General features: G+C 32.8%; 3 protein-coding genes across 12 annotated transcripts; 2 read left to right on the top strand and 1 right to left on the bottom strand.

The window, feature by feature from the left end:
* Window positions 1-6292: 6292 nt before the first annotated feature.
* Window positions 6293-32815, bottom strand: LOC134236702 (oxysterol-binding protein-related protein 6-like). 5 transcript variants are annotated; one of them, XM_062718881.1, is made up of 24 exons: window positions 32748-32815; window positions 28928-29081; window positions 24032-24283; window positions 22068-22121; window positions 21723-21833; window positions 20982-21135; window positions 19971-20135; window positions 19430-19515; window positions 18826-18936; window positions 18280-18481; window positions 17621-17754; window positions 17199-17324; window positions 16784-16894; window positions 16237-16300; window positions 14027-14202; window positions 13645-13719; window positions 13208-13345; window positions 12993-13056; window positions 12803-12881; window positions 12256-12391; window positions 11766-11910; window positions 11357-11483; window positions 10764-10886; window positions 6293-9222 (listed from the first exon to the last, which is right to left on the bottom strand). In XM_062718881.1, the coding sequence occupies exons 2-24, from the start codon at window positions 29051-29053 to the stop codon at window positions 9114-9116; spliced, it is 2868 nt and encodes a 955-aa protein (XP_062574865.1). In that variant the 5' UTR covers window positions 29054-29081; window positions 32748-32815; the 3' UTR covers window positions 6293-9113. The 5 variants fall into 5 exon arrangements, with proteins under 5 accessions (XP_062574865.1, XP_062574866.1, XP_062574867.1 ...); XM_062718882.1 differs by lacking the exon at window positions 16237-16300 and adding an exon at window positions 15931-15994; XM_062718883.1 differs by having other exon boundaries at window positions 19971-20132.
* A 751-nt stretch (window positions 32816-33566) lies between these two features.
* On the top strand, window positions 33567-59106 carry LOC134236701 (WW domain-containing adapter protein with coiled-coil-like). Its single transcript, XM_062718880.1, has 13 exons — window positions 33567-33725; window positions 33880-33913; window positions 36023-36173; window positions 38703-38827; window positions 39850-39977; window positions 40120-40166; window positions 42020-42325; window positions 54160-54402; window positions 55529-55588; window positions 55942-56308; window positions 57870-58047; window positions 58300-58427; window positions 58526-59106. Exons 1-13 carry the CDS (start codon window positions 33685-33687, stop codon window positions 58611-58613), a joined length of 1896 nt encoding a protein of 631 aa, XP_062574864.1. The 5' UTR covers window positions 33567-33684; the 3' UTR covers window positions 58614-59106.
* A 1729-nt stretch (window positions 59107-60835) lies between these two features.
* LOC134236700 (dystonin-like) lies at window positions 60836-105043 on the top strand. Of its 6 annotated transcripts, none has more exons than XM_062718874.1 (50): window positions 60836-60960; window positions 68063-68137; window positions 69934-70062; window positions 71457-71507; window positions 72025-72096; window positions 73459-73569; window positions 73659-73754; window positions 73848-73970; window positions 74058-74204; window positions 74311-74373; window positions 74479-74570; window positions 75009-75114; window positions 75222-75378; window positions 75465-75535; window positions 75615-75733; window positions 75832-78238; window positions 80358-80522; window positions 81276-81449; window positions 81619-81702; window positions 84258-85024; window positions 85142-85502; window positions 85593-85712; window positions 85849-86175; window positions 86592-86921; window positions 87014-87113; window positions 87222-87454; window positions 87554-87778; window positions 88010-88111; window positions 88598-88633; window positions 89110-89277; window positions 89399-89554; window positions 89656-90135; window positions 90233-90388; window positions 90526-90732; window positions 90986-91105; window positions 93370-93542; window positions 96898-97057; window positions 97256-97417; window positions 97635-97760; window positions 97858-98001; window positions 98354-98542; window positions 99238-99335; window positions 99508-99640; window positions 99733-99895; window positions 100877-100989; window positions 101107-101244; window positions 101671-101788; window positions 102329-102469; window positions 103227-103346; window positions 103956-105043. In XM_062718874.1, exons 2-50 carry the CDS (start codon window positions 68075-68077, stop codon window positions 104387-104389), a joined length of 10530 nt encoding a protein of 3509 aa, XP_062574858.1. In that variant the 5' UTR covers window positions 60836-60960; window positions 68063-68074; the 3' UTR covers window positions 104390-105043. The 6 variants fall into 6 exon arrangements, with proteins under 6 accessions (XP_062574858.1, XP_062574859.1, XP_062574862.1 ...); XM_062718875.1 differs by lacking the exon at window positions 60836-60960 and adding an exon at window positions 63602-63744; XM_062718873.1 differs by lacking the exon at window positions 60836-60960 and having other exon boundaries at window positions 67963-68137.
* Window positions 105044-121725: the final 16682 nt, after the last annotated feature.

Here is a 121725-nt window from a genome sequence, read left to right as displayed (position 1 = left end):
TATTCAATGTAATGATATTACCTAAAATATACTATAGAAGGGACTTCTAACTGCATATATCCTATACTTGAATAAACAGGAAATGTATAAATTTTTAACATCCAGTGAACTTAATACATTCGAGGTTTTTTTCCGACCTCTGACGGAAAGACCCGAGATGATGCGATTGTAGTCATTATAGCTTAGTAGTAGGAAGCTAGCTTTGTGATCAGAAACCCTGGTTCGATTCTCTTTGGCCACACCATGTCAAACCTATGAAATAAATGTAGGCTGTTCCTTTGCCAAGTATCCTGCATTAGAAGGGATAGTCACTGGTCTTTAGGATGAGATGTTAAACTTGTGTCTTCTGTCATGGTAGGCATTAGCATCATAAAGAATTCGTACTGCTCAGTGTTCATGAGTGCCAATTATAGGGGTAATTTTGAAGCCCATAACCTGTATTTGGTGACATCTCAATATGAGTGAATGAAAAATACTTGGATGATATGTAAAACAACATGCCATTAGTCAGTCAAAAATTAAGTAAAGTGAAGTCAAAGGAAAAGTCAAAAATGTGGATGCAGTTGTATAGTTCTCATCGATATGTATCAGTGTATTATTAAAGTTTGATAAAAATATCTTTGAAAGGAGCTTTGAAACTTACCTAAACACAAATTTAAGAAAAAGTAAGGGTAAAGAAAGTCCCAGGGGAAAAAAAATGAAGTTGAATAGTTCTCATCAGTATGTACTTGCATGCAATATTTGATTAAAATATCTTGGATAATATCTTTGAAACTGATCTAAACGCAAACTGTGATGGAAAAATGAAGAGCTATACAATATACACCCTGGCCATATTCATAGCAAGGCATAAAAATTGTGTCAGCAGCTGGACTTGAAACAGGAGGCCCATGGGGTCAATGTACTTACATTTCAAAAGAAGTCAATGTGACCTAGCTACTCTTTAGTTGACATTATTCGAGGACCCAAGATGTATCAACTGACAAAGTTTGACAATCATACATCTTTAAAAAGTGTTCAAAACATGCCTCTAAAACAATTTCAAAACAAATGCCTGCAAATTTCAAAAAGTAAGTCAATATGACCTACTTTAAAAAAAAAAGAGGCCCAAGGGCCTTGAATCGATCTTCTGATAAATATACAATCTATCACTTCTATTCAAAGCTTCTAAGTATCCTGTACATATAGATAAAGCCTTGAAATTGCAAAATTAGGTCATCAAGACCTATATTTTGGTTAAAACACTAAGAGTGCAGAATAATCAAATGACAAAGTGTGATGATTTTAAGCCCCTTGTTATCTGAAATATAAAGATATAGCCATGAGATTTCAAAAGTAGGTCACAGTAACCTACTTTTTGGTAAACATACTCTGAGACCCCAAAATGCCTCAAATGAAAAAGTTTTGATTATCTTAAAAGACTCTTATTACTTGAAATATTCAAAAAATGCCTAGAAATTCCAAAAGTAGGTCCCCATCTTTTTATTTAACACATTCTGAGGAAACAGATGCATCAACTGAACAGAGTTTCTTAGCTTAAAAGTACCTGAAATATTTTAAAATTTCCAAAAAATTCAAAATTAGGTCACCATGACCTACATTTTAGTTGACCTTCTCTGAAGACCCAAGATGCATCAAAGTTTGATGAAAAGTATTTAAATACCGTATAAGTAGAAATATTTTAAATTTTCCAAAAAATTCAAAATTAGGTCACCATGACCTACATTTTAGTTGACCTTCTCTGAAGACCCAAGATGCATCAACTGACAAAGATTGATAATTCTAAGCAATTCAAGACCTGAAATATTTGAATACAGCGATAAAATTTTTAAAATACCCAAGTCACTGTGACCTACTTTTTTGTTTGACATTCTCCAAGGACCTAAGATACATCAACTGACAAAGATTGTAGATTCTAAGCCAATAAAAACCTGAAAATAATTTAATATAGCCATAAAATTTCAAAAGTAGCTTATAGGTGACCCTGACCTACTTTTTGGTTGACATTATCTGAGGACCCAATATGCATCAATTGACAAAGCTTGATAATTCTAAACTTTTAAGTACCTGAGGTATAGCAATTAGATTTCAAATGAGGTCACCATGAACTATTTTTTGGTTGACGTTCTCCGAAGACCCAAGTTACCTCTATTGACAAGGATTGATGATTCTAAGCTAATAAGTACCTTGGATACCTGAATATAGTCAGCAGGTCACCGTGACCTCTTTTTTGGTTGACATTCTCCAAGACCCAAGATGCATCAACTGACAAAGTTTGATGATTCTAAGCCAACAGGAACCTGAGATTTAAATACTGTAAAAGCACAAATATTCGTGGGGGATTAAATTTCATTTATTTCGTTGTTAACAAAATTCAACGAAATTAAATCCCACATGAAATTTTATCTGACTATATATAGAATAGGTTTAGTTTTAAAACAATGAAATTAAATGCACACAAAATTATTTTTGATGACAAAACAATGAAATTTTATGCCCACGAAAATTTGTGCTTCTACAGTAGAGTCATAAAATGTTAATAGTAGGTCACTGTGACCTACATTTTGGTCAACATTTTCCAAAGACCCATGCAAGATGCATCAACAGACAAATTTTGATGATTCTTAGTAATAAAGCAAATAAGTACCAGAGAATATACTTCAATATAGCCATAAAATGTCAAAGGAGTCAAAAGTAGGTCACTGTTACCTACTTTTTGGTTGACTGTCTCCGAAAACCCAAGATACTTCAATTGACAAAGTTTTATGATTCTAAGCCAATAAGTACCTGAGATATTTAAATATAGCCATAAAATGTCAAAGTATGTCACCGTGACCTACTTTTGAGTAGACGTTCTTTGAAGACCCAATATGCATCAACTGACAAAGTTTGATGATCATAGGTTTGAAAATATTCAAAATATGCCATTTTAACAATTTGAAAACAAATGCCTGCAAAATTTAAAAAGGTCACTGTGGCCCCCTGTCGACAAAAATGTTTTGAGGCCCCAAGATGCTACAACTCACAAGGTTTGATGATTCTAAACCTTTCAGTATCTGAAATAATTGCCTTAAATGTTTTTGAAGATATAAGCCATCAAATTCAAAAAGTAGGTCAAGGGGACCTACTTTTAAGTTGACGTTCTTCAACCACCCAAGATGCATCAACTGACAATTAAAGTTTGATGAACATAGGCCTTAAAGTGTCCAAAATATGCCTCCAAATCAATTTGAAAACAAATGCCTGCAAAAAATTTAAAAAGTAGGTCACTGTGACCTACTTTTGAGTAAACATGATGTGAAGTCCTAAGATGCATCACCTTACAGGATTTGATGATCCTAGTTTTCATAGTAAGCAAAATATCAATGTTTTTATAAAGTGTAATTTTTGGTCAACTTTGAAATGACCTGGAGATCTTGCCCTTTGCCCCAGGGTGATGCCTTGAACTATAATTTTCAACTAATTCTCATCCTTGTGTGTAAGTTTGGTGATAATCTGCCAGGTGGTTCTAGAGAAAAAGATTTTTTAGCAACCAGTACTTTTGGTTTTATTTTCCTGATTATCACCCTTTGTTTAAGGGTCCCAACCCTAGATTTAGTATAAATGGTAGTCCTTGGGCCAAGGATACCCTGTGACAAATTTGACAATGATTGGCCGAGGGGTTCTTGAGTAATGGCCTATATTCTGAAAAGTTTAAGTACACCGCACAAATGGCCATAGCATTAGCTCTTTGAGCTTTGGCTCAGAGGAGTTAATAAAGGCCTCAAGATGCATCAACTTACAAAGTCTCAGTATCTGGAATTATGGACTTATAGGTTCTGAAGAAGATTAGCCATAAAATTCAAAAAGTAGGTCAACCACCCTTTTAAGATTCTTCAACCACCCAAGATGCATCAACTGACAATTAAAGTTTGATGAACATAGGCCTTAAAGTGTCCAAAATATGCCTCCAAATCAATTTGAAAACAAATGCCTGCAAAAAATTTAAAAAGTAGGTCACTGTGACCTACTTTTGAGTAAACATGATGTGAAGTCCTAAGATGCATCACCTTACAAGATTTGATGATCCTAGTTTTTATAGTAAGCAAAATATCAATGTTTTTATAAAGTGTAATTTTTGGTCAACTTTGAAATGACCTGGAGACCTTGCCCTTTGCCCCAGGGTGATGCCTTGAACAATTTATAATTTTCAACTAATTCTCATCCTTGTGTGTAAGTTTGGTGATAATCTGCCAGGTGGTTCTAGAGAAAAAGATTTTTTAGCAACAGTACTTTTGGTTTTATTTTCCTGATTATCACCCTTTGTTTAAGGGTCCCAACCCTAGATTTAGTATAAATGGTAGCCCTTGGGCCAAGGATACCCTGTGACAAATTTGACAATGATTTGCCAAAGGGTTCTTGAGTAATGGCCTATATTCTGAAAAGTTTATGTACACCGCACAAATGGCCATAGCATAAGCTCTTTGAGCTTTGGCTCAGAGGAGTTAATAAAGGCCTCAAGATGCATCAACTTACAAAGTCTCAGTATCTGGAATTATGGACTTATAGGTTCTGAAGAAGATTAGCCATAAAATTCAAAAAGTAGGTTACAGTGAACTACTTACTATACAGTTGACTTACTTCAAAACCCAAGATGCATCAACTGACAAAATTTGATGATCATAGGCCTTCAAGTGTCCAAAATGTGTCTCAAAGTCAATTTGAAAATAAATGCCTGCAAAATTAAAACAGTAGGTCACTGTGACCTACTTTTGAGTCAAAGATACGAGGTCTTAAAATGCAATCAATTTACAAGATTTGATTATCCTAGTCCTTACAGTAAGCAAACTATAAAACTTCTAACAAAACATAATTTTGGGTCATCTTTGATGTGACCTTGAGACCACACCTTTTGCCCTAGGGTGATGTCTTGAACAATTATATCCTCATACTTGTGTGCAAGTTTGGTGATAATCTGCTTAGTGGTTCTTGAGAATAAGTTTTTTAGCAACCAGTACTTTTGTTTTTAGCTCACCTACTGCATTTAAGCAGAATTTTTAGCAAGGATTTAATTTTGGCATGATCAGTGCGGGTGCCGAGACCACTAAAATTGAATATCGCTAAAAATTAATTGTGTGATATTTGTAATAGCTTCTATAGTGAGCATTTTAAAACGGTAAAAATTGCATCTCACTAAGAGTGAAATATCATTTTTATGCCCCCTTTCAAAGAAGGGAGGGCATATTGATTTGCTGCCTTATTTTCTTCGCAGAGGTTAAACTGAAAAGAAATTTGGGATACAGATTTTTTATAAGAATATCTAGGTCAAGTTCTATTTTGAGTACAATAAACTACTGGTTTTTTTTTGACAGTTATGACCCTTGGACTTAGAAAAAATTCAAATTATTTGCAGTTTCCTAAATTTTTTTCGCAGGTAATTAGACCTACTGAAAAGAAATTTGGCATACAGATTTGTCATAAGAATATCTAGGACAAGTTCTGTTTTGATAACTATCAAGCCATTTTTGACAGTGTTCTGCCTGTTGGAATTGGAAAATTCAAATTATCTGCAGTTTCAGTTTATTTTCTTAGCAGATTTTACAGCTACTGAAATGAAATTTGGTATATCGATTTTTCATAAGAACATCTAGGTCAAGTTCTGTTTTGGGTACAATCGAACAATTTTTGACAGAGTTATGCCCTTCTACTTGGAAAAATTCCAATTATTTGGGGGGAGTGGGGCATAAGTGTTTCAAAAACATTTCTTGTTAAAGGAAAATTGCTAAATTTGCTTCTTGCTAAAATTTCCACTTATACAGTATGCCTTTCCCTGCTCAAAACAATTAAGCCCCCTGTTAATTAACCATACATGATTAACCTAATCTCATAACTTTATTCATCTTTAAATGTTTCCAAACAGCTTTTTTTGGCCTTGGAAGTTGGAATAACTGTTTAAAATAAATGCAAAAGTGCAAAGTGAGCCAGCTACAAGTATGATTGTACTCAATTTTTTTTTTTTTTTTTTTTGTGAAATGTTTAATACATACCAAATTAATGACCTATCTGTCACCTTTATAACATTATTTAAATCTCATTTTAGACATGATGCACAATGTCCTTCGCCCATAGTTCACTTGGAAAGACCAGTCAGGAAAAGATCTTAAAGCTGCATAGATATAAAGATGGCTTGTTTTTCTTTTTAACTTCAACACCTGAATGATGTACCATGATGTTGAAATCCTCACACAGTCTTACTTGAATAAACTACCAATAAAAAGCATCTTAAAGTTCATGAATATGTAAAACAATAAAGTTGTAAAAGCATAACTTTAATTCAATAGTGGCATTTTCAAACAAAAGCATGCAATGTTGAGGCAATATGTTTTTATAATGTGCAAACTCTCTCATAACTTCAAATCACATAAATTTAAATTAAATCACATCATAACGGCACCTGTAATGACAAAGGTTCATATATCAATTCTTACAATCCCACAAAAATGGATTTTCAACTACCCGGTATTTAAAAACTTAACATTTACATGTAAGTAATATATTCTCAATTGCTACAATAATCTTTTAATAGAAGTTTTTCATTGTTTGTTCATATACTTGGTGTGTCAAGAAACTTTATCATCAAACTAAACATTTCATTACTGTTGAACTACCAATATTTTTGCTCATTCACATTTGCAAAAAATTTTGCCCCATTTTAAATTTACTGGAAGTCACAGTTCTAAAAAATTAAATTGTTTTCTTTGAATTTTCCCCATCTTAAATTCACCCACTTGTGTCTAGGATCAAAATATAATACACTGTAGTGGTGGAAATTTCCCTGTAAAGTACATGTACATGTCTTTCGAGAAAAAAATACATATGTATATTTTAACAAGTTCAACATTTTACGACAAAAAAATCTTTGGTTTTTAAGCAAAAATTATATCCTGACAAACTACAAGTACTTCATTTAAATAACAATACACAAAACATGTATAAAATTATACAGGTAATGCTTACACTAAAATATCAGTCTAAAGGTATGTCTGTACATCCCCAATGGTGAACAAATATTAAATGTTCACAATTTTGTTCATTCTGTGCTAACTAACAATCTAATTGTTTGTGAATTAACTATTTTTCATGAACATTGCTCAGAAAGTTTGTAATCGAAACTGTTGTGCTGAAGAACTTCGAAAGTTTGTAATTGAACTAATGTGCTGAAGAACTTCAACATTCTGCAGATTTTGATACATAATGACATTATAATTTCTATTAAAGAATAAAACTTCACATTATACTACCATTAATTGCTTGAATTTGACAAATTTCAGAAAATGATAAACATAGCTTATTCCACAACTTTCTTGAGGTCATAAAACATTATTGTTTGTTAATAAATTAACAATTCAGGCACTAATGAAAAACTAAGCTACATTTCCACACATAATAATTAACCATTAAAGTAATCCTGCAACACCATGTATATTGACCCAGGCATAAAATAGTGTTTACAGGGGGATGGGGAGGGGGGACCTTTATGAGAGATCTAGAAAAACTGCCAAATAAACTGATACCAAGTATGAGTTAACTTAGACATGTTCCTAGTGATTTTCTCTACCAATCTATGTACCAAAATTAAGCATTAACATTCTGCAAGTATATCAAATATCATGTAATGCAGGGTTCCCTGACATACATGCGAAAGAAAGTCACAGTTTTTAAAAAATTTAAATCTTTACTACATTTTCAACTGACATCACATCAAATACATGTGTATGTATAACTAAGAACCATGTCACTTTAGAAATGAGACAGATGAAAAAGAATTTGTTAAATCAATAGGACTGATGGATAATTCAATTTTTTGGCAAATTGTGTACCGGTAGTTTTGTTCCTATACCATGTACCTTTGGTAAATTTGTACTTAATATACATGAATTCATATTTTCTGTTAATTACTACACAAATATGGGAAAAATTCAACCATTTAAATTGCTTTGATGGTATATATAAACATCTGAAGATTTGATGGCCTTGAAACTTAAAGTTTAGGAGTTCTTAAAAAAAAAATTTCATCTGTATAGTGAAGGATTTTTTCTCTTTTAACAATTGAGGTTGGTAGTATTTCATTGAAAACAAAAAGTATTACAATAATACAAGTACTAGTGTTGTTAAGTATCCTTCATCTAAGCAGGATTGCACAAACATCATTGCGACCTTTCATGTAACTCAATTACAGATAGGACATGTCGTCATGAATGTAGACAAAGCCCACATTTCAGACACATCTCTTATAGGAGTAAGATATGCAAAAATGTAAACACAGCGTGAGTTTATAAGAAACTAAAAACCAATCAGAATTAAGTGAAGAAAAATTTTTTGGAATGTTCTACAAACTTGTGCATATTACACTTTCAAGCTCTGCCCTCTGTTCTAACGTGCTTAATATCACAGATGGTTTCAGTGTGCTAAAATAAACAAAAAAATACGAACACAATAGTGCTAAAAATACATCTGATGAAATAGACTTTGTATATTGCACAATCATTACTACTTTACAGCTCTATCTTATATATACATAATAATAATTTTTCAAAGTAGCATCCATTTTTAATCATTGCTTTAAATGTATGTTCATCATTATGCTAAAATGCATAACAGTGAAATAACATAATGTAAATAACATGAGAATAACACCAGTGTAAATAACTAACAATTCACAATGGTATTCTCCTCTTACAGATAACAAAATACAAAATAACAATAAATTATATGTTCTGGTAAGAATAACGAAGGGAATCAATCCAGTCAAATGATATGTAACTTTTAAAAATTCTAGTTACAGCATAAATTATCTAAAGATAATCTTCATTCAAGATAACTAATAAGTTACAATTCAAATTTACACCTTTGTATATTTTACTGATCATATTCAATTTAAAAAAAGGTAAGAAAAACAAAATGGGGGGTCACTCGAGATTCTGACTCTTTGTAAAAAGTCTAAACTGTTATTTGAAATGCCCATGAAAGTGTTCCTCACAAGAAAAACTGATGAAAAGAAATCCAAAGACATGTAAACTCCTTCTATAAACAACAAATTTCTTCATTATGTAAGTCAGTCCAGAGTCGATTAATCACCAGAGCCTTGGTAAGGACAGTTTGTCAAATCCTGGATCCCTCTTCATTTCCCAGTATTTACAATTGAATTCATAACAATCACTATCTTTGCTGTCATCAATTTTGCTGTTTTTTAAAAAGAAGAGCAAATCAGATGTCAACACTAAAACTTCCATATGAAATTATTAACAAGGTCATGTACATTTTTCCATTCTCTAAAATACTAATACCTACATACCGTATAACTGGTTTTTAATGCGGGTGCAAATTTTTGCGATTTGATCCTGAAATAGGTATATTTATTTTTTGCGATTTTAATTTTTGTGATTTCACTTTGACAATAAAGTCTATTTTCATTGAATTCATTACTAGACATTTAAACAATAAAGTCTATTTTTATTTCTTATTGAACAAACCAAAGCAATTTAAAATACAGGTGACTCTCGATGGCTTGAACTCCGATCTCTCAAAGTGAACCTCTGGTTCCGTTTTTTTCCTCTATATAACTAAGCAAATTTACTCCTGATCTCTCAAACTTTTATCTCTCGAAATTCTCTATCTCTCGAACAAAAACCTGGTCCCGTTACACATATTTCATTGAATTTTACTCTCTATCTCTCGAAGTTTTGATTGCGTTTGTATACACGCCAATCAAGCATAAAATAGATGCAGTCTGGACTTACCTGGAAACAGTGAAGGCCTTGGGGCTGTTAAATGGGTGTTTACATAGACACTACACCTGTGGGTCGTCCGTGTGTTGTTATAATCAATAGGTTATTATTCACAGGGTAAATTAGAAACAAAGTCACAATTATTTTGAATTGAAACCGAGACGATAATTCTTTGAAATTAATTTACAGAAGTTCGTTTCAGTAAGTTCTCATAGACTATGAACTTTCATTTATGATTATAAAGAGTTTATATAATCCCAGTAGGGGAAATATTACACAAGAATTCTTTTCTCAAGGACAGAATACCGATTAAGAAAAATCTGGTAAACACTGGTGAAGGACCCGATCAAGCCGCGGAATAGCCAAATTCGGGTTTCATATAAATAAATCATGAAATACAATGTAGGAACAAATAAATATTGAATCTTTAGGAATTCGTTTTATTTATTCGAAAAACAATCATTGTTGTTGATATCAAGTAAATTACCTGTAAAATACGATTGAAAACGTGCAACGGCATTATTTACATATACTTCCGGTATCTGTAAAAGTAGAACTTCGATTATCGCAACTGAAAATTCCGGATTTTATTTACATATTTTTTGCGATTAAGACTTGATCTCAGAATTTCGCAAAAAATAGCACCCCGTAGAAAAATCCAGTTATACGGTATTTATTGCTTGAATTTCAATATTGTTTATGCTAATACACATACAGGTGAACAATTAAAACCACCTTTCATTTGTTTATGCAAATTAAATTTATAAGATCTTTTGGGGTTATTTTTTATCCATAAAATCCCCAAATAAATACATAATAACAAACACACATAAAAAAGTAAACAAAAGAATAACTGAGCTAGAAATTTTAGTGGGAAAAGAAGGGTGAATTTTGTGTGCCCTTCAGTATCCAGTTTCTCAATGATAGCAGCAAATGATTTCTTTTTTCTCCCCTAACAAGAGATTTTCAATGATAAGCAACACACACACATCTTACCTAAACCAGCGGGGAACATACTGGATCCTTTGCTCCTCCCTAAGTTTTCGGTTATCCCTCTGCAGCTGTTCTACTCGCTTCTTCTCTTCTTCAGATCCTTTAATGTCACCCTCCTCAAGTAATCTATATAAAATTTACATTTTGAAACTGCTGTGGCTGACAAACATTCCTTGCCTGATGCATACAGCAAGTGTTTCTATTTGGAATTTATAAAAAATTTTAAAAGACATTTGTCTACATGCAACTGGATGATGTTTCGATAATTTTTTAAAAAACTTTCCACCTTTATACAACTTGTGAAAGCCTACATCTCAAGAATCCATTGAAAAACAATTTTCTAATGATCAAGCATTCATGTACATAATTTTTTGTGCCAGTATTGCATTTGTCATCATCAATGGTCTATGAAGCAAGGAATATTAACTTCCCCTTTCTTTTTAACAACTATTCTCCACTAAATAATTTTCAACTAAACAAATACACCTGCATTAATGAAGTTGACTTCAGTGAGTTTAAATTTTGATTATTATTCTATTAGGTTTGATGTAAAATTTATTAAACATAGAAACCCTGTCAACAAACTGCTTGAATACCTTTGGTCCGGCCTGAATCTTGTGTCTGTGACTGGCAGGAATTTGGCTTCATCCTTATTCAACTCATTGAGTTCTATTGCAAATCGTGTAAACCCATAGTACAACTCATAATCATCTGGCATGGCCCCTTTAAAACAAAATGTAAATCATGTTTAAATAAAATAACTATCATTCATCTATGGCAGTTTTTGACTCATAATAAACATAATTTGTTAACTGATAAAATAATATCTTATAAAATCATGTAATCTGATAACTACATAGAATGAAAACAATGTTGCTCTGAATTTGAATTCATTATCACCATGATCACTACATGTATAACCATGTCTTTACCAGGTATTTACTTCTTGCTCAATGCTCAATCTCAGTTGCAATAAATGAAAATAGTTTATCATTTCCCCCTTACCTGGCCTCCATACACAGCGGGACGAGGGGGCGTGACCATAATACAGGGCCTCATTCCACTTCCCAAATAAATTGTGAACAACCTTTCCTTCAGAATTCAGTATCTGACCATATACCTCATGTCTCCTAGAGGAAAACTGTGAAGCCTGCAAATATTTTTAAACAATTTAATTTTCATTGGAAAAATAATGAGCATTTTTGTGCAAAAGACCACATCATCACTTTGTTCCACCTGCAACTAAATAAGAATAAAAAACAGCGGGCTAAAAATATAACAATGCATATAAAAAGTTTCTTAATCGAAAAGTAATTCTTTCATTGAGTTTATGGATAACACATTTATAAATCAAGCTGATATCCACGAGACCAAAAGATACCACAATTGTGTAAAATTATTATATTACATGTGTATTTATGTTCACCATTTGCGTGATCTATAGAGTTACTATATCAATTGAATTACTGTATAAATGGGTCAGTACATTTATTACCTTTTTAAATGTGAGTTTACAGGTAATCCCTCCATTCTTGATCTGCATTTCCCCATACTGATCCACCCAGCGCTGACCTCCCAGGAGATTGTGTACACATGTCGTCACTTTGTTCCAATGATAATGCTCCTTATATCTGTATCAAAATTACATGAATTTAGAATTAGCCACACTAGACTTTTATTCCCAAAGAGATATCATAAATATTGCAAAAAATTTGCATTCTTTAACTCCTCTAGGTGTATGCAAAACATTTCATACATTTTACAATCTTAACACTTTTGAAGCCAGATAGATGATCTGGACTCTTTTTAACTGGATCTTAACTGTAGTAAATATGAACTTGACAAAATGAAGATATCTCAGGGTCATGACATACCCTTTGATTTTAGCTGGCAATGTTTATAAAGGCATCAGTCAAAATGTCAAAGCTGAATCGGATGTGAGATTTATTTTATTATATCTCCCATATTTTGGTTGCATTGGGTACTTAACAGTTTGAAGAACCAAGTGTATGCTATCATAGATATAGATTTTAAAATCATACTTGGGTAGGTAGACATTCACGTGTCCAATAGGCTGGAATTCCATTGATTTCCCCCAGAATTTGGTCCTTATTCTTGTGTCTGAAAAAGAAGCCTCAAAAATTTATATCTTGTAGAATTAGGTAGATTGTCAATTACCTTGACTTCAGTTGAAATCAAATAGGAGATACATAAACAGACATAACGCTTTACCTTGCCAGAGGGTAAAATTCTTTGATTCACAGTGACAAGCCGACACAGGAGGGTGATGACTGACCTATTGATGAATAATGATTTCAAAGTATAGCAAATGATTAATAATTTCTTTGTCAAGAATATTCTGTTACAGGATGACTGAGTCTCTTGGTTCTATCAATATTTCTACCAGAGAAGAGAGAATATAAACGGAAAAAAGAGAAACTCATTACCTGTTCAGCCACAAACTTCCAGCCCTTGTCATCCCTGACTAACTCATATGTTTCCCCTAGTAATGGGTTGAATGGCTTGTGACCTGCCCTGTATCCAGAGCTAGCATAGCCACTGACAGCAAAGGCAGCTATACAGATCTGACAATGAAAATAAAATACAGTGTATGTTATGAAGAAAAACTGAAGAAATGATGTCTTAAGAGTGGTATTTTCAAAATGGTCACGTCTGTGGTAAAATTTCTATCATCAAATTAACATTGATAAAAAAACAAACCAATGATATATGCTGACAGCAGACAAAAATTTACTGAATTAGCTAGAAGATCGGTAATTTTTGCTTTTATGATATCATAAAGGAGACAATCCAGTTTTTTTAAAAGAAGTATACAAAATAAAGAATCTGGTCAATTTCAGCATTTATTTGTTTTGATTCTCACCATTCTCTGGTATGGGTCCTCCTTTTCTGTAGCCCTGTCCAGCAGTTCACTGTACTCCATCTCCTCACACAACCTCTGAACAATACGAAATACATGTATTACACTCTAGTTACTTGTATATACATGTATATTAACAGGGGAAAATCTTTCTAGAAACTATGTGTGCGAAACTCCATTTTCCGTGTAGTGTATTTTAAGATAGGGCAATTATTTTAGAAGAAGTGAATCACTCATTTTTGCTCAATTTAAAATAAAATCCTACAATCATGTTATTCAGCTGTTACCAATTTGCATTTATTTTCTCAAACATGTATTTATGTGTCTGTGTTTTTTTTCTGAATAAGTAACTTGCATCATTTCCCTCCAGTAAACCCTCTCTTACCTGCAGCATACTAAGTGGCTCGTTAAGAGTAACCGGCATTGATATTTTGGTGAGGTCCTTCCCAATGTTCTTATACAGGATGTTCCACAAACTGATGTCTCCTGCGTCTGGCTTTGGAACGGGAAGTTTGGAACGTCGACCCGTTTCAAACGAGACAGACAGCTGGTCTTCAGAAACTACCAGACAAAAAGATTTATATACACTGAAAGTTAAAATTTTTTTTCTATACATGTAAACAAGCACGACAATGACTGTTATTAATCTGAAAGTTGTGTGATTGCTCGAAACTTGAAAGAATTAGAACTGGGCTTCAAGATTTTATTATTCTATGCTTTGAACATGAATTTAGATGCTTTATACAGTGCAAATAGTAAAGTAAATAATACTGAAAGATCATAGATGGAATGAAATAACTCTCAAGTAAACAAAACTCAAAAACAAATATTGTCAACAAAGGACCTCGATCTGAACTATACAAGTAGCCTAACTTACACATCATCCACAAAACTGGAAATTAAACACAATCTGATAATATGCTGCATGTAACATCTGTAGGAATATTGGTAATTATCACATAAATTAATCATAACATATTATATAATCTAAAAAAATTTTGTTTGTGTACTTATCAAAATTCAAACATAGTGTATATCTACTGTTTCTGATGAAATCACAACTCTTGTATAGTTTATATCAAATATCTATGATGAAACTGTAGCTCTATTGGTTTAAAATTGTGAAGTCTATACAGACAGTTGCAGGTGGACTTTTACTGTACTGATTTTCAAGATTAAGAATTATAGGATTATGTACCGGGTACATGTGTATATTAGATGGCAAGACCAAAAATATACAAGAAGTCGTCAATTGAAAGCATTAACAATTTTACAGTAAACATGGCATCTCTGTCTATTGAAATCTGAAATTGTTATAAAAAGGAGTTACATATTCCGATGTATTCTACAAGTGTCAAAGTTTACATGAAATAAATCCAAAGTTCTGAATGAGCCTTTTGAAAATTCATTGGCAAATACAAAAATGATGGAACTTATATGCATGTATATGGTGCATATCATTAAATTTAATCTTACATAGGATTGAGTTTTTAATGGTTTATAAATCTGGGTAATTCTGATACATTTCAATTAATAAAAGCTGATATCTGAAGTATGCTGACTTCAATTTTTTTTTCAGCTGTCAACTTACCCCCTATAATATCTGCATGACCATTTAATAGAAGAAAAATTATATAACTGCTGGTTAGGCCATTATAAATAAATTGCTAGATTCTCATCCGAATTTTTTTAAAAATCGAGGCGGGCGGGCGGCTTTTATTTCATATTTTTTATTTTTTAATTTTGCAGATTTTTTATTGATCTGGTCAATCGGTATAATTTTATCTACAATACCCGAATAAAAGTCATAGTAAAGGTTCAATTATCTCTTACTTCACATCATCACCAATCTTTTTCAACCAATGACCCTTGTTTAAATTATATAGGCATGTATTACCATCTTTTCAGCTGTCAAAATCATGTCGACTTTCGCGGGATTTAAAACGAAAGTAGAATGGTAGATGAATACCAATCCCGATCAGAATTAAGACGAAGAAAAACAGAAATAAAAAAAAAATCGAGGCGGGCGTATAAAATCCGGGCGGGCGGGGATGAGAATCTAGGAATATTTTTATTATGGCCTTAATGTGAGTTGCTTTTATTCAGTTAACAAAAATTTACTGTTTAAAAATCTTTACAGAAAAAAAAATATTAGATATACACACAAAAGTTACATGTTTTTTTAAACACCCCTTCTCCCCTCCATATCAAGAAGTCCTAAATTAAAAGTATTTGAACACTATTGAAAACATTTGTAATGTAAATGTACATAGAAGTGGGAGAACCTACCACTCTGTGCTGCATTGTATTCTGTATCATTTTCCTCACTGGACATATCTTCTTCATCTGATCTCTGAAACAAAAAATATTAAATATACACACAAAAATAAATAGTAATATCATAAAGTCTTTTTGTTCTTAGTGTAGTCTACTTGTGTGCCAAGTTATATTGAAATCAGACCAAAACTGTAGGAGGAGTAGCCAATTTTACCATATTTTTAGTAACCATCAAGATACACAGTCCTAAATTAAAACTATTTGAACACTATTGAAAACATTTGTAATGTAAATGTAAATAGAAGTGGGAGAACCTACCACTCTGTGCTGCATTGTATTCTGTATCATTTTCCTCACTGGACATATCTTCTTCATCTGATCTCTGAAACAAAAAACAGGAATATGTAACAGGAATAGTTTATACACTGTATGTACATCAGGCAATGCAACATTATAACTCTGGCATTATGTACTACACTGAGTTCCATCAGTAGTAAATAAACAGTGTGTGAGAAACATTCATTCAACAGGATCTCCCAGTAGCTTCACAAACAAGGAGTTGTGACATGAAAGTGATGTTGACAATGAAATGACCCAAAAAGCTTGATTGTTGCCTACTGTAGATTCCTAAATATATGCATGGAATTAATTTTCACGTAATTTTGTGAAAAAACACAACACGCAAAATAAAAGTACTCGCCATTATTTTTATTGTGGTAAAATCTGTGTACAATCTCTTGATAAATCGACCATTCGCAAATTATTATTCTTGCAATTTGACGTTGAATAGCCCATTCGCGATAATCAATACTCACGAAAGATAAAGAATCTACAGTATTGCCTGGCATTGGATATAAAGTTTTACCTCTGATGAGGACTCCTCAGACTGTGATTCTCGGTTCTCTTCCTCGGCATCATAGTACTCCGACATAGAGCAGGTGTCAAACGACGAAGACTTGGTCAGGTCCAGGTGATCCTGATTAAACAAGCATTTTATACATTAGGAGTCACATCTGTCTAAAGTTCTTGTTTCAATTTACTTGTTACAGTACATTTAGTAGTGGATTTCCTTCAAGTCTACAGGGAGAAGTGATTTCTTTCCCTGTTGTTTTTTTTTTAAAGATCTTTATGAACTTCTCTGATATCTTGATGATGTTTTTAACTTATCAACATTTTGTGTCTTGGCACTTTGCAATATTAAGCATGTATATGACCAGTTGATATAGTCTCAATGTACAGGTGAGCCTCTTCAGTCGTAAATCATCACTGGAGAAACTTACTCTGTTCTCGTGAGGAGAGAGTATTGGAGAGGCAGGCGTCTGCTTGAGATCAGGGTAAGATGGAATTAATGAATCTGCATGAATTCTGCTCAACCTGGCCTTAAGATCAGCATTCTGCCTCAGAGCCTACAAATAATTAACAAATGTTTACATAACACAGACATGATTTTGAAGTAAACTTAAAATAGCGGATTTAAAGATGTCACCAGTTATGGTGGGAGACTAGGGTGAACAATGCAAAATCCTGCATTCTGAGCATTTTCTGGCACTTAGTTTTCACTGTGAAATTATCTTGTTTAAGAAATAAGCAAATTTAAATAGAATTCCACTTTGAAGCGAGAAAAAAAGAACATGTTTTGTAACATTATTTCTGAAATAACATTCCGTTCTTTTCATCACATGTTTATCAAGGGAATAAATACCTCATGGAGATTTCGCTTCAGTAGTACTACTGCACTGGAAGGCATGGCCAGATCACTGTCCATTTCTAAGGCATTCTTTAACCTCTCCCTCTCTGTCGTCATTGTGTGTAGAAGTGATTTCAGATTCTTGTGAGCTGTAACATGTAGACTTTAAAACTTTATTCCATACAACATACTGTGAACATACATATTTAAAATATACTAAAAAGTTTAGTGCAATTTTCCTCCTCAATTGAAATAGCATCCCAACACATGTACAATTTGCTATATGTATTCCATCATATTCAATCATATTTCAGTGTAAACTTGAATTAGAGTACTAAAGGGCTACAATATCCAAGGAAATCAAATACTCTAAACCAACTTTTATTCACGACAACTTTTTTTTCGCGATTTTCTGGGGATAAACAAGTTCGTGACGATTAATTTTCGCGATCAAGCCTTTTTGGATCTGTTGTTGATAGACACAGTGACTTTAAGGACCGGTTAACAGCAAGAAATATTCGCAATAACGAGGCTCTCGCGAAAATTTCTCACACACGAATAAAAGTTGATTACAGTATGTATACAGTACCAATAAAGAAGACATTTTCATTTGTAAAAAACTTTTTTGTTCTATTTCTTCTGTTTTGAATTATTATAATAGACTCCTTTCTGACCTCTTTCAGCCTTTGTACAGAAGTCCTCCCTCAGTTTGATCTCCTTGATCTGTTGTTCGTGTGCCCCCGCCATTGTTACGTGATCTGGCACACTTCGCGGTCTGTTGGCGTGATCGTGGGCGTACTGTATCAGGTTAGGGTTAGAGCTGCTGCTCCTCATTTGTACCTCCCCTATACTGGGGGATGGGGACGTGGCAGTGGTCTGAAATTGACAAAAACACTTAACATTACAAATTATCAAAGATTTTATATCCTGATAATTATCAGACAGTTAAAATCTCTAAAAAAAAAATACTTTGATTTTTATAATCATTGCATTTTTACTCATACATGTAAATGAATTGCAAATCACAGGTAAATTAATATACTGAAAAATGAAAAATGTTTTTTTCAAGACTTGCACAATTATATTATCTGTTTATATCATGCAAACTGAACAGTACGTTGTATGAAGTACAAGACATTTATTAGCAAATTTCTAATTGTTATTTAAAATTGTAATAACAATCTTTTTCTTGCTTTTTTAAAACAGTTTTTTCTACATACTGGACTGGCATCATAGTTGACTGAAGTATCACTCTTTTTATCTCTTTTCCTGGAACTCTTCAGTCCCAAGGCCTTCACTTTCTTCTTTTCCACATTCTCAGCTTCTTTAACCTTAAGACAAACAAATATACTTCAAATGACAATCATTTTATTAATATGATGTATTATTTGTTCTCCTTTAGTATTGAAGGAAGTGCACAACATTAACCCTAAAAAGTTTCCATACCTTAGACTTCAGTAAATTAATTCTTTGTTTTACATACCCATAAGGTAGATAGAAAAATTAGTCACAAGTGTGTCAATTAAATTTTCAATTATTTATCTGTACTTTCTAGTATCATCCAGAGTTAAATTTTAGTGCACTTGAAAACAGAACATAAATGTACAACATTTAAGGACTTTTTACTTTATCTCATTCATCATTACATATTTTGTGGATTATTATTCTTTTTAATGTGCTCCTTATTTTTTAAGGTAAGACTGGAGGGTGTGTCAGAAGAATCAGAAAAAAGACCAAGGTATTGTTTACCATGGCCTTAATTTCTACCACATTTCATTGTTGTGTAAGTTTGTAGTACTTGAGTTTGTAATAACATGCACTCACCTCGTGGTCTGAGGTCAGTGGTAGATTCTTTATCTGATCCAAGTCCTCCCTGAGATCACATAGAAGTTTCTGAGTATTCTTCATTTCTGCAAAAAAGGCAATACTCATAACACTCATAAACATATATTATTCAAATGAATTCTTATTAAGGACCTACAGATTTATTCCTATATACACTGGTGACACGCAAGACAATTGAAGTACACAAATAATAACACCCATAATTATATTCAATCCTTCATAATTCTAATACAAGTAATCCAGACACTTCACCTTTCAGACAAGAATTGTTGAGCAAAAAAAAAAACAACATTCATCTCTAAAAGTTATAAAGGGTACATTTCAATAATAGAGGAGAGTGTTCAAAAATCTGGATAATTTGCTTGGAAACACAAGAACCAAAAATAATGAGCATCATCAATTGCAAATGTCTATTCTGCATTGAGTAAAATCAGAATATATCAAGTGACACCATCATTGCATCAAGTGGCACCATCATTGCATCAAGTGACACCATCAATAAAGTCTTCTATTTACGTACCTTTATTACAGTGCTCAAACCCTGCTGTGTCCAGCAGCCATGTTGCCACACGTCCTTGGGAGGAGCTCTGGCTCTTAAAGCTGGATTTTCTCATTACGGGGATCATGTCATTGGAGCCCATTAGCTGGGTCTCTCTCTTCAGGGCCTCGGGCAAACCTATACCTACTGATGAGACAAAGCCAATATAACTTTCTCAATTTATTGGATTTTGAAGAAAATTGTTTTTTGGAATGGATAAAATTGGGAGCAGAATTTTTTTTAGATTTTCTTCAATAATGATGTAAGGTTGGATACCACATAATTATTGGTTTTTTTCTTTTATATCTTCAAAGGAATATGCCTTAAGAAACATTTTGTTTTAAAAACTAATGAATCTGCTCTACCACACAAAAGCCAAAGCAAGAGTAACTAGAACTGTCCAAAAGGGATTTTTTTTTCTTTTTTCCATGAATTATGAAATTTTTCTTCAACCTTGAAATTCCCCAAATATCCTTGGAAGGTCATGGCAATCTTTGTGTGAAATGAAAACCTACCAAGATTTTGTTTTAAAAACCTAATCATGGCACACCCTTGGGTTATGGGCAATTTTTGTGTGAAATGAGAACCTACCAAGTTTATCCATAAGAAAAGACCGAAAATTATGAACTTTTTCTTCCAGTGACCTTATTAAATGACCTTTGTATTTTGGGTTATGGGCAATCTTTGTGTGGACACAAAAGCCAAAGCAAGAGTAATTACTACCGTCAAGAACTGTGCATCGCGATAAATGGAGAAACAACCGTTATTCACATAATAATCTGTAAAAGGGCATATTTAATTATTGTTTGATACAATGTAAACAAATTATCTTTTTATCAATTAATCAGCAAAAAAATGCGTCCGTGAATATTATGATTTCTGACTGATTCAGCATTTAATTTTTGGTTTGCTTTGAAACATTTGGGAGTAAAAGAAGGTCCTGGAACTGGCTGACATATCATGCATATGAATTTGAAAGTTGATTTACCATACCTGGAGAAAATGGACTGGTCAGATCCTCAACTGGGGAGGTTATGCCTGTTAATTTTGGTGACTCGTTGGTACCATATGCGATCTCGTGCTGGCGGTACAACCTGTGATGTCTGAACACGTTCAGCCATTCATCAAACATCTTCTTGTCCTTCATCTGTGTTAAATATATTGAATACTGATATAAAAGCAAAATTTATACATCATGAGATGTTCTTCCCTAATTACAGTCGAACTTTGGTATCTCAAAGATGGATAGCTCAAGTACCAGGAATATATCAAGTGAGTTAGAAGTCCAAATTTTTATTTAGCTAACATGCTAATTTCTCGGTAATTTTCATTCCACATTGTCTAGTAAGACTTTTTTTATCATATAATAGATATGATCAATTATATTTATATTAGGAAGCAAAATTGTTCATCCTTCACTTTACTGTTATATATACTTGAATCCTCTGATACATGCACATGTACCACATACTTTTTTTCCTTGACCCCATCAAGTATGAAAATATAAAGGTTAAGATGTACTAGCCTTTTTAACAAATACTTTAATTCACAAAATCAATTAATGCACAATTCTCCAATTCTTTTAAACTGAAGTACTAAAATATGCATGTCAATGACACACAGATCAGTGAACCAGACAGGAAGATACCAGTACATGTTCTTCCTTCATTTCAGACCCTAGTTGATTTATGTGAATAACTTCATGTTTGCAAATAATAATGCCAGCTGTCTTACTTTGAGATGATAGACAATATCTTCAGCATCAATATCAATCCGCCGAGGCTTTTTGTACGAGACCACAGCCAGGCCTGTGTCAATAACTCCATGATATTTTCCCTTCTGTATCTAAAACAAGCATTACAGCTCAGTAGTCTCTGCTCTACTGTAAATCTTCATTAGATGTTAAAAAGATTTAATGTTTAACAAGAGGTTCAATAAACTTATTTAAATATAATATAGGACCAATTTAAAATCACGCCTTCATTTTAAAATGTGTTTTCTATAACATGTATTTTTATACTGTAAAGGAAACAGACAAGCACTTTTGCATCATAGTATATATACTATTTCTAGACTTACATCAGCTGGGGACTTGGCATAGTATACTATTCCTTTCTCAACCAAGAAAAATCTCTGTAAAATCACAATAATAATGTAAATCAGTGCATGTGAGGAATTTTTGTCTTAAGGATGACGTTTACTCAGGTTTCAGAAATCAGAGAGAAAATTTTATAAAGTATAATATATTAAATCAAAATTGTTCAAAATGGATAAAATAACTAAGTTTTATCTCAATATCAATTTAAAAATTTAATATGTAAGTATTTGAAGAAAATGTATAGGAACAAAACTCAATGTATGGCTATGCAGAGGAAATTCGGATTAAATACTTAATTTCTCATTTTTGTCAAAATTTTTATTTCTTGCAATATTTATCACAAAGAAAAGGTTACATGTATTTTAAGACATCATTTTGCAAATTTTTTTTGTGTTTAAGCTCATAAATTATTTCAAATAAGTAAATGCTATGAAATAAAGAAATTCAAAAACATGTACAAAAACCACTGCAGTCAACATATTTCAATAATTTGATCATTGACCCCATATAATATTAATACCTTGAAAGTAAGGGTAACAAAAGTAACCTGAGGCTATAAATAATTTAGAGTTCTTATCAGTCAGATTTTTGCAATATTTGATTAAAAATAGTGAAAAAAACAGAAATATGACAGAGGAAATTCGGACTGTAATAATTATCACATGTATGGCCCAAACTCTACTCATTTCCTTATAAGGCGCAACTTTGTTCCACTGCTATAATATTTCATTATTTAAAGAGTTTTATTTCTTGTAATATTTTGTAAGTGAAGAAAAATATGGTCATAGTGTGAAAAATTGAGGTAATTCCCGAGAAATATTCAGGGGCCCCTTGCATGAAAACGAGGTCATTGACCTAGTTATTTGAAATTGAAATTTAACACAAGAATCATAGGTGTACAATGTGCAATAGGTGGTTTTTCATTCTTATCAGTGGAATTTTTAGTCATCTGAGTAAAGGTATACCTTAAATCATAGAATAGGTAAATGCATAAAAAATTATTCAATAGTATATAATCTTTAGAAGTAACTGGAGAAAAGACTGGTTAGATATGTACCTATTATCCAGTTTTGATATTAGGGATGGGTGTATGGGTTTCATTTCTAATGAATTAAGAATAGAAATGCTTAAAAAGCTTTATCCACATCATTGGAGGGGATCTCCTTTCAAAAATATGTCTATATGAACAATAGGCCAAATTCCATACATAGTGCATATTTCAGATTATGTAATACTTAATTGTCTAGCTTAATAACTTGTGAAGAAAAGAAGTGCACACGGAATTTTGAATAGTCCCTTTGTTTGTACAAAATATAACATCTGCATCATCCAAAAAATAAATGGTCAAATGTATCCCTGGATGCAAGATAAATGCAAAGTGGTGAACTATAGATAACTACATGTACTTAAGAATGGACCTGCTTAAGAAATTTTAACTTGCATGATATGTCAACTGCAAAATGAAGATCTAAATTTAATTTTGTATTCTCAGAAATATGCATCCATATATGCAAAACTTTTACAAGCTTGGTCAAAATAGCATTTTTAAAAATTCTTTTTTAATATAATAAATTTTAAACAGTAATATTCCTAGCAGTACATTCTGATTTAACAGCAATCAAATAAAAGTTTTTGCTGTGCAAATTTACAAATGAACAATGCAAATCAGATAGGGTGTGACTGCATTTTGAAGTTTCTTACTACACATACACATTTTTTAAATTTAGGATTACACAAAGCACAACAACATATCCTCTTTCCAGAAAATACAAAAGAATAGTGATATAACACAATAAGTTAAAGAGAAGATCCTGTTTATCCTGTAAATACATGTAATATAGAGTAAGAGGAGGAAATGACTTGTACATTATAGAATATTTTTGATGACAACAAATACAATGAGCTTTAAACTAATTAAATGTACTGTTATATATATAAATCCTACCTTATGCCATCCCTTGAGTGGCCACCTGCGCCGCTTCATCAGAAAACCACTGAACTTATCTGGCTTCTTCTCACACCTCACCCCATCTTTCAGTCCCTCCAGAATCTCCCAGTCAGTGCGGCGGGGCTTCCGAGCTTTACGTGCCTTTTTACTGGAGGCGGTGGATTTATGTGAACTGTTCTGCCTGAGGGGGGCTGAAGTTCTACTGTTCTCCACCTGGGAGCTTGAGACTGAAATTTCATCCGACCCATCCTACAAACAAACAAGAACAATTTTCTATTTCCTTTTTTCAAATGACTAAAATAACTTTAAACTTATTAAAATTTTCTCTTGCTAATACTGATCGAACCTCTAACTTCCAATCCATTACCATTCAATACAGGACGAAGTTGTGTTGTTCTCATTAAATAGCACAGAAACAGTCTATTTTTAGGAATACATGCCTAATCTTAAGAACACAAAATGTACAAAAATGCTGAGTGTAAAATACTCAAGTTAAAAAGGATGCTATGCATGTTAAGTGTAAAGTCAAGGGGTTCAATTTCAAAGGTTTACAATATTTCCTCTTCCATGTGCTCAGGCACAGGGAAATACGAATGTATTATGTCAGTTAACCAGTACAATAAAAGAATTGTCTAGAATATTTAGGATATTGTCTTTAAAATATAGTGGTTGATGTAAAACAAAGATATTTTTCCTAAAATAAAGGTAAAAATTTGGAAGTTACATTGGATTCAGGGTACTTAATGAAGAAACATACAGTCATGATCATGTTTTTTTTTTTTATTGTAATCTGTCCAATTAAAACAGATATAATTAGTAATCCCAAATTAATTTAAACTTAATATTTTTAGGAACATTTATTGCATAAAATAAACCATATCCAATAAATAAACAATGCACATTGTCAAGTAATCTTCTCAAATGAATGACAACAAGGCATGTTCAGTGTTTTAACTGATCCATTATAATTCCTTACACACAACAATCCATCAAGTTCTCACACTTTTTACTGCATGATAGATTCCATGTCATTTTCTCCAGGTTCATGTATTTCATCTATCTATTCATATTGAGCAAGAAATGTGTTCTAATCAAAGAGGATACTAGATATTTACACCTAACAGCACACGGCACAATGTATGTAAAATACAGAGCATGTCCTATTTTATTCTCCAACTTCTAATGAATACGGTAATTACATGTACAATAACTAACCTTCCTCATTCCTTCCATGTAACACCATTTATGACATTCCTACACCAGCACTCTACAAACTACTGACACCTTAGCAGGCATTCCACAGTCAGAAGCTTAATTAGAGCCTGTCAATTAATCAATGACTAATCCCTATGTCCAGTTCAGTCACACGCCATATGTCAATAGGTAGTCCAGCAGTGAGCGTGTGTGTTTTTACACCATATAAACAGACAAGACACTGTACTTGTATTGTAGTTGGGCAGAAATTTACACTAATATCAAGGAAGTAAGGGAATTTAATCAGATGCATGCAGTCAGGGGTTTCAGTTCAGTAACGATTTCAATCTTGGGAATATTCCTTTCCTTCTAATGAGTGCAAATTTTGTCATGCTTTAAAAATAAATGTAAATACACTGCAAATGCATAAACTGCATATTGTCAGTTTGTTTGCAGTTGGCTTCTTGAAAGAAAAAAATTCAATTAGTGGCAAATTTTATTTTTAAACCATGCCATCTTGAAATGTGATAGAATTATTGGATTTTGTTGAAAAGAAATGAATTATTTGTATAGCAAGTAGGTCATGCTTGCTTTAATACAATTCCTCAAAACACCACCATATTTGCAACTTGATGAATTCAGTATAACACGTACGCCATGCAGATCATACCATATATATACAAAATTATTTTCCTAGTTTTTCTTCTTCAGAAATCAGAATATCTCCAATAATCTAGCTATTTATATTAATTTTTTCCTATATTTGACTGTAAACATAGTAGGTCACACATTAGTGACTTATAAAAGCTTGACCTTTTCATGTACTTCATTTACACAGTTTGGGACAGACAATATTGACAAAATGAAGGTAACATCATCGATAATTCAAGCTGACATCAGAGAACTACCTGGCAGCATCATCCATCATATTTCCTTATTCAATATACTACAGCCATTGATTTTAGGGAGAGAAAAAAGATGTCTGTGGATCCGTCAGAATTATAACATATTTGTAGATATATGTAGATGTTAAACTATTAAACAAGTAAAATGTAGGACAATTTGAGAGCTGCTAATTATAAGAAAACGTAATTTTATAATCTTTCAAATATGTAAAAAGAAAAGAAAGATTTTTCTCCAGCCATTTCATTCTTCAAAATGTAATAATTTGGGGTTTTTTTTAATGACCTTAACCATTATGACTTAAATGACCTTAAAATCAATATCACAACTTGCTCTGAATTTGAAGATAAAATTTCTTAATGCAGATATAAAAAGAGAAAATTGTTTACAAATAAAAAGACCAGTCACATTGCAAGAACAACATTGCTAAATCAAATGTATAACTTTAAATTATTTTTCCAAATTTTAATCCTTCAATACTTTAATAAAGTAAAACATTTCTTTTGTTTTTACTGGGTGGTGCCAAAAAAATATGATGTGCAGGACCAGTTGATGTCAGAGAAATTGGACTGTTGAATTTAAAAAAGTAATTCTAAGGCCAAAAAAAATTAACCAATAGTTTCTCACGCACCGCTGCATCAGTTCAAAAACGGCCGCATTGATCAATTTTATTGACATATTGAAAAGAGAGATAACTCAATTTTCTATTTTTCCAAGTTGAAAAAGAAAATCGAGTTATTCCCCTTTTCATAAATGCTAAGATAAACGTTTTTATTAGAAAAACAATATATTCTTCGAAATTTTCAGTATATTATATTAATTAACTTTTAAATAAATGTTTGGAGTAACATTATTTAAAGTTGAATACATACTACAACCAATTTCAGAGAACAAACATAGGTAATCAGAGATTACAGAGCTCACCTCAACGAATGTTGTCTTTAAGTAAGGCAAATTAAGTCACACAATTAACCAACAAAAAGTGTACATCCAAAAATGCAAAATTTATGCAATTTTGATACTTTGGAATAGACCTATATAAAAACTTAAAACTAGTTCTTCATCATGAAAATGTAATTAAAATCCAGCATCTGAAGCAAGATTGAGAGTTTTCATCCCTTGATGCATCATTTGTGCAACTTTGGTTTATATAAGCCTTACAGTTTCTTGGTGATAGACCTGCACCCATAACTTTTAAATTAAAATGTATTCGAATTCAGCATCTGAAGCAAGTCCTTTAGTGTGCATCCTAAGATGTATCATCCATGCAAGTTTGTTCAACATAGAGCTCAAAGTTACTTGGAAATGAAACCTGTATAAAAAACTAACATTTTCACTAATCCGGAAAATGTAGGTCAGATTCAGCCTCTGAAGCCAGCCTAGTAGAATGCACCCTTAGATGTACCATCCATGCAAGTTTGGTCATTATAGGGCTCAAAGTTACTTGAAATGGATCCTGTACCAAAAACTTGAAACTTTTCACTAATCCAGAAAATGTAAGTCAGATTCAGCATCCGAAGCAAGTCTGGTAGTATGCATCCTAAGATATACCATCCAGGCAAGTTTAGTCATTATAGGGTTCATAGTACCTTGGAAATGAAACATGCACGAAAAATTTTAACCTGTTCACTCAACCGGAAAATGTAGGTCAGATTCAGCATCCGAAGGCAAGTCTTGTAATATGCATCCTAAGATGTACAATCCATGCAAGTTTGGTCATTATATGTCTCATAGTAACTTGGAAATGAAACCTGAACCAAAAACTTTAACCTGTTCACTCAACCGGAAAATGTAGGTCAGATTCAGCATCTGAAGCAAGACTGGTAGTATGCATCCTAAGATGTACCATCCATGCAAGTTTGGTCATTATATGTCTCATAGAAACTTGGAAATGAAACCTGCATCAAAAACTTTAACCTGTTCACTCAACCGGAAAATGTAGGTCAGATTCAGCATCCGAAGCAAGTCTAGTAGAATGCATCCTAAGATGTACCATCCATGCAAGTTTGGTCATTATAGGGCTCATAGTATCTTCGAAATGAAACCTGCACCAAAAACTTTAACCTGTTCACTCAACCGGAAAATGTAGGTCAGATTCAGCATCCGAAACAAGTCTGGTAGTATGCATCCTAAGATGTACCATCCATGTAAGTTTGGTCAACATAGGGCTTATAGTTACTCGGAAATGAGACCTACACCAAAAACTGCACCAAAAATGTTAACCTGCACCAAAAACATTAACCTGGTCATTCCTTTGCTGAAATTGCAGCATCTGAAACTTTGACTGGTACAATGAAACACATTAGAAACATCCTCCATGCATGTCTAATCAATATAGGACATAGAAGTACTTAAAAAGAAAACTGCTCCCAAAAACTTAACCTTAACCCGGGACGCCGACGCCGAGGGTATCACATAAGCTCCCCCCAACTTCGTTGAGGTGAGCTAAAAATTAAGAATTGGTAGATATTTTCATTTTATTGAACAAATGGCTTAGAAAAGGTGTTAAACCTGCTTCCAAAAAAAAAAAAAAAAAAAAAAAAAAAAAAAAAAAAAGCCTGCCTGCCACATTGAATTCTGATTTTTTTGGCCTGAGAAACTATTGATTAATTTTTTTGGGCCTAAGTACTTTTTTGTCAGTTTTCTTTATCAAGTACCTCTGCTTATTACTGTAAAACCTTGAGAAATTCTAAGTCATCATAAAAATGAATGTACACGTATATGTATTCTAAAGACTAAAAAGTAATGAGTATTAAATTGAGAAGTTCTGAAGATAGACTATCTCGAGATACTTACTGAATCCGACTCTGATTCACTGTGTCTGAAGTGATGTTTTGAGCTGTTCTGTGAGACTTTGCGAGATACTCCTGGTGAATGATTGAGCAGTGGTAAACTTTTCACTGGTGAGATATTGGTAGACATCTTAAAACTTCTGTTCTATTTCTTCACTCTGAAAAACAGACCAGAAATCTGTAAGTGATCTCACTAATGTAAAAAATAAAATGTCTTATCTATCAACAACAGTATTATTTACCAACAACTCATCCATCAAAAAGTTTTAGATGTATAATACAGGAAAATCTACAGGAAAAACACATTGTATACTGTGTATATAGTCTTACTAAAATGTTAGAAAGATCACCACAAGAAAATAAAATGTTTTTCATTTCTCATACATTTCATGAAAGGTTATCAAAGCAAGATTATCTTCACCTGGCATTTCTATTAGAATTCAAGCACAGAATATTCATCTGCAATAAGATTAATAAACTTTTTAATTTAGCAATATAATATCAGTGCCATGTATGTATTCAATTCTAGCTACTGTCAAATAAATACAGAATAGAAATCTAATTCATGTTTTACCATCTAACATTTCAAATGAACTTCATTTCATTTCCTATAACATCCCCTGCATTAAATAACTTTGGCAACTCCAAAACCCTGTCAGCTGGGTTCTCTTGAATTAGGTGAGAAAAGCCATATTACATTTTATTTAATTTTCAAAATCAATCTTTCTTCACACTTCAGATATATATGGGATCTGAACAGTTTTATCTTTAGCACAGTCTTTCTATACAAGTATCCATCATGTAAATGTTGTATTAGCTAGCTCACAAATAAGGTTTTTTTTCCAAAAAAGAAGTAATTGCTTGCAGTCCCAATGGTTATAATTCTCCTTATCCAAAAGAGTTCTACATCGATACATCCAGGCCTGTCACACTAGTATTGGAGATGCCAACATTTAGTAATGAAATATTTACTGAAGGCTTTTACATCCAATTCTACAAGCAGACTGACTTAAATGAATGTTGCCCCATTATAAGGTCATTTACACATCAGTTATCTCCCTTGATGATGTGTGCTGACATTAGAAACATTTACTTCAATATATTGACTAAATGTTTTTCCATAAAAAAAATAGCTGCATCAATTTCCCAAATAATTTTTAGAAACAAAGGTTAAATATAAGAGCATTGATTTGAATGATTCTGGCCAAAAAAAATGTACATAAATGTGTAATTACTTACAGTCTAAATACTAAAATGGCAAATACTTCAAAATAACCTAAAAATATGACTTATGAGTAAGAATTAATATATGATAATGGACTATAAACAATGATGTTTTTTTTTCAAGATCTATTTTGCGAACTCATTTGATTATGACTTGTCATCTTACAAAGTATTAAGAATCACAATGCCCTTTCCAAGAACAGTTTATCATACTTCTGAAATTATTTTTCAATTCTGTTTTCATGATAGTTCAATAATATGCCAGATTCAAAGACAGCATTATTCAGTAAAATTGTTAAAGGATGGGTCATCTGTGAAATAATGCACAAATCTAAGAAGCTAAGATACCTCTTATAACAGAATGCCAACTGATTATGAAAAGTCATTATTCCTGATTAACTTTACAAAATTACAACATACATACAATACTTTCAAAGCTTTCATTGATTAAACTGATGACTATGAAGTCAATATTAAGTTTTCCAATACTAGTCAATAAATTTTAATATTCTCACAAGAAAGAGTACACAAGATTATCATCTCTGGGTCTTAGACTGTATAATTGTAACAAATCTTTACAAAATAGCCCAAGAACCTACCAGTCGAAAAGTAAATCTTTCATGTTTAAATATAACTATATACAGTAAATAAAGACAAAAGACCCAATGTTGATATTTACCTGAGCAAATTCACTAATGTGTAAATTTATAGGAGGATTCTATTTTATGCTTTCAAAGGATCAATTTTCTGCTGCAACAGCCTCTGTTTATAAATAAGCCAGAGGAAAATTTTATTCAAATCTACACGTCAAAATATTTGACTTAATATATCGAATGCTTTAAAAATTAATTTTTTTTTAAATTTCCTTCATTATTTTTAAAATAAGTACTTTACCAATAATTTTCAAAAAATACTGACAATTGAGTATACACTGTCATGTCTCTACTCAATAAAAATGAAAAGTCAATTTCATTTGTATTATAGATTTAAGAGACTTTTATTGACATATAAAACAATTTCAAAATTTTTTAGCTTGCATTACTATTAAAAATAAGTGAAATTTAAATAGGATGCTGCATATAATATTTCTGATAATTGGAGTCTAAAATATATGTATGACAAAAATCATAAATGTGTTGAATTGACCTTTTATTACAAGAAGTAAAAATGTATTTGCCATCAACAAAAATGAAATATATTAAAAAAATTTTTTTTTAATTTTTAAAAAAGCAATTTTCATCACTTTAATTAACTTCAATGATGACGTCACAAATATCCAGAATGAATCATTTGGAGAATGACATTAGAACCCATCTACTCACAATGGGTCAGGGGCCATAATTTTTGTTAGGGGGCATAGTGTTATTCATTATTAGGCAAACAGTTTGTTGACTAATATCATGACTCAGAAAGACAAGACTTCAAAAAGGTAACAGAAATATATTTTTAATTCATATGACTAACTTGACAACACACTGGAGCTTGAACTACATGCAGGTTTGGGTCCAGAATGTTCTGAACTTCACAGTTTTTGCAAAGAACTTAGTGTTTATTAAAATCATTGAGATAGTTTGTCTGGTAAATGTCCATGGGAAGCATAATTATTTTCAGAGATGTTTTATATTTTTTTTCTACTACTATGACCATTGAACAATACCCAACTCTTGCATGATTATACCAGGGACCACAGTTTTCATAATTTCAGTAAAAAGGTTAAGTACTAGATATCCCTATACCATAATACCACACAAGGTAGTCCCAAATATCTTACTTTTTCCTGGCTTTTTTTAAAGATTTTGATATTTTATGTGCCAGGAAAACGTCAGAACCGGCGCAATTACGAAAACTGGAAATTTCACCATCTCCAACAGGAGTTGATTTTTGATACTTGCCGACTGAACTAATGCTGATATCAGATATTATCAATGTCACAATGCTCCAGTATCTATACATATAATGATATTTTATCCCATGTCAAAATTCAAGATGATATTTAGAACAAAAAAATTCTCGTCACATAATTCTACACAAAAATTGGGAATTTCAGGAATTTCATGTTCAAAAAGTGAAGAAAAAAACATAATCAGGTGGTATTTCATGAAACTGTATGTAAAGATGTGATAATATCTAATTTTAAAATACAATGTTGACCTATGACATGTTTTATTTGGTTTTGTATAAGTTCATATCCAAAAAAATACTACTGGAAAAAATAAAATAAAATAAAAAAAAAAATAAAATAATTTTCCTACCTACCTACCCTATTTTTTTCAGGCTGGTAGCTCAGGAAACAAGACTTAGTTTTCGGGTTTTTTTCAGAATTTTTTTTTCTAAATATCATCTTGAATTTTGACATGGGATAAAATATCATTAAATGTATCTATACTGAAGTGAGTGACAACAAATATTGGCGGCGTTCCCCTAAAAGCTATAGCATAATCAAAAGATGAAGCCGGACCGGTTTTAGACTTTCACAATCTTGACAAAATCATATGATCCTAAACTCGTTTTATACTTCAATCAACCGAGTCTTTCCATGGAAACTGAATTAAATATGCCAACAACGTATATCAAATGTCTTTTTTAGTGTAACTACTTACAATTTTTTACTCCAATGCTTTCGTGAAATTCGTCCAGTTTGAGTTCACTTGACACCGCCATCTTGACAAATAAACGGATATGAGTTACTTCCCTTGAATACAAAATATGTAGTATGGAAAGGGGGGGGGTGTATATACCCTTTCACAATCTGATCAAAAATATATTTGAAACCATGAAAAATGACGATATGTATGAATTATTCAGTTTCCTGTATATCTACATAAACAATTTAGGATCTGGGTAATTTACATGTGATTTTTAATTTAAAATTTCTCATTTATTTTCTTTAAATATTAATTTTATTTAATCAGGAATGTCTCTGATTTAATTTGATGTAATTTAACTATGACTTATTTTTTATTGTTTCAAGTAATAAAGCACTGCATGAAACCTGAAAAAAATTATTTTATTTAATTTTTGAATTTTGCAAATGAAAACACTGCATCAAACTCGAAATAGCTAATATTCAGTTGGTCTAAAATCATCAGTTTTCATCAACATACAAAATTAGACATTTACAACTTACCTGGAGTATCGTAATTTGGGAATATTGTGTTTTTTCTAAAAGTTTGATATCCGATTTTTCATTGAATAGATGGCGCTTTTCCACATATCGCATTATCGGGTGATTCCGTGAATATACGGAATCACCCGATATATATACAAGTCAATGTCAACTAACTTATTACGAAAGTTAAAAGATATTAATTGAAATTTATTTATTTTCATCCATCTCGAGTGGAAATTTACTCATAGAACATTTTTTGCTGAAAAAGTTCAGAGGAAATCTAAAATTCTATTTTTAATCAAAAGCCCGGATGTGTCATGGCGTAACTTCAACAGGTTACACAGAAGTGATCCACTGTCCAAATAAACACAGAAAACCCGTAATTTATGAATATTGTGCGCTAAAGCACTTAATTTCTTGATGCATTAATGGTAATGCATGCAAGGAAACAACCTAGACTCGATGATGGGTAAAGATTTCACTACATTGCTGCATTACAGTTCATGACAGCAAATCCGCCATTTTTGTTGTCATTTTGAATAAAGTTGAGGCTGATTTTATAAGAATTTGCAGTTTCAGGAATAGAAAAAACAAGGGCATTAAAGATTTTTTGTATATTGTAGGTATATGGACAAAAGAGACCCCCATCTATACCAGGTAATATTGCTGTACTTCCAATATGAAGTCTATGGTCAAGTTTTGCAAGATTCTGAGCTAATGAGACAGAAAAAGAGTGGAAAAGACTAACAACACTGGTGGTTGTCCAATAATGAGTTACTGCTGAGCTGAATCCAGCTATAAACATAAAATTTTTAGGTGGGAAGAGTACAGGATGACACTTCAAGTGCCATGTAGGGGAACAGTCTTTAATGGGGGAGATTGTAGTGAAAAAAAGAAAAAGAAATGTTTATTTGATACATTGGAGAAGGTTTATGGCAAAAAAAATTGATTCTTTAACACACTTTTCTTGAAATAAATTGGTGTAGTGATTAGAAATGGAAAGGGGGTTAACCTCCATGGCTTCGCCTGCATGGCTTAGTGTAAGTGTCTGTTTGAGAGTTGCAAAGTAAGGAGTTGATCCTTACGTCACGGTTTGGAATCCCACTGTGGGACGCAGAAACCGATCGCTAATAAGGAGTTGATCCTTACGTCACGGTTTCAAATCCCACTGTGGGACGTGGAAACCAGTCCTTCAGGTGAGACCATATTAACTGAAGTCCCATGTCACAGTAGGTACTGGCACGAAAGAGATCCCTCACTGCTCAAGGGTTGTAAGTGTTGAGTATTGGACAAAATTTGCAGCTCTCTAACGACAATTGGTGTCCACATAAGTAAAAAATGTTTAGAGGGATATTGAACAACATACAAACAGACAAAAATATAAGTGGTTGGATACCACAAAGGATTAAACTATATGATGCCATACTGGTAATTGTACAGTACCTTTTACGGATACCTTAATCTCTCTGTTGATTTGTTAAAATGTGGAATTTAAGCATTTTAATGGTCTAACTTTTTCTGATATTATATAAAGTCATTTTATTTTCTCAGGAACATTTGATTAGAAAGAGTAAATATTTTGAGAAGATAACAAAATATTACTACATATGTAATCTGAAACACTGATGTTTATAATAATTCATTTTTATTAGATTCACAGTTACAACAAATTTGACAAAATCTGCTTCTCAAGATTGTCAGGATCAATTTTATTGACAGTTACACAAATAGCAATTCTTAAAATGGAGATGAAATGGGAAGGGATCAGATTCTTTTTTAACTTTTGGGAATTCAATTTTGTAATTTGTAGTTTTTCATAAAAAATATTTTAAAAGCAATATCAAAGTATAAGTGTGCAAAGAGGATTCAATACCAGTGTGGATACCACTGTAAAATAAAACTATATTTAGTGACAGTTATTGTAAACCAACTACGCAGTAAGGTACAGATGCTAAGTACTAATATACAACTCAAATCAGGTATTTGATTTTAACTAGAAATTAAATGCATTTTACTTCTATCGCAAAGGTGATAAGATTTTATGTGAAGAATATTTTGAATTGGTCTTGCAGTTGTTTGAGTTACCTTTATGTAAACTTATGAGAAGAAAATGGAAAGATGGGGATTAATATTGCATCTCTAATAATATTAAAGAAATGTAATGCATTAAAAAAATATTATACTATTTTGAAACTTACTCACAGATAAGTAATTGTGTACATAGTTTTGGGGTATCAATTTATATGAAGAAATGTAGAATGCAATCAGTACTGATTTTCCTCATGTTTCATGAATGAACCTCTTGCAAAATCTTGGGACTTTTTAAAACTACAATGTTATTGAAAATATTTTAAATTTTTTGGTAGGATTTGAAGGAACTTTTGGCTTAAAACTTGTGTTAAAGTATTAATGACAAAACTAATTGCTTTGATATACATTTATGTAATATTAAATTTTATTCTATTCATTTTCTACCATGCCTTTCTTTGTTTTGGGGAAAAAGTGGCTTATAAACAAGAGCTAACCTATATGTATATATATTTATTTATAAAGATAAGAATAAACTAGAAAAGATATACCTTGAAGAAAATTTTCAAGTAAATAAAAACCTGAATATAAGGAATAGAGGAACATTACTGTTTGATTTGCTTATTGTGGAAATGTTTAATTTAAACACATCAACCAACAAAAATTGGATTATGCCTGTAAAATTGTGAAGGAATTCGGCATTGAATGTAGTTGACACAAGCATTTTTTTGTTTTCAGTCTAATAAGTACCCATCAAAGGCATACAATGATCGTTATTCCAAGAGGGAAGATGGACGTTCCAGGGATGACAGTTCCGCAAGCCGTAATAGTCCCAGATATATCCACAAAAAGCCTTATAGTGAGAAAGATAAGGGCAGACTGGAAAGAGGTCAGTTTTTTATACTCTCATTTTCATGTAGACAGGTCTATTAAAACAAGTATATTTGTTGTTTGTGTCTCGGGGAAAAATAATTCAAAATTGGGTTATAGGTTCAGCGCTATTAGTTTGATTGAAGCATCTACTCATTCACTTTATATCTGGGACTTTCTTCACCCAAGAGATTTTAAATGTTGTATGTTATGGATGTTGATGTACATCCTGGTAAGGAGAAAATAGGGCTATGTCTAAAATGTTCAGAAGGAAATGTTTAAATCAGTATTCTGAAATTGGTTATATTTCGAATACATATGTATAGTTTATTCAGTTAGTAAACCTTAGGCTATACAGCGCATCTGTATGAAATATCAACATATATATGACATATATATAACATAATAAAGAATCTGAAATAGTCTATAATGATGTTAAGTCAAAACTTGTTATCTTGAACTTGATGGAACTGAGGAAAAACTTAAGAGATATCCGATGATTCGATATATTGAGGGTAAAATACTTGAAGAATTATGGTTTGGGACTTCCAAATCACTTCACTTTGACATACCCATGATATTCAAGATATCTGTGTTCAAGATACCCAAGTTCAACTGTATGTTAAGTTTGGGGGGGGCTAATGAAGTGATCCACATTTCCTTTTACTGCATACACTGTGTGTAATGTAATCATTAAACAAAATGTCACATAAAATGTGCAAAAGAGGAAAACTAATTCAAATACATTTTCCTTCAAACTGACAATGCAGAATTTAATGACATAAGAGAATAATGGATTTATTTCCCCCAGCTGACCAATGTAGACATATTGTGAGCCCAATAGCTTGTCCATATATAATGACATCATTAATAGCATCATTATCCTCAAACACTAAACATTTCTCCAAAAGAGGCCAACACTTTAAGTGGTTTTACAATATTTTGTATAGACCCCAACCTCTGACTGTCTGAGTCCGATCCAAAATGTTCAATTCTTTAATGAAAGAACTGTATCAAAAGATTACAGGGTTCGACATTCGCGCTCGTCACCTCGTCATTTCCATCCAGAAATGATTTCGGACGACCTGATTTTTAGTCTGGCTCGCCCAAATGACGACCTGGGACAAGTTGGGAATATTTAATAATGATCTTTAATATTTTAAAATAAACTTCATAAGGCTTTGAAAACATATTTTCCTATAACAAAACCAACCCTTTCAACATGTTTAAGTTGCAGCCGCATAGAATTTTCTTCCTGCCAAATCTGTGTTCGATCAATCAGCTGATGCAATTTTTACCAAAAGTCTTTATTAAAGTTTTATTTGAGATATAAAATATCTCAACTTAGTCAACAATCACCTTAAATATAAAGAGTAATTATCATCATTGTAACATCTTGCATTTCCCCCTACAACTTTCTGATCACCTGATGATCGTTTTCTGCTGCTAGACAGCCATGTTGGGTGTCCACTGTAAATCACACCTGGTTAATTGAGTCCAGGGTTATTTGAACCCATTTATGTAGGGATTCATGGTAAGTGAAAAGGAAAGTTTTAAACTACAAACTTTAGCATTCTGCATGTCTGATTCAATCATCATTCTGCTCATATTTTTGTTTGATAAAATACTGGGAGACATCTTGACATTCCAAAAATGTCTGGTTTACATTTTTTAACACAAAATTGAAAAAACACAACTTCTGTTAATTATCTTAACAAATTTTAAACAATTGCACATTGAGTTTTGTTTCATTTGATATTTTATTTGGACGACCTGAAATTCATTCGGGCAACCTGTGATCATACCAAGGTTGCCCAAATGGCGAGACCAAATTTTGACGAGTGTCGGACCCTGAGATTATAAACCATGTTTTGATTTTTGGATTTAGGGGTGGGCTCATATTTTTATTCATTTCTGAATGTACTGAAATACACTCATTTTCTACAAAGTTCAAGAACATTGCAACTTGGCAAACCCTGCTTTTCAATACCTGGAATCTTATAGGAGTGCTTTAAGTGTTTACTTGATATTGATGTTTGAAATGGGACATTGAGACTTAGTTAGTTAATTGGTATATGGGTAGGACCATTTTATGGGGAAAGTGAACCTAGCAATTTTAATGAAAAAATAGAATTATGAATGTTTATTTACTATGAGCAAGGTAAACTTGTGTTTTAACTTGCCAATTATTGAAATATTGAGGCCAAATGTTTACATTTGTTTTTGATTGGTGTTTAAAATATTTGTTGTTGCTATAAACTAAAGAAAAAGTGGTTATTAAAGTAGCTAAAAAAAAGGAAAACTATCAAATTACTTGAAATATTCATGTTATTTGAAATATACATGTATATATAATATACTTGAAAGTGTATAGTTCAACTGTACTAAATAAAAGCAGAAGTTATGTCATGCAGAAAAATGTATATACTACATGCATGTACACAGGGTATTCTAAAAACACTAAAAATTCACCGAACTATTGAACAATTGCCTTGTTCTCCAAAAATGAAGAACTAATCTTAAATCGTTCATGTTACATCATATTTAGGAGCTTACAGTTCTCCTGACAAGAAGATCAACCATGCTTCAACAGCATCTTCATCACATGGGGGAGGGAGTCAGAACGGCAGTTATGACAAGACCAGGGCCAACCACAGAGACCACAAACAAGAGGTCAGTCTCAGATATCAAGTATTCCTTATGACCTTGACCTCCATATTATTCACTGTTTGATTTGTTGAAGTTCAAGAAATTGTTTGAGATATTTTAATTAAATGTCATATGATGATACGTATTAGTGAAAGCTATTCAACTTTATAAGAAAAAATTCTGACCTTTATCTTCCCTATGACCTTGACTTCACAATTGCTCATTTTGTACTTTATCTGTTTCAAGAAGCCGTTCAAGATATTTTTATTAAACTTAATACACTTAATACCTACTGTTAAAAGCTGTTCAACTGTGTCAAAATTCTCTGACTTTGCTTTGCTACATGGACAACACTATACTTCATTTTGGTTTTAGCCTATTTTCAAAGAAAATGTTCAAGTTATTTTTAACAACCTTCTTGAGGTGGTACAAACTGGAGCTAGAGCAGTTCAACTTTGTTTTAAGTGAATGACCTTTACCTTTTTTTTGACCTTCAACTTCATTATTTCAATATATTTATTCAAACTTCATACAAAATACATATTGGTGAGCAATTCTGTATCATAATTTTCAAACCTTGACTTTTCCTATGACCTAAAATAGCCAATTCTTGATTTTACTCTTAGTTCATTGTATGCAATTCTTCATTAAATTAAAGGATTCTTCAATCATACAACTCCATGCTCAAATCTCAACCATACTTTCATAGGAAATTTTATAAAAATTTACTGCATTTTGTAAAAATGTTTTTAAAACAATTACAATGAGACTTCAAAAGTTGTTTGATAGAATGAGTCAACACTACATACCACACTACAAAAGTCAACAATTGTTCTAAAGGTATCAGTTTTGAATGCGAGAAATGGAAATTTATCCATATTTCATATATTTTTCAAATATTTAGTAATAATAATAAAATTTTAAGTTGAGTTTCTAAGATTAAAAAAAGAAATGCATCAAGAAACTTTTAAAAACTCTCTCGTTTCGACTGTTATTTATGCTATTATAATTTACTCACTTTAAGATGTAACTGATTGTTCTGTTAGTTTCAGAAGCCAGCATTGCGGACCTGTGGGGATTGGTCAGAACATATCAGTTCCTCTGGGAAACAGTATTATTACAACACCAGGACAGGGGTGTCACAGTGGGAGAAACCCGACGACTGGAATGACTCGTAAGTTACTGAGAAAATTCAAAAAAGTTTAACAAATGGATGTTAAGTAACTTTTGTAAGATTTTGAAGTGTACAATATGGAAAGTTTGAGTGAGGCAGTTAGCACATTTACATCATTAAGATTGTTTTATTCTTATTACAGGAAAGTATCTAAAAGTGACAAAGGAAGCAGAGGACACCATGACAAAGGTACTCTGATTTCTGACACCAGTAATTCTTTGCTTTAATATTAGAGTATAAATTAAAAACAATTCATTAAACATGAGAAAGGAATATTAAGTTTAAAAGCATTTAGATTTTAAAAGTTTTTTGGGCCGGAATTAAAAATATCTTTGTTTCCCCTAACCCGACCCTAAATTCTCAAGTTGGGTCGGTAGGTAGGTAAAACAATTTTATTTTCTGACAGCAGCTTTGAAAATACATTCTAAAATTTAATGGAAAATAACCTTTGTAAATAAGAAAAGTACAAAAGAAAGCGATTTGTGAACAAAATGCTAAGTATCGTATATATGCCGTTTAAAAACAAAATTCATGATTAATTTACAACTGTTGTTTAGTTGAACTTGTGAAATATCTCACGCCATTACATTAATATAAATTGAATAAAATAAACAAGATTCTCAAATACGCAAAGACTAGACATACGAGTATTTTTTTTTCAAACCTTCCATCAGCCTTCAGAGCTTATAGACGATCAATGTACTTTTTTGAGGGCCATGAGATTTGCAGTGGTTCTGAAGCATTTTGCTTTGGAGTTAAGAAGTAAATGGCTAATTTTAAATCGCAGGTTCAAATCCCTATGAGTAACATTGTAAACGGTCCTTCAAAGGGGACCATAAAAACTTATGTCCAGTGTCGCAGAAGATGCTGGCTCAAAAAAAGATCCCCCACTGCTTAATGGCAAAAAAGTGCTGAGTACGTCTAAATTTGGAGCAATGGGAAATGTCATCAAAACAAATCTTGAAGGGATTAAAAGCAAAGAAACAACCAATCTTCAAGGGCCTAATTAAAGAAAAATACACTGAACGTCTCAGGAAGCTGAATCATGATTTCAAAACTATTTGGAAAGAGTATGTTAACAATATTTAATTAAACCAAACCGAATCTTCAAATGAGAAAAATGCTATATACAATGTCATAGTCACGAAGTTTAACCACTAAATAAAGGCATGAAGAAAAGTAAAGAAAGGACATCTGAATTATATTAATCAGGATGAATATGCAAACATATTTACAACAACTCCTATGGTTTCATAATGGCATACACTGTAGTAAACATAGGAACATAGATGAATTGGTTATTAGATCAAAACTCAAATTAAATAAAATGCAGTGAAATTGAATGATGTGTTCATAGATGGGCCCCTCATCTACTCATGAGGCGGGCCTTACCCTGTATTACGTACCTTAAATTCAAATACAGGTTTATTTGCTTGTTGTTTAACGTCCTTTTCGAAAATTTATTCACTCCTATGTAGACGCCAAGACACCTCCGAAACACTCCGATAATTAGTCATGGTAATTTTGTTACCGAATTGTTTCAAGAGTGAAGAATTCCAATTCCAATTCCTGCTAAAAGCATAAGATTGAGACGTCGCCATTGTTTTATAAAGAGCTAATGCTTATGCCCTGTAATCACATCTGGGCGTCATTTTGTTTCCAACAAATGCTTGAAAATCACAGTAAAACAATGTCGACCGGTTTGATAAAAACTGATTTTGATGAAATTGTATTTTATAAAACTTGGTTAACAATAAAAAAAATTATGAAATTATCATATTCAAAAAATCTTTTCAGTCGGTGCGATTTAGTTGAGGCGGTCGCGTTAGGGGAAACAAAGGTATTTTTTATTTTGGCCTTGTATCTTATGTTTTATTTTCTGTTATTACAGTGTATTGTAATTGAATTTAACCATGGACAGTGTCTGAATTTCAGGAATGCATGCATTTGGTACCAAGGCTTGATCATGTTTAATCTTCAGCAAATATTCTAAAAGCCTGTGAATTTTAAGCCTAAATGTCTTATTTTCAATTTGTTTTTAGATTCCATGGGAAAGAACAAATACAACAGCAACAGGGGAAGTTCGGGAGGGGATCGATCCACGAAACGCCAGGGCAGTCTGGAGTTTAACCCTAGCTTACATAATGAGAAACCAGATAAACATTATCTCATTCAGAAGTTCCAGGACAGTCAGCGGCAAGCTCAGCTTGAGAGCCGCTCCAACAAAACCTCCAGTAAGGACAGACACTACAAGGAATCTGGTACTGTTATTGATCACAGTGGTAGTAGTAACGTTACAAATCGAATCCGCAGAGACAGTGATCATAGGACGCCACACCGTAGACATGGTGAGTTCTGTCATAGTACGGAGACATATTCTAATATATATTGTATGGGATATTTATTTTCGTGTCAGGGTGAGTATTGCCTTCTATTTTTACTTGAAGAGTGTACTTTGCAATCTAGCTATTTCTGTGGAAATAGAAAACTATCTCAGTATGTGTATCTCTAATGAAAAGAAAATATGTGTGTAATCATGGTGTTAAAAAGTATGAACTATGAGGTTACATTATTTTATTTCACCTCATTTTGCTATCTTCTTTTGAAGATTGACACAAATTTCTGTTTAGTGTTTTAAGTTGCTTGTTTGAAAGCTCAAAAGGGTATATGTACAATTTGGTCTGATATTTAGTTTATAAGGTTTGAACTTTGGTCATGTCTCATGGTGTTAGGGTTGGATACCGTTAAGGATGAAACGGTATGATACCATACCGATATTTTTGAAACGATACGGTATTTTTTAACGGTACAGTACTATACCTTGATGCATGAGAATCCGGGTTTATTTTAATAACAAATGTGCTTTCAACTATCACCGCTTATAACCAAACTTTCAATATTATAATCTAAAATGTGTTAAATATATTTTATTTCTATAATTCAACCTTTTATTAAATAATCAACAAAACAAATTAATCTGAATCTCTATAAAATAAAAAATAAGATTGCAAACACTGCCGTCTAATTCTCTGCTAAATGACAGCTGATCGCTTCATCCGGTCGCCATTTTGCTTGGTAGCACTAAACGACGAAACATGAAAAATGGAGAGAGAAGACATCACAAATCCGCAACGTTTTGCCTTTTTAATTGACAATTTTTATTAGTATCTATTAATAAAACTGAAACAAGATTAATGTAAATATTTTTTAATACGCATTGGTTTCCCTCGAATACCGGCTGTAGAAAGGAAGTATCTTACTTACTAACTTAGTACTGATTTCGTTAATTAGCCTAACCTTTCAATGCATGAGAATTCCATTAAAGCGAGTCTGGAATCTTAACTAAAAATAATTTTAAATGTATAACAATGTTTTAAAGATTAAGAAATACCGTTATCAGTACCGGTATTAAATGAAACGGTATTTTACCGGTATTTTTGAAGTAACTATTCGGTACGGTACTGGTACCGTGTACCGGTGTCCAACCCTACATGGTGTTACTCATTTTGACATTATACTTAACACAATCTGTTTAAAGTTTGATGTTCTTGATATTTATTAAAATGACATTATACTTATAATACAATCTACTTAAAGTTTGATACAAGTAGGGGTGGGACGATACACAGATCTTGCGATACGATACATATCTCAATATATTGGCACGATACGATACGTATCTCGATATTTTGATAAATTATAAAACTACTTTTAAAAATTAGTATTTTATTTCATTTCTTGTCTTGACATTAAATCAACAAATTATTCTATATCAAATCATGTGTGCTTTGAATTTAATGCTTGAAGTTCATCAATATCATTCACTTAAACTATGCAAAAACAAAAATACACATGTACATATTATTATTACCAAACTACTTTTAAGAAGTTGTTTACAAATAGTTGTGTAGTTCATCAGAGAACACTAACTAAAATTCATTTTAAAAAAAATCACATTTACATTTTTATTAATTGCTGAAAGTCTGTAGCAAAGCTGAGATTACAAAAAAAAAAAAACGAGATGGACTAACAATTAATAATATCAAATGCTCTGGAAACGATGCTTTCTGTGTATAGCACGCATTACATACTGAACTTTTCTTGTCCAATCTTCCGAGGCTGCTTAAAAGTGAAAACGTTTTACCCCTAAACAACGACTTATTAGTTCTAAAGTGTGTTTTCAATAATCAACATCATCTGTTCGCTTCGTACAAGCCGCCATTTTCCAAGGACATGTACTTTAATTTTCAATTTTGGATAGGTCGTTCGTGTATCGTTTCGTACCGATATTTGAATGCTTGTATCGTAAACCGTATCTTAGAGGAAAATATCGATATGTATCGGTATATCGATATATCGTCCCACCCCTAGATACAAGTGTATATATTGAAAAAAAACATGCATGTCTTGTTCTTTCCAAAGTCTGGTCATCATTTTGAAATCAGTAGTTTGGCATCTATTAAGATAAAGGTTTTTAGTAGTTATTGGTGTAAGGTCATACTGTTACAGCGAATTATAAAATTAAATCCCTGAAAAGTTTTCAATAGCTTGCTGGAAAGCTCAATAGTGTATACAATTTGATCTAACTAGTATCACATTAGGTTTGAATCTACATGTTCATGTAGGTTGCGAGGTTACTCAGGTGTATGATAAGATTTTACAGGTAAATGTGAGTTGATTTCAATGCTGTATGAAGTCACATCTATGTGCCAAGGTGTTCTGCTGTAAATAAATTAGTGATGTGGAATCGGAAAAAAATCAGAATCGATTATCGGTAATAATCGGATGGGTATAATCGATTAATAATCGATTATAATCGAAATTTTAAACTTTAATGAAATTAATATAGAAAAGTTAAACTTATTCAGATTTCTGTCAGACTTTTACAAAAAAACATTTACTTTACATAAAATATTCAAAAATAATAATTGAAATTTCTTTTTTAAAAAGTGGAAAATATTATTTTTTTTACTTTAAAACAATATAGGAGTATTGAAACAGAATGGGAATTTATTATTATTATTTTTTTAAGTCCATGCAATGGGTATTTAGGTGATATTAGTCCCACCTTTCATTTAATACATGTACATTTATTTCTTAAAATTAGTTTTAATCAGTTAAAATTGCAAGTTTTAAAAGTAATTATCCAGAAGTTAGACTTGTATTTATGATTACAATTACGTTCAAAAGATTGACTAGACTAATTATTTTTTCCTTTGTATGGTAAAACATTGCAATATATTACCGTTTCCTGGTATTAGGCTAACCCCATATTTAATCATGGCGGTAAAAGTATCAACAAGACACGGAATCCTTCCATGTTTTCAACATTCATCAGTATTTTTATGCTCTTTGCACTTGGATTTGGTAATAAAATTAAAGTATGACAATTTTATTTTTTATTAGCAAAGTCGGCGACATTTATTTATAATCGATTAGTAGCATCGAAGAGCTTAATAAAACCGACAATCGATTGTCGGTCAACAAAAAATTGTCGGCGACAATCGTTCCATCACTAAAATAAATGCAATTTTTCTTTTAATCATGTTTATGGCTAATATATTTTTCAGAAAAATTGTATTCTAGCTCTTTCAGTAATGCATAATCTTCAGCATACTATTCTTTCTCATTGCTTCAAAGTCTTGTCACTTCCAACATAAAAACCTATTGTTAGTAAACAATAGCATCAACACACCATGCTTTAGATTAAATTGCTCAATCCAGCATTTAAATACATGAATGTCCAAAACTCTGAATACACTTCTTGTACTCTTCAAAATCTCATCACCCGCAATAATTTGGATATACAATGTATTTTATAATCTTACTACTTGATTTATTAAGATTTAAAAAAAAATAAATAAAAATCAAAGTTTTTAACTATCATCTCTGAATAATTTTGTGAAATTTTCTTTTACCTCACTAACTTTTTTCATATAAAGGATGAAATTACAATTAAATCAGTGACAATTAATATAAAGAATAAAATCAATTGCAAAAATGCTTAGTCTAAGTCACTTTTTAGCTCACCTCAACGAAATTGGGGGAGCTTATGTAATACCCTCGGTGTCGGTGTCGGCGTCAGCGTCCCAGGTTAAGGTTAAGTTTTTTGGAGCAGTTTTCTTTTTAAGTACTTCTATGTCCTATATTGATTAGACTTGCATGGAATATGCTTCTATAATGTGTTTCATTGTACCAGTCAAAGTTTCAGATGCTGCAATTTCAGCATAGGAATGACCAGGTTAATGTTTTTGGAGCAGGTTAACATTTTTGATGCAGTTTTTGCTGTAGGTCTCATTTCCATGGAACTATAAGCTCTATGTTGACCAAACTTGCATGGATGGTACATCTAAGGATGCACATTACCAGGCTTGCTTCGGATGCTGAATCTGACCTACATTTTCCAGTTGAGTGAACAGGTTAATGTTTTTGGTGCAGGTTTCATTTCCAAGTAACTATAAAACCTATGTTGACCAAACTTGCATGGATGATACATCTAAGGATGTACACTACCAGACTTACTTCAGATGCTGAATCTGACCTACATTTTCTGGTTGAGTGAACAGGTTAAAGTTTTTGGTGCAGGGTTCATTTCCAAGATACAATGAGCCCTATAATGACCAAACTTGCATGGATGGTACATCTTAGGATGCATACTACCAGACTTGCTTCAGATGCTGAATCTGACCTACATTTTGTGGATGAATGAACAGGTTAAAGTTTTTGATGCAGGATTCATTTCCAAGTAACTATGAGCTCTATAATGACCAAACTTGCATGGATAATACATTTAAGGTTGCATTCTACTAGGCTGGCTTCAGATGCTGAATCTGTCCTACATTTTTTTCTGGATGAGTGAAGAGGTTAAATTTTTATGCAGGTTTCATTTCTAAGTAACTATTAGCCCTATGTTGTGCAAACTCGCATGGATAATACATCTTAGGATGCATACTAATGGACTTGCTCCGGATGCTGAATTCGACATACATTTTCCAGATAATGGACTAGGTAAAAGTTATGGGTGCAGGTCTATCACCCTATAAGGCTTTAATAAACCAAACTTGCCCAGATGATGCATCAAGGGATGAAAACTCTTAAACTTGCTTCAGATGCTGGATTTTGATCACATTTTCGTGATGAAGAACTAGTTTGAAGTTTTAAAATAGGTCTGTTCCAAAGTATCAGATCAAAATTGCATAAATTTTGCATTTTGGAGGTACACTTTTTGTTGTGTAATTGTGTGACTTTCTCCTATGTTTAAAGACAACATTCGTTGAGGTGAGCTCAATGATAATCTTAAATATAAAAATGGACTGATTACCTATGTTTAATCACTAAAAAAGAAAAAGATTTCAAATACATATTAAAGTATATCGATGAATTCTCAGGCCAATACCCAGCCCTACATATTAAAGTGATGTCGGGTTGCCAAAAGGTTGCCAAAATGCTGTGGTATTATAAAATGACAAAGACCTTGTTGTTAAACCATGTTTTTGTACTCAGAAAAGCAGTTGTTCTCTATTTCTAAATGTAAAATTGATGGAAAGTGAAAGCTGACTGGTAAATACCAAATTTCACGGACAAATCTAATCAAAAATACTGAGAGACAACAATATGGGTAAACAGGTCTGCAAATCTGCTATCCGTTTTCGTCCGTTGTGTGTCATGTGTTAACATTGGAACATTTTCAGCTTCTTCTCTGAAACCACTGAACCAATTTCAACCAAATTTGGCACAAAGCATCTATGGGTAAAAAGGAACAAAAATTGTGAATTTCATGGCCCCTGCCCCCCTGGGGCCTGAGGGATGGGGCCAAAACCACTAAAATTAATGCAATCTTTAAAAATCTTCTTCTTTACTCCTGGACACCAAGCAGTCAAACTGTTGGCATGATTGTAATCAGCATTGAGTCCTCTACCAAAACTTTGAAATTCATGGCCCCTGGGTCAGGGGTTCTAGTGCCAGGATGGGGCTAATTGGATTATATAGTGAAAATGAATAAATTCTTTGAAAATCTTCTTCTCTGCTCCTGGGCATTAAATAAACTAACCAAGTACATAGTTATGTTGATTATAGGGGTGGGAACAATATACTGATACATACTGATATTTTCCTCTAAGATACGGTTTACGATACATGCATTAGAATATCGGTACGAAACAATACACGAACGACCTAACCAAAAATTGAAAATGAAAGTGCAAGTCCTCAGAAAATGGCGGCTTGTACGAAGCGAAGAGATGATGTTTATATTGAAAACAAACTTTAGAACTAAAAAGTCTTTGATTAGGGGTAAACCGTGTTAACTTTTAAGCAGCCTTGGAAGATTGGACAAGAAAAGTTTAGTATGTAAAGTGTGTTATGCACAGAAAATATCGTTTGCAGAACATGTGATATAACAAACTTTGGATTTTTTTTTTAATCTCAACTTGGCTACAGACTTTCAGTAATTAATAATAATGTACATGTGATGTTTTTAAAATTAATTTTAGTCAGTGTTCTTTGATGAACTACTCAACTATTTGTAATCAACTTGTTAATAGAAAGAACAAAGTACGGTATTGGCCAAAAAATGCCGGCTGTCGGACATGCTCCGTTCAAAATATTTTAAAAAGCTTAGAATTTTTAGAATCAAATGATATATAATTTATGTACCTGACTTAAATGTATGCATTGGAAAAATAACGCTGAATTCAGTACCTTTTATAGCAGAATGTCGAGATTTTACGAAGAATTTTGACGCGACGTCAGGAATACGTTTAACATTACACATAAGCGTAATCTGAAAATTCTAATTTACTCGCTAGGACACAGTTTATATTACACTGTAAATTTAAATTCAAGAAATTAAGTTGCTGATTTATTAATACGTCATTATTATTTTGTTGTTTTTTTCATTTATTTATTATCATTATTACTTACAATGTAATCCTCCACGAAAGTGTCTCCGCTTTAGTTGATTAGAATTAATCCAACAGAGGAACGGGGAGAAAAAGAAATAAACCGTCTTTTCTCTTTGAGATTTGCTTTCTTTTTATTGCATTGATTATACGGGTTCAATAATTTTTTTAGCTATTTCTCATTAATAAATTGAGAAAAATTCTTTACATCCGATCTAGTGAAAAAATGTCCTGATGGAAAAAAAATCAACGTTTCCTTGCACCAAAAAAAAAAAATCAGTTCTTTAGAATATGGTATGTAAGGTGCACGAACATATTTTAAAAAAAATCGAATGTCAAGATAATTATTATTTATATTATTATCATAATTATTGGAACATAAGTTTAGAATACTATGATTATATAATGTAGAGGAGAGAGACCCCTCTAATGGTCAATTTTGCCAATAAAGATACTACATCATATATTAAATAAGAATGCGAGGAATTTGGATCCCGATTCAAAAAAATATCAGCACAGTGAACTTTTTAAATTAGTTAATGGGTACATTAAAACTGATTGTTTTTTGTAATATATTCATTTATATCCTGCTTGATGACAGAGGTATACTTGAAATTTTTAAAGATTTCAAATTTTAGTGGTTTTGGCCCCCCCCCCCCAGGGGGGCGGGGACCATGAAATTCTTTGTGTTTTTTGAGTTCATATTATTCATTATGCCTTACATAATTCTTTTGGGTTTTAATAAGACATGTAAAATGATATTTAATAAGACTGAAAATGAATCATCAGTAAAATTTTTGATTAAAAGTTTTGTTTGGAGAGGGATAAGGGGGGTTGGTGTATAAATGTGACTCAGTTCTGACTGAAAAGTTACATTTCTCTCATTCGTTTAAAACGTTTTAAACACCTGTTCCGAAATTATTATTGTTTTAGTATTCAGATGAATACTCTACTCTTTTCGCACTTGAAAGGCTTTCTACATTTTAATTCATAAGTCCGCGTAAATACTTACACACGTATAAGAGTCATTTTTATATATGTTTACATATTCAATACATGTTGACAATAAATAAAGTATAATCGCTCGTGGATTTTTTCTTCCAAAACCTTTTGACAAATATTTATCCCAAATTCCAAATACCTGTCTTTATTTCGTTTTCGCCTATTCTTATTTGGATCAAAATATTTAAGTTGGTAGTAACACTTTCGGTTTTTTTCCATTTCTCGCAAAATTTCTTTGCTTGGTAGAGAATGTAGCAATTTAAAAATAAAAAATCAAAACCTTTTTGTGTCTTTATTTTTCTTGCAATTGAACGTAATACCTATGATTCTCGCAATAAACAAAAAGAATTAAATGGGTTAATTTACAATACAATATAGACAGGTATTTCCTATGTGTAAAGTATATACTAAACATGTTAAATGTATTGGTCCATGAAAAGTAATTTTAGTCATTTTCCACAGGAATGAATGTAAATAAATTAAAATGAGCAAAAAAAAAAAATAGTTAAGATAACCTGCAAATACCTACTTTCAAAATGGTATTTCATTTCATGGCCTCTGGTTTAAAAATAGGTATTTCCTTTTCTGAAAATGCTGCAGTGACGTAGCATCGTTTTTTAAAGTGAGGGGGGGGCAGCCAAAGATGAAAAAAAAACTTACCTGAAAAAAGTTTACAAGCAAAAAACAAAATGTTAATGAAAATATAAAAAAACATAAAAATTTATTTCTTAAACTGAAAGTCATGTTTCAAGGGGCTCAGAGGTGTGTGTACATGGATATATCCATTTTTTAATACTATATATACTATATGTACTTTTCCTTTAATTCACTGTACTGTAACAAAAAGTGGAGGGGGGAGGCAACCGGCCTATCAAAGAACATTTTCAACATATAGTAAAATTTATGTTTGGAAAAAATCACTATATTTTTTCACTAGAAAAAAATCACACATTAGTGATATCACTAATTTCATAGCTTAATTGCAGCACACTCAGACTTTTTTTCACAGGGAAAAACAAAACAAATTGTGTCCAAACAATTATTTCATTGCTGACAACTTTCGAGGACGATCTGCTTTCCTTCGTAAAATTCTAAAAAATCTTAAAATCCAAGGATGAAGGGTAGGAGAGTCCTTTAATAGCTTGATGACAAGTCAGAAGCTGTTCAATGTATGTACATTTTATTGTATTTTTAATGGCTGTCATGATTGTTCGGAGGTCACACTATTTATGACTAGTATTAAAGACTACATACACATTGAGGAAGGCTCGTAAAGGAAAATATAATTATACTGAGGTACATGTCTCACAGATTTTTTATTTACTCTTGTAATAATTAGATTAAAAAATATCGTGCTATTTTTGTGAATGATACTTTTGTGCTGTTATTCAATGCTACATGTACAGCCGACGGACACTATACGAGTATGCAAGTGCATACGATGTACAAATAACATAAGCGGCATCTTTAACTACAATTTATAGTTTGTTTTCAAAATATTTTATTTATATTTAGGGGTATATATACTTTACTTTGTCCAGTGATGCGACTTGAAATTAAAAAAAATCTCTTTCTGTGTAAATTAAGCGTCATTTACATCGATATCAGGAAAATTGCGTCGGTAGAATATCTTTTTCCGTATGTTAACTTTTGCAAAATTCATATTGATCACAGGTGACAACCAACACTATTTTAATGGTGTGTCTGAGATATGTAGTGATGAACTTATATGCGGAGTATAAAAGTGGTTGTTGCATGTGAAAGTGTCTAATTTCAGCAAAGATTACTCATTTTTCAGCATAATTTAACGATTTTGCACGACCATCGATGTTTAGTGCGTATCAGTGACGTCATAGTTAAAAATTACGTCATTTTTGGACCTGTAGAATTTACTTCGCATCTCCCTTACTTCAATGCATAACATAAAAAAAATGATACATAGAAGATTAAAATATTGTATTATTTGCGGCGAACTACTGCTAATACCGTACTTTGTTCTTTGGTAATATTACATATATTATTGTTTTTTGTAAAGTTTAAGTAAATGAAATTCTTCTTCTTCCAATACAGTGCAGGGCCTTTTGGGCATCATCGCACTTTGATGAACTTCAAGTATTAATTTCAAAGCACACATGATTGATATAGAATAATTTGTTGATTTAATGTCCAAAAAAATTCTTTTGCATAGTTTTATAATTTATCATGTTAATTTTTGACAAAAATACTATTTTTGGGAGAGTTTTATAATTTATCATAATATCGAGATACGTATCGTATCGTGTTACTGTATCAAGATACGTATTGTATCGCAAGATCTGTGTATCATCCCACCCCTAATGTTGAATAAGGCTGCCTCTACCAATTTTGGAAGAGGCACTCTTGCTCATCATAACTTTGTTCTTAGTTTATTTAATACCCAGAAGCAGAGAAGAAGATTTTCAAAGAAAGAATGCATTTTCACTATATAATCTATATAGCCCCGCCCTAGCACTAGAACCCCTGACCCTGGGGCCATGAATTTCACCATTTAGGTAGAGGACTCAATGCTCTTCACAATCATGCCAACAGTTTGACTGCTTGATGTCCAGGAGTAAAGAAGATTTTTAAAGATTTCATTAATTTTAGTGGTTTTGGCCCCACCCCTCAGGCGCCAGGGGGGCGGGGACCATGAAATTCACAATTTTTGTTCCTTTTTACCCATAGATGCTTTGTGCCAAATTTGGTTGAAATTGGTTCAATGGTTTCAGAGAAGAAGCTGAAAATGTTCCAAGGTTAACACATGACACACAACGGATGAAAACAGATAGCAATAGGTCACATATGTGACTCAGGTTACCTAAAAGTTACATTTTCATCATACGCAATTAAGGGTGAAACGTTTACTGAATTTTGTAAACGTTTAAACGGATAGTAGTAAACGAAACGGTACCGTTTAAACGGGAGAAATTCTATGTTGGATTTTTATGGCTACTTACTCATGAAACTCGAATTTAATAATCAATTCTATCACTTTAATATAAGTATGAGTTGTTATTACAATTTCATTGTTGGTCATTATGACTTAAACGTAAGAATTTGGGGCGCATTAAACTCATTCACATTCTACCTCGTCACCCAACTGCTTGGTTTGTTTGGCTACCGGAAAATGGATCTTTTAATCACGAAAAAAGTAAAACAAGACCTGCTGACTGTATCGAAACACTTTTCAAAGACTTGTGAAAAATGTATTATATTTATTTAATCAAAATATATCAAGTTTTACATTTCAAGTGTCGTAAAACATCGCTAGTATTGGCAACTCGGGAATCGGAATTGAATATGTTAGACCTTATCGGGTTTTAGATATTTTTATTCAATATGTTTCCGGTTTAGATTGTTGCTTATCAAATGGTCAAAGACGGTGTTTCTTTTGTAAATTATGAAATAAAACAATTTGTTTGTGTTAAACTTTATTTCTGATAGACATTGATAATGACCTTCGTGTAAACGTTTACTCAAACTGTAAACGTTTAGAGCATATAATCGAAACGTCGCCGTTTACACGTGTAATCGTTTCACCCTTATACGCAATAAATTACAATATTGCAGAAGAACCTTTTTTCTGCATAGGATTAGTTTTTGCTCTGCGCTATGCTGTCACAATAATTCAAAAATCTTCTTCTCTGCTCCTGGGCATTAAATCAACTAACTAAATATATAGTTATGATGAGCAAGAGTGCCTCTTCCAAAATTTTGAATTTTATGACCCCAGGGTCAGGGGTTCCTGTGATGGGATGGGGCTCTATTGATTATATGGTGAAAATGCATTAAATCTTTGAAAATCTTCTTCTCTGCTTCTGGGTATTAAATAAACTAAATTAATGCTTTGAAATCTGCTCTTTGGTATTTATCAACCATTTATGATGAAATAGAATTTATGATAAAATTTCCAAAATTTTAAAATATGTTGCCCCAGGGTCAGTGGTTCCTTTGGGGTGGGTGCACAACTGGTTATAAAGTGGAAATGCATTTTCTCTTTGTTAGTCTTATCTACCTCTGGGTATAAAGTAATCAAAGTAAGCAAGCAAAGTGTATAGTTATGATAAGCAATGGTGCCTCTTTCAAAATTGTGAATTTCATGGCCTCTGGTTTAAAACACAGCCAAATTCAATTGTTGGAAAGTTGTTACATGATCCTCAGGTGACCTATAAGGCCCGTGGGCCTCTTGTTAGTTACCTGTACAGTTTTGGCTAAGTGAAATGAAATAAAAATTTATTTCTTACCCTGACGTCTTGTTACAGGTGCTCAGCTAGATGACATGGATATATCACCTGACACCTCGCCAAGTTCTCGACCCTCCAGCTGTGCTGGTACCCCTCAGATGGGGCCTGCCTCCACCCCCATTGCTTTCCCCACCCCAAATACGGCAGCGGGACATCACCCTAGTTCTACCCCCTCATCCACCGCCCCTTTCATCAACAGCATACCCCAGCTCATCACTCAGATCAGTGGGGGACAGAACAATCAAGAACTAGCCAACAAAGGTAATGTTTGGAATACTGTGTTTTCATTAATATTCGTTGAGCACCAATTTTCGAGGATTTCATTGTTGAGCAGATCCACAAATTTAAATGTTTATTGAATTAGGAAATTTGTTATTCATTTGTATAGGCAATGCTTTTGTCCCAGAAATAAGGTATCCTCGAAAATGTCTGTTTTACAAAATCCACGAAGTTTTATGCCAACAAAAATTAATGAAACGACAGTAGCTGATAAATCAACAGTGATATCATTATAGTTGAAATGGGAAAAAGCATATTTCTGAAAGTTTCTATTTTACAACAATGAAGTATCTATGGAGATATTTATGCCCCCCTTCGAAGAAGGGAGGGCATATTGCTTTGCTGCTGTCTGTCGGTTGGTCTGTCGGTTGGTCAGTCGGTCCACTTAGTTTCCGTTCATTTTCTTCGCAGCCGTTGCACATACTGAAATGAAATTTGGTATACAGATATATCACATGAATATCTAGGTCAAGTTCTGTTTTGGGTACGATCGCACCATTTTTGACAGAGTTATGCCCCTTGGACTTGGTAAAATTTCAATTATTTGCAGTTTCCGTTCATTTTCTTCGCAACCATTGCACATATTGAAAAAATTAGCATACAGATTTATCAGAGAAATATCTAGGTCAAGTTCTGTTTTGGGTACGATCGCACCATTTTTGACAGAGTTATGCCCCTTGGACTTGGAAAAATTCCAATTATTTGCAGTTTCAGTTCATTTTCTTCACAACCGTTGCACATACTAAAATGAAATTTAGTATACAGATTTATCAGATGAATATCTGGGTCAAGTTCTGTTTTGGGTACGATTGCGCCATTTCTGACAAAGTTATGCCCCTTGGACTTGGAAAAAAATTCCAATTTATATTTGCAGTTTCCTTTCATTTTCTTTGCAGAGGTTGCACATACTGAAATGAAATTTGATATACAGATTTATCAGATGAATATCTTGGTCAAGTTCTGTTTTGGGTACAATCGCACCATTTTTGACAGAGTTATGCCTTTTTGGACGTGGGAAAAATCCAATTTGGGGGGAGGGGGGCATAAATGTTTTACAAACATCTCTTGTTTGTTTTAATTCTAATAGATCAATTTATATTGGTTTCAGCTTTACAGACTCTCAAGAAGCTTCAGGAGGTAATCACAAGACAGATTGCCCAACAAACAAGTAAGTGTTTAAAACTTGAGACACACAAGTAGCAGCTGGTCTGTAGCTCTCGGGTATGGAAGAATATGGCATAGACTGCCAGAGGGCTGCAAATCTTGGAATTTAAAAAGAGTACATTTGGGCACAAAAGTTGCTCAAAGTTTAATAGTTAAATTTGCAGGTGGTGTACTTTTTGTCTTGGTTCTTATTTAAAGAGGAAGTAATCTTGGATTGATCACAAAATTAGATCTCATTTAATCAATCAAGAATGTTTCCATCTTACCATGTTGTCAATAACGGTTTTCATGCTTATAATTTTTTTTAATGCAACGTATGAAACAATGTGAAATTTATTTAGTGTATTTTAATTACAGCCCGAGCAAGTACTTCTCATGCCCAGCAGGTGTCGTCTATGTCCACAAACACGATGGCTACCCACCCAGCCATGACCCGGTCAACTCCACTCTCCACAGAGAATGCCTACAACACCATTAACTCTCACTCCCAGCCCACACAAGTGTCCAGCCCCCACGTGTCTGCCAATCACGTCAGCCACCCCTCACCCGCCTACACCACTGGGGGAGGGATTTACGGGAAACTGGGCCAGAGCCAGCACCAGCAGCATATAGGGCATCAGTCACCTTTTCATCAGCTGCATGTGGACACGAGTAACGGCCAATATGTTGTCGGGTCCACAGCGGGACAAAGTCCTAGGTCTGACCATGGCCAAAAATCATCTTGGTAAGACTTGATTTATGGTTATGTTATATTTTACAAGTTGTGAATGAAATTTAGTCATTATTTTATCATATATGTCCAAGAACGAATTCGATGTCGATATCAACAATATCATGTCGATATCGTATCAAATCAAGCACTATTAATTGGAAATATCTTGTGCCATATTTGATTTAATATTATGTTCTCGTCGATATCAACAATATCATGACGATATCGTATATGCCTATTTGCACAATTTATTTTCATAATGAGGTATAACATAATTTTTCAAAGTCACAAGTGAATCAAAATTGATATCGTCGATATCGACAGTAAGGTAAACTTATTAAACACAGAAGTGATGTAAAAATAAAGTTTCTGTATTATGGTGAAGGTTGGTAAAGTAATATGCTTTTAACAATCATGATTCGTCGATATTTTGACGGCAGGTAAAATCTCCGTAAAAGTAAAGTAAATAAACATAAACACATTCAAAGTAACAGGGAAGGTTCCAAGGGCTTTACAAACATGATTTTGTCGATATAATGTGTAGAAAGATATAAAAAAAAGTTTAAGTAAAAGTTGTAAAACACACAATATTAAGGATGGAAACCACAATTCTTGGAACAATCATGATTTGATATCGGCACGATAAATTTTAAAAATAGCTAAAATCATGTAATAAACATTTATGTATAGATATATTGATACATGTGAGGACGATACCAATATCGATACATCTGAAGAAATATCGATATAAAATCTTACTTCTATTTTTCTTTGTTTATTTAACATTTGGGGTGTAATATATAAAGTAATTAAAATAAATATAAATATAGATGTGAAATAAATAATAATTTACACCATTTGAGTAAAATATTTTTGTTTAACAACATATAAACAACTATTTTGAATAAATTATTCTTATTTGCAAAGAAATAATTTGTTTATTTCAATGCAAAAACAGATTTTATAATCAATTAAACATATCGTGATACATATCGTATCGTGGCTCAAATATCGTGATACGTATCGATATAGAAAAAGTTGTATCGTCCCAGCCCTAATAAACACACGAGAATAGAGAAATATTATAGAAACTATAAAAAAGTAATGTGTCGATATCGTAACTACATCGTGTCTTGGACATAACTCTATTTTATAAGATTAAGTAATGATCTAGAGATATGTATTTAGAGTTCTACCTAGCAAAATCTTTTCTTGATTACTGTATACAGGGTTATTTTTGACGCGTTTTATTTTCGCCCTTTTACTCTTGAAAACAGTTTAAGCCCATTTTAAATTTGCCCACATATAGTTTTCTTTAAGACATTATACTGTTTCCTTTGAATTCGTACCGTTTAAATTCGCCGAAATGAGGGTAGGGTGAAAGGGGCGAAAATAAAACGGGGGCAAAATTTTCCCTGCATACAGTATCTCCCCCTTGGAAGGGGACTTGTCCCTTCATTTTAGCAAGTGTATAATTTGGTTGATTTTTTAGAAATGCAAATTTTAAAGAGCTCATTTGATTTATAATTTTGGGAAAGTTGTTGAATTTATGCTTTTGTTTCATAACTTTCAGTGCTAGTCCATCAAGTACAACCAGTTCACAAGATCTTCCAGTGGGGGTGGGGGACATTTCTGTGACGGGGCTCAATCAGACCAATTCCCCTAATGTGTCATCTTCATTGAGCCAGTACTATAATGAAAAGTTGATAGGCCATGTCACTGGCTGGCAAGGTGACCAGGCAGAAAGACAGGTATTTATAAACAATTTAACATGTGTTCTTTGTATTGAAACAATGATTTATATTAAATGTTCTCTGTTCCTTTAAAAAAATTATAAAAGATTCAGTACTCTCTACAGTTAAAGATTGCAGGTCTTCCATCCAAGTCTTAGATTTTAAATCATTAAAGTATACCTTCTTAGATTTTAAATATTTTTCAAAAGAGTACAACTTTGTGAAAAGCAGCATTGGGTGTTTTATTAAAGAAGATACTTATGTTTTCAGGCACGGAGGTACTGGGAGGAAGGCATTAGTGTGGGAAGCTTTCACTGTGGGCAAGTTGGAGTGGAGCTTAAAAGGTCAAGGTCATTAGTGAGGCTGGCTGAAATTCAGTCAACTCTTCATGAACAAAGGTGAGTAGATAATAAATGAGTGATTGTTGCCCTCGACTTCTTAAAATGGAAGTATGAAATGACGACTGTTATTTAATTTGTGTTATTTTCTCTTTCAGAATTTTATTTTTATCAACACAAGTGCATGAACTGGAAAGCATGAAAGCGCCAAGTTTCTCATCTCATTCATTCAATACAACACAGTAGAAGATTCATCCATGTTGTCCCAGATGCTTCAGTTTTTGTGACTGTATTGTGATCAGCTAGGGGGATAACTTAGACTGGGTTCCTTGTGGTTGCTAAGCTGAAATTATAGAGTGTGAGAGCTCATCTGTTCATTGTCTACTGTTAATTTTTTTTTCAACTGGACTTTTAATAAAAATAAGTTTAACTTTTTTTCCTTCAGTAAAGGGAGAAATAAAAGTAAGATTTTACTTTGAAGGATATTTTTTTGATGTTGAATTCAAAAAATGCATTTTTGTGCATTCTTTGGTTCTACAATGTAGGTTTTCTAAGTAATATTTATCATATCAATATATGGAACTTGAGATCTGTAAAAAACCATGTGGATAATTTCTGAAATTCAGTCCTACAGTTTTCATACAGTTGATATTTTTTGATATAATGTAGTTTCCAATAAATACCAAATTAGAAACAGTTTTTGGAACCAAGATAGTAGGAAACACTGCAATTGGGTTTTAGCCAAGTTTATTAGAATCGATGTCTCTTGGTTGTGAAGTTTTAAGAGTTATGTCCCTTACAGAGATATTTTACATAATTGAAGTTTAGTAAAATGGAAATATTGGAAGTTTAGCAAACTAAATAAATTGAATTTGCTACATTTTCTGGTAGGAGAAAAAAAATAACAAACATTTTATGGTAGACTTTGTTCTGTACTGAAGTTTGTTTAAAAGTGCTATATAATGCATGATCTGTATGTACATTGTAGGTAAATTGTACACAGTGTTCATTGATACACTGTAAAGATGAAAATGATTGATTGTAAATTGTTGGAGACAATTTTTCATTGTATCCATTTATCATACTATGTAAGCAATAGAACAACCATTATTTGTTGCAATATTTGTGTCTTAAAGAAGGGGGGGGGGGTAATATAACAAATTGTAGGAAAAACAAATTCAAGAAAAAACACCAGACATCTTTCAACAAGTAATAATCAATTTATTGTACTAATTCATATCTTTGTCAATTTTTAATAGTCTGTTTTTATTGCATTTTTATAGTATATCCTTGAATCATTCATTGATGCACTCCAAAACTATGTTAAAAGGTTAATTTTTTCCCAAAATATACAAAATTTGTTCTAAGGGGTGGGTGATGAAGCATTTTCTGTTTTACAGTCACCAGCATTATTACTCTGGGACCAGGCCATGTTGGGTCACATCATCAGTTGTCTGTCTGTAGCTGTTTTCTGGCATTTTTCTTCTTTTTATGAATGAATCAGTTGTGGAATAGGCTTTGGAGATATTTATGTGTGTCTTTGCTGTATGAGAGTGTGAGAGAAAGTAAGGAGCATTGATTGCTTTTCATGATCTTACATTTGTGGGTGTGAAGATTAATGGTGCAAAAGGTTTCAACTGTTCATTTTTTTTCATTTTCTCTCTAACAAAACCAAGTTGACATTTCCTGGCTTTTTTCCTTCATCCAAGCAGCCACACATTTTCTTGCATAAAACAGTTTGTGTTGTATTTAAGAAATTTTATCAAAACATTAAAATGAGACGTATTTTCCAAACATTGTCGTGCAATTTACTTTGGTTTAATTACAAAATATGTAAATTATGTATATTTTTATACTCTTTTTCTTCAAGCTTTGTTTTTATCAATTAATGCTTATGTGATAGGACGTGTGGGGATAATTCTTAGGGTGTTTTTATATCATTGATGTATGTGTAGAATCTGAGAGTGTGGTGTCAGTGGGCACGTTGCTTCTGTGTATAAAATTGTTATTGGTATTTCACTGAGCCGTTGTGTTGTCCTGTCTGTGAGAGATCCAGTTTTTTTTTTTTTTTTAGAATTTATGACAATGGTCATTGAGTTTATATACAGGACATCAGAGCGGCTTCTCCAATGAGAGTTTAAACTGTAGATAATATGTTTAAAGTATCTGTTAAATAAAACTATGAATTCAGAGATGAGTTTTTGTTTGAATGTTGACAGGCACCAAATTTTGAGAGGATTGCTTTTGTTTTTCCATACATGCATTACAGTGGTATGCCACGACTGTCCGCATCGTTACATAGTCTGGAATGCATATATAGAATCTGTGTTTAAAGAAACCTACAAATTTCAACAAATTATTTTCATGAAAAATGTAGTCTGTAAAAAGGATGTGTAAGTTGCTTCAGTTCAGGTTTTGAGACGTTCCCCGGCTTTCAGGTAGTGAGAGCGTCACGCTTGAGATTCCTGGGGGCGCTTAATCAACAGGTAAATGTAATGTCCAGCCAAGTGACACATCGACTCATTTCGGTATAAGGATTTAATTCAGTGTCATTATATTTGTACTGTGCTGGAATTAATTACTGGGTTTAAAGGTAGGCATTTAATGTACTTCTATCTCAAAAAATTAACAGCAAAAAAATAAAGTTTAATATTTTCTATAGAATAAGAAGGGAACACAAGTACCTTTTAGAAAGTTTATGGGTTTAATATTGGTGGGGTTGTATACATGAGAATGGCCTTGTAGAAAATCATCTTTGTTTAAGATAAGCTGTTATGGTTTTATTAACAATCCTGAACTTACGAGTATGGTCTACTGTTTGTTTACTAGGGCCGGTATATTTATACAACGAGAGATAAACCAAAGTTTTCTTCTTCACTTGCACAAATGCAACGGAGGATCATCTCCATTAATTTTTTTCTTACCGCGTCCACCTTCTTGGGGGAAATTTCAGTAAATGTCTAGTGCATGGAGTGTAAAAAATACTTGGCACTGACACATGAATTAGAAGACTGGTTATCTGTAAAGTCAGCAGGTTGTCGTTAGTCATTTTGTGTTGTCACCTGCACGGACCACTCCGTGTAGACCCAGCACCTTGTTATTTCATTACTACAGGCTTACACCCTGCGACACAAACGCATACATAACTCAGCATGGCCTCAGGTACCAAAGCCAGAAAACTAAACATTTTTCTATAGTTTATCACCAAAGCTTGCTTTTTACAAAAGATACGTTTGTCTGACCTCATACAACCTAAAAACTAAACACGACGATTATAGGATTAGTATCTTAACTTAAAATGGGACTTTAATGAAGTCGTGGGTTGGGGCCAAGCTTTCTCATGGCTCGGTCGTTGGGCTGGACCTTATAATGGCCTAACTGATTCCGACAGCAGATTACACTTGAGGGATGTCCACCTGACGGGCTGATTATCTTCATTTTTATAAGATTATTAATTTATTATCATGGTGTAAATTTTGTATTTACTAGATTTAGGTAAATGCAAAATTTACAACATGATAACTAAAAAACATGATATTAGCTCTTACTTTTTTGTCAGAATGTTATTTACAACGATAATTAGAATTTTGAATAACCTTTTAGGGAAATACTTGCATGCACTCTTGTTTTTATTACATGGTCAAACAATTAATGGTTGTTTTGGCTTTCTGATTTGTCTGGTTAGGGACATTCCACTGTTTCAAAATGAATGACTGGCATTAATATTTAATTTATTGTAATGTGTGTCAGTGCTGCATAAATATTTATAAATTTCATTGATGTGTTGGCACAGATATGCTTGGAATGACAATTTTTTATAACCAGTTTTATTTTTTCCATGCTATAGATGACAGTTTCAGTAAATCTTAAACCATTGCATGGAAATTATTTCGAATTTTTTCTTTCAAATACAGAAATGTTAGACTGAACTCTGGCAAGTCTGACTGAATGGTAAATGATAATTGAATTTCAAAATGGCCCCTTCATGTATTACACTTTTAATTGAGACCCATTTGCTCGATCTTTTTAATTGCTTTCGGTACGGTGATCAAGCTATTCATTCTCTTCATTTACAAACCATTTTATAAAGGAACTGAGTAACATTGTGGACTACAAATTATACCCCTTTTGCTATTGATCAAAAATAGTCAAACACGAACCCCCAACTGAGCAACAAATGATAGAACCAGTGGGGTACTCTGTTTTCCTCCGAAAATCTGAAATATTGCAGCTTTGATCTTTCTTTATTTCCTTTTGGGAGAAATTGAATAGCAATATTTCTGTCCAATTTTAATAGGCATTCTATATTTAGCGACAGGTAGTACCAGTTTTTCCCCACATGGTTTTTTTTTATTTCACTTTCAGATCTTGTTTGCTTTCATTACCACGATGACTTTCAAAAAATCCAACTTTATGTAACACAACACTTTTGATTATTCCGATTTTATGCTTTCCAGTTGTTTGAAAGTTTTCAACAGTAACATCTTTTGCATAAAATTCTATCGGTGAACTTAACTTGACAAGCACAAAGAGTGAATATATTTGATCATTGCCTGATGAATGCTCTTGAAGGCTGAATTTCTGTGTCTATGGATGACGTACCCACTAGATTAAAAAACACATACAACTTTGTCCATTAATTAATTACCTGATGAACTCCCCCGACAGATAGAGCTCTAATTGAATCAGCTATCTCGTATCGATGATCAAAAAGTCCCCGTGCTGGAACCAACACTAAGAACAATAGTTTCTATACGCAGCATGTCGAATTAAATCATAAAACACAAAAAATATTTGATGCCCATTTCCATACCGCGGCCTGCCGAGGAACAAGATAGTGTACACCCTTATATGAAACCAGATACATTTGTAAACAAAACTATTCCTATACATTTTTTTGACAAAACTGTTCTGTTGCAGTTCTTTAAACTAGGTCGTTTTTGGAATTCGATGCTGTGCAAATAAGTCACTGGAAATAAGGACATTCTTTATTTTGAAGCCAATGAAAAGACCTAAGAATTCCATCGTTTATTAAGCAATCATTTAGGGTGATAAATGTCTTGGATGGTGATAAAGAAACCTAAACCAAACGTTCAATTGTGTCGACTATCGTTGCTTATAGAGCCAGATGAAAAGAGGCGAATAACGAAATATTGCAGGAAGGATTAGATCAAGTACGGATTTAATAGGCTTTTTGTCCAGGTATTCTATAAGGAGGACTTATACTTACCAATATACCGAGCTCAGGTATATACATATGTATATACATAAAGTGTAGCGTGAAAGTTCACGCATTCTGTAGTTCCTTCTAATTAAGTTGTTCATGACCCGCTGGAATGATATGACCCCTCTGGATTGAGAAACTCATTAAACACAGGTAATTCAATCTTTATTTTGTACTTATTTATCGTCATTTCCAATACTGGTTCTACATGTGTTTATTGTCAACATTGTAAAAGTTGACAATACCATACTATTGAATCTACCAATATTCATCCCAGTGATCTGCAGTTGTTCCAACTATTACTTCTGTACTGTAGGCATATTAGGTGTAAAAATGTCATTAATTACTTTGCATGCCAGACTATTTATGGAAGCTTTTTAAAAATACATAGAAAATAAAACATTTCACGGATGACAATGCTGATGTTTAAGATGATTCATAGTTCTGTCTCTGTGTGTCAGGTAGCAATGATCAAAATTGTACAGAGGCTGGCAATGTCAGGAAGGACACAAAAGTTCCCTATCAACATACTTCAGTTGTTATTATCCAGGACTGTATCTTGATTGCAGTCTGTAAAATGTTTGTCCATCCAAATAATGCCTCGCCTTATCAAGACTGTGCAGGTGCGAGACATTTTGGCTTCGGTTCTCGTGTCCTGTGGAATGTTTGATACAAGTGACACCCTTACATGACGACCCTAGTACAAGTGATTGATTCTTGTAGACATTTGATGATTATTGTTGTCTGATCACATGAAATCGATCTATACATGAATTATGACGGATCACAACACGAAAAACAAACCCCTGTACAGTATTACTAATTTGGGAGTTGACTTCATTTTTACAGTACTTGGTGCTTTTATGGTCAGTTTAACCAGCGGGCTGCAATAGAAATTGTTCTTTTTGGTTGAAAATGATGGTCTGCTGGTGGTCTTCTTTAGCCATGTTGGTTAACGTTTTTTTTTCTCTCCAAACTTTTCATTACATGCAAATGTTTTCTCTACACTCAATATCAGAAGCCATCAAAACCAGTTTGCAAAATTGAATGCCCAGTTTTTCTAACCGCATTACCCCTGTCTTTTGATAAAGTAATCATGCGTGCAATATATAAATCTAAAACCATTCATAAAACGATTTGAATTTTTGATAAACTGTCATTGAAAAGACGAAACAGTGTTAAAAAACATTTATCTATTAGATTGGTATGTGGGTATTATACGGAACATAATCCGCCCTAAAAACCCTTTCCAGCAAACCAGCAAACTCCTTATATCAATGTAATACTTCTCAAAGCAAATTTTGGTCAAGATTTAATCATAAATGTTTGGACATCTATTTCCCCGCCATTTTCTATACAAACAGTGTATTAAAAGGTTATTTATCGTTGACTAATACACATGTTCAACAGACGAAGTCGATGCCCTTCCCTCTAGGCCTTTGCATGAATGACAAAAATCAAAAATATGATTAAATCATTCTGGTAGACTTCAACTTTGAGAAAAGATTAATACTTCTCTTCCATTTAAATAATATTTAACCTTAAGATCTCTGATGCATTCCGTGCAAAACTATAAACAGGTAACATACAGAGCATGGATTATAAACATGTGTTTCAACATTGCAGTTTTTTCCTTAATCATTCTTGAAGTTTCTCATGAGCCAAACATTTCAATACATCTGCACCACATCAAGGCATGCTACTCACCGATAAGTTGATGTTACAGGCATCTCAACAACCTCGTTTTTAAAGTCGACATTCTTTGATCGTTATACGAGTATAATGACCTTTTTAGCAGATGCATGTATTTATAAACGATTAATGGGTCGTATTTTTGGTGACTTCTTTTATACCAATTGTCAGGCCTTTGTTTTTCTACTGAATTTGACTACGGGAAGTTCTGTTTTCCCGATCAATATACAAGGCTTAAAAGGTGATACCGGTCAACAGGGGATGCTTTCTTCTCCTTGGTACCTGACCCACCTCTGGAATTTCCAAGGCTCCGTAGTCTTTGCCCTCTTCACATATTTGTTTTGTTCATGGATTTTTTTCAAGATCGATCACTTCTCTCTACCTTCACATTCTGCGAACCAGCAATAGTATGTAACGCTCAACTTAGACATTTTGTTTGGTAAATGTCGAGTTGCAAATATACTAAAAACAGATTCATGTCAAAAGTCAAGCCTGACCACCATTATATTATAGGGTACATGTGAATATATATATTATCACCATTTATACAACCGTGCTCAGATTCAGGTTCGAGAATAGGTTAGATGCTTCTATTTTCACGTTAGTTAAGTCTTGTTGTATACTTTGTAATGTTTATTCTTCATGAATATAAATAATGAATCTCAAGTGAAGACAGTTTAGGAAAGAGAATGTAACAAATGGGGTGTTCTATTCTGAAAGTACTCTCTAGTACTTACTTTGTAACATGAGACTGGCTTCGATTTCAGAGGACTGGTTGTCCATCCAATCTACAGCAATTGCAAGCTGTCTGTTCATAAGTACAACAAATATAATCTATTTTTATTTCTTTCCCCCTTTGACCATTATATTAACACCTATTCAATGTCACCCATTGCAAGACACCGGGACGCCTTGTATTTTGGAATTGCAAACCACAATGGCATTTGGTTCCTTGCATTTCCTATAAGTGTCAGACATATACGTGTCTGTTGAGTGTTGTGGAAATACCAGTATATATCTTGAACGAGTTGCATACATGTTTAGTCACTAGTCCAAATTGAAAGACAATCTTTTTACTTTCCTTACAAACAGCAATTGCTTGAGATGTTCTTCCTTCTACATTATCATTTACATAAATGTATGTGAAATATAAGAGGACATGCTTTGCGTACTTTTAATTTGAAAAAAAATAATGTACAAGTGAGAAAATGTGACATACAGAAGTATGGATGCAGAGGTTCTATATATTATGATAGTGCCATTTAATCCATTAAATATCATTTAACAAACACCGGAAGTTGTATTTTCATGGGTGATATATTATATTCACATTAGTTTCACCAAGAATACAAAAACGCAATTATTCTGTAAAAAAAAGTATCGTTTAAAAGATTATCTTTTAGAGAACGTTTTCATTTTTGCTGGAGGGTCCTAAATAATGAAGATACGAGGGTATCAATTGACCGTGTCGAGAGTGGGCTCTATCTCCCTATATTTATTTCACAAGATCTTTATGAAAAAAAGACGACATAATGAGACAATAAAATTTCCATATATTGCCCGGAGGTCGACCAGATGAAACCGCTGTTGTTTTTTTATACTGTCAAGGAATACCTGTGATATTGTTTGTTATATATGTTTACGGGTTTTATTACATATTTGTAGGATCATAATTTTTCCCTTTTTATTCTTTCGTTAATATCACGGTCCTAGTTTGTATCAAATTTTAGCCACGAAAGAAGCAGTCCACGAAGCCAAGAACATTGCTGACAAAAGCTTTTATAAGTGAAAAGGACACAGGGTTTTATAAATCTTAACATCAACTGCCCCAAGTGTGAATGTTCATTATGCCAAAGAATTTACACAGTTGCGGCAACTTGTCAATTTAGGGTGTCCTATTCATGTTGTTTTTGTTCACCTCTGAATAAGTTTTTGTACAATATGGGTATATCATCGCTTGTTATTATTCCTCATTTGTTTAGAAAACAAACACAACTTAAGATACTTGATAGAAGGTAGTTTATTCATCCTTAGTTGACATTTCACAAAGTTAGAACCGTGACCATTTTCCAGTATAATTTAAAGCAAAGAAAAAATGCTTCAGAAAAACACAATCTAGAGACAAAAACATACAAGCTATTGTTAATCTAATCATCTAAATATTCAATACCTCCATTCAAGTCAATTTTAGCATACTTGTTAGGTAATAAAGTATGCAAGTCCACATTTCTTAATTTAAATTAAGTGAGTGTAAAGTTCGTTGACATAAGTCTGATACAGACACGTGACCCTGACATCTTTGACCTACCTGTAAGTCCTTATCACTGACCGCTTACGTATGCTTGTCACCAGGCCGCTGGATCCGCCTTGTAGTTATCAGAGAAGATGATAAACATAGAAATGACAACTCCCAATATTGTCTCATCATGTACACGGAAGCTTTTATCTAAATATAGCATCAAATTATTACTCCAGAAATATTTCTTACAATTTAATTTACAGTGTTGATGCACAATTTTCACCAGTGCCATCATTTATACAATATACTCAGAAAAGTAGTCAACAATATATAAAGAAAATTAAATAAAAATTAATTTGTGATATTAATTATCATGAAACTACTGGTGTTACAGGACATATTACAAGTAATTTGTGATACGGAAGCAGGTAATATTCCTTTGATCTATCGCGCATGCGTGTAAATTAACCTGTTTACATTTCTTGTCATTCTAAGATGACTGTGTTGTGAATTTAGCATTATTTCTTTTTTTCGGAACAGATTTTCCCAGTCATGGCGTCCCGCCGGGATCCGGGAGGTACCAAGAAGCTCCTGGAGGTCCTCAAAGAAAAACAGGTAAGATGGTCAAATGAAAAACGACAATTTAGCCTACAGGTGTGTACAACCAGGTGCAAAAACATATCCATTTAAATTGCCGGGTCTATTAATATCTTACCTGTCTTGATACAGGCATGACATGGAGTTCTCTCCGGTGATATTAAGATCCATATTTTTTAATATTGAATAATCCAGGCGTAAAAAATTATATATAAAAAGGAATCTTATTCATTGATATGATTAAGGTTACTACATTGGATATTGAAACGATCCCTATTTTCTTTTTAAAAAGAAAATCAATCATCCTTTCAGAGGGGGGTCCTCGTGGGACAACATGATTGTCGGTTTTCGTCATGTCAAGCCACTCAAAAGTCTAATATATAAGATATGTTTGTAACAACAAAATATGGTTAAAACCGCCAAACTTTGTAAACTGTTCCATCGAAGACTCTGTTTCCTATTTAGGTCTTTGTGATCGATAAATGGGTCGGTATTTGGCAGGTAAACTAAGGTGTAATGGCGTATTGGGGATTAAATTTGGAAAGTGTAAGAAGGACCCCCTAAATTTGAAAGATATGTTGACATTTTCCATCAACAATATTGACACAATGGTCTCGTGTGACAAAATGTTGACTTGCTGTTTCCTACTTTAACATAATGGGAACAAGTTTATCATTAATATTAGTTCTTGAGGAGAAAACACATCAACTGGTATCAAAATTTAAAGTATCAATGATCTGTATTCATAAACACACAATCAATCAAAATAATTTTGCTTGGAAAGTATGTGTAATGTTCTGAGTTAGTAGAGAAAAATGAGTATAAATATTTGTACTATCAGGAAACCATAGTAAAATCTTACGAGTTGAGGATGGACCTATGAAGAAAAAGCAAAACATACAATACACACTAAAACGACTCTCTGCTCTGAGTACACCCATTCTATTATACTCTCGAACCTTGATTGATACATAGAGAACAAACCATTTAATTTATTATCATTTCAACTGGTTAAATATTTTCAAAGGTATTGACTGTCACCGACTATTTTATAAAACAAAATCCTTCTGATTCTCCTCAGTGTTCATTTTGCTACGTATCCTATAAAATAAAAGGAGTAAATAAATATTTAACTTGTATTAATGCCATTTAGCCTGTTACGTAACTTTTCAATAGATCTACTCAAATATTGAAAATCTAACCGATATATAAACACAATGCTCACATTGATTTTCTTTCCAATAAAAATATAATTATTTGTAATGTGCATTAGAGGCAGAGTGTATTTTCAACAATGAAACACACAGACGTTGTAATTAAATAAATTGCTTGTTAATTTCCGCCTGTAGATTGGGGTTCGACTCTTGGACAAGGTGAGTAGTGTTTGGAGAGCTTCACCAGCAGTCCCCCACTTCTATTTATAGCGTGGGCAGTTCTCACGAGTGTTTGGTTTGCTAGGCAAGATATTGCACGAGTGGCCGACTATTTTAATGAGTTCTGAACCATAATATTAAATATTTTACCTCATTAGTAAACGAAGACAAAATTGATGTGTGTAGAACGATAGAGTAATAAATTATTAGAGGCAGATGGTAGAGTGTGTTTTTGCTTAATCCATAGTTGGGAAAGTGTATGTTAGTTATGTCAGAACTGAAAAAAACGTAAATTAAATTTTGAAGAAACTTCATTACTATGCTATTTATTGTCATTTCAACGTTTCTAAATAGTCAGGAAGTTTATGAGTTACGTGTGATTTGACAATTATACAGCGCAGTAATTATCAAACTCTGACCTGCTTCTGTTCTAAATTTTAGAAACATCTCCAAGATGCCCCTTTTAGCAGTAACTACATTGGGGTCCAACAGGCGCTAGACAGAACTAAGGAAAGTGCCAGTGAGATCAAAGGTCTGAAAAGGAAAGTAGAGGAGGCAAAACGTTCAAAGGTAACACCAAAACAGATGATCGCACTAATAAAAATACACTCGAAGAACAATTCACAACGAAGACTGAAATGAAACGCAAACGTGCATCTAAGTTGTAGTACTTATCACAAACTGTATTCCATGGAATAATTCTTTTATATAAAAAACAATATAGCTCATATGTGGTAGTATTTAATTTTTAAAGACTTACAGTTTGGCTATAGTTACTCCTCTTCTCAGAATGATTTAATAATTACACCAAGTTCAACGAGGTGCTTCAGCCATCCAACAAATCTCGTGTCGTATATTCTCTCGATCATTTGTTTTGATTTGGAATAAGTACAGAGATCTAACATTTATAACCCAATACTGATCTTGAATAAACTTATTCCAACCAAATCAACTCGAACACCGTGGCTCGATAGCTTTTTCATGTTCTTTAACCCAAATCAATTTATGGACCAAACTTCAATATTTGTGTTGGTAGGTCTGGTAGAGTTCCAAGTCATTGTAAATCTACCAATCGACATTTTAAAAACGAACTTTCATTAAGAATTTATGTGACAGTTCGTGTGTGTAGTTCTAGCTAATGCACGGATCTTGTCATGGCTAAAAGACTTCGTTTTAGGGTAAGTCTAACTCTGTAAAAGTGTATAGGAGCAGGTTCTTTTCTTTTTGGCTGAGACAATGAATTTGATGGATATGAACCTTTATGTTAAAAAATCAACAAATGCGTAGCTTCCTAATCGTTATGTCAGAGATTTAATAGGAATCGGAGAAAAATCATTCATAAAACCACGCAGTCTTGATAATGATCTTGTTTATGAAAACGAAAACAACTTGTCGGTTTACAAGAGGTCCTCGTATTAAATATGGATACATGCATTACCATATTTGGTCATAAAATCTACGTAACACATTTAAAAAATATTGCTTTATCAGCAACAAACATTCGACAACCCTTTTTCTAGGTTTTTGATGGCCTTATTTGAACTTTGCAAACACCTGTATGACTGGGAAGTAAATACAACAAACAACTGGCGGGACTACTTCCCTCTTACGATGCATTTAGGACTTTTATCGCCGTTTTTCTTCTGTTTGTCATTCTAGCGGCCTCTTACTTTTTTAAAATACAAAAACTGCAATGTTGTTACAAACAATGCATACCTTATGTGGTCTCTGAATCATTTCATGTAACTTTTTATAATGTCATACATATGATAAATGTCCATGCATTATAGCCCAGCTGCTACTGTACAGAAATTTAAGAGGATCATTTTTTCCGTGGATTTTATGGAAGGGGGATTAAAAAAATCTCTTTATTAAGAATTGTCACATTCTCCATAACTTAAAATAATGAAAAAAATTAATTATTTTTAAATATGCATGATAACATAGCCTTACTTATTGTTTAGGGACAAGACAAGGAAACCGAGGCGTTAGATGCTGAATATGAACTGCTGGAGGTACGTATGCACGACCTATAATTTATTCCCTTGTTTGCTCTAAAGCTGAGGACAAACCACACGAAAAAAACCAAGCCACATTTTTGGGATGTTTGAAGGAATTCAAAGAGATTTATATGTAGGTAAATCTAGCGCCCCTAGAGTTCAAAGCGCTCCTATCATACCTGATCTCCGAGTTAAATGTCTTTTTATCACCACAAAAACCAACAAACAGGACATCTTTTTTTTTCTCACATCAATACACATCGATTGCCAGCGGGGTGCAAGAACGCAGTGATAAAAGTCTGTATGACTTTTTAAGTCTTCGCTAGGGAAATGAATGCACAATAAACTTTTAAAGAGATTATATTTAAAGAAATCAACGATTGTTACTTTACAAATAACCATATGGCTTGAAATTCATAACGATGGGAATATTTTATTAAAATTCATTAAAATTGTTAATGATGCTTGATTATATTTCACTAAAAAGAAAACAACACACGCAATAAAATGGCATAAATATCAAATGTTGCAGGATCTTGCACTACAGAAGAAACGTTGCTTGGAGACTCTTTTATATGTCGGGGAGGTGGAAAATTTACTTCAGGTAAATCAACACAATTATTCCGGTACCAAAGTTCTGAAGGATCTTCACCACGGTCTGTGACCGTGACAATTTGTGGGAAATGTTAATGCATGTTTAAATTTAGAAGGGAATCACATACCTATTCTATGTCTTTCTTAATGCCAGTTCAATTCTATTACGCAGCACAGTTAAGGTTACAGTAAGGAGGCGGGGCCTAATTTGTACGGGAAATGTTTACTATGACGTCACGTATAATATAAGGTCTTCAAAATACCACAAAATGAAATTATTTGCTATTTCAATCAGCTGGATAGCTGTATACTACATACAAACTTACTATTACATGCAGTTTTGTCGTTTGTTAAATCCCACACAATAGTATATAAACGATGCATCGATCGCAATGCACTTGTCAATGTGACGTCATCTCGCAAAAATGACGCAGTTTTTACACAATGAGAGGCTGATCAAGTCACATTTTGTACAATGAAAAATGTCTTTTGTTCTCAAATAAAATATTATTTGCAGTAAAATAAAAAGCAGTTAACTTGGATGCGATGTCTATTTTAGTATTTTATTTATAAACTTCGTACATTTTCCAGACAAACGATACTTACGTGTGTTTGTATGCAGATTCATTGAAAAAGTAATGGAAGGGCCCTAATAAATCGATTTATTGCAAGGGCATACCCTCAATGTATCTTGTCAAAATTTTACACATAAACTCAAGAAGCATTAAGATATTTGAAAAGTCCTGCGAACCTCTTGAAATATTGCAAATAAATTAATTTTAGCCATATTTAATGTAGTTGACCAGCAAAATATTTAACCTGCCGTCCAACAAATTAAATTTTACCAATCAAAAAAGGGAAGCTATATAGGTTCGCAGCACTTTTTACAAACTATATATAGTGTCGAAAAGGATTATAAAATAAACTAAGATTTTTAAACTGGTTATGCCCTTGCAATATTGAAATTTATAGATGACCTCTAAACTACAAGTATAATTGCCAAAGTCATGTGACGTCGACATCACATGACAAGTCTAAATAAAAAATCTAAATGTCCTCAACATGTAGATTTAAACCACATTACATTTTTTTTTATATCAGTGAATTCCTAAAAAGATTCGCCCATCCTAATAATGTATGTATTTTTATCTTAAAAAATCGCCGATATTTCCATTTGTAACCTTAACTGTGCTGCGTAATTCATGTCTGTAAAACAATAAATAATAACGCATGTTGGAAATTCCAATTACCCTTTTTTACGCAAAAAGGGGTGGATAATTTTATTATTTTAGATTAAAAAAATATTTCCCAATAATTTATTAAATGACATTTTCTAAAAAGAGTATAGACGTTTATGTTGGTTCATATTCAGAATGTTCAGACTGAGTTCGAGGATCGAGCGCTTTACCTCACAGAAAGAAGGAAAGTTTTCGAAAGCATGTACAGAGAAGACACGGTGGAGGCTTCCGCCAGAATACACAGGGTAAAAGAACGTTATAAATAAAACTGATACAAACCTATTCGTGACTTTATCTCTATATGATGTTTTCAAATTACCGTGTTCATTTTCAGGATTGTACCTATGCTTTAAGAGGAACTTGGAACTGGATGTCCCAGGTTACAAAGTGTCTTCAGATTCACATGACCAACGCCGGTGATTATCACCAGGTACATGTAACTCCCAAAAACTTGTGCTAGTTCGTTTGATAAATCATTATTAGATGGAACATTGATAAACAAAGTTGTTACCTTCCATTTCAGTTCTTCCATGATGTACAGTTTCTGGATGAAGACTTGAGCCTCTTTTTAAATTTAATGAATAGCGATTCCATGCGCACGCGCGTAGAAACCCAGGATGCAGAAGTCATGGGAAAACATATGAGGGTAAATTTTCAACATACGATCCATTCTTCTCAAAAGTAATCCATTCCTTGCACAAAATAAAATATATGTGAGATTTTTTTTATGTAGAGCATCACAAACAAACTGCTAGACTTCCAATGTCGTATTGACAAATTAAGTAACCAAGCCGGTGAAATTTATCCCATCCACCTCAGAAGAGAATCCTGTTCTTATCCACTGAAAGCCAAATCTCTTGTCTTCTACTGCCATGAAGAGGTAAACACGTATCCTATGTAACAATTCAGAGCCTTTAATGGAGTCTTTCATTGTTATTCTACTCTGTATCACAAACTAATCAAGCCCTTCTTCCGAATCCTTTAAGGTCAAGTTGGAAATTGGAGAGGAAGTGTTGATTTTGGACACATCCGACCAGGACAAGTGGCAGGTGTGTATGAATGACAGAATTTCTCTATGTTTCATTTCACTTTGGTCATTTAATACGCATGTTGAGAAGTATTCAGATTTCTGATCTGCATTTAATCTGTTGTAGATTCGCTGTAAAAACGGTTCAGAATCAGAAGTACCAGGAGCCATTCTAGTGATACCCCCTCCCGATAAAAAAGCTGTCCAGCAAGTTCAAAGGTATTTAGTAATTTTCAGAAAAAATAAATCAAGGAAAGCCTAAAATGTTATTGTTTTAAATGCCAAACCCAAAAGGAAATATATTGAAACATTTAATTTAAATCAATACATCATATAAATTTATTTATGACGTTTGCATTTTTGTGAGACGTGACATAATCAATAAGCTATCCAATGACTTGTAATATTGATTTTTGGTACTGCATGTAGACGAAAATGTGATTCAGATTAATACAATTAGCCTAATATACCTTTTGTAGCGTTTACGTTGTATTTATTTAATTATTAATTTTGTTTTAAAGTAATTTCGTAAAATTTGCGTTCAAGCCCACAATAACAGCTTTAGAAAGGCAACAGTTTTAATTTTTTGAAAGAAGATAAGAGATGCTTATTGTTATATCTGTATATCATGACTTTGATTTTGTATTTCACCTTCAGAATCAAGGAACAGCTTGTGATTCACTGGGACACCACCCTCAGACGTCTTCGAACGCAGCTCATCCAATTCATCTCTAACAACATCAAAGACACACAGGAAAAAGAGGTCTAAACACTACCTTGCTACTGGAATACATTTTAAAATCGCGACGATTTAATGTACTGAGATGAATTAGCTAGTTAATAAATGTAAATTTTACAATTTTCCTGCAGCTTTCGCGAATATCTTCCGGACAGAAGGCGGAGTTGATGAGGTTAATGAACGAAGCCGTGCAACTTCTCCGACCATTGTCTATTGAAGATCCAGACTTCAAAGTTATGATGGCAAACGTTACAAACTTCAGAAAGATCATCAGTCAAATCAAATCAGGTGCGTAATTTCACATGCATGTAAATTATCATATTAAGCATTTGCGAAAAAGACATGTCATTGAAACATACATTATTTCTTCAAAGGTGATAAAGATTACACCAATGGGACTACACAAAAATGGCAGGCAAATGCCAGGGTACTGGTTCACTATAAGGTTAGTATCCAGTCTTACTTTGTTTACTAGTATTGTACACATTTAAACATATAAGATTTTTATATGTTTTGTTTATTAGGAGTTTTTGACATATGCAAAGACGTATAAACAAGGACTCTCAGAATCCAGAGAACAAGAAAAACTACTACTGAAAGGAGCTGGTCAACGTATTTATTCCTCAAAAGCATATTTCGAAAGGTATATACTATGCTGTTTTTCTCCATTTTCATCTTTTTTATAAAAATTCTACAATCCTGTCCTGCAAGATTGTGAAAATATTTTTTCATTCTCTTTAGAACTTTGCCAATGGTGGAAGTTGACACCACATCCCGTGACACTGTACTCACAAGTGTTAAAGCAGAAATGATCATTCATGAAAGGCAGAAAGGTAAAAGACCAAAGCCTCCACCACGCCGAAAAAGACAATTGAAAAAAGTTATGTCATCAGCACTACCAAGTGATGTTAGCAGTGATCTACCAGAATGCTCAGAAGAAGTACAAGGCTTCACAATCACTGGCGTGTTGGATCCAAGATCCAAACAGCGGTTGACAGTGTTCCAAGCCATGGCTCAGGGAATTCTGAATCAGGCTCACGGAACGTACACTGACCCAACCACTGGTAAATCTATGTCCATCCCAGAAGCCATTCATAAGGGACTTATTACAGTGGATACAAGGGAGAATCTCCCTAATGGGCATTCACAAGATGATGGATTTTCACCAATGAGGAACACCTTAGAGACTGAGATATTCCCCGTTGCAGGGGTAATAGATCCACGAACTGGGGAATGGATTGGAGTAAAAGAAGCAGTTTCTTTAGGTATTCTGGATCCTAAATCAGGAAAATACAGGAATATTGTGACAGGAGAAGAGTGTGATCTTTTAGAGGCTGTAAAGAATGGGTACCTTGTGGTTGATCCTGCAGTACTTGAAGATGCTGAAAAGAAGGAGTGCTTCACATTTGTTGATTTTGCAGATGTTGGATTCAGGGTCACTGGTGTTGTGGATCCTGCTACAGGAGATGAAATACCTCTTAAACGTGCTATGACAGACGGAGTCATCGATCTTGGTAACTCATTGTATAGAAATCCCCATACAGGAGAAACTATTGCAATTGAGGATGCTATCAGACAAGGCTTGATTAGGGGGCATTACCTTTCTCCAGGAGAGACTGCAAATGGGGGATCAGACGTGATGATTCTCAAACAGTTACAACTGAAGAATCAGCGGTTTATTCCTGGAGATCTTGAAGGTGCAGACACCGTTGATGGATACAAACAAACGCCAAATTCTGTTATGTTCAATAAGCTGCGTGCTAGACTTAATCCAGAAGAACAAACTGTTATAGATCCCAGCGAATTCTCAAGCATTTCACTGCAGGAAGCTTATGAAAAGGGTGTGATTGACTTTGCAAAAGGGGAATACAAATTGCCAAATGGCGAATGCTTGTCTTTAGAACAAGCAGCTACCAGGAACTTCATCGAACCTTTATTATTGCAAGAAATTTTGGGGATTTATAAAGATTGTAGCGTTAAACACTTGACAAATGAAGGAAAGTTCGATCCAGAAACCGGTCTTGTCTTAGACCCAGCCTCTGGAAATTCAATGTCTCTCCAATCAGCAATCGATCAGAGAGTAATTGATCCTAATCTTGTGTATTTCTATGATGTACCTTCACAAAAACTCATGAATCTTGCAACAACCATTGAAAACGGTTCATATGATCCATCTACAGGTAAATACAAGAACAAAAAGGTTCCCCAGGCTATATCTTTGGAACAGGCTGACAAAATGGGAGTAGTTTTATGTGATATTGATCCCGAAAAACTGACCTTGGATGCAAAGACGTTAGAACGACTTCAAAAAGTGATGGACACAAGCATTCCTGTAATGTCTGCGCCATATTCCGATAGCAGCAGTTCTTTGGAAGAAGCCATCAAGGCAGGATCTATGGATCTTCAGAATGGTATAGTAAAAGACCTTCGTTCAGGTGAAGTGATGTCTTTAGCTGAAGCAATGCAAACTTCCAAAATAGAACCTTCAGCTGCTAAGAACTTACTTGATGCTTTGAATAAACTCTCACTGAATGAAATGATTCAGAAGGGCCAGATTAATCCAGATAAAGGTCACTTTATTCCTGGAGATCGATCCAGACCAATCACCATCCAGGAGGCTATAGATCGAGGTCTTATACATCCTGAAACTGTATTTGTTGTGGACAAGGAGAATAACAACATTCTCTCTCTCGAAAGTTTGATCAAATCTGGACAGTTGGATCCCAAAACTGGAATGGTGATAGATCCTAAAACAGGAAGGGCTATGTCTCTGTCAGAAGCTATTGCTAACGGCATTATTGATAGCAAAATATCTGCGGATGACTTTGTTGATACCTCAGTAACCCTGAAAGACTTAATAGATTCCAGCAAAGTCAACCCAAGGTCTACAACTTTCGTGGCACCAAATGACCATAAAATGTCTCTCAGAGATGCATTGGCCAATGGCTTCCTCACCATGAATTCCAACGTAAGGCTGGACCCAGAGACTGGGTGTGTGGTGCTCGCTGCTGATGAAGAAATTGTACAGGCTTTGGTTGAAGTGAAGGAAAACTCGGACTGGATGACTGAAACGGAAAAGAAACTTGCATCACAGAAGAAACCACATCAACGATTGGAAAAACTGCAAGAACAATCAAAAGAAATAAAGGTGAGAATTTGAATATAAAGCTAAGTAAATTTTCGCAACATCTTTGATTCAAGCAAGTAAACTTTTTTGCGATTCCTTTCATCATACAATTCAATCAGGGAGTACAACATTTTTTTTTTGAAAATTCAAATTGCAAAGGCTAGTTGAGCGCGAAAGATAGTTTACAATGAATCAAAATTATTTTAGAATCAACATTTTAGCTCTGCGTTTGGTATAAGATGGAATGACATTTTTAGTAGGCCAGTGAATTTTGTCTCACACACAGTTTGTCAAAACAAAACAAATAGGCCTTGTAGTATAACACAAAAGTCGTTGATAGTTGATCGGTCTTATGATTAATATCGAAAGCTTGATCAGCCTGTTTATTGTCCGTATTCTACATTTTTCTCATTCCTGCAATTTACATTTTCCTTACCTACGATAGAGGAAAAAAAAGAAATCAGAAAAATGTTAAAATTATAAATGTAAAAAGATACAGGTAATGTTATATAAGGTGCTTGATAAGTGTGTATTCCTTTAGCGTTGGTGTCATTCCTGTCCTCGAGGGTCTAAAGCTGTCACCCTCGCCCATATGTTGGCTCTGTTTGACCTCTCTGTTTCATGTATGTGCCTCTTGTATAAGAAAAATACCATTACAAGGCGTTTTTAATATTTAGTTTGGAAAGTTATTAAAACAGTTAGAAAACAGTAAATCGAAGAATGAAAGGATGCATAGGAGTTACTTACCTGGCCGGTTATGACCATAAGAAATGATATGGATTCGTTTGTGAACAATTTACAATTCTCATGGGAAATTACACGTTGTAAATACATCACGTAGTACCATGTGAATTCTGAATACACGGAAATCTGGAACGGGCTATTGATAATAAACGCAACAAAGGGTAGATGATGAAATCTTCTGATATCTCTTGAGAATGATGAAACTTGTCAAAAAACGTAAGATCTATAGGGTATCTGAGCGATATAAATGTGTCAAAGAGGAAGAGCCCGTGTTAGTTTCTCTAAAGTTCAACAAAGAAGTAAGTGAACATTACCTTTATTTATCTTCATCAGTGATTTATAAAGAAATATCTTCAAAATCCAAAAAAAAAATCATATGATAAAATTTTGAAGTGTTTAAAAACAGTATTTTTAATTAAAATTTGAGATAAATTAACCGAAAAGTGCACAATGTAATAGGTTTTACCTTGTGACAAGTTAAAATATAACGAGTTGCTTGAAAGCAAGAAGATTTTCTGTATATGGACACAAATTTACTTTTCATTCAAATGTTTTGCATCAGCTTTGATTGTAGAAACGTTAAGCTCTATACAAGTGTGACGGCTTTACTCCTTTTGATGATAGAAACGGACAAAGTGGTACAGGTTTTACAAACAATCAATTACGATGATTAAAACAAGAACTTTGCTTAAAGCAATTGATCACGGAGGGAAATGCATTTTGTATCAATCGCTTATTTCAAGATACATGTACATTGTACACACTGGATCAAAACAGTACCTACGTATATTTATTTGAGACATATTATGACTGGACTTAGCTATCTTCTAATAAGCATGCGTAATACAATGAATACCAACATTTAAACCATGGGGTTAAATAGAGTGCGGCTTAATCAGCAAAACAAAATGTTCTTTGCCACTTTTTGGGGGTGATTCTCTTATGAGAAGCCATTATACATACCAATCCTCACTTATGTAACTGCCTCTGATCTCGCTTCTTTTTTCTGGATTATTTTGTGTAGCTCTTTCATCAGATGACAATAAGTTTGGTCCTCTAGTTCATCTAAGTATCTTTTATTGGGATTTAAGTTCAGAAAACTGTCCTTATTCACCTGTTTGATGATCTGGACGGAATATGTTGGACATAGATAGGGTACTGTTGTATTTTAGATGATTGTCATCTTTATGACTTAGCGATTGGATTATATTCCTGTCGAACTTGGGTATTAGAAGACAAAACTTCATTGTTTTAATTAAACCACTGTCGACTTGTATACCTTTAAAAGATAAGAAGGTGATGATCAGAGTTAATTTTTTTGCATTGTTAGAATGATTAATGATGAAATTATGATTTATGTTATTTAATATCATTAATAATTATGTTCTACATACAGTTTATGCAAGAAGATATGGTGAGGCGAAAGGCTGGTGTGACCTCGTCCATCAAGCAGGCAGAAGAGCTCATCGATAACAATCAGACGGACCGGAAGGAAGATGGCGCTCAGCAGATCCAAAAACTTCGTTTCAACGTGTCTGACCTCAAAATCAGGTTCAATGCTGTAGGTATTTGACCGTATCTGGAGTGGTTAAAAATTACAAATTACAAGTGCAAAATTTTAATTTCATTTAATATTTGTATTTTTTTTTTAATTATTTTTTAATGAACGAAAGAAGCAATTTTTTAAGTGTAAATAAATATTGAAAAGATAACAAAAGATTATGTGTATATGCTACTTGTTGAACTTCAAATCTTGTAACTATCATTTGTCATAATTCATAAAGTATTTTTATATTTGCATGCTTAATTTGAATTTAGAAGGTTAGACATCATGAAAAAAAACTTTATAAAGCTGTTTTACTCAATTAACTTCTTTTATCGAAAAAGTTTTTCATCCTAGAATTTTAAATTTTGTTTGAAATGCATCTGATAAAAAATAGAGAATGATAACTATTAGAAGTCGACCCGCTACAATTTTCTGTGCATGTTGTTTAGATATTCTTATAGGTTTGAATACAGATTATAATATAAATTGATATTTTTATTTTAAAAGATATATTTTTCGCGGTTTTAGGCAAAAATAATACACATTTGTTTAGAAAAATACGATTTGTGTAGAATAACATATTTCTTTATGAAATCGATGTAAAAAAAAGCACATTTACGTGAATGTTTGAAGTCTTGAAATTGTAAATCCAAGGAAAGCTAGATTAATATATTTTAAAGAAATCCAAGAAAAGTTCACATTCCCTTCTTGTGAGTTTACATATATTTAAGAATAATACAATGTAGATTGAATTTGTTTCCTTTCAAGGCTTTTGGTGAAACTGAAAGCAGACGTAAGCGTTTCCAGAAAATGACAGAGGACTTAGAACAGTTCTACAAGACATTACAAGAGATTGACCAATGGTTGGACCAAGCAATAGAGAAGTCACGTGACCTTCAATCTTCCAAAGATAACATTTACAACCAATATAATGATTTTAAGGTATCAATATAATGTTCCAATTGACAACTATATTTTGTCAGAATAAGATTTTTTGGTGTTTATCAAGTTAACATTCATATTTAACAAGAGAAATCATTGAATATCAAAGGTTTTCTTATATCCTATAAAATTGACAAGTTTGAAAAAATCTTGTATGGTAATTTTTTAGGAATTTGTTGAAGAGTTACAAGGAAAAGAAGTTGAAATTTCGGGCTTTATTAAGATGGCTGATGATTTCCGAGATACAGCACAGGTAATTGATGCATAATAAATACAAGTTTACCTATACATGTAATACATACTTATATTAATAGATTATATATTCAGAAAAATTAGTTTCCCTGCTTTTTACCAAATGACTTGATCAAAAACTGTTAAATGACTTACTTTCCTTGAATGAAAAAATATCGTTTCTTCCTGTTTTGGCTTGGTATTTGAAGAAAACTCAAGAAACTGTTGCCTGACATGAAAATATTTTGTGAAGGACTTGAAATCGCATGTCTCTCCTACAACACGAAAACAATGAAAATTAAATTACAACAAAAGACTGATTTTAAAGTTCCTGATATTAAAATTAGAGATATAGATAGCCTATTAAATTCTTGTATCTTGTATATTCTTATATACATCGCATCTGAATTGAATTTAGATTTTATTTTAATATCTGGTATAGATACTCAGTAATCGCAATTTTTCTGAAGAACATGTATTTTTGCCACACATGTAGATTTATGAAGTCGTTCATTTCTGTGGGTTAAGAAAATAAATCTGATTTTTAAAATACTTTCATCGTTTTCATTTCATTATAAGATTTTTAAAAAATCCGGTTTAGATTCATATCAGTGGGTAATACTATCAAAGAAATAGAAGTCCGATTAATAACCGTGACGGGACTTTAAATATTCACAATAATCTCTTCCATTTAATTGATTTTCTATATCTAGACCTAATAATATACCATAAGTTGAGAAATACTAATAAAGGGTCTAAAATGACACTTGTATGGAAGTGAAAAAAATGAATGAATGCTTTTAGGAGAAATGATGTTGGGTAGATCTGGTGTTGGGATAAAATTTATTTTTGTTTGTTTTTTAAGGTGGCGTTAAACCCCTCTTCACTAAATTTGGTCACAGCATATATAAATAAATGATAAATACTTACCATGTTTCGAATCATTGGCTCTTTAATGTTTTAAATCACTGATGTAGGATATCGGATATTTTACACACAGAGATGTGAGATATACGAGGGTAATGATTATTAAGCATAAAAAAGATAGCGGGTGGCGACATGGGTTGAGTCTCGGGTGATTGTTAACACATTTTCAGTTGGATAAGTTCTGTAATGGCGGTTGATTTACATGACGTGCAATGTCAATCAATCGAGGAAATATTTGAGGTAGGAAATATTAATATGTTGTCTTAAATGTATGAATATGCTCTGAAAGAGAGTGTAATACCTTAGAAAAATATCCTTGACGTTCCGTTGTAATGCTGGTGTTTGAATTCTTGATCCTATAATCTCAGCAACAGATCTACATGCAGATCCTTGAAATCAATAATCCTTTAAAGTCTTAAAATGTTTCAATAACTTTGTTAAACTGCTCTTGAAAAGAATATAAATCATATATAAATATGCACTGCAGAAGCATTATTTAATCTAGTAGAACGAAGTGATTTCTCAGTTAAGTTTTAACTTTGCAAGAGTAGCATTACTGTGTATAACCTTTGGATAAGATCTGGAACATCTGGAAGTTGGCTAACGTTTTTAAACCTTGTTGTACAGGCCAGTTCTTTTACATTTTTGTTATACTGTACTAGCAGGAATTATCGATGAAAGTTCACGTTTTAAAATCCGTATGGCACAAAATGCAATTGATTTTTTTATCATTGCATTATACATGAAGGAAATGCTAGTATAACTATTTGAATACAAATTCATAATCCTTGTTTTTTTTTCAACGGGTTACAACACAATTGGTATCCTCTGATTCATGGAGTGACCATAAACTTTTAAAAAGAAAGCAAAAGATAAGGAATTAATCGGTTTACCAGTTTTCTGTCTCTATCATCGATTACGTCTGTTATCCACCTCTTCATTCAAGCTCTTTCAGTGCTATCACAATGGTTTATTTACAAATCCTTTTAATCTGGAAGTTCACAACGACATTCTCAGAGAGAACGGTGTGTGCAATAGAAGATAGCAAGAAATAAACACTTGGCATCAATTTGACGGAGATCGACATTTCTTTAAATTTCAAATTATTCTTTCAATTGTATTTTGTACATCATATTCATGAATTATTCATCGATTCACAGAGTTGATCGAAGCTCGGGTAGTTCAGTGTACTGTGTTGACAATTTGATAAATCGCTTGCTTAACCTTAAGTTGGAATATACTGTTGATCAAAATTCTTGCTGAAATGGAACCAACCTAAATTATGTAAGCACCGGACATTGATTTAGCTTATTTGAAAGCATGACAGAAAACAAAAGGGAGAACGTACTAGAAAGGAAACTAGATCCTACGTATGTATCTGACAACGGGATGATATGTTTTTGATATTAATGAGTGCAAAATGTGATCAATGACATGAGTATAATGGCTTCAATAGAAAAAAGAGAGGGCTTGATTACTAACAATTACTCATACAGCGATGAAGACGATGACGATGTTGATCTTTGTACATGTCAACATTTCGACTTCTTTGTAAAATGTGGGAGAGTAAGTGTTGCAATTGTCTTCTGAATCAAATTGTCTTCCATATCTTCACAATCTTTTTATGTTGATCCTTTTTCTTTATTTAAGGAATTCGAAAAAGAGGCTGAAGCTTATCGACAGCGTATCCAGGTTTTGCCTCCCATCAAGGAGGACGTCGACAACAACATCATCGATGACGAAATCGAATCTCTGGAAGAAAAGTACAAAGATGTGTCACGTGACTGTTCCAAGCATATGGAAAGACTTGCCGCCTTAATGAAACAGAAGAAAGGTTTCGATGATTTGAAAGACAAACTTTCTTCTGTTTATCCACAAATCGAGGGTCGTCTTAGCAACATTCATGGAAATGGACTCGGAAAAAATCCAGAAAAAGATGCAAAAGACCTGGCATCGGTGAAAGATTTAAAAGCAGATCTTATAGGACAAGACAGAAAGCTAAAGGATTTTCTTCAAGGTGGTGAAAAATTGGTCAAAGGTTTAAGTGAAATAAACATGAAACAAAAAGCAGATGAAGTTAAGAAAGCTATGACTGAAATGAAGAAAAAACACGAAGCTTTACAAGGAGAAATTAGTGAGAAAGAAGAAGAACTTTCGTCGGCAGTGTCTCAGCAACAAAACCTTAGGAATCGCTTGGATGGACTGTTAAGATGGATATCAGAGACTGAGAACACGTTAGGGGATCGACCATTAATAAGTCTGGACAAAGATAGACTTGGTAATCAGTTAAAGGAACAACGTCTTCTAAATGGTGAAATAGAAACGAATAAAACACTCTTAGAAAGGATATCACGAGAAACTGGACAAAAGACCTCGGACAATGATGCAGAAGGGATAATCCTTGAACTGAATGAAAGGTTTGTAAAATTTGATAAATAACCTGAGGTTTTGTTCAATGTTCTGGAATAAAAAGAATATATATAACCCACACTGCTTTTTAATAGCAAATACACTGAGTTGTAATTTTTATTTAGAATGTTAGAGGTAGAGAAGGAGGCTGATCAAATAACGATGGAAATTGAAGATGTAGCTTGCAGTGTGTCCGAACTGGAAAACAACATCGGCCAGATGGATTCCTGGCTTACTGATGCAATTACCTCGTTAAAAACAAGACAAAAAGGTGCAAATCAAAAGGCTATAAAAGCCAAGATAGATGTGTTGTATAATGACAAACGGGAGAAAGAATATGATATGGAAAAACTCAGACAATCAGCAAAACAGATCATGGAGGATGAAAGAGTTTGTGATCAGTTTGCAATGAAAGAATGCCTTGGGGAGGTTGAAGTAAAATGGCATGAATTAACGGAACATTTAGTGCAGCAGGTGTCGTTGGAGGTAAGAATAGCTACAGTATATATTTTTCTCAACATTTTATGATGAATTGTACATTACAAATGTGGGGTATATCTATCATGTCCATTGTAGGCTCTAACCGAGATTGATGGAATGTTGAAGTACCTGGATAAAGCTGAAAATGAAATCAACACGGCAGAACCAGTTAATGTTGAACCAGAAACTCTCACAATTCAACTTCATGACCACCAGGTAAAGTGATTTAATGCTTTTTATTAAAATACTATCAATTATAGTTGTGGTAAATAGTCGACGATGTTTTTGAAAATACTGCAGTACTTATTTAATTGCAGTCAGTGTGTTATTGATGAATACATTTTCCTTACAGTCGTTTAACATGGATCTGAATCAAAAGAGAAATGCAGTCAAAGACATCATCAACAAATGTAACAGAATGTTACGCGAAACAACCAATGCCCAAACTGATGAAATCAAATCAAGACTAGAAAGCATCAAAACACAGGCTGATATCGTCTGCCAATTAAGTGCAGAACGTCTGCATCAACTAGAATCTGCTCTTCCTCTTGCAACACACTTCAGTGAAAACCAAACAGAAATTCACAGCTGGCTTGACGAAATGGAAGCAGACTTAAAAGCTCATTCATCACCAGGAAACACTTTAGAACAAGTGAAAAAACAGTTGGACAATATTAAAGTTAGTTAAAAAGATATACATTCTAGCTCAATTTTGTTTTACCCTTTTGTTTTGACCATCTTTTCGACTAAAATTTTTTTTATCTACTTTGATTTTGTTTTGTTGAATGATCAAGAGGATAAACTGAAAAATAAGCTTAATATGTTCCGTACCTTCCTTTAAAAAACAAAGTTAAAATCTACAAATCCTTCTTAATATATTATGTTCGTTAAAGTAAGAGAACAAATCAACTCAAAGTATGGAATATATAATATATATATATGTCTAATACATGCAAAAATACTTATTGGAGGTAAAACATTAATTTACAACTACAACTACAATATTTTCCAATCTTAAAGCAAACGATGCAAGAAAATAACAAACAAAAAGAAGTGCATGTGGCATTTGGATATAAACATTTGTACTTTTTTCAGGACACTCAACAAAAGATTGAGGATCACAAACCTTTCTTAGAAGATCTGAATACAACGGGTTTGGAGTTAATGGAGTTGTGTTGTGATGATGATGCAGGGGATATTCAGACAAAACTTTTAAAATATAATGAACAATATGAAAAACTTAAAACTCAAGCGAGAGAGAAAGCAAAGGAACTTACAGTAGCTAGGAGTAAGATGACGCAGGAGGTCTCAGATTCATTGGATCACATCCTAGGAGATCTAGAACAACTGAACAGAGATTTAGCAACAGCAGATCCTGTGGCAGCAAGTCCTGATAAGCTGCGAGACGAAATCAGACAAAACAATGTAAGACACGTTGAAAAGAACTTTATATAAATTACAAGAATATATTAATTACGAACCGCTTATTTATGTATACCATTGCTTTTCTCGTTCAGTTGTTACTTGAAGATCTGGAAAATCAGCGTCCAGCCATTGCAGCTGCAGATGAAGCTGTGAAGAAAGTTCTAGATCAAGGAGTGGATGATCCTGCAGAAGGTAAAAGAAATATTCATTTAGTCTTGCTAAAAACAACATCAAGTTAGAGGAATTACTCGAATTCAAAGGTTTTTAAAATTAATTTTCGTTTTATATTGCATTGATTAGCTGAAGACCTCAAGTTAAAGTTAACAGAAATAGCAACGCTGAATAATCAAAATAGAGAGGCTGCTTTGAAAAGGGAAGCTGAATTATCTAGTGCTGTGAAAGTTGCAGAGAAGTTTTTTGACTCCTGTAACGAAACAGTCTCTAACTTACGGGATCTAAAGGACAATTTCCTATCTCAAGAACCACCAGGTGTCGATTCCTCAACTGTTGAAGAACAACAAAAGGAACTAAAGGTAAAAGAAATTTGTAACCTTAAAATTAATATTACATTTATGTTAGACCAGAAAGTGAAATGAATGAAAAATGATATTTTTGATCTTTATTTGATTCAGGAATTAAGAAAAGAACTTGGAAAAGCAAGACTTTCATTTGAAGAGTGTAGACAATTAGGAGAAGAACTTAGTGGACTATGTAGTGACCCAGGTCTGATGGAGATCAGAAAACAGTTAGAAGACATCCACGTCTTAGCAGATGATGTGCATGATATTGCACGTGACAGGGAAGAGGACCTAAAGAAAGCACTTGGTCACACTGAGAAATTCCAAGAGCTTCAAGAAGTAAGTAAAAATTTCGTCAAATTCCATTACTATTAGTACTTATGAATACCTGATACGGTAGTGCTCTGTTTGACACAAAAGAAAACACAAGGTTGGAATTGAATGGTTATTTATTAGTAAATAAATGACGAAGTAAGCAATATATGTCAACACATAGTATAATTGACAATAACAAACACATTTAGAAAATAGGACTGATCATAAAATGACCCATTACTTGATTTGTTGCAGACGATTATGACTTGGATGCCTTTAACAGAACAGGCTCTGGATGATATGGAGGCACCCTCCAGTAATCCAAAGACGTTGAAATCCCAGATAGAGGAACTGAAGGTAAGATATAACAAACATTGTCAATTGCATGAATCGTGTATGCGATATTTATTTCAAAGTATGTTGCATGAACATGATAAATGATACAACTCTGTTATATTATTATATTATTTGATTTGTATCACAATATCATTTATTTTAAGAAATATATTATTTAAAAACTAACAAAAGTGTGCTTAACTAACATTGAAAAATGACAAATATTCTGAGATTTTAGCGTTTGAAAGATGATATTAACGTTTTTAATCCTTAAATCTTCTCGTAAATTTCAAGCCAATCTAACATTTTAGAAAGTAATATAACTTTATAACATAAAAATAAACTCTTTTCCTCTCAAATAATGAAATCAAACACTATAAATTTATGATATTTTAACAATACATCATGTAATACAATTAGACTGTTATTCTTATTGACATTTCTGTAAGTGGACTAGGTGTGTATTTCTTTGCTTTGGTTGACGTCTTCCTATAAACTATGTTGCAGGTGTTTGCGAGTAACATATATATTGAACCTCAAGGGGTTTGTATCATACTTGTGTAGCATTATAACGTGACCATTGATAATCACGTAACCTCATAGCATATATTAACCTCTACTATTAATATATTACTTTGTGTTTTTGTGATGTAGAGATTTTTTTTATCACATCATGCAGTTCCTGTTTTACTAATTTCTATCCCTTTCCAATTACGAAAGTCAGCTAAAACATTTTAAAGTGTGAAAAGGCACAGAGGAGTTACTGCGATGCATGGGTTTACTTTGGTTGATCTATTTCATTTCTGCATGGTGTTGCATGATTCAGTTCATAGAAACATGTAGATTATGTTAGAATACATTTTTGAAATATTTATATTGTCGACAACTTTAGAGTAGTCAATTGAAACCTTTCTTTTACCCGATTTCTTGCTTATTCTTGATTTCTTAAAGTGATTATTTCTTCGTAAATGATTTCAAATACATGCAGTAAAGATCCACTTACCAATCATGTATTGCAGTCCAATAAATCCGAACTTCATCCTCATGTGGCGGACGTTCAACAACTAAATCAAGAGTTAGCAACTCTAAAGGACATGTCTCCTGTAGCTGCCGAAGCTCTTCAGAGACCAGTGGAAGAAATCAACCAGAGATGGACTGCTTTACTGAAAGGAATCACAGACAGAGAAGTACTAACTACATTGAATTATATAAACTGTGATAATTTCATTATTTTGTTTCAAAGATGTTCATATGCGAGAGCATAAATGTCTGTTATGAGCTAATGCTGACTCTTTTGTTTATTCAAAGGCAAAGTTGAGTTCTATGCAGCTGAAGTTGGGTGAGCTGGATGCTGGAATAAACGATAGTTTAGGTAGCTTAGAAAAGATGCAATCAGACCTTGAGAAGTTTGAAGGTGTGAAGGGTGATCCTAAATGTTTGGAAACATATATGAAAAAACTTCAAGTAAGTTTTTTTTACATAATATAGAAATGTCAGGTACATTTTTTATTGACATTAAAATTAGAAAGACATCAAAGAAACTAAGAATATACTCTTGACTCTAGGTGATGAATAACGATTTAAAAAATCAAGATAAAATATGCAAGAAACTAAGTTCAGCCGTTGATGCAATCCAAGACTGTCCTGAGTTGAAAGAAAAAAGAGATGCCATGAATGAACAGCTTCGAGCCACACAGGCCAATCTACGGGACAAAGAAGCAAAATTGCAAGAAAATCTTCGTCAAGTGAAAAAGTACCTTGGAGACTTGGATGATGCGTATCAATGGGTGAATGATTTCCGAAATGAGCTCAAAGCAGCCGTTCCTTGCGGGGCTCTTCCAGAAACATCAAAAGCCCAGTTTGATGCTTTCATGGCAAAATATGAGGAGCTAGAATCTAGAAATGAAGCAACTCAGGGACTTATTGCCAAAGGACAAGAACTGGCTAAATCTTGTTCTCCACAAGATGCAGCTCAGATTACGGAGAAAATAAGGAAGCTTGGGGATCGGTGGCGAGACACACAGGACCGTGCAGAAAAGAGAAAGGTAAGTTGAAGGAAAACATCTTTAAATGAACTGCATGTGTTGATTAATGACCCTTTTAAGTACTTTTTATATTGTATATATTTGTCTTTAATTCTAGGATAAGCTTTCTGAACATCTTCGTAATGTTGGAGAGTTCCATGATACACTGAAGACGTTTACCGAATGGTTAAATAGCGCCGAAATTGCCATGAGATCTTTCAAATATCCTAGCAAATTGGTGGAGAAAGTCACCATGCAGATAGAAGAACATAATGTAAGTAAAATTTTATTTTTACGGGTAAATGTGACGAAAATATTTTTAGCTTTGAATAGAAGGAAAGATAATTAAGAAAACATTTACTTCTGTTCATTTTCAAACATACCGGTACTCTTTTTCTCTTTTATATATAGAAATTAAAATCAGAATTGGAACAGCATATAGAGAAAATGCAAAGTCTTGAAAAGAATGGAAGCTATCTTAAACACTTTGGAAAGAAACAAGATACCATATATATAAAGAATCTCCTTGTTGGAATCAAATTACGATGGAAAAAGTTGATGCGAAGAACAGATGAAAGAGGACGTCTTCTTAGGTCGGCATACAGAGAGGACAAACGGGTATATACTATTGAAATATTTCATTTTTATAAATTTACACTTAAAGAGTAAAGAAGAAGTAAATAAAACTAAACAATAATAATACTATTAAAGTTTATTGCTGAAAACCATATTGGCTACCTTTTAGTTATTTTTTTCTGTGGCAAAATGAAGGGTAAATACATATACATGTATAGTGATGAATATATGTGAAGTATTTTGACAGATGTTTTATTTCTTTCAAAATATTAACTTATTTTAACATTTATTTTAGTTTTACGATGCTTGGAAGAGCCTGTGTGACTGGCTTGATGAGAGCTCCAAGACGGTGGCTCGATTCATGGTGCCAGTAAATCAGGGATCCGCCACTAAGCAGAACATTGATGACCTGAAGGTAGGAAAACTGCACTTTCTGCAAAATACTTTTTTACACAACTGGCTTTTCTAACTAACATGTTTAGCACAAATGACGTTTTACACCTGTATAACATCTTTATATAGCCCGCACAATATTTCTACAATGTTTAACAGAAGAGAGAAAATTGTTGATAGTAATTGAATTTTTTAATAAGAATGAAAAATAATTTTCCTTCACCTCTGCTAAAAATTGATTAATATATGTGTGTACTGATATCTGACGTAAACGGAAAATAGGGCAACATCTGTTAACTTTGGTCCATTGACTGTGATACCTTCGATCACTGTAGACCATTACCTACTAAATCATCCAAATAACTTTGATTTCTTTAATTTGGAAGACTTTACTTTTGGAAGCTTTTCTACAGGTTTGTTCACACGCTTCTGTCAGTGTTGTATGTGAAATTCCCTCTGGCAAGAAGTCCGTATTTCTTTATTCCACTGCTCTTTTACAGTGCATTATTCTGCATGTTTTTACCGTACGTTTGTTTGTTACAATTCTTTGCATGTATTTTTAATGTTCAAATTATGGCATTTACAATTAATATTTTCATAATCTGATTTGCATAACCAATCTTTTATTATAAAAAGTTTATGTTAAAATGAAAGTATTTGTATTAATCAAATGTAAGTAAAGACAACACTGTAACACAAAATATTTAGAAGATATGATGGTAAACTATAAAAACTACACTATTTTTGTCCAGGATACTAGTAATTTTGTTGCATCGTCTCATCTACATAAAGTACCAACGGTGATGTTATGACAAAGTGTCAGAAGACCATCACGTTTTCTGCGTCAGTACGTTTTATGATCCCTGATATTATTTGATTTTTTTCCCGAAATCTGTAAAACGATGGGACTAGATCTTCATCTGATTCACACTATCCGCACATTCCAGAGAAGATTGTCATATTATAGTCCCTGTAAATGCCCGCCCTTGTATACAAACAAGTTACATCCACCTAAACACCAATACATCCCTTTGTGCAGCCGTCTGAGAATATACAGGCGGACAAGTAAATTAATGTACGCTTGACTGATTGGTAATCTATACGGTTCAATGACCTGGGGGACCATTTAGTTTAACTTTAAAGTGATAATTTTATCAATCATAAATTTTAAATTGCATTTACAATCTTACTTTGATTGAAAAGACAAGAACATATGTTCTTTTACATATGGCCTTAGGGGTACATGATGATGATATATTAGCCCTTTTTATTTTGTGCCCTATCGTGCGCCCCTTTTACTTAGTGTAATGGTATACCTGTATTTAAAATATACACCTGTATCGGGCGGATGTAATGTCATCGTTGATTAAAGTATATACCTGAAGTCATCAGAGTACGTGCATCATCCTTAGATAATCTTTGTTTAATGGGATTTTATTTGGCTTAACCAAGGTAAGAATTTTTTAAGCGAAATTTAAATAATTCAGGAAAAAGTTTACAGGTGTCTTTTCATTGACGATTGGGGACATTAAAAAAATAGATTTTCCTTGTATATATACACAAAAATATCAATCGTACGGTAATCGTATGCAGGTGGGGTCAATTTTTTGACATGAGAAAAAACAAAACTGTATAGATAACTATGATATGTGTCACTTTGATGAACCTTGCTTTTATTTTGCTTTACCTTTTAATTTGTCCTTGACTCAGCACGCCAGGCGAAACTGACTACATGTTCCTCGTGTTTGATGAATTGTACAGTTGTTAAGATGCAAGAATTCTATTCTGATGCATATCTCATCTGTTATAGAAACAGTTTAAGACGTGCATAAAAATATATATGAAAGTAGATATGCATATTTACACACTAACTGCCCCCAGGCAGTATTTTGTTGTTAGTCAAACGCATTAAGATAATAGTCCTTATATTCTCTCTGGCTATCTTGTCAGACCTGTTACTCGTATAAAATAGTCTTTCGCTGATTCATTAAAGAAATATTTTAATAGACTCGTTCAACAGGAAAAGATAATTATTTGATAGTGATTTGAAGGTCTGTAAACATTTGATGGTTTGATTTAACTGTTGTGATCAATGTAATTCGTGTCACTAAGTACACTAACCTTACTGAAATCAAGTATTTACCATTAAAAATAACAAGTAATCGTGCTAATAATTTCAATGCATTTAATTTCATTTGCAGTACAGAAACCACTTCCTAAACTTTATCAACATCTTGTATTTTAAATTTTAACTGAAACACGATTTTTTGTTTTGGAATTTTACAGAGGTTCCAGCATCAACTGGCAGCAAAACATCAGGCCTTTTATTCAGCCACAAGACTAGGTAGAAATCTGAAGGACAGGTGCACTAAGGCTGATTCTGAACGAGATGTCTTACAACAAATGCTGGATGAATTGAAAAATAAATGGAATGCTGTTCGCTCAGTGGTGTCTAGGAGGTCAGTTAAATACAGGGATATTTTGTAGAATGTTTGATTCCCAAATCCCCCGGATACAAATATCGTTATTATCTTTTAATAATAAATAGCGGTAATAACAGATAAATCCCCTCCTAGCCCCCTTTCCACATCCCAAAAATGTATATATTTTTGAAATGTGCTTAAATGTGGTATGCAAATATTATACAGTTTTGTCCAAATGCCCTCGAAACATAACTGTATGTTGTGTGTTTGTATGTATTTTGAATATGTTAATATGAAGATTCAAAATTAGCTTGAGACACTTCATTTAGTAGCCTACTCTACAATAACATTAGTTGGGTTAAAAAAATTTTCTATTTAGGTCTTGAACAAAATGCTACCTTGCATTTCATATGAAACTGTGCATATTTACACATTGCAGTTCCTTTTTTGGAACTTCATGTTCACCATTTAGCAAAATTAAACCTGTGAGGTCTTAATAGGTTGGTAAACCATTTTGAAGTCAAGGACAATACCTTCCTGGCCTACACTGTACAAAGCAAGTTAACAACGCTTTATAAGTTTTACTAGGTCCATCTGAAAGTCTAAAGTCTGAATGTTTCAGTGTGTCAAACTAAACCGCCTCTTGGAAATTTCCAAAAGCACTAAATTTGTCACCCGTTTTAAAGTTCAAATATTAGATGTTGTCAATTTAAAGGTGGTTTAAACAACATTTAGGAAACTGTTTACATGATAATAGATGTCCAATGTGTTTGCCTATACGCCCTCTTTGTAAATCTGCTGATTCCAACGTCTTTTAATTTATCAAAAGCGCGTTTCCATCTACTATATTATATATATTTATGATATAGACTTTTAACTTCAAACTGGTTTAAGATCATTTAAACCAAATGTGTGGCAAGGAATTTCTCTCTAATTGTTAATATTTCATTAATCCTAAAGCATTAAGAATTTAATCTTGTATAGAGATGTGAATTAGTACTCTCTTAGCGTGAAATTCCATGGTGTCTATACAAACGGTGCTATTGTCTTCGTGTTTTGTAAAAACTAGGAGATGATATATCTAGGTGATCCATCGGCTATCATCTACCCTCAATTTACGACCAATTAGACCAACAGACAAGTGCTTATATGAAGTCAATAGACCGGTCAATTGAAGACGGCTCTTTTCTCCCCTCTGTGTGGCTGTGTTGTGTTTAGTCGGGTGTAGGGTGACTTGATGGTCTTTTATCGATCCATAGTGTCTTCAGAATTTGTTCTTTATCATGTACCGTGTGAACCAAACATTTTGGCACCTGCAGATAAAAAAACGGCAACAATTAACCAAGGCTTCTTAAATTAGAAGAAGATAGATGTACGCTTCAGTGCAGAATGCGAGGAAAATGCTGTATATGGATAATTAGCATGATGAGTATGGAATTTATTTTCATCATTGCAAATTCTCAATGGAATTCGCTGCCATTTCGTGAGCAGGCCTTTTTGATTTATTATTCAGGACAACAGTAAACCCCCCAAACCAGGACTGTCAAGAATACAAGACAATTGATGCATATAGTGGGGAAAGACTACTTTCTGCTGTTTACATATATGCGATTTATATGTTATACTATCTAGAACAGATTGTACCGGCTATGTTTACCTGAGAAAATAAAAAGATAAACCAATGGACTGGGTAGAGCAAGGGAAAGGTCTATAGAGACACCTCGTTCGTGATTTGAATTTGGTCGATAGAGCGAATCTGGCTGTTCTCGACATCTGGTGCAGAATGCGATGTTGAAGCCTTCGGAGCTTTATGTGTACCTCGATATTATTAATACATGGGAGTTATTTTCTTGGATCAATATTAGTTAGAGCTGTTTTTATTTACCTGGATATTTGCATAGTGTGAATGATTGATGCGAAGAGGGCGATCTTCTTTTCAATGTAATGGGAAAGGAAAGTGGATGACCCCTAATAATTTAAAGTTCCCAGAGGTTACAGCATTGAAAAGAAACTAATAAAAAAATCACCAATAAAGTTTCGCTGGAAGGATTATGAGATACACTACACAAAAAGTGACAGGAGAAAAGTTGCAAATATGGACGTAAGAAATTATCAGTGAACAATGTGCTTGTACATTACCGTAGTTTGCACTGGCGGATAGATCTTTGTAGACGATTTACCTGTCGTCTGCTGTCGGGATACACCTGTGTAAATTATAGCATGTTAATTTGGTTCTTGGAATTATACAGGATAAGCTAATTATGCCTCTCGATTCACCTGGGGAACCGACACCGTATACCCAAGAACACATCCCGAGACTGACATTAATGTCACCCAGGTGAGAGATTGACCCATAACACCTTCACACAGGAACATGTGATTCAAAATGGCGGCAAATAGCCAATTGCTTATATTTACAATGTCGTTTTATTGAACCCTGCATCTTTAACTGAGCTGCATATCAGGAGTATTGTACAACTATAGCTTGGTCTGAAACGTGGATTCCAAGCATTCTTGCATTTTATATCAATCATTTTCATTTATTCAAAAATTATAAATGCGTAATGCTTCAGTTGCTCTGTTTAACTTTCTTGTAAATATTTCATTATAACTATCGATATCAATTTACCAGTAGCAAACATCTTTTTAGAATTCCTTTTAGTATCTGTGATATAAACTATACAGAATTCTGCCTTCAATCGCCCTATAGAAGTTTCAGATAAAAGGTTTAGAATTAAGTAGAAAAGAAAATATTTTGGTTAGTTCGGTGAATAAAGTAGGGACTATAATACTGTATTGACACAGAAAACGCTAACCATTCAGAAAACCCTTATCTGTATCTAATATGATAAGAAAATTTTAAAAAGTTCAGTTTAAATAGCAAATTATTTACGGATATGATTACCTCTGGTGGTCTTTTTGGCGCGAAATTTCCTTGTATGTTGTGAAAATTAATCTCCCCTAGAGTAACCTCGGGACTTTTCTTTCAAAAGGGCTGTCGAAAAACTGGATCTTTAATACGGAGATGAGCTTTTAATTGTTCTGGGCGGATTTTATTCCTCACTGATTTGAACTGTAAGAAAAAAATGGTTCATTCACAGCATTTCACAAAATAAACTACAATGTCATGTTTAGTGTACTTTGTCATATATTTAGAGGAATTATTTAGAAAACAATCTTAAGAAGTCCAGCTTTTCGACTTTTCTTTTGGTTTTGTATGCACTACTTGCAAAAAAGACAACTACAGATTTTGCTTCCAAAGCCCATATCTAAGACGAAGAATAAAACATACCTCTGTAAATCGTAATATATACTGAATACCTACCTATTGGTATGGAACTGGCGCATGGTGTTCAACAAATTGAGAATAAACGATTTTTATTTCGTGCAGTCAAAACAAGCTAGACGAGGCGTTGCTGACATCAGGAAGGGTGGCGGACGCTATCAGTTCCCTCCTAGAATGGCTAGGCAAAGCAGAGACGAGCCTGGCAGAGGATCAGCCGATTATGGGTGACACAGACACCATCCACATGCTCATTGAGCAGCACAAGGTTGGTGATGAACTGGAAGACAGAGTAATGTCTCCAAATAAAAAAATAGTTTTTAAAATTATATATCATTGTAAAATATGATAACTTATATTTATAAAAACAGTATTTAGAAAGACAAGTTCGAGTTTAGTTGAGTTGATCATAGCAACACAATTACCAGTTTTTACAAATAGTTAAAAAGTAGCGTTATTTTTGCAGACGATGCAACAGGAGCTTGGAGCGCGGGAACAAACAGTGGCAGCAATGAAAGCCTCTGGCGATATTCCCGCTGCTCATTTGGAAGAGCTGGAGACGACTTGGGACCGTGTCAACCATTTGGCGGACATCAGAGAAAGTCGTCTGCGAGAGTCGCTCAAACTGGTTAGTTCTATCATACATTACAAGGATTAGAGCATATGGATTTAACACTTTGTGCTGGCAACACAATTCTTCAATACTATTGTCTTTAATCTAAAACACATTTGAATTGTTGCAATGCTTTTACTATTCTTTTTCTTAACCTTACAGTAAATTTATCTACAACTTGTAAGTAAATCAAATGCTTCTATTTGAGGTTTATATTGTAATACCATTGCAGGCTGAAGAGTTCCAGGATGCTGTTCAGATAATGAGAGATTTCTTGCCACAAGCAGAAGCAGAACTTAAATTTAAAGCTTTGCCTGATGATGAAATGGCAATAGTTCAATTAATTGAAAAACATGAGGTATGTTAAAATAATATTTAACTTAATTGACAGAACTAATTTAACACCGCAATTTGCTTTTATTCAGTTTCATTGTTCCTTTTACTTTTTTGCTTAGAAATTCCAAGAAGAGTTGCGGAATCATCAGGAATGTATAGACAAAATCAGAGAATTAGCAGAGGAGATCTTACAGAATTGTCATCCTAATGCTATTAGATTTGTCAAATATTACCTCACTATTACACAGACCCGCTGGGATCAGGTAAACTGATGTACTTTAATTTGAAATATATCCGTCTCTGATTTATAAAAGATTCATGTCTTGTTGACAGTTTGTTTATAATGGAGAATGAAAACTTCTACATTTCATCACCTTTTGTAAACTTCTATAAATATACTTTATCACATGTTAAGTTGATGTAAAACAATTTAAAGGTTCTATAAACCTAGAAATATCCTATTTCAATTCCAAAAGGTAAAAAGAGAATCTAGAAAAAAAATTAAAAAGAGAATATATAAAAAAAATTAAGAAAAAAAAAGAATTTGTGAAAATTCTATGTTTTTGAATAAAATGAAAACACCACATTAATGAATGTTTCGTGCTCTTTGCTCAGCTCCTACAGAGAGCTAAGAACCAGGAGAAGCGTCTACAGGAGGAGCTGAAGAACATCCAGGGTAACGCTGCCCTGGTGGAGGAACTGCTCGCCTGGTTAACGGACGCCCAGGTCCTACTGTCCACTAAAGAGAGGGACCCCATCCCAGACGATCTGAAGGTCGTGGAGGACCTCTATAAAGAACATCTGGTGAGTTACATGTAATACTACTCTTCTCCTGTGGGTAAATGTATCCTTCTAAGCAAGATAGGACGTAGCTCCATTGGTGGCCATGAAATAAGTTTCAGAATGGTACATAATCATAAATTATTTGTTATATTTTGATAAATACTGGTCTAGTTTATGTAGAGACTTGTGCTATATGTGTGGCAAAAGAACGATTTCAATTGCGTGTTCCTTAAATGACATCGTTTAAAATGAATGATATATGCCTGTCTGGTTAGTTTGGTTTCAATACACAGTGAAAAGAGTCTTTTAAGACTAGATTTAAGTTAAAATCTAACCACCATATGATTCTTTTATGAAGACTAGATTCATACAAAGATTGTACAATAATTAAATATTTAAAGTTCCTCTTTGGCTTTCTCGAATTACATAATCTGATTTGAGTACATATGGTATCAAATAACATGAAGTGACAACTAACCCGAAAAACTATCTTAAATTTTGTTATTCGCAAGATCAAATGATATCCAACAAAGAGATGCATTTGATAATTGAAATTAAGCTCAAGAAGAGAAACACATTAAGTCTAGTTTGATAATTTTTGAGAGATCTATTTACAAATAAATGTACTTGAATGGTGGAGGCCCTGAGTTTAAGAAAAAGATTTTTTATCATGATAACTGTAAGCATTGATATTTATGCATTTTCTCTAAATTCAGGAATTCCATGAAGAGGTCACAAGTAAAAATAATGATGTGGAGAGGTTAACAAAGATTCTGACACTGGAACCAAAATCTCCAGGACGTCATTATGGCAGGTAAGACCCCCCACCACCAAATTAAACCAAATTGGCATTACTTTCATCCCATGATTATACTTTCCAATAGAATACATAGATATCTTACTTTGCAATGACCATTTCCTCTTGCTTTCCACAAGAATGCATCAATTAAATCTCTGCAATCACACTTCTTTCTTACACTCCACAGCAACATGAGACTGAATGATCTGGACGGTTACAATCCGCGCGTGCTCACTCTACAGAACAAATGGAGGACGGTATGGCGGATGTCTGTAGACCGGAAGAAAGCTTTACAAGATGCTCTAGACACGTTACAAGAGGTACAAAGTCAATATTGTCGTAAAATAATGCTCTATAAAGACATGCAATGCAATTTAAAATGTTTAACATCATGACATTACCCTTTTTATAGTTGGAGGGACTAAAGACCTTTGACTTCGAAGTCTGGAAGACGAAGTATCTAAACTGGATCAAGGCCAAGAAGTTACGAATAACTGATTTCTTCCGAAGACAGGACAAGGATGGAGATGGCTTTCTGTCTCGTGATGAATTCGTCAATGGAATGTTACAAACCCGTATGTCTTCAGAATAATTTTTCAGATATTTTAATTTTGACCACTGTAATAATCTATATATCTATCGAAATTAATGCTAACTAGCCTTAAAGAGCCGAATCTAGGTTGCATTTCATTATATATCACATTTTACTAAATATTTTCAATGCATTGATTCTTCACACTATGTACAAATCGTTATATCTTTTTTAATCATTTCTCCAATCTTTTGAGATAATAATGATAAAAAATTATTTATCACATATTTTCCCCCTTATCCCGTTGATACAGCTCATGTGATATCGTTTTCGTATCAACACTATGTATTCCTACGCCGCGTGACGTAATGTAAATAAACAAATACATGTGCATGATGGAGAGAATGACTTAATTTGTCAAATTTTCCTTTATTTGATATATTTTAACAAATTTTCATTCGTGAATTTAAAAAATATGTTCTAAAATACTTTCTTTCTATAATTTTTGTACGAACTATTTCATACAACGTAATAATATTTATTACGTTATTGGGTCCGAGGTAACCGAAAGAACTTTGAATTAGTTATAAAGACATTTAAAGTGAATAAAAATATGTGATAAAAAGAATCTCCCATGGTTTGTGGTTTGATATGATTTTATCCAACTCGTTGTGTGTTTTTATCCCCACGCCAAGGCTCGGGGATAGAAAACACACAACTCGTTGGATAAAAATCATATCAAACCACAAACCATGGGAGATCCTATATTTATCATACATATACAACATTGAAATGAGGAACTAGCATTCCAAATTAAATAGCTTTTACATGTGTTCATTGTTGACTTCTATTGTGTCTGATCTGAAGCAAAAATACCACTAGCATCTTCATTGGACGTCATGGATAACAAAGCACAAAAAGGAAGCGAAACATTATTTTTGGAGATGTAAGGATTTTTGCCCATGAAAGTCGGAAATAGTCATGAAGTAAACGATAATGCAATAATTAATTTTTTTTTCTTCAGATTTTCCAACAAATAAAACTGAGCTCCATGCAGTTTTTGATATGTTTGCAAAAACAAACAGACATTTTATAGAATATAGAGATTTCATTGAAGCCATGAAACCCGTTAGACATGTAAGTATTCAAATTTATATACTAATTAAATATTTTTAAGTTTTCACATATTTTAGTAAATAATTATTAATTTTTATCATAATATTGCAAAAATTTATATCTAAACTGCTGTTACAGCAAAAAACGCGATTGATGAGTGGCAAGAGGCAAATGACGGACGCTGAGCTGATTCACGATGATATTGAAAAGGAAATCTCTCAATGTCAGTGCAGGAATCCATTTCGTGCCGAGATGATTGACGAAGGCAAATATAGGGTAAGGGAGACTATCTGCTCTGTCAGAAAAGCATCTTTCTCTAGTTGACAATTAAACGTACAACCACTGTATAAAATGTTTATTAGTAAACTTTATTCCACTAAATCAAGTTGAAGTTTAACTTTCAACCAGTTTATGAATTGTTTAATAATGAACGGGTTTTACATTTTGTAATATTTTATGCTATTTTATTTTTCTTTCACTCTCTGCAACGCAATGAAAGGATAAGGAAATCATTAGGCCTAGATTTATTATTTATCGAACAGGATTCCAAGTAATTATATCTGCACCTTTTTCAAGATTTTGCATTTTATGTTTGTGATGGACATTTTTGCGGGTGTTTGCATGTCATTATTCAGCTCTTACTTTGCTTCAGCAATGTTCATAGTGAATTCCATAATCCATATTGTGTTTTTTCCTGTTCAGTTTGGAGAAAAACAGAATATTCGATTGGTGCGTTTCTTGAACAGTACGGTAATGGTCCGTGTTGGAGGAGGATGGGTCACACTGGATGAATTCCTTGAAACCAATGACCCATGTCGAGGTAAATCTTTAAAAAATAAATTTTAAAAGTTACCATTTAAAACACAAACCTTTTTGGACACACATTTTTCGTTAAATTTTATTTCATGGAATAAAGAGAATATTTAATTTCTGATTTTCATGTATCTCATCCCATCAATTTCAGTTTTTTGATTGTTTCGTATTCTGCTTCAACTTCCACGCTCTTTATATATATATAAATGTATATTCATTTGTGCACCTTATGAAAACCAGAACACTATATGTAGTATTCTGACATTGTTGGAGTACTATATGCACACAGCATTACTGTGGATGCTGGCTTTTCTGTTCTCTGTTCAGCTTTCTATGTCTCTGTTTCTCAGGACACACCATATATACTTATTCGACCAATAGTAAGTAAGGTCTTGTGAGGTCTTGGGAATAAATCTTTATTCTTCCGGTCATCATGCACTAGGGCATTGGTGTGATAGGTGAAAGTGTTCAAGGGTCAAGTTTAACAATCTCTACTACGGGCATGCTGGGTGTATGTTGTATGTATTCTAACATTTATTTATTATAGCAAAAGGAAGAACAAACTATGATCTTAGAGATACATTGTCACCAAACGGAAACTCAACTTTCCGGCCCCGCAGGGGCAGTGGAACATACGGGTATCGATCAAAATTAAACGACACTGGATATGCATCTTCTACGTCATCAGGTATTACGAATCACGTGCAACACTTGGATTTCTTAAAGTCACAAAACAAAACAGCTAATCAACTTTTGGAAACAGTCACAGGATAGACAGCTTTTGATGTTTTGCTAGAGCGTTGTGTTTAAACGCATTTGCAGTGTCACCTATGTTATATCCTGATCCAAAAACCAATACCAACATTTATATAATGTTATATATTTTTTCCTAACATATTTAATGTCTAAAAAGATTTTACTAATAGCATAATATTTATTATTATATAGCATGCTTTAATGGAATCATACAGAATATTAAAAACTAATAATTCTATTAATAAGCATTTACGTTGGAAATTCATTACTATACTGTCAAGTTTATAACTGATTGTCTGATGATTCAAAGCTGAAGAAAAAACAGTTTGTGAATTGCAGTTGATAGTGGTAATTCAAAATAGATTGTGCTAGTTTCTTGGGGGGAAATTTATATTCAAACAAATTGCATACATCGATCAAAAATCGGGAAAATTCAAGGAGCACCGCACTCATCACACAATCAAACACTGAAGCGTGTTATTTTTATATCGGACTGTAACTCTTCGGGTTTTGGCATCGTGAACATGTTTTTTATCGTAAATGTTACTGTAAAACACAAAAAATTTAACATCAGAAAGATTCAATTTAAAAAAAAAATTAAAAACTCGACGTCAAAACCCGAGGAAAACAGAAAGGCCCGAATGTAGGTTGAAGAGGGACACACAATTCACGTATAATTCTTTTATCAGCTGGCAGTTCCGGAGATAACTCACTCAGAAGAAGTAGGGTGACGTCATCAATGGTAAATCTGTCGGGCACTGGTGGTGCCCCACCCCGGAACACAATGCGAAAATCTTCCGATTTTGGCGGTAGGTAGTCCGTATTGTGTGTCTACCAACGTCCACCGCTTCTCCAATGTGTTCGCCATTTTTAAGTTCCCTCAAAAATATTTTTAATGAACTGATTCAGATATAATTGCATTTTGTTATATTTGGTGGATGGTTTACTAAGTTTTTTTTAATTAACGCATGGTAAAATTTGAGGAAAAAAAAGTTGTATTTTTGCAAGCATTGGCACGCACCGTTTATAAATAATGATTGTTGGGGATGGACACTAACTTATTTTAAAAACAATATTGTTCGGATGTTTTTTTTTACACCTTAAATATTTTTAGTGTGTAGAGCTATTCCAGCAATTGATTTAGTTATCTTTGCTACGTAGACAGAAATTGGCTTTATTTGGTTTATTTGTTATATATGTACGTATAGTTGGTATCCCTAATGATATATTCTCGCAAATATTTTAATTATTCTTATGAGACCATCAAGAATATAATTTCTCTTTAATTCAATATTTTAATGTACACTGATGCCTGCCAAGTATAAATTTGTATTCTCTTTCTAGGCTCACGGGCTATTGACTGCTTTCACTGCAGATTAGGCGATATTTAAAATATTCATATTTTTTCCCATATATAGGTTCAACGGGCAGTTTACAGAGAACTAAGCGTTTAAGTAATTCATCTTCTAATATAACGAACAACCAATCAAAGTCTCGCTTGCCGCCATCTACACCGACTAGGGGCATGAACTCTTCCTATAATTCCCCTCGGACTTCACAATCCCCTTCGCCATATTCCCGCTCTAAAACTCCACAACCGACTCCCACATATGTGCCACGATCAAACACTCCCACTTCAAGGCCATCTACGGGGACTCCACGAACACCCATGACACCTAAAACATCAACTCCAGTTCGATCAGGGAGGACAACTCCCACTTATAGCGCTAGCGGAAGAGTAACTCCTTCTGGAAGAACCACGCCATCAGGTCGGACAACACCAACTATGCAAAATGGTCAAAGTGCGAATACAATGAGACGTCTTCCATCAACACCAAAGGGTCCGAGATGATCCGAAAGTTGAAATTAGATCTTATGATATTATTTTTTAAATAAATTTTTCAAAGACTTGCAAGAGATCAAGGCGTACTATGTAATGAGTGTCAGCGTATAGATATTATAATGGTACAATAGACCGTAATTACGAGTACCTGTACAGTTCTTGAAATGCGCGATATATAGTAAACCTTGCATCATCATGTCACTGTCTCCATTCCATAATAAGGGACCAATTCAACTCTACCAAGCTTTATAATACACCGTGTTGTATATCTGAAGATCAAATATATAATTTCCGAGCAAACTTTGATTTACTAGTATATTTTTTTGTATTTAGCTTAAGTTTTAAATTAGCCTGCTCGCTATAAAATGCAATTTATTTGCTCTGAATCATAAGTTTAATCAAAAGTTTGTTGCTGAATTTAAGAGTATATTTTTCTATAAAGAAGTTTCACACACACCGCTTTTAACTTAAAAAAAATAGATAATGATATTTTTATATGAGATTGAATGATGTTTTTAATTTTTGCTGTACATAAACTATCATTTTCATTTGTCATCATCATTAATATTCTTATTATGCGAGTACACTTTAATCAGGGGGAGAGAGGCGTGAGTCTGTATATTTGTATGATATATCAGTGAATAAAGAATATCTTAATATAAATACCGTGTGGTTATTTTTAAGGATAATGCAATAAACTGTGAAGAATTTTTAAGGTTATCTAAGTCACTCGGGTGACTTACTGCTACTTCTTCTAAATTGTTCTCATGGGTGTGTTGTTCGTAAACTTAAAATACTCTTGACCTTTCTTCTGAAACAACCCCACCTAAAAATTACTATAGTCAACTATTGTCTGTAGTTTACCATCTCTATTTTGGATTTCGAATCTTCACAAAAATCCTTCCAAGATACATAGTGGTTCTAGTAAATGTTCTTCCAAGCCTCTTTCTTTACTGCTCGATACAATACGAACAGCAGTGATGGAGAAGCGTCGGGAATACTGTGTAACAATAGATTCGAGAAGTGGTGTAGATCATATGTGTGGGTGCTTAAAAATTCCAGGGAATTTCTGAAATTTTTAATAAATAACAACATTTTATCAAAAGCATCATTGAACTTACAACTTTTCTACTCTGCATACAACCATTCCCAACTATAAATTAAAGTTTTACTTTTTGACAGCTGCTTTTTCAATAAACCTGGAACGTAAATATAATTACTTTGTCTTAGTCATTTGCAACATTATTTTGTTAAAACCATTCTTATTGTACACATACTTACTCTGAAGTTGATACATGTTGTAATAAAAAGATGCTTGAGTTTCTAGCAATTGGTACCGTAAGTAATTATTGGTGACCAGGTATTCGACGACGTATTATCAATTAACAATAGCTATTTCCATTCACATGTCGAGATGATGTATATGACACATCTGTTTCATATTTGGATCTACTAGAAAAAGAGGTTTATGTTAGCCCTACAACAAAGCTTCATGATAAACGTGTTGATTTATCTTTTCAATCGTCAACTTCCTTTACGTATATAGCAATATACCCTAATATACTCTTATCACGTACATACAGGGTTTATATCGATACGCAAGAGCATACTCTATGTTTGAGCAATATTTAAAAAGAAATAAGTTATTGACAACCAAGATGATGAAACTGGAAAACCAAAAGTCTCGTTTAAAGCAATATGAGCTGCATGTTTGACATCGGAAAAAAAATGTTGCAAATTTGTAATTAACTATTTCAACGATAGAAAAATAGAACATTTATAAACTTCTGTTGTTCATATTTGCTATGAAAGAACTTTTTATACGCTTTGATTGAAGCAAAATTGAATCATTGTCGTCCTGTACATTAATGTTTTCCTATATAATACTGTATGTTCGGTTGTACAGAAATATTTCTTCTGAAACATTTTTAAACTTTATTTTTGTTTTATTGATCATAAGGGTTTAGGTTACATACAGATTAATCATTATAACACACTTTACCAGCAAAATAAAATTCTCAAAAATTCAGCTCATATTGCTTTAAATTCACCATTTCGTAAGTTCTATGGTCGATACAATGGCCTTGTCTGATACTGACTGACGTTTTTCATGCTTATTGTTAGGCCATTATTTTACACACTGAATTGTCCACAGATTTCCCTGTTATTTCCCGATCACGACGATTGAGGAGCACACTGCGGTTGTGACTGGTCGGCAAGAGATGCTCACTTCATGGCACCTTACCCCACCTCTGATGTTTAGGATGCCCTTGTTTGCTCTGCTCTTGATTTGTATTGTTTTAATGGACCTTTGAGCTTGAAAACTGTTTGTTGTCTTCATATATTTCATTGTATTTGTAAATGTTCTGATTCTATGATTTACTATAGAACTTTGCTTTTGAACTTTGAGGTTTAGGGTTTGATATCTTTTAATTGAACATCGGTGATGTGTATTATAGAAATAATAATAATGTTGCCATCTTATATCAAATAGTTACATTCAAGAATCGGAGATATTAGAATAGAACAATTCTAAAATTATAATAAAAAACTTTGACTAACTAAAGTAAAAATTTTAAATACTGTAACAATAGTAATATTTTAGTTTACTCTAATATTTTTTTGTTGATAAGGAAGTATATTTTCAAACTTGTTTGGTTTAAAAGATTTAGAGAGAGATAAATAGATTTGAAATAATTTCTTTCCTCCTCGGAGGGACGTAAAAGATACAGAGAAACGAAACAATTGGCATTATTGCAAGTTTTTCATTGAAGTTCTTTACTCCTGGTAGAGGCAAATTTTGAATATTACTTACGAGTATTCTATTCCAATTTTTTTAAAATTAGATTTACTGCAAATGAAAGACCTCCAAGTGGGGTGAATAAATCGTGTCTTGAAATGTATTTTTTGTGAAGGGGTAGGGTGGGGTAACTTCAAAATCTCTTATCAACTGATAAGTAAAATTGGTTCTTTTCCTATGACTGGACCATCGCAGTAACTTCAAAGAAGATTTAGTCTTTATCAATTGATAATGCAAAATACTTTGAAGATATTTTTAGATATAATGATATGTTGGGTTTTTCAAAATATCAATAAGGGAAATATGTTATATGATTTAAATTGTCATATGACTGGAGTTTCCATGCAACATACATCAGAAGTCAAATAAATAATCATAAAAATCTCAATATTGCACATGTGACATCAAACATGCTAGATGCTAGGTTTTATGAGAGTTGTGTTTGCAACTTAGTTTTGACAGAAGTTTCAATGCAATGCAAAAACTGATTTTAGATATAATGATATGATGGGTTTTCAAAATATTTATAAGGGACATAAGTTATAGAATCCAGAAAAAGTTGCATGTCAAATTATTTTACATTTAAGTTGCATGTCAACATATTTGTCTTGCATGTTAACATAAATAAGTAGCATCTAGCATGTTTGATGTCACATGTGGGCAATATTTGAGATTTTTGAAGATTTTTTATAATTTTCATTTGATTGCAATTTTCTAGTCAACATATTTATGCTTTAATAGACTTTATAACTTACACAAGCACATTGAAATTATTTTACATTCACATTATGATATATTTTTAAAACAAGGTAGGTTACTTTTTCCTTAGCACATTGAGGATTACTACTTATTCAAATGATTAAATGGTGCAAAAAATGTTGCATGCTAGTTAATAACTAATAATTTTTAAATACCATATCCGGTTATTACAAAAACCTGTTCTTTTTACCAGTTTTCTTTGGACCTATATACCGGTATTTTTTACTTATGACGAAGATAAGACACTATATAATAAACTTGTATCATTCCATGTGAAGGGACGGATCAGGTTAGCATTTTTTAAAAAAAAATATTTAAAACAAAAGTTTGTTGCTGAATTAAAATGTTTTTATACATTGTATTTTCTGGAAAAGGAATTCATTACACCCCTTTTTCGTTTCACGTTGCCCGCGAAATACGTCATACATATAACTAGAAATTGATTAAATATTATATTTTAGTGCGCTGAAAATAAGATGCCCCTCTGATTAGCATGCAAATGTAGCACTGAAATATGGCCCTTGTATATTATTTAAAATCAATTTTTAAAAAGCCAGAAAAAAATACTATCTCCACATATTTACCGTAAATAGCTTTGTTCTCGGGGGGGGGGGGGGGGGGGGGGGGGGTGTGTGTGTCTATATATACAAACATTTAGCATTCTAGTCTAAATTGCTAAAAATATTGTTTTATAAAGGCTGTTGATTTAGATATAATACTCTCATTGCAACAAGAACCATTATGAATGAGATATAACAAGGAGAAAATTAAAACAAAGATTCTGATAAATAATTATGTAAAAAATATGTCCAAAAAAAAAAATAATAAATGCATGCTAAAGTATCTTAGTGAAATGAAGATATTTTAGATAAAGTAATCTGTCAAAATTAATTTTAAATTTTTATTGGTCAGAATATGCATGCAAATGTATCTAAATGATAACATGATTTTTTTAAAAGTAGGTTGTCGGAAATAAAACTTAAATTTTGATATGCAGAATTTGCATACAAACGTAATTTATTGATTGATAACAAGATTTATTTGAAATGTAAGCTATTGAAATAAATTCTAATTTTTATGTACAGAATATGCATGCAAACGTTTATAAATGATTTTTTGTTAAAAAGTAAGCAATTGAAATTAATGTTTAAATTTTCATGTGCAGAATATGCATGGTAAAGAATCTTAATGATAACAAGGTTTTCTTAAGTAAGCTATATAAAAAATAAACGATGATAGAGAGAAGTCGGAAGTGTAGTATTTAAATATATCCATAATCAAGTCGCTTTTTTTTTTATCTTGGAAAGAATTGGACCAGTTGCATTTTTACTCAATATAGACAAATCTTTTTCGTAATTAACCCATAAGAATATCCGTTTAAAATATTATAAATATACTTTAGAATAGATTATTTACGTAAAAAGTAAGCTTTTAAATTAGAAAATATGTAAAAAATGGTTAACCAATAATTTGCATTTAAATCAAGCGACCTGAATATTAACAAAACAATGATTCGCCTGCGGATAACCCTTGTTTTTGTAATGAATACATTACTAGATTTAACTTTGGTCTATTTCACAGTAGTATCAAATAGTCATCAGGTGATCGCTTAGGAAACAAAAAACAAAAACAAAAAAAAAAAGCAAACAAAAAAAGTATATCACACAAAAAGAAACAGATGTTTAGTCATCTGTTATGAAAAAAGCATTGCCCAACCATCTTTTGCATTGGAAATGCTGTATCCACATGGTTAAAGACATAGATTTATTTTTAGTTTTCTCCAATTACATGTTAAGTTTGAAAACTTTTCATGCTTCTTTACTTCTGTTAAGTTTGAAAACTTTTCATGCTGCTTTTGAGACTGCCCCTTTTCAGTTAACTGATAACTGGAAACCCTTTATGTGGTAAAAACAGCAGGGCTACTGCATCTAGGGATGCACATTTCTAGACTTTGATCGATGCTGTCTCCGTCCTATACATTATTGGATGAATGAACAGATTTATTTTGAGCAGGTGCATTCTCAGTTCAGTTTAAACCTGACCCTAACCGAACTTGAATAGATGATACACATATATTTACATCCAATTTGCTACAAATGCTGCAGGGGTGTGTATTTTAGTTAAACCAAGGTCTCATTTTACAACTGGTGCTGACAAAAAAATCTCATTGCTCATAGGCCCTAGATGAAGAGTATATGTCTTAATTTGCACCCCCCATTGCAAGTGGTAAAGTATTTTAAAAATACGGATAAAAAAATCTCGAATTATTAACAAACAATTTGATGAGACAAACAAATTAATAGTCTCTTTAAAAGTCATCATCTCACAAGTTCTATGATAAATCAAATTACCCTGTCAGCAAATACGATCAATTGTAAAGTCAATTACTGATTAACGTGTTTTTTTCACCATAGTTGTTAGGCCATAATTTACACACTAAATTGCTACGGAATTTTGTTCAATCTGACCATGACAAGAAGCACACGGCAAATGAGACCGGGAATAGTCATTCCTTCATTGCTCCTGATCCCACCTCCGTATGGGGCTAAAGTGGATATAACCTGAGGAATGGAAAAAGTGAAGATAACTAACAATGATAGAACTGAGGAAATTTATAAACAATACAAATGAAAAAATGAAGAGAGAATCAACACGGACCTCTGGAAATTCAGAGGTGGGTTCAGCTGTTAACGAGGAGTAAGCATCCCTTTTCTATCTACAGTTCACTTCAGCATGAAAAAGAAAGGCAATCTTTGTGGCGTATATTTTTTTTTATTTCAAGTTTATTAGGATAGGTTCGAATCGGCATTTGAATGGAATTAACTACTGTTAATTAATAATATATCAAATATGTCGAGATAACGGCCAAAACAAGTGTTTTCTTCTTCTCATGTAGAAGATTTTGAATAAAATCTTCTTCATAGGAATATAAAAAAAGGTAAGCTAATAAAGGACAATTATCTATATTCCAGTATTACAGTTCTCTGTAAGACTTTAACATCCTTTTAATATCAATGTCAGAGTATAGGATTTTAAAAAAGTAATTTTGTTGAATACCAATCACAATATAGAAAAAAATTCCGACTTCCATATTTTTATTGAGAAAATAGTTGTCTATGATATAAAAAAGCATAGTTTTTAATTTATCGTGGGGATTGTTATTACAATGTGAAAAAGTCGTACATTTTGATGCTACTGGCTTTTGAACATTTTACGATTTTAAATTGTCTGAAAGTTCTTTCGAATTTTTTACGAATCATCGTGCGTGCTCGACTTTGAAGAGCGACGAAGTTTTCTTGATTGTTTTTGTTGTTTTAATTTAATATTTTTATCTAACTAGGAAATACTTGTAAAATGTGAATGACTTATTTTTGTTAATCAAAATGTTAATGTTAAGAGCATAAGGTTACAGTTCATCATTTCAAAATTCTTATAATGATGATTAGGAATTGACGCAATCTTGAAGCAGATTATTTTAAGCTTTGACAGGTGCTGTAAAAATTCCTGTTAAATGTCAGCGGATAACGATCTCAGATTCAAGCTCCAAGATAAAAATTTTAATCAACTGGTCAGGTATTTTTCTGTTCTGAAGTCATTTCCATTCTAAATCATTGACGACATTCTGGTAATTTATTTACGAAAACAGTTAACGAACCGATGAACGGACGGTATAACAAAAGGTTGATAAACTTTAAAAATATAGGAATCAAGATTTACCCGAATTCATATTTGCATGACGGCAATTCAAGAGTATTGAAACATGTCCGTTCTGGCTCATTGTTTCAGTGTCGCACATGGCTTGGAGTGTGCATTTAAGATTTGTTATACAAGTGTTATTGACCAATAAATTAATTATGCTATTTTATACCAACTTAAGAAAACTGTTTCAAAAATAGCTTTTTATTAATTTTTTAAAGATATTTTTTTTAGAGAAAAACTGCAAGATATGAATCATAAGGACAGAGATAAACAATCTACCTGACGTCAATATTTTAGAATACCTGGTATTCAACTTCATTTTTTGACAAATTAGTTTTCGACGCTTGATTTCCCAATTAAATGAAGCTTACTATCTTTATTTATTTATAAAAGTTAAACTAGTAAGTTATATCCGGAAGGCGTGACTGTGTTAGATTATTGGGTGTAAAATATAAGTATCGTGCTATCATTATTTTTGTTTATTTCAGATAAAATCAGAATATTTAAATAACGACATTTTTGGCAGGTTGAGTAAATATAAATAGTTTAAAAATATAAATTTTCTTTCATACAGTCTACTTTTAAAATGCACTAAAATATATACATGCACGAGAAAGCCGCTTAAATGATACTCCAAACTTAATTATTATAGCGAACAATTCATAGTACTGAGCCTGATTTTATACAGACGTTTTATTCAATAAGCATTTGCCTTGTAATTATATAAAAAAAATTAAAAATCTTAATTGGAATCTATTTTCTAAAAAGATAAAGATATGAAAATAGCAGTTCATTTTGGAACCTTTCGGTCACTTTTATTTCTCTTTTCTCTCAACCACTGTCAATAAATAGACCGAAAGATTCCAATATCATTAAAATGCATCTGATGCACGTAAATCAAGATAAAGAATTTTGTATAACCATATTCCATTCTGATCTTATTGATATTGCACTTGAAATTATACCATCAAAATATGGCGGTTATATCGCCAACATCAGTGTACCACCTTGCACCAATCAGTTATAGAGAATGTCTTGTAAGAACTTTTTGTTCAAGATTCTTATTCTTGAACTGTATCACCAGACAAACTTGACTGTAAGAACTAAGGATTTTTTTTTATTTTGTGGTTATCTTTCTTGAATATCAGTCAAAAAATATTTGTAACACTTTAATAACTAAGGCCCTATAGATCAATATCGAGGGACACTGTTAATTACTTTGATTGCGTAATCTGATATATCTGCGACAATTGTATGGCATATGAATGCAAAACTATTTATCACTTTTTATTAATTTTTCAAAATATATCAATAGGCAATCTTATTTTTATATTCTTCCTTTTAAAATTAATATGCTTTGGTCATGATCAAGAACATTCATGCTTCAAGAAGCTGACTGTGTCTTTTATCGTCCTTTATTTTGCACTTAAAGTACTACGTTTTGCATGTTTCAAATGTGTGAATAAAAAAAAAATCGACAAAAGAAGAGAAAAATCACAGGGCACTGAAGAGAAGAGAACACATGCACTTGAGTAAAATTTTAAGAGCATTTCTACCTACTGCTTTCATCATGTCCCCCTTTCTTCTTTTCCATTCTAGTTAGTGATATGTAACACTTTACCTTCATTACAAATAAATAAAACAAAATTTCCACAATATATGTATATTAGAACTTAGCTTATAAAATTTCATTTTAATTACATTATTTATTTACTTTTTATTAGAATTAGACTACCTAGAATTTTTAGTTTGGAAGTAATACAAGATCTAATATTTCCTTATTACAATTTCTTTAATTACGTCCAGAAAATTTGCAAGGCATGAACAGATATAAAGTTAATGTCTTACACATAAAACTAATATAAATAAATGTTGATTCTCTGATATGAAATTAATTTTGGAAGGAATTTCCATATTATAAAATGTGCCCCTTTGATGTGTAAAGGGCAGTAATTTTGATTCGAGAATCAATGAAGCTGTTTGCTTAGTGTTCATTACTTTACATTAGAAAATAATTTCCAGATAATTTTCTTTTTGCTGATTCAAATTGTTTTTGATTTAGATGGCGTTATTTATTTTACGTGTATTATTTAAAAGTTTTTCGTCTTGAAAATCCAATAGTATTTGCATAAAAATTTTGACACCTTGGACGGAAAATTATTTTGGAAGGGCGTCCCACGAAGCTGCTAATAATGTTGAAATAACTGATATTACATTATGAATATACTGAAAACAGAGGGCGTGATATGTGACTACTAACCTTATTTTTTTTTCTCTATGGAATCATTCTTTAAGATTGCACACAACTTATAAAATGATCTTTAATTATAACGCAGCGTTTTCCTTTTGAAAAATTTGTAGAAAAAGTTCCGATACAACAAGCACATATTTACAAGATATATGTATTGAATTGAATAAGCAATAGAAATTGTCTTTGAGATGAAAGCACCGTGCATGAAACCGTGCAATTTTAAGGACAACCCGGATACACACAGACACCCGGTTACTCTTGACGTCAAAATACCCATATGAAGAAAATGATTCGTCCACGAGTAATGCTCATCCGAAAAACCTGGGCCCTCTTTTCTTCAGTAGAATATTTTATAATTTGGATAGCATTTATTTCCATGCAAAATTTTGAGCCCAAAGCCTAGCCACTGACAAACCAGTTGATGAAACAAGAAAATAAGCAGTCTCGCTTAAAGCCTCGCAAGTTCTATGGTCGATACAATGAATTTGTCAGCAAAAAAAAAATCTTTCATTAAGTCAAGTGCTGACTGACGTTTTTCATACTGAATGCTAGGCCATCACATGTATAAACACACTGAATTGTCTACAAATTATTCTATTTTAATAATTTTGTAAGGTAATGACCAGAAGCACATGGTGTTATGTGATCGGTCTGCAGGGGATGCTCTTTCATAAAACCTGATCCCATCTCTGACGTTTTAGAGTTTGTGTTTGCTCCCAGTTTGTATTGTTTGAGTGGACATTTTAGTTTGAATACCGTCTGTTATCTCCACATTTCATTGTATCCCCACCATATTCCAAATAGTCATGACACTTTTTCAAACTTTTCCACAATATGGTAATTCTTCAACACTAATATAACTAGTATGACTTATTATTATTTTTTTCGACCTTCATTGTGCATCCCTTATTGTGTCCCCGCCCGACTCTGGAACCATGATAAGAACAATATTGAATCTGCTCTCCCTGAAAATTCTTGCATTTCAGTATCATTAGTTTTCTTCTTTTGTTTCTTTGTCATCTAATCATATCTGTACAACTTTGATTGTTTATGATGTGAGAATTTTACTTGTGATCATGTTTATTATTTATTATCATTATTGTCAAATATTTTTGTTGTCATTGTAATCATTTACATGTAACATTATAGATTTACATATTGTAAGAACTCTGAATCCTTAGTAAGTGTCTTACCTTGAAATTTTGTATTTATCATGTATATGTATAACTTAACACCTTCAATTGATTTTGGCAATCACTAATTATAATTATTGTATATATTACATGGAAAGGTTTTTTTAAGTTGCAAGAACTTGTAACCAATCCCTTTGTATAAATTATACAATAAAATATGTTCAAAACAAACAAACATCATTAGTTAAGGACCTACTTTTGTGAAAGCTTTCTGTTATAGATTTAAGTTTTTACTGTAAGACCATGATGAGTCTTGATATCCAAGCATCCTATAGTAATGTATAAACTTCATTTTTGAATTCATGCCTCCAAGGATTGGGTGGGCCATGATAAGAGATCAAAATTAAAGTATTAATATATATATTGCTCATTTTTTCTCGTTAAGAAAAGCACTTATAATGATTAGTCATATTGTTTGCATTCCACCTTTTATCTTCCTTTAGGTGAGTTCTTCTTTTTTCAATTTTAGGAATATTGGCATTGTCAAAGCCTTTATATCAAATGTTGATACAAGATTCAAATAATTAAGACAACAAAATTAATTATGATAGCAAATAGAATTTGATTCTTGGTTTTGAGGTTTCTAAAATGACATTTTTATGTAAGTTCCCTTCCGTGCTCCAGCTTGCAACCTTTAAATCTCTATGTACTAGTTTTTATTACGTACACCAAAGGAAATGAGCCAAAAAACATTAAAAACTATTATTCTCAATGTACATATAGAGTACATAAAAACATGATCTGACGAAATGGGATTGTAACAAATGGTTCTTGTGTCTTATTATATTCCTATTGGCTTTCAGAATTCAAATTATATTTCTGTAAAGTTCAAGTAGAATTTGAAGTTTGAGTAAATATTTCCCAACTTTATGAGAAAGAAATGTATGCTTAAATTCAATCTACATGTTTTACCCGCAGTCAGGATTAAATTTGCACATATGAAACAAAACATAGCAAACATGACCCAAAAAACTGCACGTTTTAAACCAAATATTATCTCCTTTAACACTTGAACATCTACTTATGTTTTATTCTCTGTGAAAGTCAAATGTTTCTTTTATGTAAGAATACAATTATTAGACACAAATCAAACATAAGGCTACGCAAGCTGTTTTGTTTCATATAAATGTCATTTTCTTAACCAAACAACGATATGGAATAAAGTTTGAAAAAAAGAGTTCCATAAGTAAGCTTAACTGAAATTGTGAATACAGGAGTATTTATTACACCACTGTTTTTTTTTTAATTTAACCTTTCATATGAAGTAATGCTAGGTTTGAATTCCTGATGCTGATTTCAATCAATTTCAATGATACCAAGCTTATTGTTTTGTAATATCCTTTGAAATAATTAACATTTTCCGCCAAAAATATGACAAAAAAATACCACTGATTCGGCGTTTAACGACAATCAAGCAAACAATCATTATTTCTATTTAATTGATGAAATTAAAAAAAATATCCTTTTAAAAGATTGAAAATATCAAAAACAGAAGTACATGCAAGGTAATTTGAGAGAGAGAGAGCGAATGAGAGACAGAGCATATTTAACGTGTTTTGAAAGATTACCAAGAATTGTAAAAATGAAATAAAAGAAATAAAGGTAGATGTAATCTAAATTGGTTGAATGTTCAAATTTGTACTTTGAACCATCCTGATAGGTGAAATTCAGATTTAATACCAAAGTCTATGGTTATGTCAGGTTTTGTCAGGTTGTGATGAAATGCTTTCAACAGCTGTAATCACAAAAGTGACAGCGTAATCAAGAACCATAGGCTAAAAAAATTTCCAGAATTGTCTTCTTGATGTGAGGTATCACAACAGGACGGATTATCTGTCAGGTGGAAGAATAACATGAATCAAATTTTGGCAGTTTGAATATTTTCGGAAATCTCTCTCTCTCTCTTTCTCTCTCTGTGTGTGTGTGTGTGTGTGTGTGTGTGTGTGTGTGTGTATTTCAGTGTCCCCTAAAAATAAGTCTGATGACCTTATGTGAAGGATGTGAAAGCCCATAGTTCCTCCGAACAACGAAAATATATAAGTACGTGCTTACATACCAACCATTAAAAGCAATAATAATAATAATAAAAATAAAACACTTAAAGAAATGTGTCTGCATAACTTCTTTTTAAATTTTTTTTAAAAATATCAAATATTTAATTACGTGTATATTCATGATTGGCCAAGTAAAATATATGATAATATGTCTCTGGAAAGTTATTTTTAATATCAGACATTGAAATTACTTTAGTATGATTGTGCGAGCAATATAATCACTGACTAAAAACTATCTACCAGTGCGAAAATGTGCTTTTATAAAATGACCTATGTCTCTACGTCCAGGTCAACGCACCTAAGCCAGTCTGTCAGTAGTCAGTTACCATATGTTTAAAACTTTGAGGAAATGTACTTTAAAGGGTAAATCAATTATCAATTAATTATGAAATGTATATAAGAAAACAAACAAATTCACATCATTTGTCTTCTCCATCATTAAGAGTGCTTCAAATGACATGTCTTAAACTTGTTAGAGTCGCCCGCGTGATGCAGTGGTAGAACGTCTGATCTAGAGTCGCGGAGTAAGGAGATGGTCCTATGTGGTGAGTTCGAATCCCACTGTGGGTCGTGGAGACCGATCATTGGGATGAGACCGTATACATCGAGGCCCTGTATCGCAGATGATGCAGGCACAAAAAGATCCATCACTGTTCAATGGCCCCGAGTCCCGAGTATAGGTCAAAATTTTCATTTTCACCGGTAAGTGGTATGCAACCATAGGAGGTGTTGTGAAGAGGTCTTTGCATACACCATACATAACGTCAACATTCCCCAGCTTATTCGAGAGCATGCTCCAAGTATTACCAGTTTTCAAACCGAGGCCTGATACGGACAGATTTAATTGATGTTACAGAGATTTTATTAAAAGTAAGTATTTTGTAAATTCTATTTTCTCTTTAATGATCTTGTTAGCAAATTTAACCGATCACTGCGTATTTTTGGCTGCTTTATTTCAAACCAATTGTGTGCGCTTTTTTCTAAATTCTGAATCCACCTCTGGATTTTTCAGGGGTTCTTGTTTTTGCCCTCTTCACATTTTTGCATTGTTTACAGTCAGTTAAGGATATCCGATCCTCAACCAGGAAGGATAACTCCAAAAATTCGTATTTAATTTGAAATGCAGCAAAATGAAGCTTGAAAATGAAATTTTTTTCATGCAACAATTTTCATTATATTCATCTTTATAAGATTCAAGGTTTTTTGAAGTCTTAGAAAAGGTCTTATAAAAGATGACATTTGTGCCCTATAAAAGAACAAAAAATTAATATAGTTTTAGAGAAATAAGATTTCCTTGAATCCAGCCTTAGATGCCAATGATTATTAGCATGATATGAAATGAGAAGTGATTTATGGTGTCTTGTAATGATAGCAAAAGCCTTTTACACTATGTATTATAGAATACATGACGGAAATAGAAGACAAAAAATACCAAATAAGTATAAAAACCATGACAATATCTCTGAATGCCTGGATACCTATCGTTATTTAACCTTAAATATATTTGTTGATCAATTTGCAATTAGAAAATGCATAGCTGATATTCCTTTTCGCTTTTTCTGCAACAATATTGGAGATTTGACGATTTTTCTTATATAATATGATTAACTTTAATCTTTAACTTTAAAGAAATACTGTGGATAAATTTGCATAACTTAATGGATTCAGAGATACTTTCATGAGTATTTTTGATTACTTAATTGCTTATTTTGTAAACCTGAGGATCGGACTACCTTAAGATCGATCGCTATTATCTTCACTCTTTTCATGATAATATCTTACATACAGGGGACCGTAAAGTGTACATCTAGATCTAATCTAATAATATATTTCAAAAAGAACTTATGTCAGGAATTTAATAATCGAGACAAGTTTTTGAAAAATAAGTTGATTATACAATGATATCAAAGATCTTGTTTAAACTCATCATCTCACAAGTTCTTTGATTGATACCATATAATGGCCCTAGTCAGCAAATACAACCTATCCTCAAGTCAATATCTGACTGACGTGTTTTCATATTGGTTGTAAGGCCATTATTTTTTCACACTGATTTGTCTAAGTATTTTTTCTGTTTGCCTTATCACATCAAGGGGCACACGGCAGGTGTGACGGTTAGACAGGAGATGCTAACTTCGCCATGACACGTGATCCTTTCTCCAAGGATTTTATAGATCAGTGTTTGTTCTCCTCCCAGTTTGTATTGTTTTAAATGAAATTTTGAGTTTGATTACTGTTATTTATTTTCATACTACATCAGCAATCTGTTTTCCAAGGTGGGACAATTAGAAAATATCTTTTCAACATTTTTTGTCAAAACTCTGGAAAATCGCCTCACAAAGTGTCGATTCAGTTAAGGTCAAATGAAGACTTGGAATGAATTTAGAATCAGTTGGATTGAAACCTTGAAACATATGAAGCATATAATTTCTTGAATCCTAAGTAATATTTTTAATCCCACCAGGGATAGTAATAAGGACATATACTTTGGATGTATATAGGTAATATACACACCTTTTCAGCTCTTTTATTATTCTCCTCCTTTCCAACATGTATTGTTAGCAAATAATTTTGAATATTAAGAAAATATAATTATATTGATGATTTTCTCATTTTCTTATTATAGGTTTTGAAGATTTACTCTGTATTTATGATGTCTTTGAATCATCACAGTTCTTCCTTTTAACAGAAATAAATATTTACAATTAAGTACACATATTCCACTGAAAAATTCACTGTTCAAAGATTGATCATAAAAAAAGCCAAAACAAGTATTAAAAGTTAGATAATCTTACCTATTTTACCAACTATTGTTGATTGTGTCGGTTTGCGCTTTGAAAAATAACCATTTTGTATTGAGTATTCTTTGTATTTCGTCACAAAAGACTTTATGCATCTTTTATTCTCTTTTTGTTCAATGTCTGACTTTATGTTCTTTTATCTCTTTATAGTCAACTTACGCCTCCAGCTGATTCGACTGAGAAAAATTCAATTCTTGAGTTGAGAGGTATTGTGACGAAGCAGTTTGATAAGAAAGAGATTCTTCTGTTTAGATTGATATAGAACACTTGACAAAGTATTAATGGAATATATTGCATGAAAGTTATAATTTGGCCAAATTGTTTCTTTAAGAAATATAATACTTCTGCCTATGGTAACCTAGAGGGTACCTTTTTGATGAAATATTTCATTGAATGTCCCTTTGACATTAAAGAGTAATCATATCTCAGTATTATTAAAGATTAATATTCAATTTAATGTGCAAAATTTTCAAGTAAACTTTTTAGTAAAAAAAAAGATCATTTTTAAAAAAAAATATTTTTAAATGTTTTACCTTTCAAGCCAATTTGAGCTCAATATCAACTCAAAATATTCTTGTTTAAAGAGGGTTGAAGTTTGTTTTAAACGATATGCACGTTTATTATTGAAATGCACCTTCATCCAATATTGAAAAAAATATTTCAATAGTGGTCGTATTTCAATTGAGGTTGCAACAATGCACTATCCAAACTAAGAGGAGAGAAGTAGAGAAGAGCTGAGATATGGATAACTGATCGAGAGTCCACAATCAGAAAACTGCATATGAAGGCAACAACGTGTGATGTATTTTGATATTTTCCTTATGATGAGGGCGTAAGCGTCCGCAGGGTCAACCGGTCACATCGGCCATGAACTCCTTGTCATGACCGGGCAAACAAAGAAAATAAGTAGACAAATCAGTCTGAAAATAATAGCTCACCAATTTGTTTGAACATCGGTCAGTATTTGACTTTATGATTGATATTGATGAAAGAATATCAGCAGTCTCGTTTAAAGTCATCATTTCGTAAATTTTATAGTCGATACAATGATCTTGTCAGCAAATGTAACCCATCAAGTCAAATACTGAATGACGTTAATTACATACTAATTGTTAGGTCAGTATTTACACACTGAGTTGTCCACGGATTTTCCCTTTATTTCCCAATCATCAAAGGGAGCACACAGCGGGTGTGACCGGTCGGCAAGGGATGCTCACTCCTCCATGGCACCTGATCCCACCTCCGATGTTTTGGAGGTCCGTGTTTGCTCTGCTCCTATTTTGTATTGTTTTATGGACTTTGATATGGAATACTGTTCGTTATCTCCACGTATTTCATTATATTTGCCGACAAGGTCATTGTATCGACCAATATACTGTCTAGCTGATGACTTTTTGTTGATCACCTCCATTACTAACAATTTCATGGTAGTCATTTATTAAAAAAAAAAAACATCGTTTATACATTGTACTTTTTATTATCCTGAACTTGTATCTGTATTCTTTACAAATTTCATCCTTATACATTGTACTTTTTATTATCCTGAACTTGTATCTGTATTCTTTACAAATTTCATCCTTGTTCTCAAATCGTTTGCTTTGTTAGATAAAATAATCCATTGAAATTAGTGCTTGTAATATATACTAGTAATTATTTTCTAAAATCAATAACAATATTATTTGATTAGAGTATACAGACAAAATGTTGAAGCAATGAGTTGTTTTCATGGTTTTTTAAAAATCTTACTTTTAAAATTTAAATTTAAAAGGCCCACTAACCTCAAATTCT

The sequence above is a fragment of the Saccostrea cucullata genome, unplaced genomic scaffold, assembly GCF_032062105.1.
Source record: "Saccostrea cucullata isolate Sc308-1 unplaced genomic scaffold, CSIRO_AGI_Scuc_v1 ctg122, whole genome shotgun sequence".
NCBI lineage: Eukaryota > Metazoa > Mollusca > Bivalvia > Ostreida > Ostreidae > Saccostrea > Saccostrea cuccullata.
The sequence above is the reverse complement of the archived record's forward strand: the minus strand, read 5'-3'. Positions and strand labels throughout refer to the sequence as shown.

Excerpts from the sequence above, each read along its gene's own strand:
- LOC134236702 (XM_062718881.1), bottom strand. The coding sequence starts at position 29,053 with ATGTCTACCAATATCTCACCAGTGAAAAGTTTACCACTGCTCAATCAT. Across the intron at positions 20,136-20,981 it reads GACCAGTCCATTTTCTCCAG|TAGGTATAGGTTTGCCCGAG; the intron begins GTATGGTAAATC and ends TTGTCTCATCAG. Across the intron at positions 12,882-12,992 it reads GAATTTTACCCTCTGGCAAG|ACACAAGAATAAGGACCAAA; the intron begins GTAAAGCGTTAT and ends CTTCTTTTTCAG.
- LOC134236700 (XM_062718874.1), top strand. The coding sequence starts at position 68,075 with ATGGCGTCCCGCCGGGATCCGGGAGGTACCAAGAAGCTCCTGGAGGTC. Across the intron at positions 68,138-69,933 it reads AGGTCCTCAAAGAAAAACAG|AAACATCTCCAAGATGCCCC; the intron begins GTAAGATGGTCA and ends TCTAAATTTTAG. Across the intron at positions 90,136-90,232 it reads ACCGTGCAGAAAAGAGAAAG|GATAAGCTTTCTGAACATCT; the intron begins GTAAGTTGAAGG and ends CTTTAATTCTAG.
- LOC134236701 (XM_062718880.1), top strand. The coding sequence starts at position 33,685 with ATGGTAATGCATGCAAGGAAACAACCTAGACTCGATGATGG. Across the intron at positions 40,167-42,019 it reads CAGAGGACACCATGACAAAG|ATTCCATGGGAAAGAACAAA; the intron begins GTACTCTGATTT and ends ATTTGTTTTTAG. Across the intron at positions 58,048-58,299 it reads GTGACCAGGCAGAAAGACAG|GCACGGAGGTACTGGGAGGA; the intron begins GTATTTATAAAC and ends TTATGTTTTCAG.